Source organism: Ixodes scapularis, unplaced genomic scaffold, assembly GCF_016920785.2.
Source record: "Ixodes scapularis isolate PalLabHiFi unplaced genomic scaffold, ASM1692078v2 PGA_scaffold8__174_contigs__length_109621045, whole genome shotgun sequence".
Lineage (NCBI taxonomy): Eukaryota > Metazoa > Arthropoda > Arachnida > Ixodida > Ixodidae > Ixodes > Ixodes scapularis.
In genome coordinates, this window is record NW_024609883.1 from 72,758,994 (window position 1) to 72,869,255 (window position 110,262).

A 110,262-nucleotide genomic window follows, 5' to 3' on the forward strand; every position below is an offset into this window, starting at 1 on the left:
GAACGTGACCCTATTCACTACTATTATCAGGCGCTGTGTCTAAAGATAGGTCTGATGTACCTAGGATGCAAAATCTAAAGATACGTCAGACGTACCCAGGACGCGGAGTCTGTGTCGGGTGTCCTAGCGTGGGCAGTCGGACTGCGGCCGGACGCTCCCGCTGGTGTATTTACAGCAGTCCGAAAGCGTTCCACGCTTGCGTCTTATCGACCTTGCACAAGTGGCTGGCAGCCGCTTGGCCTGGCTGCCGTGTGATACACGGGCGTGTGCCTGTCGTGTGTACAAACGCGTGGAGTGCCAAGAAAATCAAACATTGTGTCTAACAAACTAGTGATTTCAAATTCCCCGACTTTTTCAAGTTTTTCCCTGACTATTTTGATCAAATTCCTTGAGTTTTTGAGTCGAAGGATGACATTTCGGCAATGTCATTCAGCATGGCCGTGTCGACGAGCAACCGCCATGCCGCTTTCACTAGTCGTCTTCCCTTATTTAGCCCACTTTTTGAATGATTCCCTGACTTTCCCAGATGATCCGAAATTCCCTGGGAGTTCAAGGCTTTCCAGGTTGGCAGACACCTTTTGAAATTTCGGCACGCGTTTGCGGGGTTTAGTGATCGGGAAGCTGCTCAAGAACAACCTAACTATAAGAGAAGCTGGTACAGTACTGCTTACACGACTGTCGCCCCTTCACAGAAGGCACCCGGCAGGCGGCCGGGAGCCGCCGTCCGCCCGGAGTGACCGCCGTCGGTCTTTTTCACGTCACTACGGATCACATAGCGAAGTGGTCCGTAGTTAGCTCAGCACCGAGCAGTTCGGAGATTTCAACACTTCTCTCGCTGCTTCAAATGCGAATCTTGACGGTCGAGCTAAGAAAATTGCCCGGGCACGTCCGCCGTACCGTTAGAACTCCGCGTTCTGGTTACGTCCTACATACCTTCAGACTCCGCGTTCCGGATGGGTTCGACGTATCCTTCGACTCAGCGATTATGGAGGAGCTCCCGTGGTTAACGATTGCGGATATTTTAATTAAACTCGAACGACCGAGCGATGTCCGAGGTAGTGATCCGAGCCCGTACGAGAAGCACGGGACCGAATCTGGCTTACTCTGAATTAAATAAAAAAGAAAAGCCTCATTCCCTCCTACTTCACGTTATTCCTACGCGGGGAGCATACAAAACCCTGAAAAACCGAATTCCGCACACGAAATCCACACACTCCGATCAACGCCCACAACGCTTCCGACACGCACTGGGCGCTGCCATCTTTTCGTTGACGCCAGAGATTTGGTCTGGTTACGTCATAGATTTGGCCTGGTCACGTGTCTAGTGGTCAAAATTGTACAACATGGCGGCGGCCAATCGGGGGTCACTTTTGCCTGATGAACGGTATACTAGTTTATCACTCTAAGGCCCTCTACCTCGTTGCATTTTGGCCACATTTAAAAAGACATTACTTGCGTTTCTGCGTTAATAATAGACCTACAATAATGGTCAAGCATACTTTTTCCTACGTGTTCGTAAAGTTCATTTCAAGGTAATAATTTATATATATATATATATATATATATATATATATATATATATATATATATATCGCGTCGTTTTATATATAGTAATTCGTTAGTAAGTAAATTTCTATATGATACCGTATTTACGCGAGTAATAGTCGCATATTTATGAAAGAGGCCCTTGAGTCTGCTTTCCCTCAAAACACATATACACCCAATCATCGCGTTGCGCATAAATTACATAGCGAATAACTAGATCGAGAACACGATTCTCCATTCAAACGCAATCTTCACAAATGGTTTCTTCGCGCGAAGACGTTATGTCTGTCCTGTAAACCGCTGCACTCTAAAAAAAGCCCGTGCGTTTGCTTTCCCGCACAACACTCGCAGAGCCAATCAGCGCAACTTACGGAGGCAGCTCAGCGAATGACCATGCCGAAACATATGTTTAGACCACAAAACGCAGTCTGAGTTGTGACATTAAGCAATGCAAAACGTCACGCTTGCATTGCTCAATGTCACAACTCAGACGGCGTTTTTTGGTCTAAACATACGTTTCGGCATCGTCATTCATTGATCTGCATCAGTAGGTTGTGGTGATTGGCTCTCCGACTGTTGTGGGGGGAAGCAGACGAATGGGCTTTGTTTAGAGTGTGCAATCATATACTGTCGATTGCGGTGATTGGCAATTCGCGTGCTCCGCGGGAAAGCAAACCCTCAGGTTTTTGTCATAAACAGTGCAGCTATTACTCGAGTAAATATGGTATGTCTGTAAAACCTGTTTAACGTCTTTCGTAATTTTGTTCGCATAGAAATCTTTTAGTGTAATTTTAACGTTATTTGCACATTTCCTAAACCTTTCGTAAAATAAGCAGTAAAAATTCTTACTACGTGCATAATTTGGTGGGAAATGTATGGCTGTGCAAAGCACCATAGAGAAACCTTGTCAAACTCCATGCCTGGAGCCCCGAAATTTCATCCTTGGAAGAAAATTAGCTCCGGCGTTAGCATGTAGCTAAATGCTCCCCCCAAGAGCATGGCTTTAATATATATATATATATATATATATATATATATATATATATATCAGTGTGTCGAACCGAAAAAAATACGGGTTCGGTTACGGTTCAGGTTCAGGTAAATTTATTTTGTTCCGGTTCAGTTCCGGTTCGATTAATTCGATCCGCGTCCGGTTCGCGAACCGGTTCGGGGCGCTGAACCGGTTTGCGAACCGGTTCGGAAATTATAAATGACAAATTGCAACATCAAAATAAATTACAAATAAAACATCTGAAATCAGCACATACGAAACGGGATACATCATAGTGTAAGGCTCAGGGATTTCTACCAGGAATGGTTTCTTTATGTGCACTCAAAGGTTACCTCACCGACGTTTACGCATTCGGACTTCATCTAATTGGGTCCGACGCAGTAGCTGTAAAATCCGCGACCTCCTTACAAACCCACTTACAAGTAGAACTCGCTAACTATCCCGCCACCTCGGCGTGTAAGCAATTGAAGGAACAGTGGGGAGAAAATACAGCTTTCTTTATTTGAACTAGCCTTCGGTAACTCAAATTAGACCCTTAAAGAAGTTTTCATTAAACAAGATACGGAATATGAAAAACACTTCACCGAACGCAACGCCAGAAGGACGTAATAGGATAAATATTAAAATAGAAGAGTTCGCTGTCTCACAAATATGTTAGCTTCTAAGTGCCTATACGAAACCGGATGCATTATTATCAAACTCCACAGCCTTTTCTTTTCTCATTCCGATGGAAGCAAGCTTCGAGAACTCGCGCGTTCTAGAAACGTGTTATAAAATGAGCACACAGCAGCATTTAGGATTTACGAGATTGTAGGAAAATAAAATCCCGTGACGCGATTTTTTTTTTTTTTTTTTTGCACAGCCTTCCAATTATTTTTTTTCCGTCCAAGCCGCGACCAGCGCAATACTGGTTCCTATGTCAAGATTCATGGATGCAGCGTTTGTCAAGATTCATGGATGCAGCGTTTATATTCCTAAGACTGAGTGGCGAAGAAAAATATGTAAGCGAGGTGTGCGTCAGTTGACAGCACTTAAAAAACAAATGGCATTGATAGCACATTCATTGTCAACAGCGCGTGGCCGAACCGTTTTGACATGAGCCGGTAACCGTTATTTTTTTCCGGTTCAGTTCCGGTTCGGGTTCATCGCGATAACAATATAACGGTTCGGGTTCGGGTTCAGTTCCGGAAAAAATACCGGTTCGGTTCCGGTTTTCGGTTCGGTTCCGGTTCGACACCTTGATATATATATATATATATATAGAAAGAGAGAGAGAGAGAGAGACAGAGAGATCCATGTGTGTATTCTTTTACATAAATGTAAGACATTTTTACCGAACCATCGTTACTCGATCTGACGTGGAAACATCCTTTGCGGAGCGCAAGTTCTTCTGCTACTTGTACAAGGGTTGCGGTGACGTCAGAACGCCGAGCTCTGATTGGCTCTGTTTGGAAGGATGGTGGGTAGACACCAATGCTAGCTGCCTTGAGGTCTACCCACTATTCTTCTAATAGGAGCCAATCATAGCTCGGCGTTCTGACGTCACCGCAATTCCTACGCAAGAAGCAATCGAACTTGCGCCCCGTATAGTCAAAGACAGCTTAAGGAACGCAGGCCGTGGTTATTATGTTCACGTTCCTTAGATGATGTAGTCACAGTCTTTTTAGTATACGGTAGGCGAGCCATAAAACAGATTCGAAATGATACAGCCAGCCCGCGCCGCGCGTGCATTTATTATTGATGATATTGGTGATTAATGAAGACGATGTATGAATGAGTATGTTTATCTTCTATGCAGCATCTTCCACTCCCTTAGTGTAGGACGGCATTTTGGAGTCAGTAGGGTATCGTGAGGCGTGGATGGGTGGGTCATATGGTTTGCGTCGGCTGACGTAAACCGTTTCGCGGTCACGGGTACGGTGGACCACGGGACTGGCGAGACGTTCTATTGCGTACTTGACTAGGGATGCTTGGAAGTTGGGATATCACCAGATAGAGTCTGTGGTATTTGCACAGCAGCATTTCAGAGAGGCCCACTTTGCGTTTAAAAATCTAAAGCCACACTAAGTGCCCTGGATTGAAACTGGTTGGTCGCAGGAGGGAAATAAGGGGGGGGGGGGGGGGGGCGACGGGGGGAAATACCCCCCCTTTCCAAAAAAAGTTGACCTCCCTTCCTCCTCCTTCACGGAGGGAAATTTGACGTGGGTCGACCCCCCTTGCACAAGAAAGAATGGGAGAATAGTGTCCTTAAAACTTTTCAGCCCCCCCCCCCCCCCCAAAAAAAAAAAGAAGAAAAAAAACGAAAAAAAAAAAAACGGAGTTCTGGATTTGCCCCTGGTTGGTCGGTGGTGGGAGCCATATCGAATCCTTTGCTGAGCCTGGGAGATGGTGGTTCTTAGACGTGCGATGTGCCGGCACTAATCGGCATGCGATGCCATTTCTAAAAGCGATTGATTTTCAGCTGCGTCGGAGCGGTACGGCAAAATAGTGTCGATGGTTGTCGAGGCTTCTCTGCCGAGCATGTCACCATGGCCCCGATTCCCCACCACTTGGACAGGGAACGCAATCCTACCCGCCTGTTCCTTCGCGCTGCATACTACACCAAGAAAATTGCTCGAGAACCCGACAACCATCACGTTTTCTCCGACGCAACCTTTCAAGACACCCTTGAAGCACTCGCGTTCATACCTTCACACAGCACTAGAAACTCCATTAAAGCAGCATTGCGCTTCACTGGTAGAAGCCTAACTTCTCGCCGTCGCACTTGCTGCCTCTCACAACTCTTCCCCCGGCTGCCCCACTCACACTGACTTGGCCCACATCAAACAGGGCCCTCAGCGGTTGCCTGGACCGAGGCGCCGGATGCACCCCACGATCATGTTCCTGGACCGAGGCGCCGGATGCACCCCACGATCATGTTTGAATAAAGCTGCTATCGCCGCTGCTATAATGAGATGTACGCGGCTGACCAAGTTCAGCGTTTCTTTAAAAAAAACACTGCTAGGTAAAACAATATATATATACATTTTAAGGGTATTCATGGGGCACTATGTTTTTAAAAAAATTTTCCCAAAAAAAAGTTAAAGCCGTTTACAACTCCCTGTAACGCCGAATTAGAGCGCAGCTCTTGAGGAGGAGGAGGGAAGGGTACTGATGGGGGGGGGGGGGGGGTCACGTGACCTCGAGGAAGCGGGGGGTCACGTGATCCCCTTTCCCCGAGGTCCTCCAGAAGGAACCCGAGGTCCTCCAGAAGGAACCCGCGGTCCTCCCGAGGTACTCCCGAAGGAACCCGAGGTCCTCCCGAAGTCCTCAAGGGGGGGAGGGGGGGGGGGGAGGCCTTCAGTTACGCTGACGCCGACGCCGGAGCCGCTCAACCCGGAAACGGTCGCCTAACAGCTGCGCCCTAAAAATTATTTTGCACAAACCTTGCGTTGTTAGACTCAATTAGGTGCACAAGGTGGAGGTCTCAGCCCGCCAAGCACCGCCCCGAGCTTACAAGGCGCTTACATCCCTCATTGACTGGAGAAATGATTGACGTGTTGAAGGTTGATTGTAAAATTGTATCTCCGCGCTGTAAGAGTATATTAATCGACTATTTTTTATGCACTCTAAGAAATGCCTGCGCGTCTACTCACCCGCAGAACACTCAAAGAGCCAATCTCTGGGATCTACGAAATCAGATCAGCGAATGATGAGGCGGAACATCCGTTTAGACCTAAAAATGAAGTCTGCGCTGTTGCATTACGCAATGCAAGCCTGACGCTTTCCATTGCGTAATCCCACAGCGCAGGCTTCATTTTGAGGTCTAAACGGATGTTCCGCCTCATCCTTCGCTGAGCTGATTTCGTAGATCCCAGAGATTGGCTCATTGAGTGTTTTGCGGGTGAGTAGACGCGCAGACATTTCTTAGAGTGTGTTTGAGAAGCAAATAATTAAGATAGAGTCATAAATGTTTTCAAATGTATTCTGAGATTGCTTCTCCCGCTTTGGTTTGAAACGCCAACAAACATAACTGCCGGCGTCTGCGGAGAGCTGAACGAGCAAAGCTCGTTGAGCTAAATTTTTGTGAGTGCGAGTGGTTTTGAGTTTACAGAGGTGTTTGGAGGAAGATCTCAACCGACGTAGTTTGTAACGATCAACTTCCGCAAGTACGCGCCTTCGAAAGCACTGTGCTGATGCTTGTTCTCGTAGAGGGACTTAACTAACGTCCCAGATCATCTATTTTGATCGATCTTGCTTGATTTCTTGCTTGGCGCGTGTTGATGCTGCATAAAGATGTTGGTTCCCGTAAAAGCGGCCCCGCTGCTTTGTGAAATGTGCAGCTGTCGTAATTGCGACCATAATTTCAATACAGAGAAGATACCTACACAGATAAGAATTTGCGAGCCGTTTGGCTGGAGGCAATCGGGCGTTCGGCTCGCGTCAAGTTTGTTTAGGTATGTTCATGTCATTGCGCCTGAAAATGCAAGCGTTCAAGTTTTGCAGTGCACCTGATCCGCTAAAGCGAATATTTGTACTTCGCTTTTTAATTGTGCGTCATGACGCTCACCCACCATGCTGTGTGAAAAAAAGAAAAAGAAAAACAGTAAAGCTAGAAAGACTGCATTTTTATTTTGCTAATTTGTTTAGCTCTCTCGGTCGCTTATTACGCACATCGATAGACACTGAAGGACGCTTGTATTAGACCGTGGCTCGTGCATGATGAAACGCTAGAACGCGGCTTTCGTAGTCGCGTCTTCTGAGCGTTGCAGAAGTCTTTAGACGGTGGATGAATAGCAGACGGACGGAGGCGAGAACGAACGCCGACGCGCAGCTTCCGTGTCTGCGTCTCACGGCATTGCAGATGACGATAGACGGTGGTGAAATAGCAGACGATGCCGGCGGCTGCCGCTCGGGCCCGTTCCCACATATGCAACCGGTCCTAAGCCGTCGCAAGAGACTTAAAAACCGGTCTTGTCTCAGTCGGTCCTACTCGGTTGCAAGTGTGTGAACGGGCCTTTACTTATAGACTAGACGCACCGGATGACGCAAAAAGGAGACACTACGCTTATTAGCCGGTTCGGCCGAGCAGCCAAGTCAGTCCAGTTGCAGTGAGCGGGCCCACTGATTTGTGGGTGGGACTCAGAGCGGGCTGTGAACCCCTACCTAAAAGGCGTCTAAAGGCGTTAACACTGCTCAAAAGAAATGTTTTTTTGTGAAAACATTACTTTGAAATGTACGTGTCCCATTTATCTCCATTAAAACAAGTTTTTTTTTTTTCCTTGCAGTGTCCCTTTAAGTTGTCTGCAACTATAGGAGGTATTCTCTGGACGCCATATTTGAGGGCGATGTTCAGAGCGCCTGCTCAGAACGAGCTCACATTAATAGCCTGCTAAGACCGGCATCCTTGATGGTGCTAAATGCACGCTCCAAAAGAACTGCGGAAGCTCGCCGCCAGCACGCGCTCAGCAGCAGTGCACACGGATATGGCCGCCAGTGAATACTCCCTATACTAGAGTTGGCCAGCTGCCAAGCACCTGCCACGCTCTGTTGCGTCAGTATGTGCGTCTGTCATCTCGTGTCGTGTGCGAGTCATCGCAAGAAAGAACAGATGGGTAAAAAGGGACCAAGCGACGCTTCGAAAAGACGCGGCGGCGAGCGTCAGCTGAGTTTCTATTAAATGCAACTGTGTATAAGACAACACGCTGTGTACAAACGAGTCCGCGTTTGTGTACACCAAAGGGGGAGGGGGGGGGGGGGGGGGGGGCACTCTGCACATGCTCCGCGCCAACAGCAGTGACGTCGGAGCAGCGTGACGTCAGAAACGCGAGTTGGTGTATAAGGTGGCTTCAGTGAACCTCACGCTGTAAAAAGAGCCGGAAAAAATCGACTCCTGCGCAGAGAAAGCCGAAACCTTCATTGAATGTGCACTTAGGTGATCGATTTTACTGTACGAAATGTCAAGGTGCGGGGCTCTATCTCAAACAAATGAGACCACCAAACTTGCCAAAGTCAATGGAGAACTCGTTCGCAGACGACCGAGGTAGCGATTAATCCAGAGCCGCATATTGGAAGAGTCTGGCCAATGAGCGCAGCAAAGGACGCCGCCAGCGCCGAATACTGCACTCGCGGTCAGAGCGTAAACTAAAAGGGTGACACAGCGTCGACCAATCAGCAGACCGCGACGTCACAATATTGAAAACGGCATTTAGAGCGTGAAATAGAAGCGTCCAATCCCGGCGTCTCTGTGACAGTTTGCTCTGGGCCCGCTTGCTAGAACAGCGTCTCTTCTAAGACTGGCTGAAAGAAAACAGTGCGCAGGCTGGAACGCGTGAGCGTCTCGAGACGTGGCTTGAGTCCCGCTCAGCTCGTGCGCTGGCTTTGGCAGTGCTTTTTTTCTCCCAGTCTCAGCTGAGACGCTACTTCTAGCAAGTCGGCCCTGGTTTGGAGCGCACGTTCGTTCATTCTGTTGTTGAATATGGACGTGACGAAAACCTCACATGCGACAAGTTTTCAGTTACCGAGAGCTATACCTTTTCATTCTAACGACGCTAAAACGGATTAAATTAGTCGTGTCACATATTAAGAGCTCTCGACCACCGCTAGGGGCTGTTTCGAAGCCTGAGGTTGGCCCCGAGATGCTCGCCTATTGAAACCAATGTATGGTCAAAGTCTACCAATAAACGGCTCTGATTAATGCAGCGTGCTGCGCCATCTCCCGAAAGGCGCAGCGAGCAGACAAACAGACTGCGTCGTCTGCTCGTTGCGGGCTTTTCGGAAAATGGCGCTACAATCCATCGCTAACTCGGTCGTCTGCGAACACGTCCTTCTTCGACTTCGGAAGGTTTGCTTCAACGTGTTTTTGTTACCTATTATTGAATAGTTTATTTTATTTATCTTACGACTGGCACTTTTTACAGCACCTGCAGTAAATGGGATATTACACCTTTCTCAATTTCCATAATTATAACCGACCAGAAATTCTTTGTTCCGGACAACTCCTGTAGAGTGAAATGTTTGCGTCGTTTGGTTAAACGTGCGCCAATAACCCTGTTTAGTCTCATGTTCACCGAGGGATATCCCCACCACGACTTGTGTGAACTTTTGTAAGTTGAGAAAACTTTCTTTTTTAAACGTACATTAACTGCGCTCCCTTCAGTTGCGCCTACTCACTGACACATGGGGAATTAAGATCTTACATTATAAGTATGTATCTAGTTCAAAGTCATGCACGCGTCTACATAAGCCTTGAACGAAGTGGCAACAGAGGTACCTTCGCTATTCCGACACCGACTTACTCTCGGTTATCTTGACACCGGATGCCAAAGACCAGTGGTCTCAAACTCATTTAAGGGTGGGGGCCAGACACCCAACACTGGGAAGGCCGAGTGCCAACGTTAGACGGGGGAGGGGAAGGGGAGGAGTGCGTCAAAAGATTTAAAAGAGAAGAGACCCCGTGTTCTACGCTTTTCTATGCTTGATTCTCAGCTTTTTGCTGAGAATCAAGCTACGAGCTCGGGACTCTCGCCTTAATATATATATATATATATATATATATATATATATATATATATACACTTGACTGACGAAGAGCCTACCAGGCCCGAAACGTTTCATTGATCTCTTTTTTGGCAACCTCCTCGGCTAACTCCTTTAAGGGCTAATATTGTGTTGAGTATATATATATATATATATATATATATATATATATATATATATATATATATATATATATATATATATATATATATATATATATCACCATCAAAGGGGAAGTATGGGTGTTGTAACCCAAATCGCGAGAAAAGCAAGAACTGTCAAATAACTGCTTGTTTTTTAGATACCTATCGAGCTTGGTTAATTCCTGAGTGAATTGAGCAACGGGAACGACAGTGTACTTGCTCTCTTGTTCTATTAAAAATGCGAGCACGTTGGCGGAGCGGTGTCATATTAATTATTGTTATCAGATCAGGTCGTGGCCCAAAGTACTTATATAAACAAATAATATAAAAAAAATGTTACTGGCAGTAAAAAGTAAAAAAAGAAAAAGGCTTAAGTCCTATGGAAACGCAGCGAAGCCACCGGTCTTGAAACCATACGGCGTCCTATGGTTTGAAGACCGGTGGCTTCGCTGCGTTTCCATAGGAGTTAAGACTTTATTTTTTTACTTCTTCCTCAGGTAAGCTCGCTCTTTGCGAATTTTATAGAAAAAAATGCATCATCTGTGGCCAACGCCGTACAAAATCGGAACCCGATAGGTGAAGAAACGGAATTTTGCGGTCGATTTAAATAGCCTGGCCGCTCCTTGATACACCCAGTATATTGAAGTCACCGCAAATAACAACATGTATACCAATCTGCACAAAAGACTGTAGCATATCTTCAAGGTATTTGAGAAACACAGGTATTTTGCCTTGAGGAGGCTTGTTCAGGACAACAAGAACAGTATGGCCACATTTGATCATTAGGGACGCAAAGTCTGGCGTTATCACAGAGTATTCGGCTGACACATCATAATCTAGACATTCTTTTACATATACCTCCACGCCTCCTCCTCTCCTAATCCTTCGAGATAGCGATGTACATCTGTATCCCGAAAAATGAACAATATCGGAGTCATCGGAAAATCAGGTCTCAGTAAAAGCTAAGATATCGAAGTTGTGATCTAGGTCACTTAGAAATGTTTCAACAGCTTCTTGTTTATTTTTTAAACATCGAGCATTTAGGTGCAGAAGAGAAAACTGCTCGTCATGCAAAGCATTACAGTACTTGAAAGAAATTGAATCGTAATAACTGCCTGTTTCAACATAGCTTGTCATGTCAGTGGATGACAGATGAAATAACTACGTAACAGGAAAAAAAAGCTATTTAGCGTATCATCTCCAAATCTTTCTCCATACAGATCTTGATGACTCGGTCGCCGGCGTCTCGGCGAACGAACATTTTCCCATTTCTTTGCCAAGCAAATTTATACTTAATTTCCGTTGCTTTGGTCCTCATTTGCCAGAATAGCATTTTGTTTTTTGCTGTGAGATTTTAATTTAAACATTTTTTTTTTTGACTTAGCTCCCTTTTCTTCGAGCCACGTGTCTCTTGTTAGCCGGGATGTGAAACGTACATACAAGAACGGGCGCAGTCTTGTCAGTCCGTTCGGTCCATGAGGGGAGTCGACGGATGGCATCGACATCCGTTTCACAAACCTGTGGAAAGTCGAGATCATTGGCCAGTATGTTTAGTTTTTTAAGCAAATTTTTTGTTTACATGCTGGGGCAACCCGTGGATTTCTAAGTTTTGCCGCCTGCTGTATTGCGCTAGTTCGTTTACCTCTTGTCTTAGTTTCTCAATTTCTTGGCCCCTTACTTCCACCTCGAGTGTTTTTCCACACGCTGCTTCAGAACGGATATCTCCTGGTTCTGTAGCTACTTCTCGGCAATTACTTCATCATACTTCAGTGAGAATTCCTGTGCTGAGCGTTCTACGCTCTCAACAGTGCCCTTAATACCCACAAGGGTATCTACTTTCAGTTTCATTTCAAGCGCTTCTGAAAGTTTGCTGTGAATCTGAGCGATCTCACTAGCAATATCTGCTCCAGTTTCGTCACCTGCCTTCGATGCACTCTGGCTGCTTCGAGTCCTCAACGCCCTGCATGTTGCGCACTTCCAGGACTTTTTTGTGGCCTCCGTCTTGTTTTTATAAGTGCCAGTTGGCGCTATTTGCGAAATGAACCGAGACTGAATTTCGCTGTTGGTCTTACATTGATTCTCAAGGCAGTGGTCCCAAGATTATTTTCGTATAGCTCTATTTCAGTTGATTTTGTTATTATTTATTCATATATCCAATAATTATAGCGGTATAAAGCAATTTCGCCTTTACACGTCTGCGAAAAACGTAATTTAAAAATGCAACTATACTCTGCTCTGAAACTAATTTAAAGAGCTCTGGCTGGAACCGCTCCCACACATCGTAATTGTGAATCGTCGATTACAATAAAACAAAATTCATATTATTTAAAAAAAATCGTTTTTTTTTGTTTTTTGTTTTTTTTTTACTGTCAGCAAACACAAAAGAAACTTCGCGAAACGTGTGTCTGGGAAACGTAACTTTCGTCCTAAAGAAAAAACAAAACAAAAATCAAAACATTACCGCGTGACCCATTTTCGAAGGGGCAAGTTTGCGATAAAATATCGATTACACTCATCCAAATTTCCTTCTTTTTTCTCTCTCTCTCTCTTCTATCGTATCGGCGTTCGTAGCAGTGCTTTCTCTTCGGGGTAATTAGGTTTCAGGACTCAGCTAATGAACCGGAGGCTCATTTTAGTCGTAAAGTTAACGTTGTTAAACCCGTTTACGTCGGCAGTGTGCGCTTTCTCAAGTGCCACTACACTGTTCTGTCGAGTACATCGGTGAGAACATCGAACTACTATAAAAGGGCCGCTTTATTCAGTTTGTTTTCCGCAAACCTGGGTGTTTACCCAACACAAAGCCAGCGGTGGACTGGTCTCTTTACGTCATCTTCCACTGTTCTAACCAGCGCAAACCTAGAATAGTCAGAGCCCGTGAAGAGCGTCGTCCTTCTGCAGGTGACGTCATTGCACTCCGACGGCGCCAACTCGGCAGCTGGACCCGAGCCCGGTGCCGATTGAGCGCCACATGACACTTTGATTGGGCACGAGGCCAATCAGTGTTTCGTGCACGAGGCCAATCAATCTGTATGCCAACGTAGCACTCGTGTCGAATCAGCGTCTGCGCTCGTTTCAGCGTTACTAGATTAGGTCACTTCTTGAACTCAAGCGGAGGGGGTGGTAATCCCCCATTCCCCCTCTCCCCATTCAGTCCAACTCCCGTTTGAAGCGCTATCTCGATTTTTGTTTCAAAACTGTGCGTTTCATGGTGTACAATGAAACGCCATCTAGACAAGTGTACTTCAAACCATAAAGGTCCATAGAATACACAGCACTTACCACAGCAGGCGTCGTCAAAACGATGGCGCGTCCAACGACGGGGGACTTTACGGGAGGCCAGAGTCAACACCGCCTAAAAGATAAGGCCATAGTGCTGACATTTCTACGTCACCAGCAAAAGCCAACGCAGGACACAGCACTCGGCTTCGAGTCAAGTTTGAGCCGACCACTGACGCAATCGTCGTGTCTCATGTGTGACCAGCGTTGGCCGTCGCTGATGACGTCATCTCTATCAGCACTACCGCCTTGTTATCTAGGAGGTGTTGCCAGAGCTCTGCGCGAGGCGAGCCGTGGGGAAAGAGGGTAGGGAAAGTGGGGGTAATTGCTCGCGGAAGCAGTGTCTACGGGCAGTTCCTTGGCTGAGCTAATCTAGTAACACTAGCTCGATGCCATTCCGACGACGTCTCAATGCAAGTGCACGGGCCTTGATTACTCTAGGTGCACTTGACCGAAGTAGACACGATGGCTGCCCCCTAGAGTTATTACAATAAACGCTAGAGGCTCAGCTGGCGCTAGTGTCTACGAGACTTCCGGTTGCAAATTGAAGCAGACAGAATGCAGTCTACTTTTCCAGCCTCCCTGTGTATTCCTATGGGAAAACGCGCGTGAATTATGTCTCTTCGCCGTAAAATACCATGAATAACTTTTGTCATTTCGGTTGTACCGGATGGTATGCACCTTTATCGGTAATGTGAAAGTGTAATTGCTTTACTGACAGCATTTTTCTCTACCACTGAACGATGTTAAACTTCGCTCTATTTCAGGCCCAAACCTCTGTTGCAAGGAAGGTATGTGAAAACGAGCGACGATTCTAAGAAAACTAACGATCGACAGGAATGTAGACTGTGTTCAAGGTTTGCTAGCATTTCGGTGGTGCTTATATAATGCTCATATTCCCGTCCTGCCACTGGATGAAAATGACTCCGTCGTGCATCTTAACGATCGGTCAAAGAAACATTCGAACGCAAAAAATAAAGCACGTGAGCTACGAAAGGTGTCTTTTTATTATTTTCTATATCGGGCACCTGCGCTCTGGTTCCCCCTATTTGCAAAGCTTCGGAGCGTGCGGGTGATGATTTGAACCCGTAACAAGCATCTTCGCACATATTCATGAGCAGCAAGAATAAAGCAGTACTTATTTATTGCAAATCTGACTATATTACGTGGCTTTCAATTTATTTTGATCGTCTGCGTGCACAAGGAGTTACTTATCCAGTTTTACTGCGTAGTTCTTGCCGTCTTTCTTGGTTTTCCAGATGCCCTTCAATCTTTTGGCACATATACCCCCATGCTGGAAAGCGTCAACGCCGTGTTCGCGCTAACAGTGTCCGACAGTGCATATAAATACACGTACGAAGCGGGTTTAACACCGTTTTTCATACCACGATTTTCAAATAAAAATACTGAAACTGACCAATTATTTCATCTGCATGACTGAGAAATGTTACAATGTGCCTAGTAAGTACAAATAATTGGTGATATTTGCTCTTATAATCGAGCGCAGAGAAAAAATGCACTCGCTTTTTCCCATAGAAATGCGTTACCGGAAGTCAATTTCTGACTGCTTGCTGTCTGCTTCAAAATGCAACAACAGACTAGCGCCAGCTGAGCCTCTAGCGTTTATTGTAATAACTCTATGGGCTGCCCCAGCGTTCGGCTGACACTCGTGCTCCGCCGACTGAACATGAGCGCTAGCCGAGCGCCGCCTAAAAATTGCAGACGAATGACTTATGCTGATGTTCTTCCCATGGATTATGGTTCTCAACTTCGCTGCTAGGGGTGCGTAGGTTAGCTGTCGTGCCCAATAGACGCTTGCAAGCAGCCGTGCTTCCAAGGCCAGTGTTGCCACCGTGGATGGAACGTGCTTTGTCTGTGCGCCAGTCTGCACACTATGGGCTTGGCCATCAGACCATATCTGCCACGTCAGCAATAAGATGGCGGCGCCCAGAGGCCGTACATCTGTACGCCTATACTCTTGTATAAAAAAACGGCGACCATTTCCGCTTAGCGGTTAACGTAATCTAAATTCCAATTGTGATTTTCTTCTTTGTAATTCTACGATGTGTAAACACTGCAACCTAGACTCAATATAAAATAAAAGTGTTATGTTTGCCAAAAACCAATCGAGTTTAGTGAGTTATGTTTACCAGTGTAGAGGGGGAAACAAGATTGCTCGCTGCTCAAGATTTCAGGTTCGAAGAGCTCTCGGAACCGTAGTCAGCCGTACGAATTCCTTGGGGAGGTAAAGGCACCACATATGCGACCAATTTTATTTTTGAATATTATTTTATATTTAATTTTTATAAACATCAACTTCAATTTTTTATAGGATAACTTCAACATTGTTATAACGGCAAACTTCAACTTTGTCATAGTAAACTCAGAATTAGTACGATGAATCGTTGTATTGGAAATAAGCAGGAAAGAACAGAGGTCAGATTAGTTCGTATGGCTAGAAAAGTTATCTCTCTCGTTGCGTATTTTAACCTTTCATTTTACGTTGTCGTCTCGCCCCGATCACATCAATGCTGAATCGATCCCGGGTTTAGACCAGGGTGTAAAATAGACAGGTGGGGAACCGGCCCATAGAAGCGTACCGCAGCGCCGTGACCGGATTGTTTACTCGTCTGCTTGCGGGTACCCTCTATTTGCGACAGATGGCGCTGCGGCGAGAAAAAAAAAATCGGAATCGGATTTTGCATGGAACTCTATGGGAGAGTGCGCAAAATAAACCGAGAGCACGACAGTTCTTCATTGAAAATCCACGAGAAGCCATCTCCGTCAGTTTAGCCGGTCGCCACCGGTCGCCCACCCGGAGTGAGAGTTCGCGGTGCTCCACATAGATGGCGCCACAGAAAAAGAGAAAACCAAAGGGGACACCATCCGGTCGCTTATTTGGCTCTCGTTTCCCCACCTGTCTATCTTACACCCTGCTTTAGACAGACTCGTATATCGCCAGTTGTTTATTTGTAGATAAATCATTCGGTTCTCGTGTATGCGGGCAAAACCTACAGCGCTAAACCTATACACTATCACGTGTTTTGCGAAAAAATCCCTCGTCTGCTCACACCACGTATGGGCACTGCGAATGCGCAGAAACCGGAATCGCCCGAAATTAAGCGTCTGCTTTAAGCAGTGCCGACCGCGGCACCACCACCGTCGTGTGACGTCGGAATGTATTCGCGTTTCCGAACCAAAAACAAATATTGGGTGATTTCAGATAAGATCGACCAAAGGGTGGCTGGTCGACATTTTTAAATCAACTGATGTTTTTATATGACATTGTCTAGTGTCTGGTATAAACGAATCCACACTTAGTTTTGACCAGAAAAAAAATTTGGAGACAAGAAAAATCGTAAGGCAGGGAGAGGTGGACAGTTGCAATAACGCGCACTGATGGAGGGGACACGTTTGAAAGTGAATAATTAAAACAATAAAATTAGGAGAATTTTAAAACTTTTTACAAACAAACTATGGGTACAACTTGCTTGTGATATAAAGTAATAATATTTATTAAAAATTTATTTAGTTTTCTAAAAATTGCCAAACATGCCTGCTCGAACGACAAATGGCAAAATTTGGAAATCTGTATCTCATGAAATAATTTAATCATTATTACATATCTTGCAGACATTATTTTACTAATATATGGCTATTATTGAAAAAATAAATAAGGTATCTGTGTGATACAATAGTTAGAATATATTTAGTCAAACATGGAAAAAAAATCAAACAAAGAAAAATTCCGATGCGAATAAAAAAAAAACACCACCCTCGATTTTTTTAAAATTTAGGTAACCTGTTATACTCTATTTCGGCATTCATTTCCATTAAAAACATGTTGCATCATTTTATTGAGAAAGAAGATACAACTCCCCAAAGTAGTGTCCTTTTTCAAAGCCTACACTTAGCAGTGTCCTATACAAGAAGTGACTCTGAGTTCCAGTTTCATGAAACTTGCACAAATCTTTTATATACATTTATTCAGATGAGGTCATTGATAAAAAGAGCGATCGGTCACACAGTAAAATGGGAGGAGAAACTATATACAGCATTTTACATAAGCGTACAAAGTGGTATCATATTAGAGACTAATGATTTGAGAAAAGATGATGCAGTGTGAAGTTGTACCTTCCGGTATATTTTACATCTAGAGTAAAATAAATAACTTCACTTCCACACACAAAAACAAAGATATAATAGTAAGATATTTAGGTTGGCTGTGTATTTACGATTACAAACAATTTCAGGTGACGGATGCCATAGTGCCTAACTGGAGCAGCTTCGATGCTCTCGGTGTATGAATGAATCGTGGCAAGCCGATATATTTTATCCTGCTCGAGGATAACATTTTGGGATTTTTTTATAGTGATCAGATAAAAATTATTAGTAACTACCAGCAAAAACAGTAGGTTAAATACCCCGTGAAGAAAAATGTGATAAATAAGATGTCCCTGCATTCAAAATGAGCAGTCTTTGGGAAATCAAATTCGGCACTTTACGCTAAGGTTTTCCTCGCTGTACCCATTTAATAAAGTTGCTTCCAAGCAGATCCGACTGTCCGTGCTACATATACGTCACAGGTCCCTTCTGTTGATGACTTGCTGAGCCGCCACACGTGCCAAGACTGAATGCCAAAGAAGGCGCGCACCGTCAGCCACTCTTCTTTTTTTTGTTCACGATACCGAACAACCTCATTTTCGTCCAGATATACAAGATGCACGCCTTTCAGTTTCTTTGATAGAACGCTCACCATTGTCCTGGCCGTCTGAATTGCGCTTACTGAACGTTCTCTCAGGTTGTTCAGCGTGGCCTGGTGCTTCACGAGTCCGCCAACTCCGTCACATGCATTTTTCCCATGTCAAGATGCAGAAAATAACCACTGGGCTTGTGGGCAATCGTCCTTTGCAAATTGGTGAAGCTGGTAGCGATTCTTGAAATGACTGGCGGCGCCGTCACTTACGTACGTCACGTACGAGTATACCGCAACGTTGTCTTCAACCCACTCCTTCACTTTTTCTAGAGCCAAGCAAGCGTGAGCGGCGTCGTGACACAGGTCCTCACTGATGATGGAAAAGCTGTTTGTAGATTTTATTGTCGTCACTACACATGTAAATATCGAAACTTGTGTTTTTTTTTTCAGTGATATGCTTGCACTTCGTCAGGAAGCACGATGGTCCAGTTTTCAGCAAAGTCAAAATGAAAGACAATGCTCCCGCGTTGCATGCACTGTTTTTCATCGTAGATCGCTTTACCTTGCGTTTGCCGGATATGGTTGTGAAGTAACCAACTTCCAACCGTCACTTGGATGACTTTTAGGAAAGTCTCAGGTTCCAAAGTTTTTTTCACAAGGTCGCCGGACTCCCATGTTGCAAGCACAATCTCTTCATCCTCCGGGATATCAAGTTCCTGGAGTGTAAGAAACTGGCCTTTTGGGCAGTGATCACAGTCTCCTTGAAGGCACAGTTCTGTTGCTGGGTCGCACAGAAATGCCGAGTTCATTTCACCAGTGTTGAATGTTGAGCCTGTAACGTTCTCTAGAGCGGCAATACAAAGATAATAATTGGCGCAGCGCACACAAACGCACACTTCCTGGTGTGGAATACATTGGACCCATCTAGGGCGCAACGAATAAAATTTCGTTAGCCCAACGCCGGAATCGGGATGCTTGTCTTTGTATATAGGGAAGGCCTCTCGTATTGAGCGTGTCATGAAGCGCTTTGGCACGAACGTTTTCTCTCCGTTGAGCATGACAGAGATGACGTCCTTCTGGTTGGGACTTTGGCGCGAACATTGTAGCTCGTCTTTCGTGAAGTACTCTAGGGCAGCAGACAGGTTCTCAGGGCTCACCTTGCACCTCGTGTAAGGATCCGGCTCATACCACACGCCATGCTTTTCCTTGAGTTTTCGGGATTTACTGATAAGGTACATTGAGGCCTGTGGAATCATCTTTTGAACCTCATTCTTCGTCAGTGTTGACGGCAGGAGTGTAAGCAGTTGACAACGTTCCCGGAGAGAGGTGGCGGTTTCAAAGGCCTGCCGAAAGTTGTCCACCCACTCAGTGCATGTGGAGCATGTTGGTTCGGACGACCCCGATGGTGCGTCCCTGTCGTACGCAATACGTAGCCTTGAGCGTATATTCTTGACAGCAACCTGCTCCAGTTCTGTCTGCTTTCTCTTGACATAGGCAGGCCTGTCCCGACTTCTTACGACGCTTGGATGTCTCAGCGGCGACACATCTGTAGGTAGTATGCTGCGATTTAGATCTTCAATTGCTTCTTCAGCTGGCACAAATATGTCAGGGCACTGCTCTGAGCTTCGCATCGAGATCTCCTTAGTGATGTGCATGAAGCAATGGTAGCACAGGTAGTCCGTCGCACTCACTTTGGTGGAACAGTCAGGCGGAAGAATTTGCTTCAACGAGTTTAGGTCCAACTCGCCAACACTTCGAAAATTCCGCTGCTTTGGTATAGTCTTTTTGTGTTTGCAAAAGTAATCTGCACAAAACACTCGTTCGGAGCTCCAGGACGTCTTCATAATGTATACATAAATAATAGAAATTAAACCCCAACTGATGGCATATAATTGCCAAGTGAAAGAACTACTGGGTGCACAAGTGACAAGTCCGAGGCTGAGGAGCTCACTCACTGCAAACGTACATTTGAAAAGAGAGGTCACAACTGAGGCTGTCGGCAAAGCTTGATCCACGTCAAAGGAAGAAAGAGGGAAAGTCTCCAGACAAAAAATTGTGGTCAGCGGCCTTCGAAAAAGACTTTCCGGAATCGCACTGTCGTCCCTCCACGCGCTGATATGAAAGCACCCGAGCTTCTACCACGTGGTTCATGACACAGCCTGAGCCATGTCGGCGACCGGTTCGCGAGGGGTTGGCGGTGGGGTTACGTTACGCAGTGCCTTATCGCCGGCTGGTGTCAACAACGAGAACACACACACCCTGTCTACACCAAAACTACAAGCGTTCACCGCACACGCGTCGCCGCCGCTTTTAAGCTTTTGTGAAATTGCTTTCTTTTGCCGCGGAGAACCGCCTTATCTTAACTACGCGCCTGAAATCCTTCCAGGCGGGCGTACACAATATCAAGCGTTTCGAGAAATGCCCGTGGAGTAGAAGTATGGGAAAATTCGGAGCCCGCGATGTCGATATCGTCGCCGTTGTGTTAGTACGCCGTCGCGTACTGCAGTCCCCCGTTGGGGGAGGAGGGGGGGCGGTCTTACTACGATAACATGGCGACAGCGTTTACACTCTATGTATTTACGCGAGGCTCGAGTATTTGGGGATAATGCTGCCGGTTGGTGTGCCCCTTTGTGCCTGATATTATCGCCCGTGACGCCAGCGAGTGAGATGGCGACAGGCATGACTGCTCAGTAAACAGGCGTCGGCGGCCATGTTTTGCTGGTTGAAGCGAACCCCCTTGTCCTTGACAGCGAGCGGGGAAATGCGAAAAAAAGATTGTATCGGCCGTTTTGCCAGAACTAGCGACGAGTGTCGTCTGCGGTTTCCGGCAACTATTTTGCCATAATCGTGAGCTTAGCGAGGAAATGATTTTTGCTAGCCACAGAACACTACCACGCAGAAAGGGAATGCTTGAACATGTTTTTGTTCTGGATATATATCAGGGATATATATGATAGAGAGAGAGAGAGAGAGAGATGAAGGTAGAGCGGAAGAGGGAATAGCATATAGTGTCGCAGGAGAATAAAGTAAACAAAGTTCCTAGTGGCCGATGGCTGCATGATCTTTTCTCGGATCACTAGTCCGTAATATGATACCTCTTTGTACACAGTAGTTTCTCCTTAATTTAAGTGTGTGAACGATTTCTTTAGTTATCATTGGCCTCATCTGAATAAAAATATATAAAAGATGTGTGTTGGTTTCATGAAACTGGAACTCAGAGTCAGTTCTTGTATAAAACACTGCTAAGTGTAGGCTTTGAAAAAGGACCCTACTTTGGGGAGTTGTATCTTCTTTCTCAATAAAATGATGCAACATGTTTTAATGGAAATGAATGCCGAAATAGAGTATAACAGGTTACCTAAATTTTAAAAAAATCGAGGGTAGTGTTTTTTTTTTATTCGCATCGGAGTTTTTCTTTGTTTGATTTTTTTTCCATGTTTGACTAAATATATCCTAACTATTGTATCACACAGATACCTTATTTATTTTTTCAATAATAGCCATATATTAGTAAAATAATGTCTGCAAGTTATGTAATAATGATTAAATTATTTCATGAGATACAGATTTCCAAAGTTTGCCATTTGTCGTTTGAGCAGGCATGTTTGGCAATTTTTAGAAAACTAAATAAATTTTTAATAATATTACAAGCAAGTTGTACCCATAGTTTGTTTGTAAAAAGTTTTAAAATTCTCCTAATTTTATTGTTTTAATTATTCACTTTCAAACTTGCCCCCTCCATCAGTGCGCGTTATTGCAACTGTCCACCTCTCCCTGCCTTACGATTTTTCTTGTCTCCAAATTTTTTTTCTGGTCAAAACTAAGTGTGGATTCGTTTATATCAGACACTAGACAATGTCATATAAAAACATCAGTTGATTTAAAAATGTCGACCAGCCACCCTTTGGTCGATCTTATCTGAAATCACCCTATTACATATGCGTTTTATTTATGTAGAAATATTCGCTAGCCTAAATAAATGTAGTAAAAGTAAAGAAACCGAGATGTAACACCACGCTGAAGAAAGTTCCCAAGCATAATAAAGAATTAAAGATATGGCAACAAGAGGACGGGTGGTTCATTACAGTCACATATTTTTTGTGATCACTTCTTTTGACCGTAGTCACTTCACTTCTCCAAATAACACAAACCAATCATTCCCTCATGGCATAAAAAAGTAAGGACAGTGCAATGTCTGTAGCAGCTGAGAAAGTTTTTTTTTAAGGAGTCGCTGAAGCAGGTGTTTCTTCTTCCTTCGTAATTATCACATGCTTCAAAAAACGGAAGCGGTATCGCCCTGACGACCTCAGTTCATCCGAATGCATTACAAGTTCGCAGACTGCTCGCCTTCTTTATTTCAAGTGCGTAATAAGGAACGCAGATGGAGCCACTGGAGCTTTTTACCGATCGATGACCTGATTGGCTCTTCCGCCTTTCTCCTTTTCTTTATTCTCTTTTTTTTTCACTCGTTATTTCTTTGTGATTATTTTTTTTTTTACTCTATACAAACACGCGTATGTTCAATTCCGCCAGGTTTGTTGTTTTGTCTGTTTTTTTTTGTTTTTTTTTTTTAGAAACAGACTTATGACGAGACGGTCTCCAATGTTCGGCTGAAGGATTTTTTTTTTTTTTTTTACGTGAAAGGAAATGTTACGTTAAAAGGAGTTTTTTTTTTTTTTTTTTTTTTTGTGTGTAACAGTTTCCTATATAAAGTAGAATCTTAAAAGCAACTATTTTTGGTGTTTGTTTTGTGTAGTTTAAATTAATTCCAAATGTGCGTGTTTTTTTCCCAAACATATAAACAGAAATATAAGGTTTCCATGGATCATAAATGAATAATTTAAGCCTAATGGAAATGAGCAGAAAAATAACGTGATCACTCTCAATGTCCTTTAGTACGTGCGTGTCTGTGTGTGTGCATGTGTGTGTTTTACGCTACACGATGATCTTTGATTTTATTGCTTTTAGTATATAGGTTATAAGGTTCAATATTACACTTCCGTATTGTCAGCTGTACGCGATAGATTTCTTCTTAGCGAGAAATCGTGATCATGTCAAACCCTTCGTTATTTCTTTCTAACCGAAACTAACTTCTACGCGGAGCGCAAGCTGGTCTGCTTCTTGCTTAAGTGGTCTCAAAACGCCCAGCTCCGATGGGTTTAATTGGAGGAATAGTGGCTAGACCTCAATGCTAGCTGCCTTCACATCTGCCCACTATCCTTTCAATCGGGGCTAATCCAAGCTCGACGTACTGACGTCGACGCAACCCCCGTGGAAGAAGCAGGCACGTCGCAAGTGTACCGCCAAGTTCTAGCAGACGCTTTAAAGACGACCTTGCGCTCCGAATAGTTGGAACTATCCTTTCCCCCGTTACAAATTATCCCATTTTCTTCAGTGTGTTTGACGTTAAAAAGCAATGCTTATTCATGCTTCAAGTTGCCCCCTTTTTACGGCTACTCATGCATACAGTCCGTAAAATTGATGGCAGATGAAACTGACAATACTACAAAACCTAACTGATTACCGCTGGAAGATTCGCTTAAATGTAGCATAGCAGTGAAATATCACCTCATTACACTCCCATCTTTTATTCATCTAGGAATGAGTTTGTATTATTTTTTATTGGGTCTCAGAGGGATACAATCGCTCTGCAAAAAGACTGACCGTGCGCTAAATAGAAACAGGCCGCAGTAAACGTGATGACTGCCCCTTAGTTCATCAGATTCGTGTAAACGCCCGCTTTATTAGCACGCAAAGAAAAAGCTTGTATCACACAAATGTTATCATTTACATATTCCGACACTCGCAAACTTCGTCATGCCCCGTCATAATGACCGATCCTGAAAAAAGAAGAAAACCCTTGCATAGTCTGTGCATGTCCGAATCGCGTAAAAAAATGTGGACTTTTAAAGATGCATGGTTCGCAAACTGCGTAATCTGAAAAAAGGAAAAAAAAAAAAAAAAAAAAAACGTTACCTTAATCAATGCTTTTCAAAATTTTTCAAGAACTTCATCATCGAGCAACATTGGTGGTCGCCATTTCTGGGGAAGAAGCCTCGTGATTGGCTCCGAGTGCTGTCCGAAAGCTGACGCAATCCTCGGGTCCAATAGGAGCCCAGAGTACGCGAACAAGCAATGGCGAACTCGAATAATCGGCGCCGAAGTCAATGGATACCGCATCGTTTTGAAAAGTGTCTGAATGGACCCTTTTTAAAAGTGGCCACCATCCAGTAGCTGCTGCCCAAGATAGCAGAATATACGAGCCAGGTTAAGTACCGTGTGCTCGTCATTTCTGGCTCATCAACGTGGTCATTCAGTTCAATAAACTCTGTCTCCTAGCGTTTTTTAGAGGGCTTAACATGTCTAGTGTCACTTCGGTTACAGTCACACCTCACTACCCATTTTCTCGCGCGATACTATCAAGCCGGGCTCTCCTTTTTTTTTTTTTTTTTTTTACTAACGCTAACGAGTTTGGGGCTTCCGTGTGGTTTCCAACTAGTTTCCAATCACATAATCGAAAAGTTCAGACGGCATTTCGCCCCTTTTCTTCTTCCCTGGAAATACAAACGAGATTAAAAGGAGTATCGCGTGATTCTAATTTCGACGGTTATCGTCTGTTCCGCGGCCTTCGATGCTGAGAACAAAAGAAACGAACCTCAAGACGGAGGCACTCAAACCAAACATTCTCTCTTCCGACCAGCTCGGCAATTTAATTTCACGCTCCAAAGACCATATACTCCCATCTTGTTGTTGTTGTTATATTTTATTTATTTATTCGTTTATTTATTCGGGGACTTGCCTCAAGGTATTTGCCATCTTTCTTTTATTTTATTTCATTCTTTTACAGTTTTATGTCCGAATTACAATCGGGGGATCGCGAACAAACATGTCAGACAAACACAAGATAGCAAATAGTCAGACAAGCACGAGATAAACATCATAAACAAGCTTGATTTTTCTTTTTTATCGTCGAAACGCTTAAACATCAAGACGGCTTTGTTTTGTTCTTTGAACCGAGAAAAAACCGCGTTCAGATTTTTTGAATTCTTGTTTGTTTGCTCGTTTGTTTTTTTTCGTTTGATGTTTTGTTGTTGTTGTTGTTGATTGTTAAACTGTCTTAAACAAAAATACTTTTTTTTTCGTTCTCTATTTTACTTAAGAAACGCTCAAACCGCTGGAAAACGTCTTGAGTTGTTTTCGTTATTTTCGTTTAATCTATTTCGTCATTGTTTTTGCAACCGCTTCGTTTAGGTTGCGATTAAGAATTCTCTCCGAATCAAAAAACAATGTCGTCCTCTTTATTTATTTGTTTATCTCTAGCAGAACTTTAGTCACGCTACATTTCTCGAATATAATGAAAAGTGTAGAAAGTCTAGAAATAAAAATTTGAGAGAGAAACAACCCGGAATTAAAGAAACATAAGAATACAAACTATAAAAATGGCATAAATGGCTCCCTGTATTTCGTGCTTCCCCGCAATAACAGCCTTAGTGCGGCGAAGCACGCTTCTTGGTATGCATCAGAACCGAAAGGGGAAGACTGAATGCTTGACCTAATTTCAGTTGTGTTCTTTTCCGTTTTAAAGCGATGCTCTACGGGCGACACTTTGCACAGATTTCGGTTTCGTCTGCCGTCGTTGCCGTGCGCCTGACGAAGGAAAAATCTTTTTTCTCTCCCCTCTTTCCGCGCAGAGAGGGAAGTCGGGGACGACCCGTCGACCGTAATGCCCCTGAATAAAAAAGGTAGCGACATCTTCTCCCTCCTCCTCTGACGCGCACACCTTTTCTCTTTATGTTTTGCTGTTTTACACCAGCGCGTCCACGGTACCGCTGCCTGCTTTGGCCCATCATAGCAGACGGCCTTTTTATAGTTGAGTCGGAGCGCAGTCAAAGGCTGAAAGACACGCAAATGCATACACACAGGCTAAAAGCGCACTGTCACGGTGTACCAGCTTCGAAGTATGTGTTCAAAGAAAGGCGATGAAAGCCGTGACGTTGCACAATCGGCGTTTCTTGATTGGCGACATGAGCTCATAGCATGCACTGCACTCCAGCCCCCCCCCCCCCCCCCCCCCCCCCCCACCAGCACCGGCATTACTTCCTTCCTCCTCTGACGCCCATACCTTTCATCTTAATGTTTTGCTTTTTTACACCCGCACGTCGACGGTAGTGCCGCCTGGTTCGGCCTAAGATATCAGGCGTCATTCTTCAAAAGATGTCGCTACTTTCCCGTATAAAAGGGGCTTTAGCTGTGCGTGGAACGACGGAAATGGGGACAGAGGAGTGGTATTGCAGCAACGCCATTACCCCCCCCCCCCCCCCCCCGCGAACTCGTGGAGTGTTTGTGCGTACGTACGAACACCACTGGATTTCGTCGGAAACGGGCACCAGCAGCCACTCCCGTAAAAATATCCCCGAATGGGAAAGAAAAAAAAAATACCGAAACACCAAAACTGTAGTTAAGATGCTATGACTCGTATCCACGTTGAGGTACGTTTTTGAGGCGCCGACTTTCACGGACAAACTCTTCCACTCTAGGGAACGTCCATCGGCAACACCGCCGCCAAACGAACAACCGAGCAAATAAACACACACACCTACACACGCGCAACACATACACACATACCAAGTTCTGCCGTCCGGAAGTTATGATTGGCTGAAGGTAATCCAATCAGAACCATCTTCTCCCGGCAATATATAAGGCAGCGGTCCACAAAGACAGGCGCGGAATAAGAAATAAAAAGCGGGCCCACGCAGAGAGATATATTAAATAGCGATTTTTTCGACGTACGTCAATGGAGGAAAGACCGCAACACCGAAGTCTTTTCCGTGTTTTTCTTTCGTTTCGCGTGGCTAGATGTATCTATTTATTTGTATAAAAGATGGCGCTGGACGTAGATACCGAACTTGGCCAATCATATTGCTTCTGAAGGTCATGTAGGCTGTCCGTACGTTGTCTTTTTACTGTAACTGTTTTTTTTTTTTCTTTTCACTTTGTTTGTTATTGTTGTTTTACTTTACTCAGATTATTATCCCACTTCTGATGTATTTTTGGTACTGGTTCGCAATAAACGACTTGCCTTTTTGTTTTACTTTCTAGATCAAATTTACGGTCTGTATTTCAAAAAGCAAATGCCTTAGATCTTTTTTTAAATATATAAAAAAAAATGTTTGGCCGATAATAAAATCACGCTTTTTCAAATAAGCATAAAACTGTCTTCGGTGTGCTTCTAAGCATTACCAACCCATGGTGCTTTCGCGACTTCCAGCGATGGCGGTACCGTGGTGTGAGAATCGCGCTCCCTAGCTTCTGGATGATCGACTTCAAAACGAAGGCGCTTGCTTATACCTTTCTCACGTAAACGTACGATGTATATGCGGAGTCCAATTTCGTCTGCTCCTTGCACAGGGTTTGCGATGACGTGAGAAAGCCAAGCTAATTATTGGCCGATTGAAAAACAAAATAGTGGGTGGACCTCGAGGCACAATCGCATTGAGGTCGCTACCCGCCATCCTTTTAATCAAAACCAATCAGAGTTCAAAGTCGTTCTGACATTACCGAGCGCTATCGTTTCCTCCTCTCCCTCCGTTTTTGTCGGCATAGGCCGTAAAAGTTGTGAAAATAAAAAAAAAATTAGCGACACGGCGCTTATAATAGAACGCGATCATGCAAACCGAACACGGGTTCAGGCACATTTACTGCTGCATCACGCAAGTTTGTTTACGAGCGCGAGAAGAGTGAAGTAAGGTCGCTCGACGGCGTGACGCCTCTTTCTAACTACGTCATCAAGACGGACGAACGTAGAAGGTGACGTCACAAAGCATGACGCGAGACGTTTCTGGGCACTTATTTCGAAGCGCGTGCGTGCCGGGCTTCTGCTAAACTTGGAACTCCCGTGTTATTCTCGTCGCGCCTGCTGTCGTCTTAAATTTCAGTTCACACGAATTTCGCGGTGCGCACGCTAGCCCTTTGCACATCCCAGAACGGGGGAGAGAAACGTTGGACTGACGCCTTCATAAGTCCCAACGTAATCAAGCTGAGTTGTTTTTCTGCCTTTTTTATTAGGACGAGTTTGGATAAACTTTTTTTTATATAAATATATATCACGATACCTTCGTCATTCGCGAACTTTGAATGTTGTCAGAAGATGGGAAACAGCTGAGTTTCTCATCGCCGTACACGGATAGAAACATGACGTACTGGTTGATGTCCCGTACATGCAAGGGCGTGCAGCAAGCACGCGAAGTTGTATTTGGCAAGGATGCATTCGCACGTGCTTCTTTCTTCGCAGACACAAGTAGTAATTCCACGTATTTATTTACAGCGAAATCTATACGTCACTCTCTGTGCAGGTGAGCTGTACAACCAAGAAGAAAACTATTGTTGTTATCAGGGGACGTAGAAACGAATCCGGGACCTGACGATATCGTTCCTGAGGTTGCTGTATCTTTGAATGATGTGATGCCGGTATTAAATAGGTTAACGGAGGGTCAAAAGCTGATTTTAAATGAAATCAAGCAGTTGCAACAAAGGCAAAACCAGACCGACGGTGTTCTTAAATCTTTAAAATCGGAGATCGCTGGCATAAAGCTAGAATTTGCTGGCCTTACACAGTTGAAAAGCGATGTTGATAAGATTTCGGACACAATCCTTAGTAACACAACCTCACTGTAACGCCTCGCGGAAAAATACGACAATTTAGAAAACCAGTCTCGACGAAACAAAATTCTGTTCGCGTGGTCTAAATACCGAGAATGCGCTTCGAGATGTAAGTACGAAATTAAAAAGGCTAAGCATAAGTTCTTTAATATCGACCTCTTTAATTTACTGAAAACAAACCCCAAATAATTCTGGTCAACTATAAAACCTAAGCAAATTAGACCATCCCCCCGCATTGTTGACTCAGACGGAAATGAACTCTCGGAAAGAGAAAGCTGCGAGAGCCTCAACTCTTATTTTGGCGACGTCTTCACTGAAGAGTCTTTTCCATCACCCGACCACATCCCTCAATATACAACCGTAGCCAGTATGGACTCTATTTCTATTACCCCGCCTGGCATCGAGAAACTGATCGACAACCTTCCCACTAATTCTGCCCCAGGCCCGGACGATATATCAACTAAACTGCTCAAAGTAACCAAATCAGTTTCTAATATTCTTTTATGTAAAATATTCCAACAGTCTATTGACTCCGGTGACAAACCCCTTGACTGGAAGCATGCTAGGGTTTGCCCAATAAATAAAAGCGGTGACAAAGACTGCCCCAGCAATTATAGGCCTATTTCTCTGACTTGTGTTGCAAGTAAGTTGATGGAGCATATCATTTACTCAAATATTATGAACTACATGGCTGATAATGGTCTACTTTTTGTAAACCAGCACGGTTTTCGGCGGTCTCTGTCCTGTGATACCCAACTTTTCGAATTCGTAATAGACATTCATAAAAACCTACATCTTCGTGCAGAAACGCATGCTATTTTTATAAATTTCTTCAAAGCGTTCGACAAGGTTCCTCACCAACGTTTATTATTAAAACTACGATCGCTTCAAATTGATGAAACTCTGATTAATTGGATAGCTAACTTCCTCTCAAACCGAACACAATATGTCACCCTTAACAATAGTTGCTCGTCATCTATAGTGGTTAAATCTAGAGTACCTCAGGGAACCGTGCTGGGTCCTTTGTTATTTCTCATTTATGTGAATGATTTACCTTCGCTAATTAAGTCTTCAATTAGGTTATATGCTGACGACTGTGTTGTGTATTCTAAAGTAACCGATCGCTCTGACTGTGCGCAGCTTCAAGCTGATCTATGTGCCATTGAATCTTGGTGTGAAAGGTGGCAGATGCAAATCAATGTAAATAAAACCAAACAAATGACCTTTACTACGAAACATAACACAATAAACTTTCAATACTCCCTTTCCGGTAATACGATAGAAAATGTAACAGCTTACAAGTACCTCGGTGCTAACTTAACAAGCAATCTCTCATGGGAAAATCATATAACCTATATTATTAGCAAAGCTAACCAGACTCTCGGCTTTCTGCGACGCAATCTCTCCCTTGCCTCCAAGGAAACTAAATTATTAGCATACACCTCACTTGTCCGTCCCCAGTTAGAGTACGCCTCATCTGTCTGGAATTCCCATCAGTTATTTTTAGAAGATATGTTAGAAGCAGTCCAAAACCGGCAGCACGGTTTATTCATCGAAATTATACCTTCCCTACTAGTATCACCACTCTTAAAGCTCAACTTGGTCTTCCCTCTCTCAAAACGCGTAGGACGGTATCCGCCTTAACTATTCTTCATAAATTTTACTACCATCTTCCTTTCCAGAAAACTTTGTACCCTATACCCGCTCCTCATATCTCCCGTCGCTTAGATAATTCCTGCAAACTATTTTTATCCACCCCCAGGACCAATACCTTTAAATTTTCTCCCCTGCAGCTTTCCGTTACAAATTGGATTAAACTGCCAGATTCAATAGTAACCATATCGGACACTTCAAAATTTAGAGAAGCACTTGCCACCTTTTACGGCTCGTAACTGGCGTTTTTGCTATCTTTTGTTTGTTTTTCTTGTTTGTACCGTGTACTTAAATCTTAGAAATACTGCCCGCACCCCTTATGTAAAGCCCCACGTGGGCATTTAAAGGATAAATAAATGAAATGAAATGAAATGTGGCGGGCCAATCGTCACGGTAGGAAAGAATCATAAGGGTTTTCGCATCGCCAGCCTTCGGCCTGCTCCACGAGTGCTAGCTTTAGCGCACCCTTTTGTTTCCCACGTGCTCCGGTTACTTCTCAAGTTTATAAATTTGGTAGTTTTCGATACCACTTAGCAAGTTTCTGATTGGAACCCGATGTTTAGTTTCACTCGTTAAAAACAGCAAAGACATAAGAACGCACACTATGTATGGTATTGCTCTGCCCATATTTCTGCGTCTCCGTAACCCCTCGCCAAGCCTTCGAGGCCCAGATCTCGTCGAGCCAACTAACAAAAATTGTTGTTGTTTTTGTTCGTGCCTCCGTGAAATCCATATCCAAATAAAATTAATTAATTGGAGCTGATAATGACCATCATCCAAGCTTGACGGACTGGAGGGGGGATGGTTGGATGAAGCGACATATGTATGTTTGTTCCCCGAGCAGAAATACGGCGCGTGGAATGTGAGAGGTATCTGCTGGCCTTCACAGAAGCTTTACACTTTCTGATGTAGCAGGATTATGGAACAATGAGACGGCCTAAATTACAGACGCTCTGCAGCAGCTCTGCGTGGGCGCCGCCGTAACCGAGCTTCAGTGTTTCTTTCCTCTTATTCGGTTCACTTCACTTCATCATTACCTGACCAGGACATGTTGCTGTCATTTTAGATTCGACCGCGTCCTTCTGCCCAGCAGTGGCCCTTGTGGAGGCTCATCAACACCCGCTTCAGTGGCTCAGCATCTCGGTAAGGCAAGAGGAGGGCACCAATGGCTGCTGTAATCTGACGCCTGTGCGAAGCGTCAATACGATTACAACTTTATGAATCGAAGGCAAGGTACCTACTACGTGGGCAATTCGAAGGGATCTGTTCTCTCCAGTCTATTCTAAGCTTCTGTGAATGTTCGGATGCTCCGGGGTGCACCAGCTGCATAAGGCCGCCATTCTAACCCCAATTTTAGTTGTGGACAGGAAGATTTAAGAACTTTTAGAAGAATATGGACCTTTCCAAAAGAAAGGGGGGGGGGGGGTTCCTGGCCGATTTCATTTTCAGTGTTCGTGCGTATGGCGCGTAATTCTCTAGCTTTCCAAGCGATGAACATGCGCGTGCTGGGCTGAGGACTCGTAAATATTGCAATGGTGCACCACAAGCAGGTCTCTTGGCCACCCCCACCATAGAGTGATATAGTATAGTACTCCATGCCGCCACATCATCTGCACGTACAGGCGTGCAAAGCACGGGTCAAAGTAACCTCCAAGCACATGCTGTACTACGCGCTTCCGCGCATGAAGCTCCAACTGTGATACCATTCTCAGAAACTTGAGAAAGTAATTCTTTTTTTTTTTTTTGTAAGAAAATTTAGATAGCTTAAACTTAGTTTGCCGAAGTGTGCGTCTGATGTGTCCGCTGCGGATGTAAAATGTACCCAGAAAAGAAAAAAAAATTGGGCAGTCCAGTGTCACAGCGATAACTGCGAAATTGTTGAGCATCGGCCTCGCGTTCACGCACTGTGCAGTGTTGTGCGGAACGGCGTTGCAAGGAGCGACATTCCTGGAACGCGTTCCTTTCAGGAGGAACGGAGGAACGCCAAAGTTCCATTTCGCATAGGTGGAATTGGAGCCGGACCTCGTTACATTTTTACTGGAGCGGAAAAAGGAACGGCGTTCCTTTTTTCGTCCAGTGGGGTGTTTATTTAAATTTCCATGCGGGAAATTCTAAAAGTATAAAAACAATATCTCTACGAAAAGCCGAATCTCGTTAATTTCTTAATTAATTATTTTAGGCTGTATTTTGTGTGGTCCACGTTTAGTAACAATCTGCATGGTGCAGTAAAGCTAGCGGACAATGTTTCTATTTTCAGTGCCCGAGACTGCGGTACAAAAAGCAAAACTTTTAGTCAAACGAAAAGACACAGAAAGAGGGACGTGTCAAACTCGGCTAATTTCTTTGCTTCCACTAATCCTCTTACACCTAGAGATATAAGGCCGACTATAGCCATCACTAAACTTTCACAGAGACCCAGAGTTACGACAAAAGAACATGTTACCAGACATCGAACGCACCCTTGTATTTCGAACATTGGTCCCTTAAAAGGTACACAAAAAAATTAATCTTTAATCCTTTTCCCCTAGTCCCCCACCTTCAAACCGAAAAACCAATCCAACCTTCACGAAGAAGGACTTGTAGTTTTCAAGACTGATCTTCCAAAAGTCCTACCCCCTTCTTCACTTGTTCGTTTTGAGGACGGCAATATCGAGAAGCAACTGTTGTTAAGTTCGAACAAGAGACTTTGTTAGATTAAAACCCGCGAGGTTGTAAAACGTTCGTGCAATGTGGGGTAACAGTATATTTTGCTCGTCTACTACGCCCACCACAAACCTGAATATGGTTAAAAGATTTTTAATGGTGACTATATCAACAATGGAAACCCTGCTTCGCATGCTTTCCTCTACTCGTGCCCTTCCATCACGGCATTCAAATTCGTAGGTTGCCATTAGATGGGATAAATTAAAAGAAATCTTTGATCTACCTTATTAAATATGGTAATCATCAAAATGGAAATGTAACGTATATGTAACGATACGTTCCATTTTTTTAACTGTAACGGGAACGAGTTCCTTTTTTACATAAGGAACGTGTAACGGGAACGCATTCCAAAAATCAGAAGGAACAAGGAACGAGCTTTCGTTCCTCTTTTTGGAGGAACGTGTACAACACTGACTGTGGGGAGCGTGATGAAAAAGTCGTTCGGAACAAAATGGACATCTGACAATTTTGTCCCAAACGCTGCTGGTTTTTTTTTTTTTTTTTTTTTTTTTTTTTTTTTTTTTTTTTTATTCTAGATTTTGTAAAAACGCTTCTTCCGGCTCGCGGCTTTGAAAGTGTTACGATGGCATTTTGTTATCGCCCCTATTTTTCCTTCAAAAAACGTGCGCAGTGGACATTGGGGACTACAACACCCCTAAGTAAAGAGCGGGTTGTTAACGATGTGGCATTTCTCTGACAGGGCCTGCATGCTATTTGGAGGCGTAGGATGGCAGTTCGTCGGGCGGATCTGGATGCCCATCCAGTACGGTATTATGTCACCGAATATGTGAATTTTATAGCAGCTGTGTACCAGGAAGTATATCCGACACTGGAGTGGTTTCCGGACTTTATGGAGCTGTCGATGATTGGAGAATTTCAGCGATTCTCTCCGCGCGTCCAAAACCTTGCCGGCGGGTTGTTGTCGTAATCTTCACTGACGTCGTATTTGCTCGATAACTTATTTTACGTGAATGTATCGTGCAATTTGAATCTTCGTTCACTGTCAAAATATAACAATAAAAAAAAACACGCCGAAGACACATGCTTACGTGTAGGAATGCGAAAGCATTCTAGCCCCGCGGTGCCATCAGGCTCCCCCTCATGCGCAGGCGCGCGGCGCCCCCCACTGGCTTCACGGCTTCCGTGACGAAGTATCCGCGTTCCGTGCTTTTCTTTGCGTTTTATTTCTGAGGCGCGTCCCCTTTGACCTTGAGCGGCGCGTGCTTGATGACGTATTTTTATGGCCATCTTTCGGGGACAACGCCGACGCCTTTTCGCGTAATGTAAGAGAAAGCTGTGGCGTGGGTTTGTAGTAACGCTTCCGCTTCGAACGCAGCGCACCCACGTTCGATTCCCGCGGGAGGCGGGCGATCCTTTTTCGAGGATTTGGCAACATCGACGACGGCCGCCCTACACCGACAACTACAAGATCAACAAGGACAACAACTACAACATCAACAACGGACGTCATTTCTAGTGACAAGAAAAGCCCATAACAACTATCGCTGTAAAAAAAAAGAAAAATTGCTAGCCTCGGGTCTTTTGAGGTGCATCACGCAGTTGTGATTGTGACACACAGCCTCACGCTCGTACGATGCCCGACAAGGTAGGAGAGGTCAAGTGCGTGGATCCCTGGGTTCAATGTCCATTCCTGCCTGTTTCAATGTGGATGAGCATCGTACCGGCGTTCGATCGTGTATCACTACTGCGTAATGCACGCCAAAGTTAAAAATCGTTTTTGTTTGAGAAATTTCTTGGTTCGATAAACGCTTGTGACGAAATAACCAAGTAAGAACATATAAGAAGCATATAAGAAGATATAAGAAACTGATAAAAAGAAGTTTCTCAAAACTTCTTATATAATCTTTAATTGTTCTCACATGTTTTCATAAGATTCTTATATGTTATTTTATGATATTATTTGATCATATCCGTCTATTGGACCAAAAATATTTATCGTACAAATAAGATTTTCTTTTTTTTTTATTAGGGCGTTAAAGACCCCAGGCTAGCAGTGGCAAAATTTCTCATCTACAGCCGAGACACTAGCTGCTCATCGGGGCTGACGGAGTTCCCACTGGCTGAACATGCAACACAATTTCAATATCGCGGTCTCGTAACACTTTTTTCGCGAAAAAGTATATCATTTCTTTGGAAGGCGACTCTGGCTCATTCCTACGACGACCGAAAAGGCCTAAGTGGCCCAAAAGCGTTCATTGCACGCGCATTTCCAAGATTGAAACGCCGAAATCATACGGACCATCTGAGGACGCTGTTAGTCCAAAACAATTCAACAATATTATAAAAAATAAAAAAAAAATGGCGAGTTTTTTTGGCAAAAACTAAGGGCCTTCGCTTTTGTGAGGTACCCATTGCGCGATCGCTATAATAATTTAATGACGTTTGAGTGCCCAACTAATTTAAGCAATGGAAGACAATCCCCCAAACATAAAAGCAATCTATCACTTTCTGATGTATAAAAAAAGCGCGGCTTTTATGACATTGAGCTTTTCATTTCCATCCTCCTTCTCCCACCGCAGACGACTATACTGACGTCCTAGAACTCCTCGCTAAGCCTCACAAAAGAAACAGCAAAAAACCGCCTCGTTTATAATGTGCTTCTTATAAGCCCCTGATTAAACAAAGGACAAAACGCTCGGCACAGCAGACGACGTATGACCGCGCAACGTCGCGGAGATGGAAGCGGTACGCGGAATTTTTTGACGAGGCGCTGAAGACGCTACCAGCCATACCAGCCAACCGAACGCTGCGAACCACTCACGTGACTAGGCGTCCCACGCGTCGCCACGTCCTAAGGTCACGTGACATTTAGACAACGTTGGTTTGGCTTCGATGGCTGGCAGTTTCTTCTGCGGTCCATTCGTAAGCTGGAACGGCGTAAAGAAACGCCGTAGGAATTCGCGCCAGACAGACTTGATGTAACCGTGCCTTTCTCTGCTCACACTACGGCGAGGAAAGTGCACACGTCGCATTACCGCGCCCGGTTAGGGAGAAGAAAGTCTCATTTGCATATTCCAGAGCACGCCCTAGAGACCGTGGCTCGCATAAACGAGCTTATTCCGCCACGACGAGAACCGCGTCGGCTGATACGCAACCGCCACTGGGCGATATTCAGCAGCGCGTCGAGTGGCATTCGGCGGGATACGAAACTGCCGCGAGGGAATATATTCAGGAGCGAGCGCATGTGGGTGGCGAGGTGAGCGGGCGAGCGCTTCTTTCTGAATTCGTGCGTGTAATAACGGCTCGCCGTCGTTAGAACAACGCGGAGAGCCGGCCGCGGTTGCGTTGGTCGTAAAGCGGTTCTTTTTTACGACGGCGTAAAGATCGGATGCTTTGTGGCAGTTTGTGGCGTCTGCACTACGTACATTAATTCCTTCAGCGATTAAACGTCGGATGCCGGACGTTAATCCGCACTCTCGATAAGCGCGTGCTCAGACCTGAAGTTTCGGCGGAATTGAATCCTCATTCAAATCGTCGGAACTGAATCCGGCCTGATACGGAATCGAATTCCGGTTTCATCCAGGTTTATCTAGATTTCAGAGTAACGCTATTTCAGCAATCCTGACGCATAAAAAAAGCACTGCTTCCTGTTGCCCAAAGCCATTACCTGAAATCGCAGTACACCGGTTTTCGTCCTCCGGAAATGTTAGAACAGTCCGCCAAAGAGCACAACGATATCAGCTGAGTTTCCTGGCGCCGTATCCGCAGCTCAGGAAATCAAATTTTCGAATCGTTAAGATTACTAATCGCGCCCGCTCCAAAATGGCGGCGCCCACCGAAAGCACCAAAATGGCGGCGCCCAGAAGAAAACCGGGAAATGGGGTGCTGATGCGCTAAGCGTGCAGAATAATTAGTGGCTGTATTTCCGCCAGTGTTGGACAAAATACTCGATGAAAGTATTTAAGTTAAGCTACAAAATTCCTGCTTCATAAGGTATTTAAAATACTACTCAAGTCACTTTCATTGCAAAGTATCTTGAGTAGAGTACAAATACTGAGGAATGTAACTCAATTACTTTTGATATACTTCCGCATTGCGTAATTTCCATCGACGTCAGTGCCAAACACAATTATACAGTTGCGCAAATCTGGTTTACCAGAACGGTTTATTAGCACGCAACAGATGCTGGTTCTCGAGCTTGTCGTCGCACATCCGTCCTCGTTTGTGCTGGAAGACATCACGCATAATTTCGGTTCACCCTGACAAAAGGAAGTAAAATCGCCAAATGCAATAGTAGGCACATTGGGTTCTTTATCTTCATTGCAGTTAGAGCGAAATTTATGCACAAAGGAGTTGCCTGAAATGCAAATACCTTGAGGTAACATTAAACAATTGTACATGTAGAGCTGAAGCCTGAAAGCAAGAATATAAGTTCAAACGTAACCTGAGGTGCTTCCGGATAATAGAATTTCAAGCTATACCAACGAAGAGCACCTTCGTGTAGGGGAGGCATAGCTTGCATTTCACTTTTAGATTGCTGCCTTTCTCGGACACACATTCAAAATAAGTTTTTAGATACGGCCACGGTAGGACAGAATTTTTGTCTTTCATCATGATGAGTGTGACAGCTTGAGTGAGTGAGAGTACTGCAGAAGGGAAAGGCAAAGGAAGTGTTTCGCAGCCAATAGAGTGTCGAGAAGGTGGCTTTTATAATGTGAGAGTAGTTTTTTCATGTGTTACCGTGCCGATGCGGCCCCCTCGAGTCCAACGGTGTTTTGTGTCAGCCAGCCGGCGGATGCGCCGCTAAGTCAAAGACCAAAGCCTGATCGGATCGACTAACGATCGTTCGAGAAAGTCTCGCCTGACACCTGTTGTCAGGTGAGAAGTCTCCGTAGCTTATCGGAGCTAGCAAAAGGATTTGGTTGCCGTAAAGAATGTTCACGTTCCCTCGTGCCACGCCGATGCCACTTCGTCCCGAAAAACTCGGAAAATGGCGGAATGTCAAAAATTTATTTGAGGTAATGAGCACTAGATACTCAAAAACGCAATTAAAATATAGTATCAGATACTCTCGGTCAAAAGTATTCGCAAGATACCAACGTACTTCAAAAAGTATTTACAATACAGTATATTTGAAAAGAGTATTTGAGATAGGCCCAAGTCTGAATTTTCAGCAGAATAGGGTCTTCAGGTAGACCCAATAAGCCGGGGTAACATTGCTTGTGCATCATACAAAGGACAGTCAGCATACAGATTCGAACGCGAGACTCGTGATTCGAATGCCGCATGGCAATGAGTTCAGGAAGGAAACTTGGGCACGCGGAATTTTAACCACGCGGATATCACTGTGATTCGCGTTCGCAGACTGTCTTTTTGTACGATGTGTGAACAGTGTGACCCCGGCTATAGACTTTCCAGGTGTTCCTGTCCTGTTGATGCTCTTAACCCAGGTGCGAGTGATATCTGCAGCGACATAATAGGGACTTTTAGCAAACCGTTACCGTGTTCCTAGTATACCGTAGTGCCCGCGCTACCGGACCTCTTAAAGCCTGCGTTTAAGCGCGTGCCCCGCGGTCACGGTATCACCCGGGCGGGCGCTTAAAAGCATGCTTCAAAGGCTCCGGGAGTGCGGTGCACGGACCACGGTAACGGTTTGCTGAAGTCCCTGAGGTGTTCGTCTTCGTAACGGGGCGTAATCAGTTATGTCCATGTATTATACAAAATCAGCAGTGAGACAGTCAGTTACTTATACGAGATAACCTAACCCCGTGACAAATTTTGAGCAGAAACTTGATAGTTATTGGGAAAAAATAATACGTAATATGCGTTTCTTTGTCGCTGTCATAAAGATGTAAGGAAAATCGGAAGCCAAAAGGTAGTTTGACTTGTTTGCCTAACCTGTTGTCATTCGGTGAAACCGCAGGTGATGAGCTGATCGACGTCTGACATACTTAGGCCAAGGCTTCAGCACAATGAGATTAGACACACAAACCGAGGTCGTATCTCAAGTACTGCGATGCAATTGTTCATGACTTGACAGAAAAAAAAAGGAAAACTTTTAGGTTTTTGCACTGGAGGCCTCAAGCCGAGGATCCGGCGTCGAAATAAAAAATTAGCTCAATTTTTTTTTTTACTTTTTTTCGTAGTTTGTTTTTAGAACGTATGCAACCTCCACCAATTTTTCGATCAGTTTATTAGATGAGAATGAGGGAAAGAGAAAAAAAATCGCATGGCTTATACTTTCCGTCAAATGCAACAAAGATGCGAAAACATTTTTTTTTTTTTCATTGTTTCCAACGACCAGCACTCGCTATTGGAATGACATGCAATCTGACACGTAGCGAAGGTAGTAGGCGGTTTTACGAAACGCCTTTTCACTTCCGGTACACCGCGTTCCACCATGTCAGTGAACAGCTTCCGGCAATTTCCCCATTCCTTGCATGCAGACGGTTAGTCTTCGGCGTCACTTCTCTTATTGGTGAAACACACAAGCATGGCGAGTGGCTCCGTCTTCGAACGGGGGTCTCCAAACCCCCAGAGTCGTTTATACTGAGAGAGTTTGGCCTCCTTATTGTTGTATCATGCTCATTAGTCTTTACGTGAACATGTCAAATTTCTTATGCGCTTTTATGTGTGCCTTGCGAGTTTCGTGGGTTCCAATTCTTGTGAAATGTGATCATAAGCTAAAGCACTGAATTTCAAATTAAAGTATATGCATTCATCCACACATGAAATCGAAAGAATAGAACACGGAGGACAAGCACAGGACAACCCCGTTCTTTCATTGAGCAATGACGTTTATTTTGGGCAGGAAAATAGCACCCTGAACGAGATCCCAACTAAGATAGGGTGATAAGGGGGAAGGAAATACTGGGGGATGAAAAGGGGGAGGAAGAACCACGAGGCACGGGCAGATCTACAGTGATGGTGTGGTTTTTTTTCGCGGAGTTGCGATATTTTATCAAGTTCCGGCCTGATAAATTCGATATCCCGTCTTGATAAGGTTACTGGGACCTTATCACCCTATCTTAGTTGGGATCTCGTTCAGGGTGCAATTGTGCTGCCCAAAACAAACGTCATTGCTGAATGAAAGAACGGGGTTGTCCTGTGCTTGTCCTCCGTGTTTTATTCTTTCTATTTTAAGTATTCATGTTCGACTCGCTCGCTTTTACCAATAATTCATCCACATTAGATACTTCTTTTTACTCTAACTTTCAATTTTGTACTGAAATGCTTATCTAGGATTATTTATTAAGTGTATTTCTCATATATAACTATTTCTTTATTTTCCGGACCTCAAGGCGGCAACAAACTCCCGATCCGGCCCCCTAGTCAAAATGTTGGGAGACCTCTGGTCTACGATTTAGCTCAGCAAGCAATGCCGGCGACGCATTTTGGCCGCATAACGCGGAAAAACATACCTACTCCGCTTTCTTCTTTCTTTTGTTTTTTCCTATTAAAGTTTTTTGTTGGCAGGTGCCAAAGTTATTTCGGCCACCGACGGGTCGACTTCTCGATCCCCGGTTCGTTTTAAGTCAGAACGAAGGGGCCGGTATGGTAAAAAATCGCGTACCAGCCGATGCCCCTTTCTTGTTCCTCGACTATATACTCTTGTCGGCGCAGTCGACGTGAGGCGAAAGACCTTCGAGCGGTCTGGATAACACTGCCTCCGAGCATAGGGCGAAGGTTCATCGACATGGCGTCCAACGAGAGTTCGAACCGGAAGTACGTCACATGAAACCACCCTATTACTAAATGTATACAGGACTTTTTTTTTTTTTTTTTTTTCATCCACGCATCTTTTTTGGGGGGGCTCACGGCATATAGCGGCAAGCGGAAGCGTTGCGTTGCGAAGAGCACTTGCGCCAAGCTTGTACACACAGTTGCGCTGACACGCAGTCAACCGCAGTCAAGAGCCAAGAACGCCCTATATCGTCGCTAGCGGCTCCCCAGTAGCAAGCGAAATCCACGGCAATATGGCGGCGCCCAGCGACAGCGTCGAAGTGTTCGATCTTGGGGCAATCCCGATGGCTTTCCCGACATTTTGTTGAACTTCAACCACCGCAGCCTTGGAAAAGGCAGTTCCCGACGCTCCCCAAAACGAAAAAGCAAGTTCTGCGAGCGGAGAACCGAATACATCTCGCCGAGTGGCGCGAGCAAACACCGTCACCCTCCTCTTCTCTCTCGGCTTCTGATCGGTCGAGCGCACCGTAACGCTTCGGAAAGTTGAGCGACGTTCCACTCGCTAGCGTCGCGCTTCCGAGCGTTGCGGGAAGGTGTGCGTCGCACCGCAAGCGACCGCTCCTGGCCGCAAGGACGCCGCAACGCACTGAAACCCGTTCAAACTCGAATGTGCGTATGGGCCTTTATTCTACTAATACGCAGTTCCTACCCTACTAGACAACAAAAGGGGGAGGGGGAGACAAGGAAGTGTTAGCGCCTCACTACCCCCCTCCCCCCTTTGCACGACGCTACGCCATTGGTCGAACACGCTATGACGTCAAACCAATAGAGGCGCTCTGTTGTCGGCTCTCTCACGTGACCCTGGCACGGTGCGACCAGCACGAGCAAGATTCAATCAGAAGAGATTGCTTCAAGAGAGGGGGTGGGCGATCGTTGGGGACCCTCTCTTTTTGAGTCTTCAAACAAAACTGCGCCCTATTAATTGAAGACCGGTGGCTTCGCTGGGTTTCCATAGGAGTTGAGTCGTTTTCTTTCTTTACTTTTTCCTCGGGTAAGTTCGCAAATTTATAGAAAAAATGCATCATACCTGGTCAACGCTGCAAAAAATCGTAGCCTGACAGGTTAAGAAACCGAAATTTCCGGTCGATTTAAAGAGCTTGGCCGCTATTTGACACACCTGATGGTACTCGTTTAAACTAAACATTTGGATCGGCTGAAATAACACACATTTCCATTTATTCAAAGTTATAATCACCCAGTTATACAAGGGGTATACAAAACACTCACCGAGAAGTACGATTTCTCTTTTTCTCGGACACATCGCGAAGTTGGGCTGGGAAATGCTTGGCAGACGACAATCAGAAATGCTCCAGCGTGGGCTTTCACAATTGGTTATTGTTCTAAGGACAAACGCACACCACACTCTCGTCGGAGGAAGCCGGCATCCAGCTGACAACCATATATACGCTTCGTATGCAGACTAGGCAAAAAGCAGCCCATGTAGTTGAAAAAGAGAAACACGACAGACTTTGCAAATGGTGAGCGCGAAGGCAAGCTGTTGGAGGTCCACATTCTTGAGCTCGACACGAGGACGACACACTGGCGGGAAACACAAGACTAGCACCTCGAAAACACAGCATGGAATCATGCACGGCAAAGTTACCAGATCAACTCAGTTGCAGCACTGTCCCTAGACGCTGGGTACCACGCGCAGTACCCTTCTCCCCCTGAAAGTTCGCCTCCCGTCGTTCGGAGCGCCACGGTTTTAGAGACTGCTGTTATGGTAACTCCATGAAATTCATAGGTTCTGAAGCAGAGTGTCTAGACGACACTTCATCGTAGCCGCTCCAAAGAATACAGTTTTCAAGCACAAGTTATACACACTTGCAAGTGGGATCCCAGCCTATCCTCGAACCCCGCTCCGAGGTTAGCTGCTCGTCGTACAATGATGCCGAGCGCCTCTCGCTGAAGTGTACACCACTGAGCGCCAGAAACAGACTAAACATTATTTCTAAAACATACATGCGGTACCTTAGACCGCGAAAGGGCACAACAAATTAAATAAAGTACCTAAACCAGTAACAAACCGAAAAAATTAAAAAAGAAATAGCTAAGTCTCAAAGTGCTCGCGGCAACTATGGCTTCCACGACGTGCTGGAACAGAGGCTGCGATCGTTATAAAGTCAGCTCCAACCCTTATACGTGCCCCCTCCTACGATATTTGATGCTACAATTTTGTGTGGACACCTCCTTCTGCCTTCCGAAACAGTAAGTGCGTTTCTAAAGCCTAGTTCACATGCAGCGGTTTTGGCCCTAGAGCGGCGCGATTTCTGCCGTCGCGGCGCTCTGGCCAGCACCAGCAATTCTGCGGCACGAGCGCCGCAACGGCAGAAATCGCGCCGCTTTAGGGCCAAAATCGCTGCATGTGAAACCCGCTTTACGCTGGCCGCCGGCGATGCCGCTGAAATCTTTTTCTTGTGCACCCCAACGGCGTTTCCCTAGCGCACCCCAACAAGGCGGAAATGTTACGCGGCGCCAGCGTCGCTCCAAATGGCAGCGCACAGGAGCCTTTCTCGGAAACGTGTACAGATGGCGTTTCAAACGACGGGCGGCGGCCTCGGGACATAGAGGGCGGTTCGCTCAACAACTTCGCTTCTCCGCGGGAGTTCTGCAACTGAGCTGATCTAGTAACGTTTATGCACAGCTTGTATACGTGACGTCACTTTCGATATGTTCGGAGGTGGTATCCATACCTAACCCAGGGCGTGCCCGTCAAATAGCCCATGTGTATTTGAGACGCCAGTTTTGCGTTTGTCTCTCATCTGTTGCTGCAGTTACAGGTACAAGACGCTAGACCAGAAACTTTCCCAGCTGCAATCGTATCACGCATCTGGTGATGTGCCCGTTCGCTCGATGTACGCTATCGCGTCGTCCACCTGCGCGAAGAAACAAAAAAAAGCAATGTCAGAATAAATATGACACTTTTTTATGCGCGCACTTAACTCTAGTAATTCGCGTGTCAACCGAGCGAAGAGTTCCTCGAAATATTTTAGCTTTGCGGTATTATCTTCAAACATGCATCGTGGGCACACCCACGTATTATACTATGGTGCCTGGAACGTGTCTACGACTGGTTTGTTTACAGCATCTTAAAAATGGTATTTTTCGCCCACAATGTGCGAAAAAGTAGAAGCGGTAGCTGTAAATTTGTGACGTCATGTGACACTGCGACGGCACAATGTAACACCGATTCCCCGCTAAATTTAGCGAAGAAATTGTTACGACATGGAACACTCTGACGTCTCAATGGAACACTTTAATCCCCCACAAAATTTAGCGGAAAATTTGCCACGTCATATGACACTGTGATGTCACAATGTAACACCAATTCCTCGCTAAATTTAGCGAAACAACTGTGACGTCACGTGAGACAGTGACGTCACAATGTAACACTTTAATCTCCCGCAAAATTTAGCGGGAGATTTGTGACGTCATGTGATATTGTGACGTGACAATGTAACGCTGTGATTCCCCCTCAAGTTTAGCAAAAAAATTGTGACGTCGTGTGACACTTCGTCGTCGCAATGTAACGCTGATCCCTCGCAAACGTTTGCGGGATAATTGTGACGCCAGAATGTAACACTGATTCCCCGCGAAATTTAGAGATAAAATTGCCAGGTCATGTGACTGTGACGTCATAACGTGGCACTGCGATCCCCCGCGAAATTTAGCGGGGAAAGTTGTGACGTCATGTGACACTGCCGTCACAATGTAGCGCTGTGATTACCCGCCCAATTTAGCGGAGAAACTCCGCGCTACGTTTAACTGATAATTTTTCCCGCTAGATTTAGCAGGCTGTACGTACACGAAACAGGCGGGAACCCTCGCAAAACGTCGCCAATAAGGAGTTCCCGTAGCTCGTTTCCGCTGTCCCGCAACGCACTCCGCAACCCGCTACGATAACCGAAACTCTAGAGTCAAGGCCATCGCCGCGCAGGCGCAGTAGCGGCTTCTTCGTTGCGGAGGGCTTAGCGGAGGGGGAAACGCGGTTTACGAAAACTCCCTAATAACAGCTAACCCCGTAAACGATTTTTTTTTTTCTTCTTTTGTGTGACGCCTCATAAACGCGTCGATTAACTTACGGGACAGAACCAGGCAGAGCCGGGCATGTAGATGACCTTGGAGAGGGTGGACATCTGTTCCATGGGCGAGATGATGTGCAGGTGCAGGTGGTTGATGCTCGTGAAGGGCGGCCAGTGGAAGCCCATCCTGGAAGAGTCGGCACACGCCAGTGAGCCTCGCCACGTCTCCGAAGGGTGTGTTTAGCGTCTATTCTGTCCATGTATCGAAAATGGTCCCGAACTGGCAAAAAGTCACGCCACAAGATCCGAAGGGGTCATGCTGCCGGAGGTCGCGATCCTGGCGGTTGGGCGCGTAAGTTCTGGAGAAAAGAGCACTGGAGAAAGCGAGTGGCGCTGTCGACGCCGCGTATTAACTCCTGGCTTCCGAAGCTTCCGTGGACTGTCACGCGGGAGAGCGACCTGCAGCAGAACAGGCGTCTGCCACACCCACTACCGCTGCTGGGACACCAGCAGGATCGCGGCCGGGGACAGCGTGACGTCATCAGGCGGATGTCGAGGGACCACTTTTTAGGACGTGGTAAACGTACCAGTCGGAGCCAGACGCGTTCCGGACACCGTACGAAGGGAGTTCATAAAATTCGTATTATCGGCACGAGAAAGCTTAAAAAGTAGGAACCAAACAGGCATCAACACGAGCGCGCGTCTACTGGGTGTTTCAAGGAGTGGCTAGGCTCTTTAAATCGACCGCGAAATTCGGTTTCTTAACCTATCGCGCTACGACTTTGTGCAGCTTTGCCCAAAGATGGTGCTTCTTTTCTTTTTTTTTTTTTGTAAAATTTGCAAAGAGCAAACTTACCTGAGGAAAGAGTAAAAAAAGAAAAAAGGCTTAGCTCCTATGGAAACACAGCGAAGCCACCGGTCTTCAAACAATACGGCGCCGTTTCGCACGGGAGACAAGAGATGGCGCAAGCGGTCGCGATGCCAACTGCCGCCAACGAACGAGCATACAGCGCCAAGAGCCGGCGTCTTTAGCAGACAATCTTTTCGACTCAAAAGCGGCGCGAGCTTTTCTGATATCAGTTGCCAATGCATTATTTTATCATCCTTACTAATAGAACACATTGAATGGACACATAAGCGATTAAAAAGGTGGTTTGTCGGGATATTTTGACTGTTTTTTTGTTCGGGATACTGATGTCGTCTGCTTTGCAGTTTCTTGTTGTTACCGCGCCTGTTCTTGCTTCTGCGACTGTCGCCGCCTGCGGAAGGCATTTGAGTCTAAAAGATTGTCTGCTAAATACGCCGGCACTCGGCGCTGTATGCTCGTTCGTTGGCGGCAGTTGGTGTCGCGACCGCTTGCGCCATCTCTTGTTTCTCGCGCAAAACGGCGCCGTATTGTTTGAACACCGAGGGCTTCACTGCGTTTCCATAGGAGCTAAGCCTTTTTCTTTCTTTACTTTTTCCTCGGGTACGTTCGCTCTTTGCAAATTTTACATAACAAATGCACCATCTGTGGGCAGCGCTGCACAAAGTCGTAGAGCGACTTCGCGGTCTATTTAAAGAGCATGGCCGCTCCTTGAAACACCCAGTAGTTTCGGCACAGTATAAACATCGCGTTCTTTAGTACCTCGAAACGTCGCTAGGGCGTCGAAAACAAAAATGGCACCGCCCGTCGGGGAAGTCGAAGCGCCGTGCAGCGGTCCGTTCTCTCCATTTGAAGGGAAGCAATGCCAAAGAGATTTGATCGGAGGCTGGTGGCGGTGTTCGGGGACAACGCCTTATAGCTTATGACTCTGTGGTTAAATGGCACACACGCTTCCACTTTGGCCAGACAAGCCCTTGGGACGATCCCTGAACATTGAAATACGATGATCTCTATAAGAATAAAGGTTGTCTATCGGTGGCGAAAGCGCGTGACTTGGGGTGGTGAATATGTAGAGGTTGATTGTTGAATCTATTCCTTCGTGACAATACTAGGAACTCTATGAACGACCCTCGTATTTATACACTAAGGTGGCTGGAAGGCATCTCCGACTAGTGTGTTTAGTTTCCCGCTCCTGAAAAAATGATCAATGATTTTCTATTGAGTTTCTAATGTATTCTTCTAGAGTACATTAGAAACTCAATAGAAACTCATTGATCATTTTTGTAAGGGCGCGCACCGCCGATACATGGAAAGCGGTCCACAGGGGCAACAATTGCGACATAGACGCCGGCGTGTTACGCGCTGTCGGATGTCGCGATCCTGACGGTCGGTCGTAGAGCTTCGGGCAAAAAGAACGAACAGACGCGAGGCGTTGCTGCAGTGTCCAAACTCGCGGGCTGCAGAAGCTCGTGTCGAATGCCGAGCTGGGGAGCCACCTGCGGCACAGCAAGCGTCAGCTGCATCCATCAGCGTTGCTCGCCACCGCCAGGATCGCGGGAGGCAACATCGTGACAATTATAGGACGTCCTCAGGAACAAATCGAGCGACCGCATTTGTGACCGCCTTAAAAATCACACCCGTCAGAGACGCTCCTGCCAGGGGTCTGATTTTGATGGCCGCGAGAGCAAGATCAAGAGCGACATCTAAATTGTCTCTCGTGGTGCCAGCGAACATACACACACACACTCACACACATATGTGTATGTATGTGTGTATGTTTGGCTTTCGTATTGATTGATGGCGTCGGGAGCAACGTCTGAAGGTGCAGCCGACTAGCAAAAGAAAGCAGACGACTCGCAGGCGAAATCTGTTGGCAACAAAAGCGCCGCCGTTATGCAGACGCGTTTTTTTTTTTTTTTTACTTTTAGTTTTGCTTTTATAGTCCGAATTTAGTTTTTTAACCGAAGGTACATTTCAAAAAAATTATGCTCATTTTAATAAAGCACAGTGGTCGCGAGCCGTCGCGATAAGGAGGTAACGCCATCTATCAATACGAACGCTAAACACACCCCGCTACTGAACCCCTGTCGTATGCGTCGCTGCCCACCGTAGACGCTGGCAAGTTTCTTGGCCTTAGTTTTGACAGAAAGATAACTACACTTTGTAATATAAAAAAAAAAAACGACCCGTGAAATACACTTTTGACGAAAAGTTCAGATCGCTACGTGCAGGCGTCGATTTTCACGGTCCATTTTAGGTCGAGCCTGGTGACTTGAACCACCCTATATATACGTTCGTAGACAGTTCGTCTGCTAACGCGAGTGAAGAACGCGGTTCGCCTGCTGCGAAGCGTCATTTGCAGACGGAAATAAAACAAGAAAACGCCGTACGTCGTCTGCTAACTGCTAACAGACCGGGGGAAACAAAAATGCTGATCGTCCGCTACGAACCTAGCACCGCGGCGGAGCGACATCGGACATGGGTTCACATTGTGATCGTCTGCTATTTCCCGATAGAAGCCACTGAGAATCCGCGCCTCGTTTGCAAATCTCAAGTTGTTCTGCTGCCGTATACACAAGCTGACATCAACAGTGAAGGAGCACTAAGGGCAAGCACATCAAGGGCCACAATACCTTTCTTTCTCGCAATCTGCGCGTTGGTGAGCTCACCAAAAAATTACCGCACCGTGAACTCGCGAACGGGTCAAAAACGTCTCGTTCTTTGATTACGCGCGAGCTGTGGCACCACGTCCAATCAGAGGCCGACAACGCTTTGGTTCTCACCTTGACCAAAACCGGACCCTAGGCACAATACTCTAATCGGAAGCAGGGTCCACTATAAGCTTTTGCGCATCCGTACATCCTCTCTTACGGCCTTGCTTCCCGCTGTCGCCACTTTCAGAGGTCAGTGTACCCGCACGACCAACGTATTCACTCCATATCTTTGCGCTTATTTTGTCTTCTTTGGCATTTTTTTAAATATAATTAGACTGGGCAATAAAAGCAATAACAACCGAAGCAACTACACAATCCCGAAGTGTTCTGACGGGTGGAGGCATGCTGGGATGTACATTGCGGTGTTTCAATTTACGGAAATTCATTTAAAACAGAGGAATCCGATCCACCGGACCACAGCCGTAAAGCCTAGACCCGCGCGGGCAACATGTTGTCAACATCCAAGCCGAGGAAAAAACGTTACAGAGTTTCAAAATTGTGAAAATGTTTTTCTTTTTTTGGTACGTACATAGAACAAACATGTCTCAATTTATGATACGTAAGGTCGACGAGGGTGCATACCTGAGAGAATCGAGGGTACCGCCTTTCTCCAAAAGTACCTGCTGCCCAATGTCGATCAGTCGCCTCACTGGAACGACACGGAGTAAAAGATGGGTAGTTTCACTCCTTTTACGTGCAAACAAAAACACTTATGTCACAAAACTTTCTCCCGAAAATAAATAAAACAATTAGCACAATAGTTACGTCGCGAGACATAATTTTGAGCTAGAAGCGATTTCTACAGATGTTTCTATTTAGAGGCGTCAAAGCCGAAATAAAAAACATGTTTCGAATCGTTCAGGTAAGTCTCGCTCCGTAAATATTGCGCAATTTTTTTATTAAGTTTCTTTTATGAGATACATCTCATACCTAAACATTAAAATAAACTACCGCAATATTTCAAGGGATGCCCCACCCCTCAAAGATAACCCACCCTATTCTTGGCATAAATTAGCCATTTCTTTAAAAAAAACACCTAAAAATAGTTTATTTGTAGTAATTGCAGCTCCCTGGCCGATGATGACCTCGGCAGAAATGGTGTTACTGAGCAACGGCGGAAGGTAAGCGAACATTGCTGACTGGGAAAGACTTTCGCCTTTGGTTCATCGCACCTCCCTGCGATCACAAGCCTTCGCTAATCACAAAATCCAAAAAATCCAAACACAGCATTTCTTCCAACACTTTTCTTCATTACAAACCGAAAGTTAGCTTACTCCTTAGTTTCACCCGATTTGCCTTCAATTTTAAGTGGGCTATCTCTCAAGATATTCCAACAAACTTTTTTATTGTTGTTGCTGTTTTTAAATTTTTTTAAGGAACATTTGTTTACCTAAAGGTATGTCCGCTGGAGTGAGACCCTTGACACTCCTAATGTGCATCTTGGGAACCACCAAGTAGTGGTGAGTCGAAGCCGGGTGGATGTCCCGAAATACCACGTACTCTTCGTCCTGCGGTTCAAAGAAAGCGGCTCGTTTCGACACCGCACATTTCCCTCGTTCGTGTCCGAGAGGTTCTTAAAACAGGCCTGCTCATGCCTGCACCAGAGTCACTGAATCTTTCCAAAGTATCGCATTCAATAGCGTCCGCCGTGACCGTTCTTTGTTCGGTTTTTTGATCGGGAATTTTGGCGCCGAAACATATACGGTCGAAGGGGTATCAAAGATAAAGAAAAATTATTGACATTAAACTCTGTAAAACATAAAACACGTGGGGAATCGGGTAGACAAGAAAACCATGTAAGCTACAAATATGCAGAAGCGGAGGTAACAAACAAACATATCACAGCAAGTCAAACATGGTCGTACCTTACATCTCGTAAGCACAAAAAAGGGGGGCTCTTTCCTCTTTTGGCTGGGCGAGGAGTTCCTCCTCGCCCAGCCAAAAACGTTCGCAGTCCAGGTGGCGGAGCAGTGTACCCCGCAGTCGATAGAGCACGGGCCACATTGCACGAGACAGCCCTTGCTGGCCAACTGCTGTGCAACGGTTCTGACAGAGAACCATGCAGTTGGCCGACTGCCAACAAAGGCAAGGCGAAACCTCCTCCTTTCTTCCCTCCCTCCCTCCTCCTCCTCCTCCTCCTCCTCCTCCTCCTCCTCCTCCTCCTCCTCCTCCTCCCCCTCCCCCCCTCCCCTCCCCCTCCCCCTCCCCCCCTTCCCCCCCCCCCCCCCCCCCCCCCCCCCCGAGGACACCGACCACTTGACACAAAGTTCCAGAAGCCCAAACTCCGGAAGCCATGGTGCACCGAGCGGCGAAATGAGCGCGCGACGGGACAATCAGAAAAAAAGTGGGTGTTCGTCTCCACCTGCCCACAGTCGGGGCACTTAAGTTCGGGAACAATGCCCCAGCGGTGGAGTCGTTGTCTGGTGGGGAAGACACCTTAGCCCCGGCGCCACTCGAGATCTTCCACGGGTCCGGAGAGGCGGCGAGAGACGAACGAGGACCACGTGAAGGCGTTCCGCCGACCCCTCTGCTCGAGAGTGGTCCGGGACACGTAGACCTCCTCAAAGACGCGAGCCGGTGGCACTTCGCGCACTTCCAGGTCCGGCAATGCATGTCTTGACTGCTCATGGCAAGCCACCACCGCTGGGTAAGAAGGGGGCGTTGTTCCAAAAATTGTCCAACGCGCGAAGAACGAGCACCCGGCGTGAGGGCCCTCGAAAATAGAGGGCCAGGGATCGTGCAGGATGGTACGGGTCATCCAACACCCCAAGAACAGCGCAGAGGGAGAGCAAGCGGCACACCGTGTCGACCTAGGGCATGCCTCTGCCGGTCAGTGACGTGGGAAGGCGGAGCACTGACCTTGTCACTAGATCAGTGCCCCTGCTCCAGTAAAACTGGAAGAGACATGAGGTGACGCGCCTGGTGAACCGAAGAGGGGGAAGAGCAACGTGGGCAACACAAAAAAGCTGCCCACAAAGAACAGCCTTCACTGGGTAAGCTCTGTGGCGGAGGAACAGCGTGAAAGCCCCCGCAGCAGCGACCTGACGTTCAAGCGCGGAGGCTACGACTTCCCACGTGCGGGACGCCACTCCACAAGTGTCGAAAAACACGCCGAGGACGCGGAGCTCGTTCACGACCTGGATGTCTGCAGGTAGAGTGGGAGGGGAAACCTCAGAACTTCAAAGCTTGGCTGTTTGGCTGTGTTTGAACGCGCTGCAGAAAAAGCGTTGTACTCCGAGAACCGCTATGCAACGGCCTCAAAACTGTGAGAACTGCGCGCAAACAAACTGACGAAATCCGCGTAGGCGCTAACTACAACCGCATCCCGGCCGGGTAGAGAAAGGCTACAGAACCGGGAGCTGGACGCAAGACGACGGAGAAGAGGGTCGAGGCTGAGGACCTGGAGTAAGGGGGACCGAGGTCAGCCCTGTTGCACACCCCCAACTCACTGAAAAAGGCGAGAGGAAACACCCGTTGACTTGCCAACGGCTAGTCAGTCCGATGTACAGGGATTGAAGTAAAAATATGAACGTCTCAGGAAAGCGATAGGCTCTCAGGACCCCAAAAAGAATACGGTGCTCAACTCTGTCAAACTATTTCGCTTGGTCGAGGAAAACACAGGTCCCAGACAAATGGGTAAAGTTGGCATAGGCGAAGAGGTCCCGCGTGAGTGAAAGGGAAGAAGAAATGTTGCTCCGAGGCACCGAAAACGTCATAACTGGAGTCACCACATGGGGCAAAACAGTGCGGAGGCGCGAGGCCAGTGGAAACCTTCCCACCTCGTAGTCAGCGTTCTTCTGGATTTGAAGAAGAGCCACCCTCCTCTGAGAGAAGAATGACGCGACCCCATCCGAATGATAGTGGAACCTCACTCGTCTCCAGAGAGTTAACCACCTGAACTAGGGGAGGGGAGGGGGGGGGGGTGTAAGAACGTCTCAAAAAGTGACGTAACATTCGGCTGGCAAGCCGTTAGAATCTGGAGCAGACCCGACCTTCGTGGCTTGCAGGACTTCAATGAAGACTCCCTTACGAGTGGTATGAAGCACGAGAAAGAAGCCTGGTTTTCCGGGCAAGCCGGAAGGTCTCTGCAGAAAAGGCGAACCCGTTCAGCGAAATTCACGGTGTTCACAGCGGGGTCCGAGCAAAAGAGGGACGAACAAAAATCTCGAAACATCGCGCCGATCTTAAGGGGGTCCTCTGCAAGGCTATAGTGTCAGTGAGACGGAGATGGGGCATGAGGTTCCCCGCGGAGCGTGTCGCGGGGCTTGTCGTCCAGCCGGCTGGACGACACGGCCCGCGACCACGTGGAATCGTACGCAGCGCTGTGTAAAGGGGTGTCCAAACAGGACACTACAAAATGCACGACTCCGACAAATCGTGAAAATTGAAGCGGGCGCGTCCGCTTCAATTTTCACAATTTGTCGGAGTCGTGCGTTTCGTAGTGTCCTGTTTGGACACCCCTTAATTCGACCCAGGCGTCGCGCACGTCGTGAAGCCGGAGAAGCCGAACCAGCCCCTGAGCGTCAAAAATATTCCGCCCACTAGAAGGCCCGCGGATGTCACGCGAGGAGTCTGTTTCACAATTGAAGTCCTCGCAAAAGAAAGAAACAACAGTCTTCGAGCACATACTGCAGAAGGCTTTTAAATAAATCCCCAGACGGCGTGTGACCTTGGCAAACTGGAGCGTAGACGCTTATAGCCCGAAACTTGGCATGATCAACAAAAAGCTGCACACGAGGATTCGACCGTCCGAATCGCACAGTGAGAAAGCACCAGCAGGAACGAAGCGCAAAAAGTTTAAACGCCAACACCAAGCGCGAGACGTCGCGGAAGAAAAATACCAGAGAATAAAAATATGCACCTTAAAATCTGCCACATCACGAGCAGGAAAACAAAAATCGTTTCTTGCAAGAGCAGATTGCAGTGATTAGACTGAGCAAGATGAATCACCTCCCGCTGCTTGTTCGTACTCCGAAAACGTTGCACATGTAACGTCAAAATGAGCAGGCACATTAAAGGGAAAACAGAAAGTTGAAATTCCGGTGCGTCCTCATAGTAAAAACTGCCCAAGCCGAAAAGCTTCTTTTTAACTGACGAAGCGGGAGCCGCGTCCGAGCCGCTGCCACCAGAAGAGAAAACGCGCTTGGCGTCCGAGCGGTCGTCTGGCGTGGCGGCGTCTTTGACAGACGTCGATTCCGCGGACGATTCACGTGGCGCCGTTGTCGACGAAGCTTCTGGCGTGGAGGCTGGATGTCCCTGGCCCGGAGTCACGTCGTCTTCATCAGCGATGGCGAGACGGTCCGAGTCGCCACTCAGGTCGTCGACGTCAGTGTCGCGAGATCCAAAGGTGGCGGCCGCGTTCGACGAAGCGTCCGGGGCTTGGCTGTAGGGGGTGGCAGCAGCGTTCGACGGAACATCCAAGGTTTGGTCGTCGGTAGGGCCAGCCGCACTCGATAGAACGCGTGAGCCTCGGCTGCGGGGAATGGCGGCCGCGTTCGATGGAACGCCCGAGGCTTGGCCGTCGGTCGGGGAAGCCGTGTCCTATAGAACGCCCGAGGCTTGGCTGCCGGAGTGGCGGCCGCGTTTAGTGGAGCCTTTGGAGGCTTGGCTGCCGCGGAGGCGCCGGCGCTCGACGAAGCGTCGGAGTCCGAGACGATGGGGGGGAGGTGGCGGAGTCCGCGGGCGGGTGGACGGATCCGAGTCTTCACCAGAATGCTGAAGGGCTAGGAGGGCGATGGGGCGACAACTTGCTGCGGGGGACGTGGTCAAGTCTCCCTGGGCTGCTGGGCTGCGGCAGAGTAGGACTTGCGCTGGATGCGGTCCGTGGTCGCATGGCCGTGGCCACACCGTTGGCAAGAGGCCGTGCAACTGCCGTCGCATGCCCGAAGATGCCGCGTCAGTCGCAACGTGGGGTCTTGCACGCGGGTCCGACGTGGACCTCCAGCCCGCACCGCATGCACACGCGGCGCAGACCGCGGTAGCCGACCATCAACCGGCGTCCCTGGATGTGGACGAAGTTGGGGACCGACTTCGACATCTCCATCTTGACCAGCCGGGTGTCGGTCCTGACGTCCGGGCGGTCTCGAAACGTGGTGTGGTTGATCGCCTTCACCTTGCCGTATTGTGCGAGGACTTGCATTAGTGCGCCCTCTAACGTACGGGGAAGGCGGTACATGGACACAAACACAACGTGGGCTCTTACACTGGCTTCAGGGGGACATTTACACGTTACCAAGCAATAAGAACCCTCGCACTACAAAACGCTGAGCAGCGGCCATGGTGCTGACCGCCGCCATGAACCTTGCTCCACCGTGGTGTTGCAGGCACGACAAGCCAACCCCGCCGGCGACGGCTTGAATGCTGTCCATGGTCGCATCTACCGGAACCGGAGTGCCCGCCGGAACGTTGAAGGAGAAGCACTGCGCCTTCGTAGGCATCGACATGGCGGAGGCTTTGAACCCCGGGGACCACGAATAAACCGAGGGCCCTGGGAGCGCGTAAAACCTTAACCGGTTGCCATGCCAACCCCCGGCTTCCAAGCGAACGCGCCGCGAATGACCACCAATGTTAAAACGCGCCCCAAGTCGGAACGCGCTACCCGAAATCACCGGTGAGACATGCATGTATAGAAACAATGTTAATTGTGCTTCAAGACCCTGTAAACTAAAACTTTACGAAAACATTACCCTCCTGTCATTTTGTACTAATCTTCAATAAAGGTTCCTACAAAAAATATATTCTGTTTCGTTTGTTTTTAGGCAAAATCATGCTCATGCTGACAAGTGTAAAAAAACAAAAAATAGTGAGCCGCCATTTTGATGTCATCGAAAACCAAGTTGGCGTGAGGTGAAACGGCTGGGCACACGTCGTGCGGACAGACAGCCGTTGCAGACAGCACAATGACCTCATCGGCCTGACGTCAGAGCCGTCATTACAAAGTTCACAAGGAACACAGAACACACCACTCACCTGGTACAACAGTGTGGTGTTCGGGTCTTTCGCAGACGCGATGTTGCAGAAAAGGCAAGGCGTGCCTTGTTCCGAGCCAGGCGGTGCATTGGAGAACAGTTTACCCACAGCGCCACCTACAAACCACGTATGAAAAAAAGGCACCATAAGAATAGGCATTTGGGCGAGTTTGTAGAACTTCACAGTGCAAGGCAGCGCGACTGGGACGAGGACAAAGAAGAGAGATACGCTAAACAAGTGCCGACTATTGGGGTCGTGAGCGATCGAAAGCGTCACTGTGATCGGTCTTCCACGATAGGCCGAATGCTGACTATGACGTCAGCAAATGATTTCCCATCGACGGGAATAAGAGGAATGGAAGAACCTCAGTTTTGACGGTGTTGGCAGTGTTGCTTTGAGAGCGCTATGATTTCAAGCTTCCAGCATGCTCTTTACAAACCCTTTCAAACTTGTTCACAAGGTAACGACGTCACGAAAGGTAACCATAGGAGGGCGCCACCAAAACATCTCGCCGCCAGTAGCAGCTGAAATCTTGTTAGAACAGAAACACAAAATTTAATGCTGATGCTACTAATACTTCAGTTGCTAGTCAGCGCTTGCTCAGTGTATATCTCTCCTTTGTCCACTACCAGTCACGCCGATTTCCGCTAAAAGAAAATGCGTCTTTAAGGCAAAAAAACACAAAAAACTCAGATGTGTTTTTAGATTCAAACAAGAGAAGTCCACCGCGTCGGTAACATAGGTTAACAACTCTATAACCTTTCCTCTTTTCCTTTTGTACTGGCAACAAGTACAGGGTGCTCCGAAAAAAACATTACCCATGTTTTGTTTTGTATTTTTTCACTGCAAAAAGGAATTAAGCAACACCGAACGCTCAGCCTAGTCACTGATTAAGTTTCCTGAGTACCAAAACTCCCAAGCTCCGCGCCGTGGCGCTCCAATTCATCCATATCCGTGCCGCTATTTTGGAGCCTTGCATAGTACACCGTATAATAACTGGATACATAGCGCACCGTTTGCGTTGCCGATAGGTATTTCAGGTATAAGTGTGTGGGGCTGTAGATAGCCACCTGAAATCCTGTACGACAGCATTTATATTGGCTGTATTTGGGCATAGGTTAGTAGTCTTACTGCCCTAGTCAAATACATTATTTTGATACACCTCTTGCTCTCTAAATATCCAGACACTAATCATCCTCTCGCCGAGGTTAAACTGTGCGGTGTTCCTGTTACAGCGGCGAACTTCGCCGCTTAGCTTAGCCACTTATTTCTGTCATCACATTGAGCCGCTGGCATTTTATTTATTTTTGTCGTTACGTATTTCCAGCAAGCAAAAGATCGTCGTATGAACGCAACAGCATTTCGTCGATTTACTTACGTCCAGCTTAAAGTCAAAAGAGTCTCAGACTCCCCAAAAATTTTAAGGAGTGGTCTAAGACCCCCTCCCCTTTCCCTTCCTTCCCTCCCTCCCTCCCTCCCTCCCTCCCTCCCTCCCTCCCTCCCTCCCGCCCCTTTTGTCCCCATAGTCCTGGCGTTGGCGAAAACACAATAATATGTACTCCATCTTGTAAACAGAAATGTTAAGATTTCCCCCTTTCAAGTTTTGTTGAGTAGCCGTCTCCAGAGAGAGCAAAACTATGTTGTGAGTAGACATGTTGACGCCGTGTGGAACAAAATGGCGGATGTTTCACGGGCACTCGTCATTCTTGACGAGAAAAATAATCAGAATCTACGTTGTTGGTCGGTTTTGTTTCCTGCGAAACATGCTGCAGGTTACGCTTTGCGTCTTCCCACTTCTGTGTTCCTGAGTCTCGGGTTTTATTACCATGAATCATCACCAGCTCGCTTGTTTTTTTAAATATTATTCACGATAAGACCTCGGTACTCTGAAGTTCCCGCGCACTCCTCGTCTCTACCTCTTCCTCAGTTTCTCTCTACATCGCTTAGCTTAAAGGGATACTTCAACGAAATTTGAAATATTCCCGTCGTGTTCAAAAATAGGTTGAATATGATCCACAATATCCGTAAATGACAATCGCACGTTTGTATTTTGAGCCTGGTGGCTGTATTGTTCGTTATAAACGGCCCACTCTGGCAAGCGCTCGGAGAAGGCCCAGCGGAGACCGCGTGACATCCAACGCAATCGTGACGTAGGTCGCCTCAAGACGAGCAAAGCTACGGCGAGGCTGACGTCGAGAGGATGGCCTAGTCGTTCCAGCCACCGAAGCGGCTGCTTTTGCACGAATTTTGAGTGACGGGTTAATCTTCTGTAATCTTGTAGGGGGACAATAGCGACTTCTGCGACACACAAAAGGCATTCTCGGGAAGAGGGGAGTTCCTCCTGCCCCTCTTCTCTCGTCGTGGCCGGAGGCGAGACAACCTCCGTCACGGAGCCCGTGGAAAACACGCGAAATACTTCAGTTAAAACATCGTGTAAGATGACTCGCACGCACGTGTACCCGAGATGGAGGCAGCATAATATTGTCTATACGGTCGGAGCTACGTAGAAAAATAAAATTATCTTAATACCAATTCTATAATGTTAAAATGCACAACTTTCGCTGTAACAACCCGGGGAAATTTTGGATGCACCTTACCCATAAAAAAAAGACTCGGTAAAAAGGGAAAAAAAGAAAACTAGCGCAGAACGACGTAGAAATTACAAACCTTTACTACGTTGCGACAGTCTTTAATGATTACTTCGCTTCCGTGTTCCTTCGCACTAACGGCCAAGCTACCGAGCTTATCAGCGGGGTGGGAATTTCTGCTTTGCTTTACTTAGACACAAAGAAATCGACCGGGCCACACGATATACCAAACGCATTTCTTTACAGGTATGACAAATGGTGTGCAGAATACCTCCATATCGTTAAAAAAAAAAAAAAAAAGAGCTCACAAAAAGCAGAAATGCTTGAAGACTGGAAATTTGCTAGAGTAACCCGTGTCTATAAAATGGGCGATAAGTTCCTCGTTTCTAACTATAGGCCAATATCCTTGCTGTGTAATGCGAGTAATGTAATGGAACAGTTTGTTTTTACACACCTGAGTGTACCCTTTTCGAGAACAATGTTTTTTTTGTTTTTTTTTTTTGGGTGGCCAGCACGGTTTTCAACGTGGCTTTTCAAAGTCACCCAGCTATTCCATACCAGCAACGAAATTTTGTCAATCCTGGACAAAAGTGGACAAATCAATGCCGTTTTTTTTTTAATATTTTGCTTGGGTGTTTCACTTTAACTTAATGTTAAAACTTCGACATTTAATAAAAAGAAAACGACCAAATGCTTCGGTGGCTTGACTCGTACTTAACTCATAGACAGAAATACTTTCAAATTGACAGGAATATCTCGCCTCTATCACCAGTTCCTTCAGGAGTTCCTCAAGGCTTCGTATCGGGCCCACTTCTCTTCCTAATTTATTTAAACGACTTGGCATACAACTCATATGTACGCTGCCGTTTCTTTTTTTTTTTTTTCTTTTTTTTTTTTTTCAGACGATTGCATTGCGTATTTAAATATGCAGTCAACAGGCGACCAGGTAACTCTAAATGATTTCCTAGCAGCCGTTTCCGGATGGTGTCAATATTCGCAAATGAGTTTAAATACCGCTATGTGCACGCACATGACTAGCGCACGAAAAAAAAAAACCGCTCAGGTAGAGATATAAAATTAATAATTCGAGATTAGCCTAGTCACGCAGTTTAAGTACCTATGAATAATTATAACTTCTAATCTAAGTTGGAACAACCACATTAAAGGTGCATTGACAGGGTATTTATGCTCGCCGAGGTTTTTAGTTCTATCTGACATGTGAAAGCCCCAACTGCCCAGAACACAATTTGCGGCTCGAAATTTAATTTCTTTCCGCCCGAAAATCGCCGATCGGGAACTGGCCGGTTTGAATTGCGCTCACTCTCTTCTTCATGGTCACGGGCCGTTTTCTAAGGTTTAGGCACAACCACCAAATGTATTCAAGGTCGCGGGTCATCGTAGGCACCCACTCAATATTAAAAATAGAAAAAAATATATGAAACTCATTATTTGTAGCCTCAAAAAGCTGCAAATACGTTGATCGAAAAATAAAAGGAGGTTGCCCAGACAACCGGAAGCATTCTGTGCGTTCACTGCATAATTCTCAACATACCGTCGTTTCGCGTATCGTGGGAGTAGCGGATGCTAGCGGACGACGGGCGTGGGACCTCTACTTCAGAACTGTCGTTCATGGTAACGGCGAATTCGGTCTTCCTTCGAAAGAGAAATTTTGGACCGATCCAAAGAATTGGTATTCATCCCGCACGACACGCCCGACCACCAAGCCGATTCGCACGGAGTCGTCAACAAGCCGTCGCCCCTTCTCGTGGATGAAGACATCGCTCGTGCAAACGTCAAGCACGCGAAGCACGAACGAAATGCCAGAGTGCTTGTGCTAACAGTGTCTAGATAAGGTTTTCATAATTTCTGATAAAACGAACTGGCTATAGTTTCTCTTTGGTGACCGTGTAGCCAAGGTGACAGCAGAACAAGTAACGGATCCCGACGTCAAACTGCAGGAATTTGAGATATATGTTTTCTTAGCGAATGCACGCCACTGTTGTGACATATTTGAATGACAAGCACGAACAAACGACAAGCACAAACGAAGTTCGTACTTCGAGTTGAATATGCACGCGTACGAAATCTTTACTAAGTGCGAATGTGGCCAATGCGTGGTGCTGCCCGACTTCAAGCCGAGAGTGGCTATGCTGGAGGGAAATCGGCAGTAAACTTTCCGACCTACAGTCGACCGGCTGCATTACTACAAAGAGTTCTCCCAGTAGCGCAGTGGAAAGATGTCCGCTTCGCACCCAGCGGTCCCAGGTTCGATCACAAAAGCGGGCGTAGTTTCTTCTTTCAATTATTTTGCGATATTTGCCTTTCTTTTTAGGGCGCAGCTCTTAGGGGCCCGTTACAGGCTTAAGCGGCGTCGCCGTCGTCATAACCGCGAGGTCACGTGACCCCCCCCCCCCTCCCCCCTGAGGTCACTCCCTATCCCTCAGTGCGCTTTCATCGTCCTCTTCAAGAGCTGCGCTCTAACCGGCGTTACAGGGAATTGTGAACGGCTTTCTTTTTTTTATATATAATTATCACTGAAAAATACAAAGCTTGTGGACGAAACGTCGCTGAACTGAATGGTATGGGATTCACTTTTTCACACCTGCGAACTCAATGTAGTCACATTCCACAAAATGCAAGGAGCATATAAACCGGGTAGCGTCCGCTCTCCGAGGTGCCCGTAAGTGTTCTCCCGGAATGGCAGCCAGCCATTGGTCCCGATCCCGTTGATCTTTCGGAAACTTGCGCAGACTCTGCCGCACATTGCCACTTTCAGACGCAGGACATGTGAGGCAGCTCTTCACGCAACATCTTGGGGGTATTCTTTTCGGAGCTGATCACGGGAATTCACCACGGGCACTGACTATACTCATTTCCAACTGTTCAATGTTCAAAACAACTCATCTTGAAGTGCAGAACAGCGAGCAGAACAAACATAACTGCAAAGAAATCGCACGGCAAACGGTTCCCGCAACGCATGTCGTCTGCCTGCGCGCGATATAAAACAAAAAACACACAAGGTTGCGTGTAGCTACGTGACTTTCGGCACTCACTCTCTCCACTATATTTCTCCGACCTCCGTGCGCAGGCTCCGGTTTCGAGCAGTTGCGCTTTTGGCTTTATTAAAAATATACGAGACTCTGTAGCAAAATATTAATTGGGTAGTCTTCCGACAAGCATAATAAATCGCCTGGCACAAAATGAAGAAAACAATTGAGCGGGGGGAGGGGGGGGGGGTTGTCAGTGTCCCTTTAATAGCATTGTCTCGGCGGCTACAAAAAGGTTATGGTTGTTAGGACACCGGCTAAAATATGGTACTAGCAAAACAAAGCTGGTAACCTACACATCCCTTGTAAGACCGCTACTAGAGTACGGTGACGTTGTCTGGGACCGCCACACAAAAACCGATACCGGATTCATCGAGCGCGTACAGAGGAAGGCGCTTCGATTCATTTATCGCGCTTATGATAGAAACGTCTCGGTGACAGAACTGCTGAACTTTTCCGGGCTCCCTACATTATAATCTCGGCGCAAGCTTCATCGACTAAAGCTCCTCTTTAACATATAGTCAATAACCAGATAGGAGTGAATTTCCCCGACTACATGCAGTTTAACATAGCGCGACCGACTCAAAATAGACACAAAACAATGCTGATGCCTCAATGCAGGACAAACTCATACCGGCTTTCTTTTGTTCCGAGAGAGAAAACCGAATGGAACGATCTTCCGCGTGACGTGGTCGCTAAAACATCTCAGAATGTTTTTTTTGTATCTTCTATGGGGAAGTTTCACAGCACAACACCCCGCTATTTTTGTCATATCTCACCAGCGATTGTGGTGCCTTATGTTTATGTATGTGTCCCCTGCTAACAACGCTGTTTGGTCTTATAGTTGTTATCTTCACTGCTGAGTGTAGCAGTTTCCTTCTTTGCCCATTCTGTCACATGGCCAGCTTTTTGAGACACGCTGTTTTAGTTCCCGATTCTCACGACACGTGGCGTATCAATCTTGAGCAACCTAGAGCCGTTTATAGTGAGAGAGTTTGGCCTTCTTAAATATATTTTGACAGCCTGGCAAACAGTGCAGCGTAGTCTGACAACCGAGGGATGACTACTTCCGTCCGCCATTTTGGGGCTCTGACTCACAGGAACTCTATGCGATTTCTCCGAAATAAGGAAGACAAAGAAGCAACAACATCTTGTGTTATCGCGCACTCCGCTCGTTCTAGCGGGCAACAAGCTCCGCCCATTGGCCAAACTCTCTCAGTATAAACGGCTCTGGAGCAACCACTCGATGTGCGTCTGTCATAGGGTGAAAACACCCATTGTTGTATTGAAAACTGCCTGCGCGTGCCGAAGGGGCCTTAAAATGGCGCCAAAGAACCGGGCAGAGCTAAGCGCTCGCTCCGACCGAGATCGAAGCGCGTGCATTCTGGGCATAGAAATGGCCGAGATGCCGCCACCCTAAGACAGACGTGGCGAAAGTGAATGAAGACTCCCTAGAGCAACCTAAAGCCCCTTCATGTTTTAAAAGTAGCGCAAGGTGCGTCGATGCACGAGGCACGTGCAACGTGCAGCCCTTGGGAAGATCACGACGGCACAGCGCAGCACTGAGCTAGATTTTAGACGCCACGTTCTTCCCAGAAGTGGCGCGTGGCACGTGTCTCGTTGGTTATTTTTATTTATCGTTTTTAGAGCGCAGCTCTTAGGGGCCCGTTTCCGGCTTGAGCGGCGTCGCCGTCGGCGTCGAGTCGGCGTAACCGCGAGGTCACGTGACCCCCCCCCCTCCCGAGGTCATGTGACCGCCCAGGCCACGTGACCCCCCCCCCAGGTCACGTGACCGCCTGAGGTCACGTGACCCCCCCCCCCCCCCGAGGTTACGTGACCCCCTGAGGTCAGGTGACCTACCTGAGGTCACGTGATCCCTGAAGTCACGTGATTCCCTGAGGTCACGTGACCCCCTCCCTCGACGTCACGTGACCCCCTGATGTCACACGACCCCCCCCCCCCCTTGAGGTCACGCGACCTCAAGGAGTCACCTATCCCTCAGTACGCTTCCATCCTCCTCCTCAAGAGCTGCGCTCTAACCGGCCTTACAGGGAATTAGACGGCTTTCATTTTTTTATTATTATTATGTGTCATACGATATTTCTCAAAATCTCCATGCCAACACCCATTTCTGCGGTTATCGCCCAAGAGGCATTATTTGAGTGGTGACATCTCAGCCATTTTTCCGCCCAATCATTTTTTATGCATTTCGAAGCGCGCGCCATCTGGTGTCTTTCAGCTCGAGCACGCAGCTTTGGCTAATGCATAGACGCCATTTTACCGCCCAAGTCACGCACCGAGTGTGCGAGAGCGTCACGCGCTGGCACATTCAGGGCAACAATAGTTGTCTTAACCCTCACACAGACAGACATGTAGGCACCCTATAGAGCAAGATAAACGAAGAATCCAAGGCGCGCGACCGCCTTTTTCTGAACCTCCTCTCTGTGCATCTCTCCGGCTTCCCACCCTTCTCACCGTTTGAGTCTGGCCAAATACTTTACTGTGCTTCGTTTCAGCCTCGGTCCGAGCGCGGCCGATGTTATGAGCTGAAGGGCCAATCAAACGGCGAAAGAGGAACAGCCTCATGGCGTGCTCTCTGCAGTTGATAGGACCAGCCGGTATTCGCTGTCTCTCTGTGCGTGCTCCTCCGCCGGCTAGTCCTATCAAACGCAGAGAGCACGCCATGACGTTGCGCTTTTTGCGCTGTTTGATTGGCCTCTCGGCTCATAACAACGGCCGCGCTCGGACCTAAGGTGAAAGGAAGTATAGGGGGAATACATTCCCACTCCGCTCATTTGCATTGGGCAGAACGCCTACAGCGCCGAATCCAGCACTGAACGGCAACCGTCACCAGATTTAAACAGCTGTCATATTCTAACAGTGAAACACAAAGTAACGACAAACAGTCATGGCAAGTAACGACACCGGTATTTCGTTACATCTCCCAAAGGGTAACGGAGCGCGGTAACGCGTTGGCTTTTTTCCAAGCTAACGAGTAACGCTAATTCGTTACTTATTTTCGGTAACGGGCCCAGCACCGTTCTTGTGGAAGGAAACTCGGACTTCGCACTGATGCGTCGCGGGCATCTCGTGCCAGTCTCGTACGCTTACGTCCGGGCGCAGCGGATGCTACGAGCACTCGGAGCCAATCCAAGGCCGTGTGGGTATCACGTGACCTTGGAGAGGGGTCACAGCGACGCGCGGAAAGCGTATCACACGGGCTCCCTCTACAGAGCGGGATTGGCTAGGATGGCTCGTAGCGTCCGCTGCGTCAGGACGTAAGGGGAAACGAACTATGGTCCCGCTTTTGTACCGTCTCTTCCCTTCTTATTTCTCGGTTTCCCAGATGGCGAAGTTGCGTTTGACTGCGTTTGACTGCGTTGCGGCTGCGAGACACCAGGACATCCCTGCTGCTTAAATCGCGTGCCAAGATGATTCCTTGAATTGGATTCCACGCTTCAATGAGAATGAATTCTGCATTCTAAGGAAAGGGTGCAAAAGGAAGGCGTAGCGACGCTCGTGCCAGGAATGCCGAGAATGGACGTCAGCGGCCACTGCGTCCTTCATAAAACACCCCTGCATACGACAATTTTATCAATAAATCAAAATGCACGTTTTTTTGTTTTTTTTTTGTTTTTTTTTTAGTATGCGCTTTTACGTGAGTTTTTAGTATTGGATCCCACAACAAAGGCATTATTTTGCTGGCCCGTCCTAGAGAGATTTGGAACAGCTTCTCTGTTTCCACTTCCCATACGAACGCTTCATCGAATAATTGCAAAGCGCCGCTTTGCATGTCACCTTCTCTTTTTTTTTTTTTTTTTTTTTTTTTTTTTTTTGTTTATTATGCATATCAGTCTGGGGAGGCTACTAAAAGATCAGACTCTGTATATCCGTCTTCCACGCGTCTGCACGGTGTTGAGCGATACGTGGTTTAAAATTTCTGGTGCGCGTTTAATTATTGTTTCGGTGTGTTGAGAACAGCTGCCTAGGGGAGCGTGTGTATCACAATGTTAGACCAACCATCCATATTATGCATACCGGTATGTGGTTGTTCCTTTTGTCTAGGTTTGCTTTGTTCTCGGTGTTTTGGTGCATACTTGATTGTTACCGCTTTATGAGTGCGCCCCCCGTCTCACTTTCTTCGTTCGTAAGTTTCAATATTTTCTGAGATCACCTTAAAAATGTTTTACACTAAAAGAGATATAGTTAGCCACAGGTTAAGACTAAAGTGAAAGCCTCCTCCCACATCCCCTCTCCCCTTTGGCAGAATGAACGCTGGAGAGCAGGGGCGGATTTATGGGTCAGGTTCGGGGGGAGCTTCTATTTTATTGATAACCTGTCATCGACTGCAAAATAATTCATTATTGTTTCGAAACAAATAATAAAAAAAAGCTAAATTATAAGCCTATGCTTTATTTGTAATCAATAAGAAATACATAAAAACTTAAAGTTTTGTTTCGAACGTTTCCCTAACGTGTAACTACAGATTGTATTTCATATTGTCGTCTCCTCTGTTACCTCAGAAGACAGGGTGCGACTAGAATTTATAAATATTGATCGTGAGATAACCAGTTCTGGTATGCGTTTGCATCGCAAAGAGAAAGCTTTAACAATCGCTGACGGTTCTTCGAAATAATGGAAACGTTTCTATGCTGGCAGAATCGTCTAATATATTCAGTCTAATATACAGGGTGTCACAAATGAAAAATTACACGGTCTTTTTCACCGCAAAAATAAACTAGGCATCGCCGAACGCTCATTCTCCGCCCAAAGGCAGAGCTAGAGGTCACAACCAGATGCCAAAGTTTCTACCCGATCCGATAACTTAATCAAAAGTTATAAGTGATTTTCTGAAAATTTCAATGGGAAAATGGAGCCCATTTTTAACCGTTTTCGGTTTCTGGTGCCATAGAGCCCCATGTGTTTGAAAACTCCGTCGGCCGCCATTTTCCCATTGAAATTTTCAGAAAATCATTTGTAACTTTTGATTAAGTTATCGGATCGGGCTGAAACTTTGGCATCAGGTTGTGACCCCTAGCGCTACCTTTGGGCGGAGAATGAGCGTTCGGCGATGCCTAGTTTATTTTTGCGGAAAAAAGACTGTGCAAATTTTCTTTTGCGACACCCTGCATATCCGTTACGGAGATTCACTGCGGCACCACAGTATTGATACCGTGATTCATATTTTCTGACGTTGCTTTTTGCTTTACTTCTTTAAAAAGAAATTGCGCATTCTTGAATATATGTTTCACCTGTCATATGTTGAATGTAGTCTCAGAAACTGAGTTGAGTACCACGCATACATCTCTCACCGTGCAAAAAAAAAAAAGAAAGAAACATTGTAGAAAATGACGTATATACAGAAAAGAAATTGCCTCCTCGTGCCGCGCCACTGCCCCTCACCCCACCCATTTCAAGGCCCCTGAAAATTCAGACAACCCACCCTAATTTTAATTCCTGGGGAAACTCCTAGTTCACAGGGCATCAATGTCCCCGCCAAATGCAAAGGGGAACCTGAATTGGTGAGTTGATCACGTGACGAACTTTCCCATTGCGTGACGAACAGATTGTAGACCACGTAATCTAAAGACCGTGGTAGTACAACGTAGCGTAAAAGGGGTGTCGCTAAAACATCGTCTCGAAACCTGTTTCGACGAAACGATGCGGGCCCGTCACGTGCCGCGCTCCAGTCGGCTCGCTTGGGCCGTAGCAAGTCTGACACCAATATCAAACTTGTTTCCAAACTACTTTTTTTTTTTTTTTTTTTTTTAGTGCAGTAAGGTTACAGTGTACTAGAATGTAAGGCGGGAGGACTATAACTGTAACAAGAACTGAATTTACTTACCCATTGTTGGACTGGAATCGGAAGCGAAATTCCCTTGAAAGCAAAACCAAAATGGGTATCAGACGTTTAGTGCGTAATACGACAACACAGCAAAAACAAGAACCGAGCTAAAATGTCCATAATGTTAAAACAACAGCAACAATCACGAAAACCGAATTTCGTTTGATAATATATTTCATCGTATTTAGCCGAAACCATTTCGCACGCTGGTAACCATGAGCTCTAGCCAACGAGCTCGTTTAAGCAGGTTTAAGTCAAATCCAATCCAGCCAGTAAGACAATCGAATCCCGCTTACATTTTTTCAGTGGTCGATTCACGCGGGCGACGTACTTTTTTTAACCAGTACGATATCGATCATCATCAAACGTCCCGCAACACTTTTGCGGGCGCTAAACGCCACAGTCCGCGCAACCAAACAAGCACCATGGAGAACAACCTACGCGAAGTAGTAGCTCGACTCACCAACCAGTCGTCGGACACCGTACGCCCAGCGTGCAAGAAGTGCGGCTACCCGGGCCACTTCACCTACCAGTGCCGCAACTTTCTCAAGGTAAACCCAAACAAAGACATTGTTCTCGACGTGAGCAGTACCAGTTCCGAAGAGGAAAGCGACGGGGAATTTGTGTCGCCGCTCACACAACTCAACCTCGCGCAACAGCGAGCCGCCGCTGTAGTGGCCGCTTCGTCGTCGGCAGGTGTCGCCGCCGTTGCGCCGAAAAAAGAGCGCGAAAGCCGGAAAAAGTCGGCCGGTCACAAGAAGAAGCGGAAAAAACACAAATCACGGTCAGAGTCGCCGTCCGCGCGTCGAGAAGAGAGCAGAGAGCGGAAGAGGCGTGGAGAGGGCTCCACGAAGCACGAGAAACGCGACCCGGAGAAGAAACGCCACAAGCACTCCCACAAGAAGCACAAGTCGAGGGAACGCTCAAGGTCACGAAGCTGAGAGATGAGTTCACACAAAACTTACATCGCTCGGTTCGAGTGGTCATCTATTCACCGCATTACCGATCCCGTTTTTCGCCTTGTTGCGTTGCACTGTACATGGCTTGCACGTGAGCTGATTGCCTCGACGTCACATTGGCGGCCATTGTGGAGGACCTTGCTGTCGCGACCTTTTGCAGCGCATATTTTCCACCGCTGAATTTTCTTTTCTTGGCAAGAAGCATAAATGATTATTCGCAAGATGTAATGACATCACTTGCAATCCATGCATGTGTATCTTGCCATTTCGCGAGCTTCTAAACTGGATCAAGCACATTTCTATCTGCCAAGTGCTTGTTCCTTGAAGTACAAAGTCCATAATACACATAATACTTTGTTAATATTTTAATCACTGCTCACCATACTCCAGAAAGCATAGACTCTGAGAGAACTCTGAAGTGCATGGTGATGATGACCCCTGGTGGCGATCTGTGAGGACCGTTTTATTATTTGCTGTATTTTTACTTTTAGAAATCAAACATGGACTAGGAACCTACGATTTGCAACAGTCAGTGCACCATTCTTCTGTGCAGCAGTGTGGCCTATATGAAGCCGCTTGTCATGCATTCTTCTACCTGGAAACTTTTGTAAAGTGTCTTTTACGTCGTTGGTTTCCGGCCCAGCAAAACCCGTTTTTGCGATAAAGTCAAAAATAAGGATCATTTTTGTTTTCGCTGTTGAAATATGTACATATTTTGGGGCGGAGCTGTGCATATGCGAGCACCAATCGAAGTTGGGGGCTGCTTGCACAGTCTAGGCCAGGGGTCTCAAACACACCCACAGGTAACGGCTGCAATCCTGTTCCATGTTGTGAGCTCTTGAAATGGCATTCAGCTTAATCTCCTCTCACCAATTTATTCCCGCTTGGAAGGTAGCTCTAAGCTTATAACGTATCCATATAGTTTAGACTACTTTGTTTTGATTTGCCTTTTGTTTCATTTTAATTATTGCTTCCCAGCTTTTTGTCATGTTAATCACATGATGACAGTTGCTCTGCTAGGCTCAAAGTGCCAGCTCTTCGCACAAGGACACACCGACTGCACAAACTATCCCTAGCAGCAGCAACTGCTAGAGATAAAGCTACGAGCTCGAGATTCTCACCTTGAAAATTAAAGGGACCATGAAATGACCTTTTTACTTTTTCCAGATAACTTTTACATTAAACCGTCAATGTTCACTGAATGCCGAACAGGCATCCGTTTTCGTCTCGGTTTATTAACTTTTACACAAAAAATTATTGAAATATCGACTTTTTCATTCTCTCCAACTGACCGCAAAAGAAGCCGTGACGTAAACCGTTTCCGGAACCGGAAGTTCTCTCGGCAGTAGGAGAATGGGAGTGTTAGCGGCAACGAGTTGGGGTGCGCCGGTAGGTTTTACTGCGCTGATGTCACCGACGTATTTCCTGAATCGGCGCCTCTCATCGCCGCATCGCAGCTGAGCGAAATTCAATGAGATATGTTGCGCTACAGCGACAGCATGGGACTAGTCCCATACGCCGGTATGCCTGTTGGGAAGTGCAGCGAGTCTTGTCACCACCCCGTCATTGTTGGCAGAAGGGCCGGCCCGTGTCAGTCGTTTGCAAAGCGACGTAGATGGCGTTTTTCGCGGCCTCGGAGATGCAGGAGCGAGCCGACGTTAAAAAAGATACGTTTGAACTACGAGTGTCAGCAAGAGCCACGTAAATACCTGTTTACACTCGGAGCGGACGCGCGCGCTTGATGGAAGTCTTGTATTCGCGCTGTTGGTAAGCGCTTCGGGACCGTTCTTTTACGATTGCAACTCGATACTGACGCGACACTCGGCAAAGAAAGGTTGGACCGGGGTCGACAGTGACGTGCAGTCTGTCAGAATAAAAATGGCATACCAATAACAAAGTGTACATACCGTGTTACGAAGGCAATCCATACGGCGTTTATTTCAGCTCTATATCACACAAAACAAGAAGATAGAATCGACGAGAGTCCCTTTTCGACGAGTGTTCGTCAACACTGCCTCGGAAAACAAGGGGAAGAGATTGACCTCCTCACCTCTTAATCTAGAATTGAGGTCAGTGATCAAACTATAATACGGGAAGGGTCCACAAGGGTCGCGCGGGCATATTCCATTTAGCACGCCAGCCGGTCGTAGGCAGACGGTCTTGCGACGAAGCAACGCAGCGCCGAGTCGGAATGCCTGCTAGGCCTATACGCTTCGTCGGAGTCGGTGAACCCAGCGTTCTTGTTCGTCGTGGTCTGTTTTCAGTACTGTTTTCTTGCTGCTTGAAGTCGGCACGCGCGGGAAGAACACGTAGAAAAATAAACGTTCAGTCAGTCAGAGTTTTGAGAGGAAGGAAAACAAAGAAAATAAATGTTCGTCGGTCGCCGTCACCCCCGTCACCCAAGTAACTGGCGGCCCTGCCCTACTGCGCACGCGCAGTAGTTGCTTCGTTTACCACACGATAGATGGCGCTTGGCTCTCAGCATTATCAAATTTGGCAATTTTCGCCACACATCTCTAATTATGCTACAAAATGTGGATCTGAATATTATTTAACAAAACTTTTAGGAAACATTCGCCGGCTATTTATTGTTTACGATCGCGGTGCTGGTGAGGTAGGCTCTTAGGGCTCTTACCCAATAGGCGATGTGGATTCGGCTGACGTGCACCGATTCTGCGTATGCATCGTAGTGAACAGGCGAAGGAAGGAAGGCGCAAAAGAGTCCAGTTTTCTTTTAAAAGTTCTATAGCAAATAATTTTTTTAGGCTCCCTATTTTTGTGTTTTTGTGTTTCTTTTCACACCTTTTACGACGTGCGGTGGATGAAACTCGATTTTAAAATCATTTCATGGTCCCTTTAAGTAGAAATTTTCTTGCACTACTGCTATAAAAATGATTAGAAAAACAAAACAAAAATATTGTAAAGAAGTTTTTTTGTTTTTTTTCCTTGAGACATGTTTTGTTTGATTAATTCCAAAGTCAAGTGTGCAACAGGACAGACAGTGCACTTCCTCGTGTTGTATTAAAAAAATGTGAGCACTGTCATTACTGGCAAAATTGCGAGTTTACAAAAAGCAGAGAGCATGAGGTCCCTTCTCTATTAAATCTTTCCCTCGCCTTATGTTGACCCTTGGCCTTTCACGGTTGGGCTATCTGGCCCCCACACACAAATTAGTTGAGACCCCTGGTCTAGACCATAACAATGATGTTTCATTTTAGACCACTACAAGAGTGTCTCAGTTTTCATACTTTCACTGCTCAAGCCACAAGAGCAACGGTGCGTCGCATATAACAAATGAAAGCAGTAAGGGTCATTCAGATGCACCGAATGCTTTATTGCACAGATCCACATTGTACCACAGAAGCACTGACATATTTACAGTCTCAGAACAATCGCTATCAGAGAAGTATGAATGCTCGACATGGGGCATTTGAACGGGGCACCAATATTAGTCTTTCGCATTGTCCTTCAGGTGGGATCAAGTAACGACGGAGCGTTTTTGTGCAGCAAATTCCTGATGCCAGGTCATTCATTTGGTGAACCATCGCAAAAAATTCCGCATTACCTTTCAAAAGTAGGAAGCATTACTTCCTGCATCATTTTTGGCCAAGCAACAGAAAGGGTGCACCAATGTGGTCTCTCTAACACGTCCTGATCCATTAGAACGAGAGGGAAAGATCAGAAGTATTGCCTCGCTGTCCTATTAGTCTCATATTTGATGGACATTGAATATGGAAGGCAGATTTGAAGAAAGTCATTTATCAGCAGACAGACGAGCATAGTATAACAACTGTTATTAGTCTAATGAATTGCTTTGATCCTTTGATAAGGCTCAAAGCAATTCTTGTTCTTGGTAGTCACAGGTTCGTTTCGATATGTTGTATTTTCAGGTGGGCAGTGTCACAATTCCACTATCGTGGCATAGGCTACAGGAGAAATGCATAATCCCTAATTGCATTTAGCAGTAACACAACCTTAGTCACCATCAAAATCGGAAAAAGCGGCACTACAGCTGAGACTGTTCTTTAGATCACAACTTGAATACTGGAGTAGGAGTTTGTATTTCTTAAAGTTAAAATTACGAGAGACTACTGACAAGGTTGGCGTTATTGGCCAGTAAGCTTTCCTATAGTTCTAATCGACCTATCCAGGGACTTGGACGCCACGCCAAAGCTGCGATAGCGTTGCACCGGACCTCTGATCCCGGTGTAATCCCTCGCTTAAATAAACGCCTTAACAACGACAACTAATCGACCTTGAGCTTATCTTGAACCAACTGCATCACCAGCAGTTTCAGCCGTCGTGCAAGGATGAGAGTTGGACATTTGCGAGATCGGGTCCTCCTTCCGGTTATAAGTTACAATGCTAAGCACGCAACAACTAGGTGACATCGTCACAAACAAACATTGGCATTAGGCACCAATGCCACAAAGGCTTGTACATGGTTGCCTACACCGAGTGCCAGGCTGATTGTCGGACTCAACTATAATCGCCGACAGGATTCGGCCGTCGGGGAGGAGTTTCGGTTGTCCCGCCTTCAGTGCGAGCTTCTTACTTTCAGAGGCGCTTCGGCATCGCTTAAACATCGAGCGTGCAGGCACTGCCAAAAATGACGCGAGGCAACGACCGTGAGCTGGGGGTCGGGCATCGGAAAGAGACGCCCCGTCGTCCGCATCCTGTCGGCAACTACAAAGGCATGCAGGATCACTAACGGTCACGTAAGCACGGGTGTGTATAGTATACCTGAGGCGTATGCAGATTTGATTGTCATTTGCAGCCAAGGCCTCTATTTACACGCTGTAACGACCACCGGTGCGAAACAGTAACCGTTGCAACTTGTAACATCCAATAGAATTTCCACGGTCACAACAGCATTGCAACATTTATAACGACTAGGACGATGCGTTCACGTTGACTATACTGTGCCAACAAAAACTGCAGTATAGGTATTGCGAACATCGTCTACAATCTAAGACAAGCGCTACAAACTACTGGGTAGTCGAAGGCTCCGCAACCGAATACTAGCAGTATTGAGTTCTCACGAAACGACGACAACGACCGCTGCGGTTGAATAGGTTGTAAATAATGCCACAACAGCTTGCACAAGTTTTTCGTCGAGCTTGACATCACTGAAACGGTGAAACGGAGCGTAAAGTATGTAGCCTGGGACTTGCACATGGCACATATTTTATACACAAGTATTTTGCTCTTGCCCCAGGGACAAAAAAAAAAAAAAATCTGATGAGTGCCAAATTTGCCTTTTTATCCCAAAATATTGCTGCACTTTAAAGCACTTGCTATGGTGACAATTTTGCTCGCCATGTTTGTTTCCAAGTTAAAACTTGGCAGGTTTTGTTTAACCTTGGATCGTAGCGTACACTTCTGATATCCTTTTGTCTCTGGAACCGTGGAGCTGTGCTTTGGTAACTGGTGCATGCTAATGCTCGAAGGAATGTAGTACCTCAGATATTGTGTCGTAAAGCTTGCACCTAAGATTAGCATTTAGCATGGTCGGAGGAAAAATAGCGGGGATCTGTAAATTGCCCCGAAAAATTTGCACGAGCCATGACACATATCTATAGAAAGCTAGAAGCAGCAAGGTAACGCTGCCACGAGAGGTCATTAACGCGAAGCGGGTAGACATGGAGACTCTAATGCCATCGTATCGAGATCACTGTGTTAAGTCTCTGCCGTTTTATCCGGGTCCTCGCCATTTCCTGATTAAGTAAGATGGCTCAAGAGCCACAGGCGAAGTTCCGAAATGCCACACCTGCTGCAGCTGCTGAGAGCAAAAACACGAGCTGCCATCAACGAGAGCAAGTACTTATAATTGTCGACACCTGTAGTAATGCAAACTGAAGTACATATCTGCACCGGTAACAAAGGCGTTTATAATAAATAGCACATGTGTGTCGACGACTGGCACTCAACAATTACGGCCATAAACGAGAACCGAAATCGATTTATCTCAGACAAGAAAAAGATCTAAAAAATATGCGCGCATCTATGCGGTCTAAAAAAAATAGAATATGCACCTATAGACTGGAGTCTGAAAATGGCACGCGTCACAAGACAGAAAAATATGTAGCTCTGGCACTTTTATGTACAACAAAAATACACCTAAATCTTTGCACGCGCGACGGCCAAATGCATCTCTACAAACAAAAACTGTCGCAACAAGATTTGCCTTCGTGGACACTAGCGTCCTCTCCACGAACCGCAAGAACGATCCGAATGCACACTTTCTCGAGCTAACTTGGCATGGGCAAAGCTAATGCTAACAAATGCCGGTGGCTACTTATACCCTTTCCGAAATTGAGAAATGATGCATAGATTATGTGGCAGCCGCCATTAGTTGGTCTCATTGCCTCTGGCATGAAGCCCACGATTGGTTCCGTGTTCTCGCCGAGCACTCGTGTAGAATGCTTTTCAATCTGAGTAGGCTCCGAACGCCGACAAAGCACTCGTGTTCAATGCATGCTCACAATATATGCCCAACTAATGGCCACCGCACATAATCTATACACAATTTTTAAATTTTAAAAAGGGTCTCTTGCCGCATTTCGATGTTTAGCGACTAGCGCTTGGAACGCATCTCCGACCTGTGCGCTTGCTGCATCTGCATTCGCAGTCCCTCAACTTTCGCCCGACAACATCACATTTGCATCACGCTGTTCCCTGCGCGATTTCGGTGGCGGCGCGGCGACGGATGTGGATGTTGCAGACACCCGTTCGGCCATAGGCTGCTCTCCGGCTTGGCAGTCCACGTAAGCTTGAGCAGCCGCGAGTCGCAACGTTGAAACAACTACAACACTCGCGTTCACTCTTTTCTTTTTTTTCTTTTTCCTAGAATTTCTACAGCCGGCTATTGAGATCGCGACTTTTAACGGCGTGAAACGCCCGCCCTCGTGACCTGTCTTCTCATCACTTGGGAACCGATCTCGAAGCACGGGCGGTACGCAACGGTTAACACAAAAGTCGAAGACAAGCACTACACTCCATTTCGTCTTACGACGGATTGCAGACGGATCTGCTATGAACCGATCCAGCTCTGCGAACGTATTGCGCGACTAACTCCCCGCACGTCGCAGTGCCCCCTGTTGTTGGCTTCGATGGCTCGTAGCGTCTTCTGCGGTCAATCATAAGCCGAAACGGAGTGCGGGCACCGTAACTATGCCAGAAACTCAAAAGTTTGGGAACTGCATACGAGCAACGCTACCTAGAATGATCGAAGCCCGTGCACTAGCGTTTCGACGTTGTCGCATTGAGATAGAGAGCAGACACAGATTGAACATTGGCGTTCGGCTGTGTCTCGCATCCGATTGATGCGTCGGACTTAGTCCCAATAGACCACTTACTAAATCCCCCAAGCGCCCCGGTCTGCACTCGGGGAATCATGGGAAAGGTGTTTTTTCAGTTCGCTAGTGATCGGTAATTTCGATCAGTTCAGTGCTTACATACTTTTGAGTGTAATCCGGAGTCATCCTGAAGAAGCGTTGTGTAGAGTCCAAAAGCCTGGTGGATCACTAATAAAATTTCTCGTCAGTGTCAGCATTTTTGATACTGTGCATGCAATCCACAATTCAACCTGGCCCGAGGTGCATAAATCTCTTACAATATTATCATTCTCGCTATTGTTGTTTTAGCAGGAATTGCTTAAAAAGCCGAGAATTCACAACAACCAAAAAAAGTATTCAGTTCAAAGTCAGTGAGGCTGTTTATAGCATTTTTAGCGTTTCTAAATTGATATCGGCGTCTTTAAAGCTGTACGAGAATGATAATATTGTGAGAAATTTCTGTAGTTCAGGCAGGTTGAAGGGTGGATGGCACGCACTATCAAAAACACTGATATGGACGAGAAATTTTAAAAGCGACACAACGGGTCTTTGCAATCTGCATGACGCTTATTCGGGATGATTCTGCATTATGCTCAAAAGTGTGTAAGCATTGAATTGGTTGAAATTACCTATCCCTAGGGAGCTGAAGGAACACCGCCCCCACGGTTCCTCGAGTGCGTGCCGGGGCGCAAATGTAGCATCCAGTGAATATCCCTATGGTCGGTGACAGATAAGAACCCAAAAGAAGCTTCGCCTCTGGCATGTGCCCGCCACTTTCTGCCGCGCTTCGAGAGCACGAGCGACGAAGTGCTATCGAGGGTAGAGAGCTTGCATCGCAGACGGAAGCATCCACTGAATTCTTATAACCCGTCGCCGACGGGTTAAGAGAGGTCGGCAACACCAGATGCATCCGTCGGTGCAGTGTAATTCAAACGATCGCGGAAACACAACTCGACAAAAAAGAGAACTGGGCCAGGGTAGGGCGGCCTAATCGATGGCTGGCCTGGTCTTGAAGAGCGCTTCGACGACGCTGTCATCTGCGAGGGTGCTGAGGTCTCCGAACTGGCGGTTATTCTGGGCGATCTGGCGGAGGACACGGCGCATGATCTTGCCCGACCTTGTCTTGGGCAGCCCCGGCGCGTAGTGGATGTACTCCGGCGTCGCAAACGGCCCAATCTTGTTGCGCACTGCGAGGCAAGCACGGGGACGTTGGCACTCGTACCTCCAACAGCCCCCAGCCGGGAATCCATCCAACCGGTCGGTCTCGCACGTGGAGGTAAGAAACTACCGGAGGGGACCCGGGGCTTCGAGGGTGACCAAAACGGCCGTTGAGTCGGCTCTTCTTCTCGTCCAATGGCGGTCTCTTGGTTTCGGTCATTGTCGGGGGCGTGTCCCTCCACACTTCTGGCTTTATCTCTGGTGGCCCCGTGTCGCCTCCGGAAGCTTCCTACCTCCATGGTCCCATAGCTGCTCCCAGTTGACTCATGTTCCCCAACTGGGAATGGCGGCCTTCGGTTGACCCCTCAACTAACCCCGTTTGGCCCCTCGGATGGTCCCAATTAAACTCCCTATTGGTCCCCATTGAATTCCTGTTGGGACCTGTTGATTCCCAGTTGGCATTCCAACTGGTTTCGGTTAGGCACTGTCACCTGGGTTGGCTAAACGAATTTGGTGCAATGGTTCGGATTAACGTTTTCTTACGTGTGGGGCATGCAAAGAGTTGGGAGGAACTCCATATATAACAAACTTTATTGCTTAAAGGCCGACCATCAAGCAGAAAGAAGGAAGCTCTCCCTCAATTCCTCCATTCAAGAAAGAGGGAGACCCTCCTCCTCTCTACCGGGAGTGGTTCAGAGATACGCTCCTGTGTGGCGAGGAGGGGAAAAGTGAGCGAGTGGGAATGAAGAGAAGGAAACTGGGAACCGGTTTTTTCCCCCGGTAGAAGACGATTCTGTTGGTCGGACTTTAACCTTTTCTACTGTGTTGCTCTTTTTACTATTACTTCAAATGCCCACGTCAACTCTGCAAGCTTACATTAACATTTCTGCGCTATATTCATGTTTTTGCTATATGGTAGTTCTCTTCCCTACCAAGATCACTTTCCTTTCTTTTTTTATCTCTACTGCACTTTTGTTTTCTGAGTATTCATTCTTTCATGTATTTTTTATGAACTATAGAGTCAACAATATCAACCTTCCCCTCCCTTCTCATTATTGTTTTCATCAAAGTAAAGAAGTTGTGGCACATTATATATAGCAATTTCTTCTAAATGCTCCGGCGACACAATTGTGTTCACTGTTTTGTGCATGATTTCTGATAGCACCTCGCTCCTTTTCTGTTCATTTAAGTTCATTCTTTACAACGCAGTGTAGTCGTAGTCAGTGATATAAATTATGTTGGCACTACGTACACAGTGCCAACGTCTCCAAAGCACAGATCTCATTTATTAAAAAAGAAGAAATTGTGTTAACACGCAGCTTAATGTTAATATCTAGAGATTCAAATCAAACTGTGATGAGATATCTCATCAGCGTCTTACCTTGCTCTTTCAAGTCAGTAACAAGCCTGTCGCTAAAATCGTTTCCCTGGAAAGCCAAACAAAAATAGCTCGATTAGCATAACACTTGACCTGATCAAAGGAACTGAATGGTGATGGCTACTATCTATTCAAAACAGCCAATGTAAATCATGCCCTAAAGCAGCCATATTTCAATTATGTACAGCGAATAAAATACGGAAATGAGAGCAGCTGACTAAACAAGTTGTCATATACAAATTTAATTTAACATGATTGACAGGTTAGTCAACCCTCCATGGCTGTGAAAAACACATTCAAGACGAAAAGTGTAACCTAAAGCGCCTCTATGACCTCTTTTGCAAGATCTAGTGCATGCAATCAAACACTCATTCCTGTTTCATGCACTCTGAATGTGCAGAGCTTACTCTGTAAGCTCTCCACAGTCTTCACGGCCCCATGAGCCAAATACAGTCTAGGCTCATTATAACAGACCTTGATTTTGACCAAGATTTCGGTCTGTTGTAAGAGGAGTATGTTGTATGCAGATATGAAGTGGAGTCGATGGTATGTAGATGAAAACCAGCTGGACTTGACAAATCTGCATGTTACATCCAAATGTCTGTTGTAACCAGGTCTGTTGTAATGAGCTTAGACTGTATACTTCAGGAATACATGGTGCAAATGTTTACTTGGACCATGAAACAAATGTGATTCATGGGCCCATGGTACAAATGCTTACTCAAACCATGAAACAATCGTGCTTCATTGGTCAACAAAACAAATCTGCTTTTTAGGCTCGTGAATCAAATGTCTACTTGAACCATAAAAAGAATGGGCTTTATGGGTCCATAAAACAAATGTAGGCATGTGCGAATATCTGAATTTTGAGCTGGAAGCGAATGGTGGTTTTGGCCGAATGGTTTCTGATTGAATATTGAATAGTTTCTTAAAGCCTTTCAATACTACAGCATGCTTAAACAAAAACCCAGTTGAACTCATGAAGATTTTTCCTAGGCTTCCATGTGTTCATTTCGTAGCTAATTTTAATCTAACTATATTTATCAACTGTGATCTCAGAAAGTGCAATGCCTACATAGGGCAAGTAAATGATGCATTAACATAAAATTAAGTTCATAGAGATGCCCAGTGCCAATAGCTAACTGAAGGGATTAGTCAATATTCTTGCTATGTGGCAATTATATCTTTTCTTCGGACACAAATAATAACGCAGGTTCTCGGGGCATCTCTACCTAAGATACACTTGTGCATCTTAGGTAGAGATGCAACCTTAATTTTGAAAATTTTACAGCGATGTCGACACCAACATTCAAAAAGTGTCCGTTTTTTTTTTTTTAAATACACCGGGTACGCCTGTGCACCATCCCACTTTGAAAGTATGCTTTTCTCCTATGCACGCAGCTCTGATATTTGTATTTCTCAAAGTGTTGATTGCGTCGGGTTAATTCTGTTGAGCGTGCTTCTTGCCGAGCACCGGTGCACCGCAGAGAAGCAACCCCCCCCCCCCCCCCCCCCCCCCCCGCAGAAGCGAGCCCCGTGGGTGTTGCTTCTCCACAGTGCACCGGTGCTCAATAAGAAGAGCGCTCGACGGAGCTAATTGCCACAATCAACACTTCGAAAAATATGAATATCGCAGTTCATTCCAAAGCGAATAGCATATTATTCTAAACTAATATTTGAAAATTCAAAGATTGGGACAATCCTAAACAAATGCTCACGGGGACCATGAAACAAAAATGCTTCCTAGATCGCCCAATCAAACAATTACCGGGACTACAAAACAAACATCCTTTGTGGGTCGACGACACAGATTTGTTTCACGGTCCCACCAGGAACCGGGCAGCATGTACTCAACAGAAAGCACTCACCTCCTTGAGAACAACAAAGCAGTAGAGGCACTCGCCCTTGACGGCGTGGGGACGAGCGACCACGGCCGATTCGGAGACCGCCCTGTGCTCAATGAGGGCCGACTCCACCTCGGCCGTGGACAGCAGGTGCCCAGACACGTTGAGCATGTCGTCCATGCGACCAGTCACCCAGAAGTAGCCGTCCTTGTCTCGACGGGCCCCTGGAGAGAGTGGAGCGAGATGCGGGGCGTGAATGAAGAACTCGGAGAAGTGCCAACATCTTCTGTCAGTGGCTTGTTCCCCGGTTTCGCAACAGCGGGAGTGCAAACGCCATCAGTTTCCCCACTAATTTTAGCAGAAAAATTTACATCACGTGACCTATGCACCAATTCAGTTTCCCCACTGAATTTGGTGGGAAAATTGATGTTACGTGACCCGACGTCACGGGACCTACGGAAAGAATTCAGGCAGAATGCATGATTGGCACAATGTCAATCGATCGTCATCGTCATATCGTCGAATAAGCAGCACAGCTACTGCTGTCTAAATGCATAGCGTGTAATCATGCATGTGACGTCAAGCATACACCCCGACGTTGTAATGTCAAATGAAACCAGGATGCAGCACCGTCGCATCGCACAACATGCGGTGTAACCCGACGTCACCCAAGATCAAGGCCGCTGGGAAAAGGGAGTGATCACGGCGCCTCCCTTTCTTGCCCACCGCAAGCTTGCCGAGGAGACAAGAAAAGAAAAAAAGGGGGCTGCACTGACCGTCTCCCGTGCAGTAGTAGCCAGGAAACTTCTTGAAGTAGGTGGTCTCGAACCGAACGTGGTTACCGTAAACAGTCCTCATCATGGACGGCCAAGGCTTCTTGAAAACCTGCGAGGTGCGGCGTGCGTTCGTCGTCAAAGGGACTGCAAAACGATTTTCCGAGTCGCGGTATTTCTATGTTTTGTCTAGAAATTCTTTTCCCGGCCCTGACCGTGCCCAGAAAAGAATGAAACTGCTACGATCCGTTGTCCAATTCTACGTGCAGAAACGAGGTCGTGTAATGAAAAACTGACACATTTTCCCGCTTCAACGTAATTCAAAGTTGTACACATGGATCTCTCTATGGCAAATCAGTTTTCCAGGAAAAGAAACCTTTACTATAAGTAGTACTTCAAGCGCTTGTACCAGTGAGCATTCTTTAACATTGCATGACTACTAGTATATCTGTACCTTTACTATATTAGCATTTTTACTATACGGATGTACCGTATTTGCACGAATATAACGCAAGTTTTTTTCCAAAATTACGAGCTCCAAAACGCACCTCGCGTTATATTCGGAATCGAGTTCAACCACGAGGAGCGCGAGTCTGGAGAAAGCCAGAGGAGAAAGCCATTCCTCCGGCTCAATGCAGGAGATTTGGTGGGAAAAGAAGTGGGGGTGTGGAAGGGAATTTATTAGCCATTGGGCCACGTGAAGGGGGAATAGAAAACATAAAAAAAAGCATTTTTATCGTTTTTTGTTTGTACAACGCGCACACAACGCAGAAAGTCGGCGCGCGCGCGCGTCATGCGGGCACTGGCCAATTCGAGCCAAGCCAAGCCAAGCCGGGCCAAGTCAAGTCAACACAAGCCAACCCAAGGCCACCAACTGCGTTTACGCAATCGTGTATCGGATTCAGCAGTCTTTTTTCTGCCTGCGCATTGTTTAGTTTCTGCTCCAGAGTGATCAGGGGGGCTATGTTCGACAAATGTTACGTTTCTCCTAAAAAGAAACGGAAGTGACGGAAATGACGAGATCGCGTCTGATTGACTAGAGGTTCAAATGACGAAAGAGGGAACTTTCGTCAATTGAGCCTCTAACCAATCAGACGCGATATCGTCACTTTCGTCACTTCCGTTTCTTTTTAGGAGAAACGAAACATTTGTCGAACATAGCCCCCCTGGTGTTTGTGTGTTGGTGCTTCTGCTTCCTGCCTTGTTTGGATTGTGGGCTGCCGAGGAGCTCGCACTGAAGAAAAAGAAACTACCAGACAAGCAGGTGCCGTGCTGCTGCTTATCTGCGTAGTCGCCAAGTGGATGGTAAACGGAAGGACCTGAGCAGTGAGGATGAGTCCAGTCAAAACAAACCAATATTTCTTCTATTTCCATTGACTTTTCACATCTGCTATGCCCCCGAGTGCGAGAAAGTGACGCGGCCTCGGTTCGCGTTATAATAGTAATAATATTTTTTTTTTTTTGAGGGCATCAAAACCTGCTTTCGCGTTATATTCGTGCAAATACGGTATCTTGAACATTATTCAGCCAAAAGCCTACAAACTCAGTTCACGGTCTCTTCGAAATAGTACGCAACATTACCTATGGTGTCTGCAATATTGGTGCATTTTATATACTCCCATTGTTAGGATGAATCTAGACAATGCTCCCAATCTGAGCCCCAATGGTCTTGCAAGGTTCTATCGAAGATAAGTTTAAAATATGGGATCAAACTGAATTGCTCCCGGCTTTGACTGGAGGCTGATAATTAATTTACAAACATTTGTAGTAAACCTAGGAACAGAAAGATGCAAGTGTGGTTGCATAACTCACCAGATATCCCTCTGCCTCTCCCTCAACCTCCTTTCCCTGCTCGTCAAGTATTGTTGCCTCCACTCCGAAGAACGGAAAGGTCTGGGGGCAGAAAGAAATACACAAAAAATTGACATGGAATTTTTCAATTCTTTTATTATTATTTCATCTGAAGGTGATCACAATGTCTTGTAAAATATTCTGTTTCCAACAATGTGAGTCTTTTACATGATATTTAATAGGTTCCCTACTAATTGATGTTCTCTGGTAGTAAAGTTTTTTTTGTCTTCATTTCAGCATGCATGAAGCTAGCGAGAGCTACCCTGAGCATTGTTATAATGGCCATATTCAGCCTCTTTGAAGTAGTATTTCTGGCTTGGTCAGTTTTGTTTTTGTCAGTGCTTTTTTTAATAACAATTCGCACAACAGTGACCGCAGAACCTTTATCGCTTCAGTTAATGGTCTCTTCGGCCAACTGCAAACTTGGGAGCTTTCTTGCTCTGACAAAAGTGCTACTGATCCCTGTTACTACTACCTGAGAACCATCTTTCAGTGTGACATAAAATACTGTATTCGTAAGGCTTGGAACTCTCGGACAAAAAAAGTTCAGTTACTCACCGCAGAACCTGGTTTTGCCGGAGTTGCTCCTGGTAGAGGAGTCAATACGTGCCCTCCCTGAAAAATAAGTTTCGGTTAATGAGTACTAGCAATAAGCTAACAATTGGTTGCTTGTTCCACTCGCACCACCGTCAGTGAACTCTCATTTCATATAGTGTAGTCCTGTAACACAAGGACAAGGCAATGACGCAAAACAAATCACTCGAACAACCAATGTAATTTAACTCTCTCTCCGACAAACCGTCAGAGCACCAACCTCGATTCTTCATAATGAGAATTAAAATCAGCATTCATGAATCACTCACAAGGCACACCACCTCCACTGCTTCAATAAAAGATTCAACACTGGTGCAGCTGAAAATATCTGGGTCAAGTGTATTTCACTTTCTTATAGTAGCAGCAGGAAAAAAGAGTGCCTACAAGTGTCATTATTGAATGAGTACCCGACAAGCGTATTTCTGTGTTTATGTCGATCGTTGTCCATGCTTCTAGAGCTTTAACGTACATCTGTTTCTGCTCATCTTAAAGGCGTCGTTTAAAAGGTGATCCACGAGTTTCAAGCGCATGTTCTTGCACTGCGCGTCGATGCGCGCGAAGCGTCGACGTACCGTCTCGGTCTGCCAGAAGGTGTCTACGATGGCGCAGTTGGAGTTCCCGACCACCCGGTGGTACCACAGCCAGGCTTCCGGGTTGATGGGTTCGCCCACAGAGCCCAGAATGCGCAGCGACCGCCTGTCGTACCTGTGCGGCCGTGCCAAAACAAAACAGTCACTCATTTCGTACAAATTCTGCCACAATACACATAGTGCACAGAACCAGTCAGGGGAATCGCTTGCTTGCCCATGGTTGAAGTAAACCCAGAAATACAGGAAAATTTGCAACGGATAAATTGTCGAGTTTTGGCTCTTAAACTTGGAATTCTCTGCTTCCTCTATGGCACTTCCATGCTTCGCTTCAAAGGTGGCTCATGATTACTAGACCAGAATTAGTTAAGAGTCATACCTGAGAGTACTTTGAAATCCTGAGCAAGCGTCCACTCAAAATTCTGAGATAACCCTGTAAAACTGGGGAGTGGGTGCTCCCTAGGTCGACAATATGTAAAAACACGTCCTTTATGTTTTTTTTTGTTTTTTTTATTACAAAATTGAGGGGGGGGGGGGGGGGGGCACTTACTGTGGGATGGACAGATGCTGGGTATTTTAGGGTAGTTAAAAAATGCAGCATATACAGGCATTCATATTGTATGCAGTGGAATACAAACAACTAACTACTGATGCTTCTGCAGCATTGCAAAACCCCAGGACAACCAGAAAGAGGTCAAACACACAAAAGCTGGCCTTTGTCTCTTTTGCTTCATTGCAATAGACCTTATGCAAAATTGCTTGGTGGTCTGATGGTCTGACAACACTGACAGCTTCGCCACTTTAATGTTGGTAGGCGTTGTCAGTGCCGAAGCATGGTGGAGGCATCGGAGACAACCACACAGGCAGTGTGCGATGACGCGGCAGCTGTGTTTTTCACCTTTCAAACATGGAATGTAAACGAACAGTTTAAGCAACCCATTACAACAGTCTGACGAAACTATCGGAGGTTTGTGCACGCTGGCGACAACCCGCAGAGTGTAAGCTTCCACGAAAAAGGTGTAGGACTTGCTCCACCGCTTCGACGAGGTTGTCTCCAGTGTGCACAGGCCTCCGAGAGTTTTGTCAGACAGTTGCGGTAGATTGCTTAATACTGTTCATCCACATTCCATGGTCAGAATGCGGAAAACACAGCTGCCGTGCCATTGCACGCTGCCCATATGGCTGCCCCCAATGCCTTCACCGCGCTTCGGTACCAACGACGCTTGCCAACATTAAAATGGCGACGCTCTCAGTGTTGTCAGACCACCGAGCAATTTCGCATAAGGTCTATTGGCCACAACTCTGTAAAGTGCAACAGCTGTATATGGGAACATCCAAAGCTGTGGGTAAGGGTTTCCACCGAGCACCTGCACCAGCATTTTTGAGGGGAACTCTCAAAATTGTTTGACCTCGCACTGCCACATCGTGGTCGCCAGTTCAAGCATAGAATTAGCTTCTAAAGATTATTATTCCAAAGACAGACCTCTTGCAAAATCGAAGCAATCCTAGTGGCATAGTGCCACGAAAAGCATTCTGGAAGAACCCTTTGCAACTAAGTTTCGGTTTTGATTTGCCAACCTCGCTTCACGACATCCCGTCTCAACCAAATACGATGCTTGCATTTTCGAATCTGCGACTTTCCTCAAATACTGCGAGTGTCGCCCGCCAATACGGATAGAATGCTAAGGCATCTTTTTGAGCGCTACCGACGTGCCAGAGTTTTTGCGCAGGTAAACACAGGACTACGACAACGCATAGAGGAAGAAGTATATTCTGCTGCTCGTCCTGCTTCATTGTCTCCTCAATATTTTAGGCTTCTTAAATGATCCGTGAGACGGGAGGGTCACGTTCAACTCTGGAATGGTAGCCAGAAAGGCAGGGAACGTGGCCGGCCACACTCCTACTCTTCGCTAAGCCTAAAGGCAGGCTCTTACGGCCGCCGGAGGTCCGTGTTTCGACAAGGGCTCTCGCACAGATGAACAGGTGACATGCAAGCGAGCGCCAACTTTATTTTCATGCAGTGCCAAGATGCAAGACGCAATCGAAACCAAAACTAAGCCACTCCATGGCCAATGCAACAAGCGCTGCATTGCACGCAGGGATGTTTGGAAATAGTCTATTGCCTTTTGGGTGCTGTCATACTTGCCTCCTGGGCCGTAAAATGTGTTCCGAATATAAGTTGCCATGCATGTTGCCACAGCAATTAACTCTACACATTTTGTCCGGGTGATAAGCGTTGGAAAGGTGTGCAGGCAGAGAATTCCGCAGAGACTCACTTCTTGACGTACTGGTCGCCATACTTCATTAGCGCCCTGACTGCCGTGGGTGCGGTGTAGAACTGGGTCACTCGGTACTTGTCCACAATGGCCCACAGACGTCCCGCGTCCGGATAGAATGGCACTCCTTCAAACTGTCCGGTCAGAGAGCAGGTGGGCTCGGCGTTACAAACTCAGTGTGGTCAACGAAATAATGCACAAAACGGAGGGCGGCAACATACCGTCCGCACAATCTTTTCGACGGGCACGTCTGCTTCTCGCATTTTCGTCCCTCGATAGATAGTCAAACTGTCGCCCTTTTAGCTCTTTATAAATGCAAGCTGATACCTTTCATTCCGGTCCACTTTTGTGGTCATATCGCTAGGATCCGGTGCCATCTTTCATGTTAATGACTGTATTTACAATTCGTTTGACATCTTGCCTACCCTATACAGTGACGTCTCATAAAAATGAACACCTTCGTCAATACCGCTTAAAAGACAAGGAGTATGTCTTTTCCCCCTCAAACGTTGTCTACGGTGAAGCCCCCGACCCGCCCCAAGCAGCAAACAGGCGGACGCTTGACGAAAGTCGCTGCAAAGCAGCAGACGCGTCCGTCATGGCGTTGCCGCGTGCCGGCGTCTCATGGGCGCAATGTTAGTACGGGGTGACGCCACATTCTAAGACTGCGCAAAAACCATTTATAATAATGAGACAAAAATGCGTGCGTTTTCTGTTTGTACCCCGAAAGGTGTCTACATGGCAGAGTATTTAAATTAACGGGGTTTGTATTAATGAGGCGGGACTATATGTCATCCTGCCAGTTCTTATTGTGACAACATATTTGAACGACCTAATTATTCGCCGAATTTTAATAAATATTTTTTTAATTGTGTATTGTCATAAGGACTCTTACCACTCGTGCCGAAGTCCGGATAAACAGCATCGCCGAAGTTGCAAATCTAAGAAAGAGTTTTTGATTGCCGATATACCGTAGCCGTGCATTCAACGTGGACATCTGCATTCGGCATCCGTGTCTTTGTTAAATTGTTTGAAAAAGCATTAAATGTTTTCGGCACAGTCCCTGGAACGCATCTTCGACTTGTCTGTTTAGCTTCCTATATTCCGCCCATGCATCGAAGGTGGCCCCAGTGTGGCAACAAGGGGCGTCACAAAGGCCGGAGTGTCGCGTCATCGGACGTCGTAATCCTGGTGAAATTGGTTGCAGAACTTTTGGCAAAAAGCTTTAGCAAACGCTGGTGCCATTGTTGTCGTCTGTGTCCCAACTTTCAGCTGCCAAAACTTCCGCAGACCATCAAACCAGCGAGCGACTTGTAGCAGAATAGGGAGTTTGCCACCACCACGGTCGCTGCCGCGACACCGCCAGGTTTATGGATGGTGACAACGCGACACTCGTACGGCGCCGTCGGGCGGAAATCGGGGTACTACTTTTCGGGGCACAGTATGCACACCAGTCAGTGATGCGTTCCAGGTACCATATGGTTTTCGGTAACATAGTGTCTAGAGTACTGTCCGACGGCACTCTTGCAGAGCGTTCAAGTGCCGTTTGACAATACTCCACTCACACGTTCAAGTGCCGTCCAAAAGTCTCGTATAAAACGAGTTGTCAAAACGAGATTTTTGAAGCGGTACCGTAGCTTAGTGGTTAGATGTCTGCCTCACGCGAAAGCGGTCCCGGGTTCGATCCACAGGGTAAGCTTACTTTCAAATTTTTTTTCTTGAACATTTTGTTTTATTGGGGCATCTGGTGATATTTACGACTATGAATGTTGTCGACGAAACTTCGCTAAACAAAATGGTATGGGACTTACTTTCTGAAGGTGCCTAAAAGACGGCGGGGCTTGGGTTGCCGGCTGGACGCCGGGAAGTGGTGTGTACGACGGGGCCAAATGGATTAATAGTTTTGTAATTAGCAGCTGCATACTGTTGCCGCGAAGTGGCGTGAACGCAGGCGGAAAGGTGCGTTAGCAAGTTCCCCAGTGATACACGCGCCATCAGACTCTCTTTCGGATGGCACTTGTAGGCGCAAGTGGAGTGCCGTGGAACGGCACTGTTCGGTAAAAGAGGTCCTCACCATGACACTGGTCGCACCGTTCGCCAGCACACCGTACACGACGTACGAGTGGCCCGTGATCCAGCCGATGTCAGCCGTGCAGAAGTAAACATCCCCGGGATGGTAGTCGAACACGTACTTGAACGTCGTGGCAGTGAACAGCATGTAGCCTGCCGTTGTGTGAAGGATGCCCTTGGGCTTGCCGGTTGAACCGCTGCGCGAGAAATCGAAAACTGTGTGGGCGATTGAGGATGGTAGATGGAACCGTGCGTGAGTAAATATACATGCTCGAAATAATTTTTTACGCGTGGGGTTCCGTTCTAGTCGTATATAGAAAAAAACAGAAATGCATTGATTCAAAGACAAAGTTCGGAGAACGTGGGGCAAAAGCTCGCGCTGCAGAAACCAAGTATCCCGTGTTCAATCCCCACGCCTGTCCATTTCGATCTGGAGGAGCGTCGTACCGGCGTACAGTCGTGCATGCTACTGCGTGGTGACGTTAAAGATCCCAGAGTAACAGTGATACCACGCCAATTAAATTTTTCATCTGCGGCGTAAACTAGCGTCGCCGCACCTCAAAAGCAAACCTACCTGACGCTGTCTAAACACAAACGTCAAATTTGTTTTGTTTTGTTTTGAAGACAGAGTAAAAGTGCATGAAATTCCCACATATCCAGTCAAGTGGTCATTCGAGGTTGAAGTAAACGTGTCATCGGTGCAAGCGATGCCGCCGCTAGACCAAATAGCATGAAATGCAACCATAATGTTACTGGAATGTTGCGGGCTAATGGTGCTGTAATGTTACTGCTTTTTTTTTTATGTTACAAGAGGGTGGTTTTGTTATCCTGTAATGTTATGTTAAAATGTGCAATCATTTTTCAGGGTATGTTACCTGAAAAATGTTACAGTAACGTTGTAGGCTAATATTGTCCAACATTTGCTATGTGTTTAAAAACTTGGCAATACCAGTCCTCATACATTCTCGGGATGATCAGTTCTTTTATATACGAGATGTCAAGCGTTCTATATGAACACTCAGTGCACGTTACTCTAAATCCGTCATAACTAGCCTTCTTCTCTCTCACCAAGATACTCAACCACTGAAACAGGCAACATGAAGCCAATCTAAGCCTCCGTTCGCGGCACGAACACTGCAGTGCAGGTGATCACCTCTAGTATGGCAGCGTAGCGTTGAAGTACAGCGAACAGAATAAAAATAAGCATCTAAAAAAATAAGGTTCATTATGTCTGCACTGCTTAAAGCACAGCTGTCTTAAATCGTCTTTTTAGACGTTCGGGTTTGTGCCCATTCCACTAGCACCAACACAATGTCGTACCGTTCTTGAGCGACAGACAGACCTAAAAGTCTCGGCTCATGAAATACTCGCTCAAAAAGAACAGCATGGTTCTGAATGTGCCATAGTTTTAAGGTTAAACTTTGTGTATACGTACGAGGATTCCTCACAGCACAAGAGTACTGCAGAAATCGGTTTTTGACTTGTCCAACACGTCTCTAGAATTATAGCGGATGAAATCTCACAAACGAGCTGGCTTGCGTTTCAGGCACTGCCGACATCGTCCAACTGGTTATAAAACAAAATGCACAAAAAAAACGTTCAGCCTTTCCACTCTTGTGAAGAAGGAAGACCAGCGGAGCTGTACTCGATACACTTCCGCAACGCGCACACGCCCAATTCCCGCTTTTTCTAGTCCGACAAGCCGCCGATCGTGGATACGTCTCCGGCGAACCAGAGTTGGTCGCACACGGCGCACGTGACGCCAAACGGGTTCTCTACAAACTCCTTTCAAAACCTCGCCATCGCACCCGAGAACTGTTCAGCCGGCGAAGAGTGCAGTCGTCACCGAGCATCGCGCTTGCGCTTCGCCTCCGTGGCACGATCGTCGTCCGTGGCGTTGGCCCGCCGGCGCCCTTTACATCGCTGGTTCTGTTCTCAGCGGCTGCTTTCCAGGCGAGCGATGTGCCCTTTGGCAAAGGAATTTGAAGCGCTGGATGCAGTGGAAGTCGAGGCGAAGGCGGCTTTGCGGCGGTTATGGACCCATTCACGCTGCTGCGTACGTCGCCACTCCTTCCGCAACCTGTTTTCTTTCCCCGAAAGGGCGCACGGCCGACCCATCGCGAGTCGAAACCAAAACTGATAAGAGAGTAGGAGCGTAGGAAACAGCGCGCAAAACAGACAAGGACGAAGAAACAAACGTGACGAGCGCTACGCTCGTTACATGTGCTTCTTCTTCATCGTCGTCTGTTTTTTACGCTGTTTCCTACAATGAATTCCCACCAGCTATCAATTCTTCTATGATAGCTGGAAAGGTTACCGCCCTCTACGAGCGACGGCGGAAACCATACTGGTTGTGTGCTTGCCGCCATCGTTTACAGATGGCGGTAGCTGTCCAGGTAGGTTTGTGTCGACATACCGGACACGATCCTGGGGAACCTAGCGCTTAACAGCTCCGCTGTAAGAAAAAAAAAAACAGACAATTGTTTGCTTGTTGTATGTCTTCTTTACCCTCTTCTACAGCGGTAGCTGTTGGAGCGACTTCCCAGCTGCATTCGTCGCGTCAACAGAAGACTCAGTTTCATGTTCGCTCATGACCCTGTGATGCCAGGCAAAGCATGCACACTTGGCTCTTGCCAGGTGGCAGTGTCTTCCACTGTTACAGTCGACAAAGGACGCCACTACACAATCCTCACAGTAGAGCTTGATTTGCGCATACCGTCTGAAGCAGACGCCCCCACTCATCACGGTACCTGTCTCAATTCAGTTGACTCACGTGTGCAGTGTGTTCCCTTTCCCATATTCTTCAGCAGCAACCACGTGGCTGCGTCGTGTGTGATCAAGTAATTAAAATGTAGATACGCGTAGAAGTGGGCGTTACTGCATGCACTAAGGGCTGTCACCGTCCCTTCGCACACGGCAATCAAAAGCTCCAGATTTTTGGTGCGCTTCGTTACGTAACAAGTTGGCAATGGCTGAAACGCGAGCCAGCTTGTTTATTATTGGATTCCATCCACCACGCTTTTAGGAACGGCCGGTACCAACTGGATCAGTTTCTGACGCTTCTGTCGTCCAGCTCACCTCGTGTAAAGCAGAAAGAGCGGAGACTCGGCATCCATCCATTCTGGCGTGCAGGTCGTGGGCTGGTTGGTCACGTCTTCGTGCCACCAGCTGTCCACGTCGGCATCCCACGAAATCTGAAATTAATTAATTGGGTAACTTGTCGACTCCTTTTGTTATCTGTACATTTTGATGCACCAGGAATTAGAGCCATTACAGAAATGAGCTAAGCAGTGTAATGGCGCTCCATTTTTCCGATGGCTACGATTCAAAAGTGCGACTTCCCGATCTTTAGGTACAGTGTCAAGAAGCTCGGGCAACATTGTCTCGCTCTGTCGCAAACTGTTTTAACATTTCTGAAGGACAGAAAAAGTGTTTCCTACGATTTTAGATGGACCTTCATATAACTGGCAACCATGATTCGGAGCACCAAAATGAACGAAGTGTCCTTACTCTCAAGCTTAGCTTACCGGTGACCAGTGTACGGTATACCCCAGTGAAAGAAAACAGATTTTAAAAACTGGTTACAAAAAGCTGCTGCAGTTTTGGAAGGACTCTTGAATTCGTTGAAAAACAATTGTTCTGGTGCTGCTTTAGTTCAGACAGCCAGCTGCTGTCAGGCTATATTTTATACTAATAGGAAACTGTCTTCAATATATGAAATGGCATGCAATATTTAAAAGAGAGAAATGAAACAACACGGAGAAATAAGGCAAATATGGCCGAAGCTATGAGGAACAATTGAATAAATAAAGCTAAGCTCAGCAGTAATTTAAAGTCCCGGCCAATCTGACTCACTAAATAACCAAACCGCCACAACACCATTTGTCAAATAGGATTGCATAGTTGTAAATAAAACTGGTTTGAACTAGTCACAATTAAAAGCCAACTGTATACAGAACAAAGTGGGGCCATTTGAAACACCCTTAGCCTCTTTATTTTTCTTATTTACGAATCTGATTTTTTTTTTTTATTGTTCATGTATTGAATTATTTTATTTACAAACACTATGGAATGTTAACATTTTAACGCATGCTTTAACTGAAAGTTGCAGCATACCTTAAGTCCTGAGTAGGGTCGCTTGCCAATGTCCATTCTTCGTTCGGTCGGCGACGTTAGGTGTCGCACCACAATGGTGTGCTTCACTTCGTGCCCGCTGCATGGAATGAAATTAATGGTATAGACCACGGGTGGCCAAACCGCGGCTCGCGAGCCGCATGCGGCTCTTTGCTGTTCCAAGTGCGGCTCGCGGATCCCTCGTAAGTGAACCCCCCACCCCTCCCCCCCCGCCCCTTTCCGCGTTTCCCCAGGATAAAAAAGAAGGGATTTCAGGCAGAATAAAGTATGGCTCGCGGTTTGGCAGCCTTGTACCCCCATACGTACTGTCTTACAGCCTTGTGCACTCATACATACAGTCAGAGTCCAAACAAAATTTTAATTTGCACCCCCCCCCCCCCCCCCCCCCCAACCCGCGGCTCTTGGAAGTTTTGTGGATTCGTTTGCGGCTCTTAGGCCGGGTCAGCCTGGCCACCCCTGGTATAGACGATTACAAGCAGGGCATCTGGCTGCCGCCCACCACGTTTCTGCACGTGCAAGCAAGCACACGTGATTGCAAGCCTGTCAAGGCCACATTCAAGCGCATGCTTGGTGCGCTGGTACCCATGGGGCACCTGTCGGGATGCTAAGTTTGCAATCGTCTATAGTTGGCAAGGGGCTGCCTGTGGCGTCTTAAAACAGAACGGACATAGTGGTAACCCTGGAGCAAAGGGAAGGTGGGGTAAACAAAGACAAAACTCTAATCAATAGCTAAATTTTTATTACACCTAGACACCCTTAAATAGACCCACGACCAGAAGTACACATTTAAACTTCACAGAACAAAAGAATCTTGCTGCCGTTTCCCCTTCCTTATGTGTCCGGTAGTCATGGCTGTGGCTGCATTTTTGTTTAGATGGTGGGTTTCGTCTTTGTGCTGGCGTCCTTGCTTGTCATTGTTTTTTAAAGCGAAAGCATTAACTGTCCCATGGAGCGAGCAGACGTCATCAGTTTGAAGCGCGAAAACGGCACCTAGTTTCCGCGATCGCCTTCAATTCCATTGGCTGGCGCACGTCGACGAGGCTCCCATTGGCCACTGCGCTCATCAGTTTCCACGACCGCTCACCCCATGGCGCTGCGTGTCCATCAACGCGCCGTTAACACGGAGCATCCAAGGTCAACAGGGGAGCACGTGCGCTGACCGGCGACGAAAAGTATGCAGCAGACGAAAAAGGGAGCGGACGAGTGGCTTGCATGCTTTCGCATTCACGACTCACAAGAAGTGCTTAGGTGTACTTCGAGCTTTTTTGTTTCTAGAGTTGTTTGAAGATTCTTTTGTGGTGTTAACTTTAGGTGTGTACAGTTCCCACCAATATAGAAGACCCACTTGGAGAGCACAGTTGATGGAGACAGTGACTAGTAGGGCTGCGGAGTGTGCTGTGGGCTGTCCCGCATCGCACCAACGCGGTCAAATTGAATCGGTGCACAGTGAAAAACCGCCTCCCTTTCCCTCGCAGCGACGTAAAATTGCTCAAAGAGTGAGCAGCGTGTCTCCCCAATTGTATCAACCATGTGCTTCCAAGTGGGTCTTTCATATTGATGGAGACTTACCTCTGCTGATTGTGCGCCTATTTAAGGACGTCACGGTGTAATACAACTTCAGCTCTGTTGGAGTTTTGTGTTTGTCCATCGCTTCTTCCCCTCGCTCCAATGCAAGCTCGCCGGCCCTCTCCCCTTAGTTTCAGGAAGAACTGAATTTTACACAGGTTGGCATATTGAACATTCTTAAGGGGAGACACTGCCCAGAAAAAGAAATTTCTGCGAAAAAAGTTGATTTTTGAAAACTGACATATTCACATCCACCAACATCTAGAGAGTATTCCCAAAAAGTTTAATTAATTTGCACTGTATAGTTAATTTTTTATAAATTATTTTCTGTCCACCAAAGCTATAGAAAAGGTAGGGTTTGGAGCACTTTGAATGCATTTTTCTCCGTTCCACTTTTTGGTATAAATTCCATTTTAGTCAATCTATCGTTTGATAATGGCAAAACCGAGAAAGCTCATTCTTCCCTTTTCCTGATTGAAATTGAATAAGGAGTGCGGCTATGGAACTTTCTTGTCACTTTACGGATGTCTTTTGTAAAAAATGTTGACATTTTGTCAAAGGCACAGAAGACCAAAAAGTTGACCAATTTTGCAGAAGAGAAAATTTATAGAAATAAATTACTTTAAAAAAAAAACGTTCCATAGCCGCACCCTCTAGGCATTCTGCTACATATCTAGCAAATAAAAACCTTGAATATCGCAATAGTTTTCTGGCGATAGATTAACTAAACAATGTACGCGTGTTGCTGATAGAAGCTACTCTTATTTCCTTTTCATTTAACTGACAGACCTGAAATTTTGTTACACACCCTCCAGCATGAGCACCAGCCTACCCTGTAAATTTCATTAAGTTTAAGACAAGGGTTCAGAAGTTGACCTCCCTAGGGGGTGTGTCCCCTTAAAGGGAAAGCTTGCGGTGGTTCACTCCATAAATGCCTACGGACAGCTTAAGAACAACAGCAAGCTGAACAGAAGCACAGGATTAGTGCTTAAAGACTTCCAAGCATTAAAGAGCTTGGCATAGGTGCTTGCTCTAGGCACTCGATGAAGTTCAGTTTTGCATTTTTACATAAATTCTAGAAGTTCTATCGTTAAACATGTATGTCGTCAATCTGGATGTATACTTCTCGTGTTTAGAACTGAACTGCAAAAAAAAGCTACATGCTTCTCTTCCAATAACCTTCAATCACCGTTTTCTACTTTTCTTTTTTTTAACCGCACGGTGTTGCCTACGGCGACGCCTTCGCTGTTTAAACTAGCTACCTCTATGGGCAGCAGACGGAAGTCGACTTACAGACGGCGCAATATGTAGCAAACGTCAACAGCAGTTCTCTTTTTGCTTTAAATTATTTTTACAAAGCAGTACTGCTTTGTGTATTGTTAGCGCACAGGCTACTATAGTCTCCTTTGCTGTCCAAGTCTGCTACAACATAAAAAATGCAGGGCAAGATCCTCCCACAAAGCCTTCCACTCTTTTAGCAAAGTAAATGCTGGAGAGGAGCCAAGTGGAGAGAAGGAAATTACTAAACAAGGTGAGCAGAGAACTTTGTTGGAGTGACTTATGTTTTTTAACCTGAAACTAACTATAGTCCATCCAAGTAGAGCATGAACAGACTGTACTACACGGCGAAGATATGTTATTTTGAAAGCAATTCATCATTATACTGCTGAGTGATGTTCTATGTATAAGGTACATTGGGAATGTGTGATTTATGGCTCGATGCTTAGCTTCACTTACAGCTCTTTGGCCTTTGCTACAGCTTGGTCCACAATTTCCTTGAGGTTGACCAGCTTGTTGCCTCTCCAGACACCGTCTATATTTGAAGGAAACAGTGATTGTCAATGACTCGGAGAGAGCTGTGAGTTCTGACCAAAACGTCAAAAATCAATTCCAAGAAAAAATTTTAGAAGTTGAGGCAAATGAGCTTTTGTGTTTGACTGTGCCCTTCATTAGTTCAGTCATTCTCGAACATCCGTCATAAAGGTTTAATAGACATGTTAAAATATTAGGAAGTTTTGGCTGCCGACATAATTCATTTGATCTCAGAATCGACTAGCATTTTTCAGTGCATAACAGTGCACTTCCCACGTGGCTCACATGCACTGCAGTGAAGCGACACTCGCGTTATTGTTGTCATGAATGTTACTTTCTCTTGGTACTGAAAGGACAATATCTTTTCTAGCTTGTTGGTTGACTACATTTTGTTATGACAGATTTTAGATCTATGTATCTTTAGAATTTAAATAAGGTATTATGGCTTTTTTCTAGGTCTGTCAGAGATTCCCTTGAACAACAAACCAAAAGGTATAGTGTGTGCCCGAAATTTACAAATAGTCTTGATAAACCAGGGGTGGGCGCCTGGTTAGGTTCAAGAGCAAAAATAAAGATGGGACATGAAAGGAACAATTGAAAACAAGTGTGTCGGTGAATAGATACGAATACATGAAAGGATAAAACATAAAGGACGGGGACAAAAACAGAACTACTTTGAAGAAGTTCTGTTTCCATCCCCGTCCTTTATATTTTTTTCCTTTCATGTATTCGTGACATGAAAGGGTGGGCTTTACTGCTTTGCTCCGGAGTGCTTAAAGAGGCGGCTGACCAGGAGGGGCGTCTCGGTGAGCTAAATGTGCGTTCCCTAGATCCTTTGCTTTGTTGTCAAACATTGTGAAAGTAGCAGTGCGCACTTATTGTGACATAGGGCACATGCTCAGTATTTCATGGTATTGTAATTTGGTCGCATACACTTTCTTTAAATAAGTTAAAAGGCAAATGCTGGTTTCATTCTACAATCTTGTTTTTGTGAAAAACAAATTTAAGAGCATCACAGAATTATAAATCTTGTATTTTAGTCTAAGGAAAACATAATTTTAAGAGTGTTACATTTCTCAGGAATCATTCAATTAAATTTCCTATATTTTAGTGGTTTACTCGGTTTATATGCAACTTTAAAAATCACTACTTGCATACATGTGAAGTTTGAAGCTAACCAAATGACTATGCTGTAAGGCAAAAGAAGGAGAAGAGATGTATAAAAAAAACAAGAATACTAAAAAAAAGCTTTTTTTTTTTCATGATTGACATTGCAACATACCAAGCAGTATAAATACGTAAAATAACCAAATCAAGTTTACCATATTTAATGTCTTTTATGAGGAAAGATAAATTAAAATATTTGCTACATTATTTATTTATATAAAATAGGATGAAAAGAAGGCTGCATCAAATTAAAATTTAAAAAAAATTGTGAACTCAACTTGGGAATGCGAGTAAATGACCAAACAAATTCCTCCTAAATTGACAGTTTCTTTGACATCAAAAGGTACAAGCTCACCTGCAGTTACAACCATTTTGCACTTGGCATCTTTCATACGCTCAGCAAGGGAATCCTTGGAGAATCCTGCAAACTGTAGGATGAAATCACACTCAGAACTTGACACCAATGTTTCGACTTTACCATCTGTTGTGCAAACACTCTGCTTGAAACCCTCTATCCTGCAAAAATTTGGCTTACACGCTATATGCTACTAAAATTCTGCTGCACACTTATCCTAAACAAATTCCACTTACACCCTATATATGTTACCAAACATTTTACGCCCTTTATATTACAGTTCTTATGCCCCATGCAGTGTAAAATTTCTGCTGCTACCCTCTATATCTTAAAAATATTCTGCCATCACCCTCCTTTACACTGGAATACTTCTGCTTACACCGTCTAAGCAACAAATGTTTTGACACCACCTTCTATCCTAGAAAACATATTCCACCATATCCTCTTTCCTGAAAAAAAGAATGCTGCTTGCACCGTCTATAGCATGAAAGGTCTGCTATCACCCCATATGCTAACAGAATTCTGCTTACACCTCTATGCTACAAAACTTCTTACACCTTCTATAGTGCAAAACTTCTATGGCACAAAAATTCAGCAGCCTAGTTTCCTATAAAGTATCATAAAAACACGAATTCCACAAATTGTGATCGCAGAGTGTAAGAAAAGCCTCGCTTACGACGATCGAATGTACAATTCCAAGACGCGTGCACGCCAACATGGCGACGACAAGCTCCGGAATCATGGGCATGTAAAGTGCTACTGTGTCCTCTCTCTTCAAGCCTGAAAAGACAATAAATTATGTTTATCAGTTGGTCATCTACTCTACGGTATCTGGGGAAGTCCCAACTTGCAGACCGGGCGGACCCGTGAAACTGTAAATATGTGACCTTCATCAATGCCCGATTCGCTGACAGCAAAGAGACCCCTGTTACAGCTACTTTTTTGGGCCGACCACGTGACATACCGTCATATCCCGTGAGATGGCCCACCAGAACTGTGGAGCAAATTGGGTGGGAATAAGGAGTAAGCTAACTTTCGGTGTGCAACCAAGAAAAGATGAGAAAATGCTATTTTTAGGTTGTGTGTCCCCGGCAAACTCGTTATTGCTGCAAAGTGCAATGAACCAAAGATCTTCCCCGCACTTCCCCGTCAGCAAAGTTCACTTATATTCCGCCATAGATAACTAGCCGCATCTATGTCAAAGCCATCAGTGATTTTAACACTATGATTACTAGAAGTAAGCTATCTTTCAGTCTTTAAAAAATAGCAAATCGAGCCAGAAATGCACGTGGGTTATCTTTCGGGCATGGGGCATCTCTCGGGATGTCGCGGTAAGCATATTTTTGCCGGTACACTTGCGCCATCTATTAGATAGCACTGGAACCCTACTTTCGTTTCCATGAAACATAAATCAATGGGACAAAAAATTAATGATTACACTAGTAATTTAAGAACTCGGCATTTGGTTGGGGAAGAAAAGGTTCACGATCAGCTAAGAATTAGTTCTAGGAGTTATATCACGTTTGACCAAGCATTTCAAAAAGCCCCATTGCTTGATACATCTTTAGTTACTTAGGCTTCAAGGCTCGAATTTGCTTCTGTGATTTGGAATTCAGTATTTAACTCAGGCCTTGATCATGAAATGTGTGCAAAAAAGATTTCTTTGAATTGTTTATGATAGATGGATTGGACAATGCATGTAATATGACTATGAATGCTAGATTTTCACTGAAGCTTCTAGCCCACAGAACTGTCCATGACTTGGTATTCCTACATAAGAGCATTAATGGTGTCATTGAATGGTGTCATTGATTCTTCAAGACTTATTAGTAAAATCCATTTTCATGTTCCTTTCCGCACTACAAAACAGTCCACCTGTTTTGATATTTGTTCACCATGCAGCGTGTCACCTCTTTCTTGTTTACAGACATCATACAACAGGCTGTTCCACTTCAAGTTGACATCACCACACCCCTTTCTACATATTGCTGTCAGTGCGACAAACTTTTGGCCACCTCATAGTGAGTCAGTGTATATCAATATTTATCTTTAATATGAGTAGGATTATTGTTCAAGGGTTTCCATTTGTACGAGTTGGTGCACCTAACAGAAGGCCACCTGGCCGTTTTGAGGCACCCAAAATATAAAGATTATTATTAAGAGTCTGTTGACACAATTTCAGCTTCCAAGCTCTCCGAGAAAAAAAGCGCAAGTATGTACACCTAGAATGTACTTCGAATACTTTACAGGTGCAATTAAAATGTGCTGTAATTTACTACTCATACAAAGTATATAGGCTTATGAGAAATCAACGTTTAAACAGCCAGATTGTGACGTAGTGTGTATCACATAACTTTACACTCTATCACACCTTTGCACCAATAAACTCCAATAAAGCAATCAATCCATCCACTTTTCATTTTACATACCTTTGCTCTTCAGAACGTTGGCAAACTGGCAGACCTCGTCAAGAAGCTGCTGGTAAGTTATTGTCCGTGTGTCATCAGGATCATTTCCTTCCCTAATAAAAAAAAACATCAGTAGTTTGTTTGTTTGTTTGTTTTTTATAAATATTGCAATACAAGTAAATACAGTGATTCTTCATTTGACATTTTCCCAGAAAATAGTGATTTACGAAGTATTTAAAACACTCGCACGCTTTTTCCCATCACTCCAAAAACTCAAGAATTTATAAAGGAAACTTGCATCTACTTGTTTTCAGAACTTCAGTTTACATATGCCTAAATTCATATTCTATATATCCAAGTAAGGCATGCCTTGTATTAGTATTACTTCTGTATCATTTGTGCTTGTTGATTCACTTAGTTGGTTTTAGATTTGTACATAAAAGAAGTTATTGAAACCAGAGTTGTTTTTCTGTTGTTTTTTTTATTGTAATTCTTATATATATATATATAGAGAGAGAGAGAGAGAAATGTGCATTATTCTTTTGCTCAGGCAGTCATTTGTGGTTTGAAAACAAATATTGTCACCCTGGATCATTGAACCATAGCACTGAACGAAGGCTTACTCGTACATGCACACGGCAGGAAAGCGCCTCCTCGCATCAAGAGTCGACGAAATTACCCCACATGCTACTCGCTGATTGGTTCGTGAAGTATGACGTCAGAGAATATAAGGCTGCCCAGGTTTCGGTTTTGATTTGCGTTCTGGGTCACCGCCGAATCAGTTTTTCCGAAGGTCATATATTGTTGCTTATTAATTTATTCTTAAAAAACGCGTATCGTTTAAATCCCATCAGACTGACGTAAAAACTAAAATCAATCAACTTTTTTTTTTTTTTTTTTACAATAAAAAGAAAAATCTGCCACGTTGCATGATAGCGAACCCCATTTTGTTGTGGTAGTCCTCTGCATGATGTCAAATGGGGTTTCCTGCTCACGCACGTAAATGCAACTTCCTCCATTCTGTATAATACAGTAATAACGCCGAGCGTGCACCTATCTCAGCATAAACTGTTCTCGTGAGGTTGACGTAAAGAAACCACTCAATCCAAAATAAAAAAAAATTGAGCCGTGTGCCGAGAAAAAAAAAGTACTCAAATATTAACGAGCAAGAGCCGAGTATACGATTAAAATACCAAATGAATCGATGCACTGTGACGCTAGATAGCCAGGAGAAAGAAAAACCATTCGACCAACACTGGACAATCGAAACCGAAACCATCCTTGGACGGAGATTCGATGACTCTTGGGAGGTTTCCGTTATTGCGATTTTCCGAGTGCTTCGCGTGCATACTTAATACACGACTCGAATGTTCGATGAAGGCTATGCCTGACCAAATGACCGTCAAAAATTCCAGTTCTCACGTTTTCGGCGCCATTCAGGCACGTAGTAGCTTTTTACGGGCCGTCTAAATGAAATTGTCCGAACTTTTGACGAAAGACTAGCATATACTGGTAAACGTACACTAAACAAAGTGCACCGAGCTGACAAAAAAAAAAAAAAAAAAGTTTATTCGACGTTTCGCTTTTTATGCGGGAGGGATATCATCGGCTTGTGCATGCGGAGCAAATGCGTGCGCGATCTATCATAACACATCTCCCAGCTTCTGAAATATTTTCGCATAGACACACACAGAAAAATATACACATAAAAAAAAAGGCACCGACTTACCAATGGTACGCGGCGGTGCTGCCCAGACCCCTCTCGACATTTCTGTCGAGTAGGTTGTACGAGATGTTCGTCTTGGCTCCCTCCAGCCACCTAATGTAGACGGGTCCCTTGCGCACGTCGATGTTATAATCCACGAACTTGCCCTTGGGGCCCTGCTTCCAGTAAAAATCCTCGGCAATGTCCTTCCAGAACCCTTCGGGGTCCCGCAGAGATCTCTCATACATCTCTCGGTATTGGGCCATGCTCTTGACGTACGCGACGTCTCGAACCCTACTCGGCGGATTGAATAGGACATTGCTTTCGGATGGAGGCGAAACCTCTGCAGTGCCGGAGTCGTTCCTGTCGGTTTGGCCGTTCGTCGCACGCTCGTTGGTCATGGTTGCTCGCTGCTTCGGTGACGATCACGTTGTCTAGGTAGAGTCCGTATTCGAAAATGATGAGGGATGTTGACGTCTACACCGCCGCGACCTCGGAGAATATCCTGTGGTGTGCACGGCACGGCGCGGCGCGGCCAGCACGGAATCGATGCAGACGATGCGGTAGACGCACTGCTTTTGACCTTTTTTTTTCTACGTGACGTCGTCTGCTTCCTTTTATACCAAGGCGCCGTGGGGCTTCCTTGCGGCGGCGACGTGAAGCTCGTGAATCGATAAATAGGTTAAAACTCGTTTCATTTTTTTTTTTTTTTTTTTTTTTTGCGTATTGGTTGAGGGAGTTTACAAAGCTTTGTGCAGAGCTGATTTAATTATTAGTCGGTGTTTCAGCGGTATCACCTGGTATGCAAAGCGCAAGTTCATCTGCTTCTTCAAGTGTTGCGAATGGTTGATCGGAAAAAAAAAAAAAAGAATAGTGGGTAGACCTCATGGCATCTAGCATTGAGGTCTACCCACTACCCTTTCAATCAAAGCCAATCAGAGCTCGGCGTCGTTCTGACGTCACCGCAACTCCTGCGCGTGAAGCAGACGATTTTTCCTCCGCTTTATCTCTCAACTGTTGTTGTTGTTGTTGTTGTTGTTGTTGTTGCTGCTGTTGTTGTTGTTGTTGTTGTTGTTGTTGTTGTTGTTTTGCTTAGTTTGTGTTGGTGAGCTTTTGTACTTAACATTGTTTGCGGCATAGAGTTATTATAATGTATTGCGGGGTGATTTAGATCGGCGAATGTGACTACTATATTTGGTGTTTGTTGTGGATTTTCGTCGTTATAACACGAGGTTTGGATGGCTGCCTTCAAATGATTTCGGAAGATTCGCGCCATTGTAATGTGAGTTTTCTAGTTTTGTAAAGTATTTTTTGTTACTGTTCTCTTAATATAAATCTTCATGGGCTATTCGCATTCTACTGCTGCTAAGCGTTTAGTAAGTATTCTACCGATTTGCAAGAAAAAAAAATGCTTCGAGAAGTTACCTCTTTCGCAAACAAATTACGATGAGCATATATGTGTACAGCTTTGATTGTGTATCTACTGCACAGTTGTGATGCGCTCTTTTATTCTCTGTTTATTTATTTATTTCAGATTTATTTATTTAAAATGGCTCGGAGGCATATTTGGCATTACGTGAGGAAGAACCTTACATCTTGACAAGAAATGTGAACATAAATGGAGATGGAACCAATAAACGTGTGCGAAAAATAGATTGAAGAGCACGCACTGCACAACTTATCGACAGGAATAAAAATGATGAATATACTAAATAGAGTGAGAACTTTTGCAACAAATACAGGTATCGCGCCTGCAAGTATACATAAAAATATATTGATATCTCAAACATTCCTAAACAGAACCTGACATATTCTGTTCATTAAACAAAACGAAAAAGACACGTCATTTTGAATTATGCTCAAAATATGATTGCTAAGTCTGGGGCGAAAATATACGGGATCTGAAATGGAAGAAACAACGGCTTCGGGAAGATATCTTTCCAGGGTTTGATGGCGCGCGACATGGAAGGAATCATTAATTGCTAATGTTAACACGAACGCCAAGCTCTTTGTGTTAAAGTTACGCGATTCTCTAGTAAGGGGCTCTCGAAACGTGAGAAGCCTGTTCGAGTGGAGCTGTTGCATAATCCGTGATTTGTGTAGCAACTGAACCATTTCAGGTTTTTCGACAGGTTACAATATCTATGAGGAAGAGCACATCGTAAACTCCATACACATTCCAACAGGTTGATTACGAAAGACACTAGTTTATGTGTGTCTATGTGTGTGTGCGTCTGTGTGTGCATGTGGGGGGTTAAATGTGTGTGTGGCTACACAAAAAAAAAAAAAATCCAAGAAATTGGGAATTCTTTTTTTCGTCATGGAATGGTGTGTAACGCAAGCCCAAAGCAAGTTTGCACCATGTGGCTTTCTAGAGAAGAAACATAGCCCCGGTAAATTTACCCGGAAATCATATTTGTGTTTAACTCTGCCCTAATTTGGAAACTCAGTTGATGAATAAGTTTAAAACACGCTACACACTTAACTTTTTTACACCCTTTAAGGGTGCTACAGCACCCTTTAGGGGTGCTGCAGGGGGTTTGCACCCTTCACTTAGCCGTCCAGCACCCTTTTTCTTGCAGGGTTAGCACCCCTCACGACGAGCGCGAGGGTGTATGAGCGCGAGCACCCTTCCGATTCATTGTGAGGGGTGCTAAGAGTTGGAAGGGTGTTGGAAGGGTGCTCAGTTATTCGGTCAAGGGTGTTCTTTATATTTAACAGCATAATTTAGAAAAAGAAGGAAGCGATAGATATCTGTATGTCGTCTTCAGTTTATATAACTGGACTCAGCGTACATTAGATGAATTAATGAACCACAGTATATTTTTCTATTAATTTTGTTTTTATTTATGACTAATCAACCAAAATCTGTTACTCCGAAAATCCGATTGGCATCTGTTTCAAATTACGACCAGCAAAAATAAAGCTCAATCAATCAATCAATCAACTAATATTTACTGCAGAGTTAAGGAAGAACCACTGGACTTCACGCTGGCATAGTTCAATAATAACAATAAAAATAAAATCATTTATTGTTTTTTGCAGTGCCCAGGGACATCCAATAGACCGATCCCACAGCAAGTTTGAGTACGCCACCGCTGCCGACATGCATCGTGGGAGCTGTAGTCTTTCCGCACACGCGACAACTCTGCTAGAGGTCTGCGCGAGCAGACAGAGCGAGCAGAGCACGAGGCGGCATGAGCTATCTCGTGAATTGGCGTCTGCCTCCTACGAACTACAGCTATGGCAGAGTCACGCATGCGTGGAACGCTTGGTGAGATCGGTCTATTGGTCTTCTTGCTAGCGTAGTTCAATAGAACGCATAAACAGATATGCTTGCGCGCGCGCACACACACATACACGCGCGCACGCAAGTATGTAGACGCACAAACGCACGCAGACGCAGACGCACGCACAAACAACCACGCGGACGTATCCACACGCGCACACGAACACGGGCGCATGCACGCACACACGCACACACGCACGCACGGAAATGCATACGACAAACGAAACGTGCTTGAGCTATAGTTTCGGTTTCGTGTTGAAAAAGAAAACCTAAAGTTTAGATAACACCTAAGATATACAAAATTTTTGTTAACTTTTTACAACATTATAGTGACACTATTAATAGTGATATAATAGTTATTTGCTTAGTTTCGTTTTCAAGAAAAAGAAGAGCCTTTTGAAGACTGCGCAAGGACCATCGCTATTGCACTCAGCTGCCGTTGACCGTTCTGGGCTACGGAAGCTTCGCGGATCGCTTCCTTTTTACGTTTTAGCCGTTTTCGCAGATATTTTAGATATCTTCCTTACGAATAACGTGTTCAAACATAGCAAGCGAGGACTGAGACCTGGGAGACGCTGCGTTACCAACGCAAGTTGCGGACAGTCCATCAACACTGCTGCAAACGCCGGTGAGCACTTCTGTTTCTGCGAACTGCGTCGCTATTTCAAACTCTCGTGTACCATGGGCTTGCTAAGCTATGCTTGATTCTAACGATGCTTCTGGCCGGTGTTATTTCGTTATTTGAAAAGAGCGTACGTTGTTCAAAACCTATGGCTTTCTGCGCAGGGTGAGAGAGATTCGTGTGCGGCGGAGCCGAGAGGCTGTTCTGGGCGCCGTTCTGGGCGCGGTTCTACGACGTTCGTCCGACGACGCTTTTGCGGAGCGTTCAAGTGCAGTCTGACGGCAGTCCAGGCAATCACAGGTCATGCTAGTCCTGCCGTGTGGTCTCAACAGCCGCTCGCCACCGATTCGTTTCGTAAAGCGGGAGCGAGAAAAAACGTTACAAGAGCGAGCAGCATGATTTCTTGCCTATGCTTATGCCTGTGCCGCAGAGACGCGCTGTCTCTTGGCGTATGCCGAAGCGGCACGCTTTCGAAGTTTACGATTGTGCGATGTAAATAAAGTGAGTTTGGACGTCGCGTTTTTACGGGGGCAGCGAAAGCCGCTACAAAAAGCAAGAGTATGAAAAAATGCGAAATGATCCTGAATATTCGATGGTGTTGAAAGACTACCAACGTACCGACCCGCCCAGTTATTCTTTCTGTAAAAAAATTATAGCCAATAGTAATAAATGAAATAAATACCAACTTTTAATTGGTTATAAATCATGTGTAATTCATGCAGTACAGCCTTCCCTGCTCTGTTGCTTTCATGATATCAGGTAATGTGTAAATGTATAGGATAGTTCACAGGAACAATTTATGCCCGACCCATTATATTGTATGTTTTCTCTAAATGCTTGAAGTTATATAAAAAATGGTCATCGTAAATTAAGCCGCACCACTGAATGTACAATAGCTTGTGACTTTTATGTATGTTCCCAGCAAAAGAAAAAGATGCATTCAAAAAGGGCCAATTATTGCGTTTCCTCTCTGTTAAAGCTTTTTTCAGGTACACTCAAAACGTGGGTGTCTACGTCTAAAAGAGTGGAATTGACATTTCCCGCAGGGCTGGCAGGCCTGACTCAGTTTGGCTGGCAGCTTGCAACCTATGGGAACCTGGAGAACTGCACCACAAGAGTGAGAGTGACGCCCACCCTGCACTTCCTATACGATGGCACCATAAGGAAGAGGGAGCTGCCCCCAAAGTGAATGCAATGGCAGGTGGGTCGTTACAGTGAACCCCCATACAGATGATACCAAACAGAAAATCATTAAAAATAAATTATTATTAGAAACAAAGAATGGGAGTCGCACAGACAAGGAGGAGGAGATGAACACAGTGCTGTGTCATGTCCATATGCTTTGTTCCCATATTCTTCACAATTTATTTTTAATAATTGCCTACCAACTGGTCCAATCATCAGCACTAGCCAACAAGAGTATGCTGCTATTTTTTACTCTGCATTAACACTGTGCTTACAGTTAAATCCTACAGTAATGAACAAACAAAAAAATGGGAGCAAGCCAGGCACGTAACCAAAATCTTGATTCGGCGGCACCCATGACAAAATGCTGTATGAGGGGGATGGGGTAGAAGAGGCCCCAGCAAAATGGAAGACTTTGGGGAGGGGGGGGGGGGGGGGAGCGGAGAGGGTATGGGCTTTCGTTATCTTTTGAGTAGGACAGGCGCTGGCAATGCCTCTGTGCCACTGGGAAAGCTGGAGTTCATATCCTTCAAATTAATTGGATCCAAAAAGCTGTATTATGTATTAGCGGCTGAGAAACTGCCCTGGAGGAATGCAGGCAGAGGATAACAAAATTGAATGCACACACGACAGAACAATAATACAGAAAAACAAGACCAAAAGAATAATCTACTACCGATGGAGTTGCCATGCAGTTGCTTTCATTTTGTGCGTTGTGACGTCGTTGGGCTCCCTGAAGCAATTAGCTAGACATGTCAGTTTGTACTGGGCAAAAGACGATGAAGGAGCATTTTTTTTGTAGCTATTTATGACCTTCCATTTCAGCATCTTCAGATAAAAGGAATCCCTTGAACCCCTGTATTGGTGGTTTGGGCAACCTAGGCAATAAGGAGAGAATTATGTTGCTAGTGCATTATGTTTTAATTGAACAAGGCAGAACCAGCTTGTGCTGCAGTGGCGTCACATAATGCCGAATGCACGTGACTTGCGACGCATTGGCGATGCCTCATGAAGCAACTACGATGGGTCAGACCCACTATGTCTGTTTTAAAGCAAAATGAATATTATAATCAGGGAGCTGCACCAGTTATTTATTAAGGTACTTTTTATTTAATATTGCAGATAAACAAGGAACATCTGAAGTTATAATTATAAAGTATGGAATCATTAAGCAACGAAAACATCAAATCATCAACACACCCCGCCATGAAGCGGTGGAACAGGGGGCGCACCACAGTAGCTCTCAGCAGTAAAGGCGCACTTGAGCAGTTGTCACAGCTGTGCAGTGGCTGCGATTACGCTTGTGTGATCGCAGGAAACTGCTTAGAACCAAGCTCCTTAATTTTGTGCAACAGGTGGTTATGGGACTAATGCAACAAATGCTCGCCAATCTGTGCCTTCGACTCGCCGGGCGCTGTAAGTAGGCATGCTCGGAACATTAGCGTGGTCTTGGTCGTCTTCTGCTGCCCCTGATATCGGCTGGAGCCAAGAGTCTTTGCCAGTGCGCTTTAGACGCTTAGAAGAAGTATGCTTGTACAGCACTGCATCCAGCTCCACACTCCTTTTAGTAGCCGAAGCTCCAACTTCGATGGACCTTGCAAATCATGTAGGGAAAGCGCCGTGGAAGGCGAGCCCTCCACGGTGCCAAGGGCATAAAAACTGTAGAGAATTTCTACTAACCTTATACTGGAACGGTGCTACTATTTTTCAGACATCTTGGCAGTAGCGGCTACGATGATCGTGGTTTACAATGTCAAGGAAACCATGGCACTGTCACATCTGTTTGTTGGAGAGGAGGTAAGCTCTCAACTATCCTTTCTAGCATAGGTTGCAAAATGTAACCTAGCGCTTTTATGAACTCCCTTGCGCACAATCTTTCTAAGCAAATGTTTAGGCAACATTGGGGCACGTATGCAATTGTGAATGTATCCATCTTATTAAAGTTTTCCATTTTCTTTTTTTTTAATGGCAGCCAAGCATGCAGTACATTACAAACTAGCACCTTTCTTGCACAACAGATAGAGCCATGTTCCATGCTTGTACCTAGTTTAGCCTTCATCTAGATCATAGTTTAGCAAAGTTATGCAGTTGGAGGTGATGTTTAGAAGTCGCATGGTCTCAGGGGAGCCAATACGATGCTGATGGCACTGCTTCACATATTTGACTGCAACTTTGACAAACAAGCTTTCTAATCACTGCACGGCACACTCTTCTAGAAAGGTACAAAAGATCCAGTGGCTGTCTTTCCTGACACACTGATGGTTGGAAATATCATGGCCAAAAGTAGTTTCCACAAGATTTCTAACCATCTAAAGCAAAATATTTTGGCCAATATGTACATGGGAGGTGAAGTAATTGCAGATCAGGAGATCACACAAGGAAAATGTGGGCTCCTGTTGACTGATTCTGGCTTTTTTGCAATGAGCAAGCCAAAGCAACGTTTACGTCTCTATGTGGAACCAGACTTCTGGCTAGCATTGCCGAAATTTTACTAATCGCAGAGATAATGCAGGTGTCCATGTTGCACTGATGATCTTGCATATTTTTCAGTGCTGGGAAAGCATGATTTACTGCCACTTGTCTAAGTTGCATTTTGTACAAGTGTAATCAGGCCTGCAGGGGGTGGGGGTATTACATATTTAACATAGATCAAGTGACTATAGCAAATAACAGTGGACTAGCTCGCTGGTAATATATTAACTGTGATGATTTAGAGAAGACTATCACGCATGGTTCCTGCCTTACATTGCATTGATTTTGTTTGCTAACACAGGAGCAAGACATCCCGGCAATGCCGTGCGTCGTGTACTCTGGCAATGACGCCGAGGGGGCTGACTTTTTGTACCTCGCTGTCGATAAGCAGCGGTTTTTGTCCGTGAAGAATGCAGAGGACGACATCACTGCCATCATGGTGGCTTACTGGCTTTTTAATATAAGTACTCGAAAAAGGCAGCAAACACAGTTGCTCTTCTTGAACGGTTGTTTGTCGGCCTCAGCAGCACTACTCCGAGGCCAGTTGTGACGAAATTCCTGAACAAGGTTGCAAGAGCGTAAAATCAATGAGGCCGACAAACAACCGTTCTAGTACCAAAGGGATGCTGAACCGAGATTTGGATGGCACGAAACCAGGCAGGAGCACTAGGTGGGATGCTGCAAACCTTAGAACATAACTGATATGACGGTATCTTGTATGGATGGCAGTACTTTTTGGAAAATATGAGCATGATTGAACAAAGCTTGCAACATCCGTATTCTCCTCTTCTCTTTTTCGAAAATATGCCCATCCAGTTGAGATACTACTGCATGAGTGGTGTTTTGGGGTCTGTAGCATCCCACTGTGTGCTTCTGGTGCCTTGTTTTGTGAAGTCAAATTTCAGTACCAGCACCCATTTAACTTTTAACTTTCTAACTCTAAACTAAAATAAATGTACCATACTTTCCAGACTATAGTGCACAAACTATACATGTCTAAAAGTTGATATTTTACACCGTACAGTCTATCTACAGGTGTGGACTCTACAATTTTTGTTTCAAGATTGTTCATTATTACAAAACTGGTTAGGCCAGATTGCCGTGTTTTGGATATTTTACGCTGGGATAAAGTAATCAAGATAACCTCTTACCATCAGTCTGTTTCCCAGGCTTTCGATACCTTGCATCTGACATGTTTGCTTGGGAGCCTGCAAGCAACCAACTCAGGTCAAGCTTAATCTTCAGGAGCTCTGCGATTGGCTGACGAGCGGATCACAGAAAGCCCCCTGACATTCATCCGCAGATATCCCTTTTGTGGAGTTCTCCAGCCTGAAGTTTTCCCCGAGGACTATACACCGAGTGCAGACTATCTAAGAAAATACTTTTTCTTTTTTAGCCGAAATTTACCCTTGCGCATTATACAACGGATTGTGTGCTATAGTCTGGAAAATATGGTAGCTTGTTTTAATGTTTTAAGTCCTAAACTAAGAGAAGTGTAGCTTGATTTTTATGCAACTTCAGGGTCCTGAATGAAAGTTGCATGTGCAATGGAACAAAAAGTATACACTCGAAACGGAAGGCATCTAGATTGTTCTTCTGTTCTAGTCATTTTTATCAAGAACCATTCTCATGTACTGAGGTAATCTGTATTGATTTTTGTTTTTTTTTCTTATTTTTACTAGCATCTTAAGCCTATGCTGTGATATTTAAAGAAAATATATTTGGTTATTTGTATGGAGGACATAGCTGGTTATTTTGTTG

The 110,262-nt window shown here is 45.8% G+C and overlaps 3 protein-coding genes across 3 annotated transcripts; 1 reads left to right on the plus strand and 2 right to left on the minus strand.

Moving 5' to 3' along the window:
• Window positions 1-42,058: 42,058 nt before the first annotated feature.
• Window positions 42,059-67,644, minus strand: LOC8027881 (histidine triad nucleotide-binding protein 3). Its single transcript, XM_042286830.1, has 8 exons — window positions 67,423-67,644; window positions 66,960-66,992; window positions 55,480-55,595; window positions 49,901-50,018; window positions 49,093-49,159; window positions 44,992-45,118; window positions 43,293-43,785; window positions 42,059-43,136 (listed from the first exon to the last, which is right to left on the minus strand). The coding sequence occupies exons 2-7, from the start codon at window positions 66,961-66,963 to the stop codon at window positions 43,732-43,734; spliced, it is 486 nt and encodes a 161-aa protein (XP_042142764.1). The 5' UTR covers window positions 66,964-66,992; window positions 67,423-67,644; the 3' UTR covers window positions 42,059-43,136; window positions 43,293-43,731.
• Window positions 67,217-68,598, plus strand: LOC8027880 (protein SREK1IP1). The gene has a single exon (XM_002409829.5). The coding sequence runs from the start codon at window positions 67,385-67,387 to the stop codon at window positions 67,898-67,900; it is 516 nt and encodes a 171-aa protein (XP_002409873.3). The 5' UTR covers window positions 67,217-67,384; the 3' UTR covers window positions 67,901-68,598.
• A 2,633-nt stretch (window positions 68,599-71,231) lies between these two features.
• Window positions 71,232-101,525, minus strand: LOC8027875 (acetyl-coenzyme A synthetase, cytoplasmic). Its single transcript, XM_029984194.4, has 16 exons — window positions 100,958-101,525; window positions 99,250-99,341; window positions 97,497-97,600; window positions 96,821-96,893; window positions 95,224-95,299; window positions 91,903-91,999; window positions 90,865-90,980; window positions 87,791-87,983; window positions 85,717-85,850; window positions 83,426-83,558; window positions 82,818-82,874; window positions 82,221-82,301; window positions 80,412-80,520; window positions 79,660-79,859; window positions 77,795-77,840; window positions 71,232-76,442 (listed from the first exon to the last, which is right to left on the minus strand). The coding sequence occupies exons 1-16, from the start codon at window positions 101,332-101,334 to the stop codon at window positions 76,243-76,245; spliced, it is 2,088 nt and encodes a 695-aa protein (XP_029840054.3). The 5' UTR covers window positions 101,335-101,525; the 3' UTR covers window positions 71,232-76,242.
• Between the last annotated feature and the right edge of the window lie 8,737 nt (window positions 101,526-110,262).

What these genes read in the sequence shown, in the direction of transcription:
- LOC8027881 (XM_042286830.1), bottom strand. An exon ending in TCCAGCGGACATACCTTTAG is followed by an intron (nt 49,160 to 49,900) that starts GTAAACAAATGT and finishes GTGTCGTTCCAG; the next exon opens with TGAGGCGACTGATCGACATT. An exon ending in GCTCTGCCTGGTTCTGTCCC is followed by an intron (nt 43,786 to 44,991) that starts GTAAGTTAATCG and finishes TTCTTCGCGCAG; the next exon opens with GTGGACGACGCGATAGCGTA.
- LOC8027880 (XM_002409829.5), top strand. Translation starts at nt 67,385, where the DNA reads ATGGAGAACAACCTACGCGAAGTAGTAGCTCGACTCACCAACCAGTCG.
- LOC8027875 (XM_029984194.4), bottom strand. Translation starts at nt 101,334, where the DNA reads ATGACCAACGAGCGTGCGACGAACGGCCAAACCGACAGGAACGACTCC. An exon ending in ACGGTGCGACCAGTGTCATG is followed by an intron (nt 85,851 to 87,790) that starts GTGAGGACCTCT and finishes CTGACCGGACAG; the next exon opens with TTTGAAGGAGTGCCATTCTA. An exon ending in CTACTACTGCACGGGAGACG is followed by an intron (nt 79,860 to 80,411) that starts GTCAGTGCAGCC and finishes CACTCTCTCCAG; the next exon opens with GGGCCCGTCGAGACAAGGAC.